The sequence below is a fragment of the Pholcus phalangioides genome, unplaced genomic scaffold (genome assembly GCF_987345545.1).
Source record: "Pholcus phalangioides strain wild (caught in Gottingen) unplaced genomic scaffold, Ppha-v1.0 ptg000029l_1, whole genome shotgun sequence".
Lineage (NCBI taxonomy): Eukaryota > Metazoa > Arthropoda > Arachnida > Araneae > Pholcidae > Pholcus > Pholcus phalangioides.
The window spans coordinates 5,909,827-6,051,723 of record NW_028301619.1 but is presented as its reverse complement, the minus strand read 5'-3'; the positions used below and the strand labels follow the sequence as shown (position 1 = coordinate 6,051,723).

The window sequence follows — 141,897 nt, the reverse complement described above, 5'->3', positions numbered from 1 at the left end:
TTCTCAATGAAACGTAATATTTCCAGTGACGTGTATAAGTACTTTTTAAAAATACAAATACAAAAAGGCCACAACAGGCAAACTTCTTTTCGAGGTGGCTGAAAAAAAGATGGTCCATAAAATATATGGATATCGAATGTATCGTTAAATACAGCCACTTAAAATAAGAGCAATTGTGACGACGAAACTAATAGCAATGATAAAAGTCCGTTATAACGACACTTCACAATCGCTAGAAAAATTGTCGTTTTAATGGACTAACTCCCTTCTCGTTATAAATCAATTTCCATTTTTTTTGCTCTGTCAGGTTATGAAATTGTAGGAAATTGCTATTTTTTTACCTGCATTAAAACGTCTTTTGGATCGTTTCGTTCTAATATTAACAAACGAACAGAACTCTAGACCTGAAATTCATTTTTTGTCTCGCAGCAGTTAATTCTCTAAGATAATTTTGCATAGAATTTCGCATTATCAAAGCAAATTAATCGACCATCTTGACAATTAAAGGTCTTCATTGCTATATCACTGCTCATTTTCACGGCTGTATGTACTCCTCTACATTTTCCCGTTAGTCGGAAAGCTTTTTTAGCACGATTTTTTTTTGTCATTCGGTAACTACTTTAAACTGCAAGTTCTTGTCTCGATTTATATCTCTTATATACAGTATGTCTCCCCTCCTCTTTATTTCTCTAGTCTTTGGAAGAGACAAAAGTCAACTATAAAAGCAACAGGTATCCCATGTATAGAGTAGAGAAGATCAAAAATACGAAGAAGGGGTTAAACAATTTGACTTTTCTGTGGTCATTATTTGTTCGAAGCACCTCTGAGTAATGTTTACGAGGAGCATGTGCCATGATAAGAGTCATCATGTTCAATTCTTGAAGAGAGAGAGAAGGAAAATTCAGCGGAGGGTTTTTTTTTTTAGGGGAATTCTTTTGACTTTATAGCGAGCCGCTGTGGAGCGAGGACCCGGGTTCGAATCCATAGGCGGAGATAGACTTGGAAGGCCGTGGGGGGTTGTTTGATGATGAAAGCTAGGAGGGCCTCTGATGATGTCAATCCATATATATGAATATACGTTATACCAGTCAGCTCCGCAATTGACGTATGGCCCCCTCGTATCTTCGCCCACATTCGAACCCCACCGACGCCGCAGTGGTGGTCGGTTGAAGTTGTTTTTTTTGTGGTTCCCAACATCGAGGTGCGAATGCGAGCCGATCTCCCCAAGTCTTGCCACAGAAAGCAACAGGCCTACCACGGTACAAATATTCAATCATTACAGTTCACTCACAATTAGAAATAAAAATGGCAGCGCTGAAAAATCAAACGCATCACTAGGTACACACACTTTGTTCCAGACTCTGCCACGAAGCTGGGCTGGAAGAGATCTCGGCAACGGGATAAGTCCAGTGACAGAATCCTGGCGTCCATTCATTCATGACGTTATAGCGAATGCTTCCTAATTTTCAACTCGCTATAACCGAATATTTTTTTTTGTATCTTTAACATTAGCTATTTAATAGTCATTCGCTATAACGAGGTTCTCGTTATAAGCCGTACTCGTTATAACAGACTTTTACTGCATACTACACTGCATATAAAAAATTATGGTTGTCTGATATCAGTATGCATAGCATATCGATTCATTCCATTATGGATATCGTATTACTTTTCAAACGTGTCAACTGTAGTGGAATTGACGACTCCCGGAGGGTAAGCTATTCCATTTATTCACAATCTCCGTTGGAAAAAAATTGAAGACTATGATTTACTTCTAAGATGGAGAATTTATGTCATTGTTTTCCCAAACTTTTTGGTTGATCACCCCAACCCATATGATCCTATACTAAACCCAAAGCTTCTACCGCCCCCCTGTATCATTCCACTTCTCCCCGGGGGCGATATAGACCACTTTGGGAAACACTGATGTAGATTATCCTCTCCTGAAGTTTTAAGGAGTCAGAGACGCAGAGTTAAATTAGACCATAAGTTCTCTTGAAACCGAAATAAATGTTTGTTTGTTTTTTCCTGAAAAAAAGAAAGCGAAGGTGATTCTTTCCAGATGACTGATATATAATCTTGTTGATGTTGTTGCCAGTCATCACTTGGTAAGCTGACCCTATTCCCAAAATAGCGATTCATCAGATACACCAGCGATGACGAGGGTACCAAAATGTGTTTACTCCACATTATATATATATATATATATATATATATATATATATATACACATATATATATATATATATATACATATATATATATATATATATACGGTCTATTTTTCTCTTTTTCCCAATTTTTTGCATTATGCTTTATTCTACGATCGAATGTGTTTTTAATCATTACTGACACGAGTGATATAAAGCAGTTATAAAATTTGTACGAGAGTCCTGCTTGTCTTTGACGCGTCGTTTACTTATTTTTCCGTCCATCACGCCTTAAAAATTGATGAAAGGGTTTGATTTGACCTACATGGAAGATTTTGATGAACATATGGTGACATGTAATTAGTAATATCCTGTGATCATCAATTGCCAGAGTCCTATTGCAGGCCTAACCTTACCAGGCACGGTGCCCAGTGCGAAAAAAATAAAAGGAGGTCAGGGTCCGATTTCCACATGAGCAATATGAATATTTTCCCAGAACCCCTTAATTTTAGGGAGCCCTTAAAATTTCAACAATAAATAACCGCTGACTAATCAAAGATATTAGACCCCTTCCAGTCATAGAGGGCCCTGATTCCTGCTTTGTACAGGAGTCGTGTCAAAGTCGAAGGCTCCTTTACTGTACGAAGTTTTCTCTGATTCGTCATATTCTGTGGATTTGCATAGAAATTTGTATAGTTGAAGCCCTGCCAACTTACCATAAAAAATCATTTAAAATCAAAATTTCCCATCATCATTACCACAAGGACGAGCACCCCTCCCCCATAAACACTGGGCCCAGCGCAACCACTAATATCCCATATCCCTAACGGTGGCTCTGTCTTGTAAATAACAACCTTCGTTAGAAATTAAAAACGAACGAAAAAATCAGTATTGGATGGGGGAGTTTTATCAAAAAACAGTGATTTTGAAGAATAAGATGCCACTGCGCCTGAAAAGGAATGTATAGTGTGTTCATCCAGTGCGTGTTACCAGCACGGTCTTATGAGCTGAAACTTGCACATTTAACATTTAAAAGCAAAACAATACAAAAACTTTCTTTCTTTCAAACCGAGCACAACTCCGGTCTATTTCCATGGGCAATTTACTACCCATTGGGTTGGTTTTGTCGGAAGTGTGAGTGTGTGTACCTAACAGTCTGAATGCGTACATGGTGTCGTGCATGAATTAGTGCTGACATCTATATTTCAAATTGTGAGTGAAGTGTAATAGTTGAACAGTTGTAGCGCTGTTACTCTCTGTGGCGAGACTTTTTAACGGGGAGATTGGCTCACATTCGCACCTCGAAGTTCGGAACCACAGAAAACCAATTTCAGCCGACTACCACTGTGGAGACGGTGGGGTTCAAACCCGGATCTTTGCGATGCGAGTCCGTCACTATGACCACTTGACAACCACAGCGGCCAATACAAAGACTGCTCACAGAATAACAACTTTGCATCATGAAAATATGTGTGCTAGGCATCACAAGAAGAAGGCACAGCCTCCGGCCAGCGGGCCAAATGCGGCCCGCCATGGGTTTCGATTTTCATAATACGATATATGACCCTGGCTGACCATATAACCTCGAAATAGAAACTGAAAATCAAAATTTCCTACAGAAAAAATACGAGACATCTCACCAATTATCGGCAAAAAAAGTTGCCATTTATCACTACACTCGTTGAAAAATTTGCCAGAAACTTAAATTAGAGTGCTACTACTGCAAACTGCAGTAGAATAACATGTAATTCACGAAAAAAATATTCCCGACGTTACAGGCTTATTCTATGTTTCACCTGAACGATCCTTACAATTCGGCATCTACGGCAAAATTTGTAATAACTTCTAAAGAAACCTGAAATATATGTACAGTGCGTGGCTGTTGCTTATTATATACAGAAATTTTAGTAAGCTCTAGGACGGACCGAATGGGTCTCAAAGAGCTGTATAGTGCGTATGTATTTTTTTTTTTGTATTGTCTTTAATCCTGTATTTTTTTTTTCTTCTATTACATGTGATTGTGTTTGTATGTGTTATTTTTTGCAATTAAAAAAAGGAAATTGGAATGACAAACATTTCGGGAGCTATTTAATACTAATCAAGAGTAAACTCCCGTATATAAACTATGATAATTACTCCCAAAGAAATTATATTTCTCTTTAAGGAATGAAATTACTCCTTTAAATTTTAAGTAAAATAAAATTTATACAAAAATTGCCACGTTTTTAAGACAAATAAATTCAACTGGTCGAATGGTCGACGCGTTTCGGCTCTTCAATGGAGAGCCGTCATCAGGACCTCGTGGTCAGAAAATAAATGGAAACGTGGTATGGAAATTAAAACCAGGCAAAGTTACTCATTTTTTGTGATAATAAAATAAAATTATTTTTTTGAAAATATTTGTGCATAAAAAAATGAACGTACGGTGAAACAGACACTAATGTATGTGTTAGGCATTTCACTACTCCTAATGGTTATACAGTGTTTTCGGCTACTTGGTTAACCCCTGTGAAAAAGCTCCCTTGTCCAATTTCTAATCTTACCATCGTTTTTAGTTGTACGGTATTCGCCGATATAAAAAGACGTCTCTTCCCTTTCGTAAATAATCCTATACGGCTAAGGTGACCACATTCCATCAAGAAAAAAATGGAAAATTTATATTTCAAATACTGGACGTTCCCAAATGTCGGAAAATTAACAGAAAACGTCAGAATATTTAGATTTCTCAAATACGTTGCCAAATACCGCAATGCCAACTGTCGCCAAAAGGTCGTCCATCAATCGTCGGAAAAAAAATGTCAATTATTCTTTAAAAACTGCCTTTAGGTAGGGAAAAAGCCTGCAGCACACAAATCTGCGGTGAATAAAGATTTATTTCAATAAAAAAACGCGTTTAAATAACTTGACAGATACGTGCTACGAATATTTTAAATGAATAATCTCTCACAAATTATGCAAGTAACCTTCATGCACAATTTCAGTAAAAATTACAAATTTGAGTAAGGTTTGTTGAGAAAAAAAGAAAAAATGTTGAAAAATGTATAAATATTGAAACTATTTTTCGAACTTGTAAAATAAATTGCAGTAATTTTTCGACGATAAAAAAGAATTTCCTTTCACAAAAATACCCCTCACCACAAAATTTATTAGTGGAGTGAAATTTTTCTTTTGCTCTTCACAATAACTGTTTTCGGATAACACTGAACACGACAAAAAAATGGACCTTCTTTCTTTCGAACCGAGCACAGCTTTGGTCTATCGCCATGGGAAATTTACTACCTATTGAGTTCTGCCGGAAGGAAGTGTGAGTGTGTGCACCTAGCAGTCTGAGAGAGTGCGTATATATGGTGTTGTGCATGAATACGTGTCGCTATCTATATTTCGAATTGTGAGTGAAATGTAATGATTGAACATCTGTAACGTTGCTGCTCTGTGTGGCGAGACTTTTTAACGGGGAGATCGGCTCACATTCACGCCTTAAAAAGTTGGGAACCACAGAAAACCAACTTCAGCTGACCCCCACTGTGGCGACGGTGGGATTCGAACCCGTGTCCTCGCGATGCGAGTTCGTCCAGCAACTCCTAGAGATAGAAGGCCTCTGAACTGTTTGCAATAAACGTCATTCAGACTACCTGGCAAGTTTGCCACATTTTGAAACACAGCATCCTATTTCGTTTCTTCTTATTTTGGCGTAGAATCTTCCTGATTGGCTCACAAATACCACATAGTGATTGGATGTGGGGCACAGAAATCGCCAATTCTGAGCCCGATCATTTCTTTTCCTCACAACGATGATACTGGCACGAGCAGGGAATTTTTTTCCCTGAATATTCTGAGGGAAAATGAACTACTTACTGACGTCACAAGCAGACTGCCGAGGCCTTCTATCTCTAGGAAGTGCTAGTCCGTCACTATGACCACTCGACCACCACAGCGGCCAAAAAGTGGACCACTGGTGTGTTCTGAGCATCAAAAATATTGAACGTCCAAGAAGGACCTTCAAAAGAAGGCACCTTCAAAACAAGATGAAGTGATGAGATCCGAAAGATGGCTGGGTGGCAAAAGACAGAGAAATTTTTTAATTTCTCTGTCTTTTTCCACCCAGCCATCTTTCCAGAACTGTTTATTAAATTTAGAGAACTGCTTTCAACAGCGGATGGAAAATGGTTGACGATAATGATGATGATAACTAGTAATATCCTGAAGATCATTCATATGGCCACAATCTTGCTGTAATTAATCACCTCTACTTTAAAATACTCACGGTATTTTTAATTCACACAACATTGTTTATATTATTGTAATACAAATACAAAAATATGAAAAAAAGAAAAGAAATTACCAAAGAGAAAGAGTCAAGAAAAATTATCCATTCTGGTAATAACATTAGTGAAGACAACAAAATAATAATCGGATAAAATTATGAATATATATAATACTATATAATACAGTCCGCGTCTCAAAAGTTGAGATAATTTCGCTTTTCTTAAAATAACAAGAAAAACACGTTGAGTAAAATAAGTACCTTTCAATGAACAATACCCGAAGCATTTCTACTTGTACAAAGAAAAAATTCTACGAAAGAACATTTAGAGTATTTATAATATCGAAAACACAAAAAATGGCTGTCTGAAAAGTTTAAAAAACTCCCGATTATATGTAAATTTCGAAAATTGCGTCTATATGCCGTATTAAGAATGTGATCTTATAAAAGTGAAAAAGCTATCGGAATGATTTTCATTTAAAGAAAAATTGCCGAAGACCTGGCATATTGTGTACGATGAAATCATATGACAGAAAAAAGAGAGGCTGTAAAAGGCATTGCAATTGCTTTAAGCAGTTCGAAATGCTGTGTTTATTACGTATTGACTAAACGCGTCTCCCAAAAGCTGAAACCTGGTTGTGGTAAGCAGCCCAGGACAAGTTTACACGAAGGCAAAACCGTTCGAAGATTCGCTTCAACGCAAAAAATGACCTGGCGTAAAATTTTAAAAGATCCTGGAGTGAAAATTTCAATGAATACAATTCATAGACCGATCAGAAAAACCTGATATTTGATTCCTAAAAGAATGGTCAGAAAACCGCCTCTAGCAAGGAAGCACAAAGAGGAGAGGAGATGATAGACTTAAACGGGCACGAAATCAAATGTGTTAAGGGGACAAATAGCTCAGTATCATATTTAGTACTGCAAAAAAATTATGGAACTTACATGTCCCAGATGAACATCTTCCTACTGGTTCAAAGTAGGGAAAGAACAAAGATAATTTCTCACCAGACAGAAAGGTGGATAATGGTATGGGTACCTTTTAATGGTCAAGCTTCCTTAACTTTTGAAATTGTTCGTGAAAACTCTGATGCCAGGGAGATCCTCGAGAACAATTTGCTACTGATTGGAAAAGATTTAGGTGGGCCAAACTGGACATTTCAACATTATAACGTGTATATTAAAAGATCAGCTGAGTAGTATAAAAAGGACAGTTCTGGCACAGGGTGAGGCGCGAGGCGCGCACCTCCCCCTCACGCGCCTCAAACCCTCCCCCTCACGCGCCTCACATCCGCTCCCTCACACACCTCATATCCACCCCCTCATTTCTCTTATCACCCTAGGTTACCAGTTTATACTACTCAGCGGTCACGAAAAAAGCTCTTTAATCACGAAGATGTACCGATTTTAGACTAGGCAGTGATGAGTCCTGACTTGAATCCTATTAGAAATGTATGGGATATACTTACAATAAATGTGTGTGTGCAAGTGAAATACGGTGCTCGACTGTTGATGACTCAAAGAGCTCTATCAAGAAAGCATGGTGCTGTTTTTAGGTTGAAACCCTGTAGAGTTTAATAAGATCCATGGAGGATCGTGTGTTTGAGGTTATTAGAAAAAATGAAAAGTCTATTAGCTATTTGAAAGCATGTAATTTTTGTAAATTTCACTTTTCTTCACTCTTTTGGGACAGCCATTTTGTATTTTCGATATGTTCTTTCGTAGAAATGTTTTTCTACACATGTAGAAATGAGCCAGAGATTATCCATTAGAAGGTGCTAATTTTACTCGACGTATTTTTCTTGTTATTTTAGGAAAAGTGTATTATATCTAAACTTTTGAGATGGACTGTAAAATACTCTTCAAGTGTATTATGAACTAACGGTAGTGAATACATATTATTTAATCTATCTAAAATCGAGATGTATTTAAAGGTAACGAAAATTGACCTTTGAATATAGGAGGAGAATAGATTTATAGAAATACACTGCTCAAGACAATTAAAGGAAATGTGGTTTTTATTTAATTGTGATTTTTAAATATTTTAATGGATAAAATATTGACAAAGAATTGTCCCACAAAGGTTATTCATCAACAAAATTTTAATAAATTGAAATAAATAATGAAAAAAGTAAATTGAATAAATTAAAAAGTAAATTGAATAAATTAAAAAGTAAATTGAATAAATTAAAAAGTAAATTGAATAAATTAAAAAGTAAATTGAATAAATTAAAAAAACAAATTTGAATAAATTAAAAAAAACAAATTTGAATAAATAAATTTAATAAATTTAAATAAATAATGCATATCCCTAATTATATTTTGAGCAGTGAATAACTGGCAAGGATTCTGGTTGATTACTTTGTATCAAGAAACCAAGCAACCAACGCCTTTTTCAGAGTTCTCATGAGATCACGGAGGCCATTTAAAAAACAGCGGGCTCTCTTTTTAGTTAATCAAATTAATTTTTAACATTGCGTTTATATAAATCAAAGCCCGATTGGTAGACAGAATATCAAACGAATGAAAATTTCAAATTTGTTATTACGTAGGATCATTCTAAGGACATATTATTTATTTGGCCGAAATGTTTATCATGAGATGATCATCGATCATAAATGTTATCGTGTTTGATATTTTATTATTCACCCTTCTCATGGAGATTTTAACACACGATTTTGTCGGCACTCATTTGTCCCTAATTGTCTGAAACGAGACGACGACCTTGATATTCTCACACTACGTCGATTTTTGTCTTGTCTTTCTTTTCTTATTCCTGGACTTTCTATGTATTTCTTTTTCGCAACGCGCCCTGAATTAACAGCTTTGCCGGTCTGTGTATCTGAGAGAATAAAAATGCAACATTTCACAAGCAAAAATCTCCATCTCCTTCTTGATCTGAACCAGATAAACACTACTTAATCGAAACTTTTTTTTTTTTCCTTCCCCATAATTAAATAAGAAACACAACGCGGTGTTTCTTTCTTGTTTCGTTTCTTTTCGGAAAATTTATATTTTACCTTCGGAACTCGACATTCGCGATCTCATTCCCAGTTTTTTTGGGGAAAAACACTGTTAAGGTAATAATTCTCGTATCAGAACAAAATATAAGTTTGTACGTGGTAGGCCGGTATTACACTATAAAAGTTTGATAAAAGTCCTATTACAAAACTTCAAAAATGCAGCCAATAAGGTCAACGGTTGCATTTTCTAGAATGTAACCAATAACCTTATTGGTTAGATTTTTCAAGTTTTATAAAATGGATTTTATCAAACTTTTATAGTGTAATACCGACCTTACATAAACATTTAAAAAATCCCTCTTAACGGTTTTTTTCTTTCTGTTGCTTCTAAAAATATTTATACGAGACTGTTGTTTAAATGTTTCTAGAAGTCAAAAACTTGCAAGGAAAATTCGAAACATTGAAGAAAGGTTAGCTTCATTTCTGCGGTTTCCCGTTATTGCGGCATCAATGCGTCGTCTACAGTCAAATATATCAAGAAAAAAGAACTTAAAATTCGATCAGCCGTGGCTGTAGCTACACCTGCTACTATATAGCCCTGGTACCACATGTCTCTCATGTGAAAAGTGCTGTTTTACTGTGGGCGCGATAAAAAAGGTATGCAAGTTATGTATTGCTTAGCTTACACACTGTAGCCGTCATTATTTATTTTGCAAATCCATGAGGTATTGATGAAAAGAATAAGTCATGTCTGTCAGTATTTTGTATGAAAAATGGAAAAAAGCTTGAACTACGAAAACACTTTTTCTGGATTGTCAATGGAAAAGAGTTCACTGATGTACAGGTAAAAACAATTAAAGAATTAATTAATAGCAATTCAGAAATTGACAGAGAGAGGAGAGATTAATCGAGCTGACTGCTTCTAAAACCTTATGAAGATGATCAACATAGAGGATTAGAATACATATTCATTATGAGCAACATAACAAAGGCTTTGTAAATTTGAATGGGCAGTGGATTGCTTTCATGAAATAGACCCACCTGTTGTACAATTTTCACATGTAAAAAAATTGGTAAAGGAAGTTGTGTTACAAATTAACTGAATTAATCTCTAACAAATTACCTGGAATAACCGCTAACAAATTAACTGGAATTTAGAAGAAACGACTTACAGACATTATGTTGTTCTTTCAGAATCGTGTTGAATCCCTGGATCCTCCCTCCCTCCTCCTACTTCTTCCACACAAAGCAGATGCTGTCAAAATGAGATGCCTAAAGAACAAAAGTTTGGGGATCGAGTCGTTCGTGAATTTTCCGTACTCGCGGTCACCCTTGGAACGTAGCCCTCGCGAATATGGAGTCACGGCTGTATTATAGTTATATAGTCATGGGTGATTCAACTTAATTTTTTCGAGACACTAAATATGTCTTCGTTTGTTTTATGTCTGAATTTAACCTCTAAAAAGTGGATGGGTAGACCCATCCTTTTAACCGTAAGAGCCATGACATACTGACGATAACGTCTATAACTAACTAATTTAATCTTATACCCGGGGGTAAGAACGGCTTTTCAACATTATTAATATGCAACGGCTGGTACGATATCTCTACCTGAAAAACGTATTGTGGTCAAACTGGTGTTGTTGGATTTGTGTAAGCAAAATCTGTCTCTAGTTAGACACCAAAATCTGTCTCTAGTTAGACACCAAAATCTTTTATATACATTCATACACAGTATGTAATGGGTATCCCTTTTCAGCCACTTCGTTGGAAAATTTGCCTGTTGCAGCCTATGTGTTTGCATTTGTATTTCTAAAAGTCCGATAAATGAGTACAGCTCTTATAACGTGAATCCTACTAATAACGAGCGATTTTCAAATGATTGCCAAAAATAGCTAGTGTTAAAAATACAAATCTCTCTCCCCTGGCTAATTTTTTTTATCATTTTGAATTTTTGTAAGAAATGAAATTAATAAAATTGAAATTGGAAATATATATATATTCGGTTATAGCGAGTTGAAAATTAGAAAGCATTCGTTATAACGTCAAAAAAAATTGTAAAAAATGTCAGTTTTTCCTTCTCTCTCTTCAAAAATTGAACGTGATGACTCTTATAGTGACACATATTCCTCGTAAACGTTACTAACGACGAATGGACGCAGATTAGTCAAATTTTCTAAACCCCTCTTCCAATTTTTGGGCTTTCTCACTATATCCCTTTCAGACCCTGGTGCTGCAAATGTGTGGGTTGCTTTTACTCACTGCAGATTTTTTTCTTTTGACCTTAGTGTGTTAAATCCTTACTTAAAGGATTGTGTAAGTTTTGAGTTAGAAATATGGTAAAAATATGAACTTCGGAGGCTTTCATCAGAGGGCAGCACTTAAAGTTGCACTTTTGAGATGGCTTCCAGGAGAAAATGCTTCCGGGAAAAGCATGATTTATTACATAAAATTTAACAATAAAATTCAAGAAAAAATTTGTATATGAAGATGAATATACCCTGCGTCATATTGATTGGAAAAAAAATTGGAAGAAATTAATTATTTCTTCACAGAAAAAAATTGAAAATTAAAAAAAAGAATTGAAAAAATAAAGATTTGTGTTGACATTTATGATTTTAATGCATTTTTGAGTATCAAAAGTGCAAAAATATTTCGAAAATTTTGAGGAAATGAATACCTGGATCTGAAAGGGAACGCTTGATGATTTAACTTTAGTCTTTCCCAGTGACTAAGAGACCACGGAACCAGAAGTTTAAAGTCGCTTCCGAATCACTGAAAAATTTGCGCTAAATAACTTTCCGATTAAAGGAAACTGTTGATGAGTCCATGAAGCCATGGAACTGAGCAGTGATATGATAATTGAGAATTTTAATTGTTCAGCTGGTCAATTAAATCGCTTTGATAATATTAAACTTTATGCAAAACTATGTGTTGTCGGCAAAGCCGTAGCGAGAGGGGGGACTTGGGGAGTCTATCCCCCCCCCAAATGTGAGAATATTACTGAAAAAAGGGGAAAAAGATAGCCAAATCTATTGTTCGACCACTTTGGTCCCCCCTCCGAATGAAGTTTCTGGCTTATGTGCACATGTTAGGCCAACGTTACAAGACAAATTTTTCATGTTTTCATCTTTTTAATACTAATACAAATACAAATACAACGCCACAACAGGCAAATTGCCCAACGAGGTGGCTGACTTAAGAACATCATGGATCCCCGAGCCATTTTTTGGAGGCCCTACCTACTACTACTACACCACACATGCATCGCGAGTCCATCACTATAACCACTCGACCACCACAGCGGCAAATCTTGATTTAATTTAATTTTTATGGCAAAATACGTGTGGTGTACGTATCACATATGGCAAAGCTAATAAACTGATTAAATGAAGAGAAGTGATAATTTTTTCCATATTATCAAACTTTTACCAACTTCATTTTGAAGTTATGCATAATCGGTAGTGCTAAATGTAGTGAAATTTATCAAACTTACCAAGAAGATTGGTGATTATGCATAACTACCGATTGATAACATTTACCGTAATATACATGGTGTTCATAATCAAAGTTCCCGTTGAGTAGTGTTTCTCAAAAACTACTCGTCCGAATGCAGCCAAATTTTCAGGATAACTTAATGAGATGATGGGAAAGAGATTTATGCAATAAAATAGTTAAATTTTATTGCATAATAAACTATTTTATTGCATTTTAACTATTTTATTGCATAAATCTCATATATATGATGACATGTCCTGACTGACTGATTCACTGATTCATCATCGCCGAGCCGAAACCACTGGAGTTATGAATATGAAATTCGGTCAGTAGTTTTATTTTGTAAAGTAAAGACCCGCTATAAGAAAGGGTTTTTCGAAATTCGATCCCTAAGGGGGTCATAAAGGGGTTCAAAGGTTATACAGAAATCACGCTTAACTGAAACCAGTGAAGCTATATTTATGAAATTTGGTCAGTAGTTTTATTTCAGGACATAAAGACTCACTTTAAGAAGGTTTTTTAAAATTCGACCCTTAAGGGGGTCATAAGGGGGGTGCAAATGCTATGTAGAGAAATCATGCCGAGTGAAAACCCTGAAACTATAAATTTGAAATTTGGTCAAGTACCTTCATTTTATGATACAAAGACTCGTTAAGAAGAGATTTCTCAAATTTTTCTCGGATTACCAAATTCACGTGACCGAAGCCGCGGGTGACCGATAGTATCGTATATACCAAGTTTTTCAATGGAATACGTTCATCAGAAAGGACGCTGAGTAGTGTCAGTAAACTGAAACTACTCAGACCTACGTAGCGTCGATTCTGATGGACGCATTTTTCATTAAAACTTGGCATATTCGCTATATGAACCATGGGGGAAAAAGGAAAGTGCAATAAGAAAGCTCTAATTTTTCACTTGGTGGTTTTAAAAAACTGAACTATTTTTTATTGCATAAATCTCTCTCCCATAGTCTCATTAAAACATCCTGAAAATTTTGCTGCATTCGGACGAGTAGTTTTTGAGAAAAACTACTTTAATTACAAACACCCTGTATATACAGTACTTCTTGCGATACGAGTTTAAAGAGAGAATGGCATTTTATTACATAACTCAAATAGTTTTTCCAAACTTTTTAAGCAACTGAGTACCAAAACTAGAGCCTCATATGTAAGCTGAATACACTTAAGTCCCTTCTTCCCCATCTTCCCAAGTAGCGCAGTTTGGGAACAATTGCATTACACAAACTTATCTGGGATGGAGCCGATTCGATCAGGTAACCAATTCAATAGACATATTATTGCATATCTGTGATTAGCGCACCAGCCTTCAGTTCGATAAGAGGAATGTGTCTGGGCTGGAATGCCGGGAGCAGCACATCATGGCAAAAAGCTGTGGGTCCCAGTCTGATTTTCTCTCGTGCGCGTGCATTAGCCCTTTAATTGGCAAGCATTGAAATATCCAGAGAGAAAAAATTTTTGAAGGGTTCTAGCGGTGTGGTGTATAACTCCATATTGAATACACGAACCTTAAGAGGTTAACAACTATTTATTAAACTATTAACAATTAAACATTCAACGATTAAATATTACGTCATAATTAATTACATAAAATTAGGAGTTAAGATCATCCGCACGACCAGCGCAGATGTGGTGGCTAGTGACAGAGTGAGGTAAAGAGCAGCTGTGCTTCCAGGTTGGTTCCGGTTTATACATTATGTGGATGAACTGCAGTGCCAGATGTGCACGTCACAGCACGGCAATTTGCATACGCCACAGGGTTACATTAAGCAAATGATATGAAATTGATGATACAAATGATGCAAAATAGCAAAAAGTACCCTCAATGTTATTACATGCCAAGAAAAAATTTATTCTCAATATTTCAAAAGTATGGGATGTTTACATTTCGGTATGTGATTTACACAGATTTGAATAGTTTGAAAATGTCATTTATTGTTCACCAACTTACTTTTCTATCGTTGTTGAAGAATACATAGTAATATGTCTCCTCCACACATAGTATTTCCCTTCCAAATGCAATTGTCAAAAATCATTCTTGCTTTGGCTTGTCAAGAAATAGAAGACATGTGTACCTTTGAGCCATTCTGCTGGTAATTACAGAAACTTCATGAACATCTCACTGGTAAAAATTGAATGTTTAGGTGTTGCTTAGAAGTATCGATGCCGAAACGAGCTCAAAATATAAAATGCATTTATGTACTTGAAAAATATAAGAAAATCACACGTTGCGCTTTTTTGAGAGAAACAAAAATTCCCAAATAAAGGATTATACCAATGTTTCTTAACCCTTTTTCGCCCATAGTCCTCTTTGGACCATATTTTTGACGCGAATACGTCTTTTAAATCATCTGATGACAGTGGATGCATTCGCAAAAAGTTGCTTAACGAAATCCTTCGAACGCTCATATCTCAGGGAGTATTCAGAATGCATCAGTGCTTTTGATGTCTACGAGTAGATTTCGTTATGACAAATTCAATGATATCACTTTGGTTTCAACCGTTTAAGCGCCACAGCAGAAATCATTAAACCCCCCTCCCCCCTGTAAAATACCCCCTTTTTTTTTAATGGAGCGGACTTCCGATTTTCAGTAAGTGCAAAGATAGTGGTATAGGAAAAGTGTTCCATTGAAGACAAATTTACAAAATATCTGTGCTTATCAATGCTAAAATATGAGGCTTGGAATTAGGCGAGATACCTCGTCAATGCCGCTTAAAGGGTTAATACATCTTTCGGTCTGGGCACCTGGTTTGTGGCCCGCACTCGTAACGAAGTTGTTTTACGCTATATCTCGAGACGTTCACAACGCAAATGAACGCCAGCGGTGTATCATCTGATAGATATTCTTGTGACAAATCCAATGAAACAACTCTGGTTTGAATAACAACTCTTCTCCGATCTGGGCACCAGCCTTATGGCACGCATTTATAAAGAAATTGTTTCAAACTATCTCAAGAGTTTCACAACACAAACAGAAGCAAATGATGTCGTCCGATAGATGTTTTTCAGACAACTCCAACTGGATCACTCTGGTTTTAATACCTTTTCTGGTCTGAACAAGAGGCCCGTGGCCCGTATCCATTTTATGCTTTATCTCGGGAAATTCACAACGCAAATGATGTCGTGTTAGATATTCCAAAGAAAAATACGATGATGCTTTACGTATGTTAATACCTATTCCAATCTGGGCACTAAGCTCGTGGCCAGCCTCGGGAAGTTCGCAACGCAAAATTACGACAATGGTATCGTCTGTTAGCAAAGCTTGGATTTCTATGACTGCATATTTTTTTCATGATTTTGTATATTTGTCTATTTTTAAACCGTAGAGCATTTTTTCATGATTTTGTATATTTGTCTATTTTTAAACCGTAGAGCATTTTTCATGATTTTCAGTAATTTTAATGTATTTTTCATGATTTTCAGTAATTTTAAGGTATTTTTCATGATTTTCAGTAATTTTAAGGTATTTTTCATGATTTTCAGTAATTTTAAGGTATTTTTCATGATTTTCAGTAATTTTAAGGTATTTTTCATGATTTTCAGTAATTTTAAGGTATTTTTCATGATTTTCAGTAATTTTAAGGTATTTTTCATGATTTCCAGAATTTAAGACATATTTTAGAGTGTTATTTTGCATATTTCAGCAGAATAATGAAGCGGGATTCTCCCCCTCCAAGCTCACTCTTCACTATCTTCATTTCCCACAATTGGCAATTTTTTGACGATATTAGCAATAATTGGCAATTTTATTTTTGTGCCTCCGGCATCATTTTGGACAATAATTGGTGATTTCCTGTAATTTCCTCAGGAAAATATGGTCAGCCTATTTATAAAGGCATATTTTGAGCTATTTTTAGGGCATAACAATCCTAGCCCTATCTGTTAGATATTCCAAACACAAATCCGATATGATACCCATTATACCCACGTAGTTCAAGGCACAAAGTACGTATTCACGTCAAAACTTGTCCATAACACAGCCCACCCAAATTTTTTTTCCACGTGGCCTCCCTTGTCTTACCCGGGGTCCCTCCCTCCATCAAAGAACGAAACCCGTCTTTCTTATGGAAATGGTTATTTTCAACGAATTGATATTGAAGAAAAATTTCGCGAGTAAGGGCAACCCCTGATTCAGTGTTTTAGTGGGGGGGGGGGGGATTCTATCCAATGCTGTCTCAACACCGTGGGCTCTCGGGCAAAAAAAGATGGTTCTGGAACCTCTTACTTTAGCTGGAAGCAACAGCTTACGTATTTACTTATTCTCGCAAATCATGGTGCCAGATCTCATCATGTAGGTACCATTATTTACACCAGGCTCAGGGCCATGCCTGGAGGGGCCCTACTTCTATACAGAGCTATTTTAGCAGCATCGGGGGGCCCTCTACCTGGCTGGGAGTACCTGTATACAGGGTGTTCTCTGTTAATGGACCGACAAACTCAGACGGTTGATAGTAGGCATCAAAAAGAACAAAAATTGCAATGGAACATGATGTCGCAAACCAAGTTGAGAGGGTGAAAATCGCGACAAACGGATGCAGGCTCTGAGTCCAGAGGAGGGGGATTGGACGCGTGGGGCCTATTGCTTGGCCTCCATGTTCGCCGAATCTCAATCCGTGTGATTTTTTCTTTTGGGGTTACCTTAAATCACTTGTTTATGCGACGCCTGTGGACACATTGGAGGATCTCATAGGGCGGATTAGCTTCGCTGCGGCAGACATCAAAGCATACCTGGTATCTTCGAGCGCGTCCGGAAATCGTTTTTACGTCGTTGTAGACTGTGCAATGACGTCAGCGGCCGTCACTTCCAACAACTCTTGTAAAAATTAATCAAATAAATCTTTTTGTAGTTATTCTTGTACTTTTTGTCGTTCCAGCGTGACGTCGAAACCTGCATGCGTTTTTCGCGATTTTCACCATCTCTCAACGTAGTTTGCGACATCATGTTCCATTGCAATTTTTTTTTCCTCTTGATGTCTACTAACAACCCTCTGAGTTTGTCGGTCCCTTAACAGAACACTCTGTATACAAATGTAGTTATTCTCGAAAAAAATAGCATCAAGTTTCATTATCGTAGGGACCTTCTACGCACTCAAGGTTCCGGGCTGTGTTCGGGTGGGTGCATGTGTTAAGACGGCCCTAGATCTATGTGCAGTTCTGCTTCATTCGAAATGTAGTCACTTTTTTCCTCCCTCCATGTTTCATTTGCAGTTTCATTTCTTTATATTTGAATTGTTTTTACACTGTTTTGTGGCCCTCTTAGCAGCCTGTCATGGCTCCTCTTCAACTTGATTTTCACCGTCTTCCCCTCAGAGTATCTCAAGACCGCAAGAGGGCCATATTGCTCCAGGTTGAGAAACACCGCATTAAACGGCCATAATGCGACAAAAATAATAAAATGATTTCGTTTCGCAATAGTTTCATTTTTGGAACATCGTATTGTCTGTGAATGTTGCAAAATTCCCTTCTGGGAAATGATGGAAATTTCAAAACCATTTTCTTCTCCTGTGACCGAAAGATATTCCGATAAATATTTCTACGATATATTTTAAGCCGCATATCTAATCCTAAATTATTAAATAAGTGTCTGCAAGGACGCTTATAAGCCTCTTATACAAATCGATCAGGGCATTGACGAAGATAAGTCGCAAATCTTCATCTAAGACATCAGCAGCATCATGCTTGGATTTTACATTTTTTATCGAAAAAATTCGTTTCGTAGAATAATAAATCCTTCATTCCAACAAATTTCCCACTAAAATACAAATCTCGGAAAAGAAAATTTATGTACAAGACCTACATTTTTTGACAATAGAATTCTTTTTCACCTATTAAGTTGAAAAACTATTCAATGCCTATTTATATTTGAAAAATCTCGAATAAGAAAAATTTCGATTGAAAGCCCAAGGTCTGAAACTTTCAACAGTTTTCACAATCTACATAAGAAATATAGACTCTATATAAATAAGTTGCTTCGTTCTATCGAAAAATTCGTATACAGGGTGATTCTAAGTTCATGGAACAAACTTAAGGAGGTGTTATAAGATTCCTGTACGAACATTTTTGGTCATAGAATGTGCGGTGGAATCGCAATAGCAAAGACGGTAGAGGGTGTTTTTAGAGAGTGCACAACAGCACTTCACCAAAAGTAAATATTTTTTTGACGAATTTGTTGTAATAAGTGCAATAAACCATTCGAGGGTGCAGGGTAGATGTGGTCGGCCCTCTCAACTTGGGTAACGCAAATTCTACCACAAGTCATTGTACCGATTGATCATTGTTTGGCGCAGCATAACCTTGATTGTCCTTGCACCAATAAAAAACAAACTCCAATCCAATTTGAAGGTGCTTATGCACCCTCAAATGGTTCATAACACATCACATATCGCAGCAAATCCGTGGAGGAAATATGATATTTGTTTTTGGCTCTACCGCCTTTGCCATTGCGATTCGACCGCACATTCGGTGATCAAAATCGCTTTGTTAAGGTGTCTTATATCATCTCTTAAAGTTTTTCCCATGAATTTAGAATCACCCTGTATAATTCAATCAGTTAATTACAAATAGATATCTTTCAATGTAGTGTCAATAGATGAAAATGTGAGCTTTCTGGTAAAAATTTCGATACAAAAAAATTTGTTAAATACTGTATACTTTTTAGTGAAATTTCGAGTTATGATCTCTAAAACTTGACCTTGAATTCAGCTCTGTTGTTATAAAAGGTCTTTTTCAATAAACCTTGATCGTAACTTCAGATAAAAGCCGATAATTGGTAACAAAATTGAGGAGTGATATCACTTTTTCTGTTGATTAATCAGGAATGTTTCAAAAATTAATTTAAATTTTAGGTATAAAGTGAGAGGAGAAACAAATTGTAGCAGAGTAAAAATTTACTAAAGCCGATTAACGTGCTGTGACTATATTATAGTTCTGGAACACTTAGTACATCATCGCTGACATAATTGGAAAATTGTCTCGCTTTGTGCCAGTTACACTCGTAAAACAACTGAATCGAAGTTTCTGTTGTGACGCACAGAATTGAGAACAAGGGCATTGAATCACGAGATATTCTACGATGAAAGACATCGTTGCCAAGAAAAGAAAACGTTAGTATGGAATAAAACAACAAAAACCACCGAACACGAACCACGATAAGAGGCCTACGGTGTTCCTATAGCCTTGATTACGTCCCTGCCAAAAAAAAAATGACGGTATTATATTTTTTTCCGATACAATAAGGAAACTAAAAAAAAATCCTTATTTAGGTGGGTCCTTGCTTTAATCGAGCATCTGAATAATGCAAAAAAATCCCACAGTAGTAAATATATTCATTAAAGTGTTGTATACGATTTACATATGGTCAATATATTTTGAAAGCAAAAATACCAGAACATAACGTAAAAAGAACAAATAAAGGCCATTTCCGTATGTCCTACGCACCGATTAAGTAAAAACATTGCTTGGTGTTCAATTAGTAAAAAAAAAAAGTGTTACAAATATTTTTTTGTATTTTTTTCTCCCATAATTATCGTCTTGTAAGCGGTTAGGGTGGTTATGATGCTTTAAAACGTGCTCTTCAATGGCCTTGCCGGATAAATTATCCCTGATTTCCTAACGCTTTTCTTTACATAATAAGAGATATCTTGAATTTTTAAAAAACAAAAATGATAGTTCTCTCGTCGTGTTTGAATACGATCCAATGTCCTTGCTTTAAATCGGCACGCAAATACGTACATGATCCCGTAACCCGTAACATGACGTATTGCTCTCTCTCTCTCTCTCTCGTAGACAACGTTCATAAATACCAATTATTGTCATAATGAGAAGCGGGGAAATGAAAAGAGACTAAAGACTTATTATGAATATCGAAGTTTCGTGACGTCTCGAGAACTTCGCCACGTACAGTCAACCCCTTGGCTTATGAACGTGTCGGTTTGTGAACAATTCGGTTTATGAACAAAGAATTATTCTAGTTACTAGCACGCAAAACAGTCTAAATCCCGAAGGAAGCATATTTCAGAAGTCTGAGATTAGAATTTTTTACGGTAGAATTTTGTTGAAGAACTATATTTCATCAGAATAAAGTTCCCGCCACCAAATACTACTCCTCTTAGGCTGGGATTACACTATAAAAGTTGTAGAAAAGTTATTTTATTAAACTTGAAAAATGCAACCAATAAGCGTATTGTTACATCCGAGGCTTATTGGTTGGTTTCTTAAGTTTTGTAAAAGATCTTTTATCAAACTTTTACAGTGTAATCTGTCTTAAAGAGAGAAATCTTTTCTATCGCCGGGATTACGCTATAAAAATTATATAAAACCTCTTTTACAAAACTTTTAAAAAACAATCAATAAGCCTATTGGTTACACTCGCTCGAATGCAGCCAATACTTACAATCTAACCAATTGTCCTAACCATCAATTTCGCTTGGAGTATATTTTGTGGCCAGATAGCGTTGCAGGCGGAGATTTTTAGGGTTTTGACACCGGGATTATAGATGATACATATTCACGACACCAGACTTTGCCCTGGCATCGTTTTCATTTCGGTTTCATTTCATCTATTCCGAATAATGGTAGTTTCTTCAGTGTTGGTTTAATGATAACCATTGGGTATGCACGGAAGTTGTAAAAGCTCACACTGTGGTCACTGTGGTGGTCGAGTGGTTATAGTGACGGACTCGCGATGCGAGGATCCGGGTTCGAACCCCACAGTGGTGGTCGGCTGAAGTTGGTTTTCTGTGATTCCCAACTTCAAGGCGCAAATGCGAGCCGATCTCCCCGTTAAAAAGTCTCGCAACAGAGAGCAACAGTCCTACAACGATAAATCATTCAATCATAACACTTCACTCATAGTTAGAAAAACTGGTGGCAGATGGCAGCACTACACATAACAAGCATTACAGAGAAACAAAAACTTCACGTCAGGTTTCACTACACGTACACGCACATTCCCGCATGTACCGATTCGTTGGGGGTTGTGTGATGTAGCAGTAGTAGGTAGGGCCTCCAAAAGAAATGGCTCGGGGATCCATGATGTTCTTAAGTCAGCCACCTCGTTGGGCAATTTGCCTGTTGTGGCATTGTATTTGTATAACTAGAAAATCTCGGCATCCTAGGAAGTTATTAATTCATTGCAGATTGATTCCTATGGGGAAAATTATTTCGGTTTACGAACGGACATCTGGAACGGATCAAGTTCGTAAATCGAAGGTTGACTGTAATTTGATTATTGTGCTGGAAATCCCATCAGTTCACAATGAAGGCCATCGTCTGTTTTAGGTTGAGAAAAAAAAATTTACATGAAATACGTGCTGGTAATATGTACATAACGAATATTTCTTCAGCTACGTTTCTTTTATATTAATAATTTCATTTCATTACCACAAAATAAAATTATTTCGTTTACGGATCGTGTTCGGCTGATACGGAAATTGTCTGGCAAGTTTTAAGAACAAAATATCTTTTAAATCAATTAACTCTCACGATTAATGGTAAAAAAAATCTTAATTATACAATCATAACAGCTCTATAAAGACAACGCCCTGGCTTTTGTATCCAAAATATTTGAATACTTTACACGTTTATAAGTTCAGAGAATGGGTTAATACAACTCTATCATAGAATAAGAATATTCTCCCCCTCCCCCATTAAAAGTGAGCAACAATTCAACTCAATTTCGCAGCAATAATAATTTTTTTTTAATTAGTTATAGTATACTTCCGTAAAATATAGCATTCAGATATTTAATCAGAAAATAAATTGGAACTTTCAGTTTGCTTTCAGGTGGCCGTCAAACTTATTTACAGAAGCGCGTGTCCCTATCAACTTTACACAGTCGAGCCCTCTTATAACGAAATCGGATATATTAATCGCGGATACTATCTACGAAGTATCGGTTATAACGAATTCTTTCCCGTCATAGTAAAACTGCAATACCAGAACAATGTTAACAATATCGCTTGTAACGAATTGCCATATTTACGAATATCTGATATAACGAAGTTTTTTGGCGAGATTATTTTCTTTTATATGATTAAGAGTTTATAAGGTCAGATTTCTCTTTCAGAATTAAAGTCCGAATGTGAAAGTACTGGTGTATAATTCCGCGAAAGGCTATGAATATAATGTGTTCTGTCAGAGCCATCTACAGCTGAATGGCAAACTCTAGTTCTATAGATAGCGCTGGTTTTGATCATTCCCAGAACCCCTCGAATAAAGAGGGGTCGGCATAACCGAATTTTCGTTTATGTCAGTGTGCCTCAGTCTTTGTGCATAACAGGACCATTCAGATGTCTGTAACAATTTCAACAGACCACATACAATGGTTTTTACCTCGCAGTGATTCTTAAACTTTCGCCACCCACGGCTTCATTGATCATTTTGCCGCACGGTCACTTTCTGCACAAGAGGGCTAATTAGACAGGGACCTACAATTTATTGCCGATTCCGAACGGAAGTCTTTTTTATACTCACCAAGAGGTTGGTACGCTATCCCCTCGATGTGGGACATCCTGCGATAGCAATCATTTTCTGTGGTCATGTCGCCGTTTCTGTTGTACCCCCCACGTCAAGAAAGCTTCTGACAAAGACGGACCGAGTATCGAACTCGCAACACTTCTAAACATTCTTTGGTACTTCAGGTGAATATGTTATCGGCTTGGGCTACCACGCCCACCCCGGGACTCAGTCAACGTTTACCGGCGGCTCCCAGAATAGTCTAATAAAGAACCCCTTTAAAGCATTGAACAAGCACACATCAATATGGACAGCTCATCTTTAACAAAGGTTGAAAACGCCCCAGGAGCCGAAACGCACCCTTTGATAATCACTGACTTATATGGGTATAATATTTTATTCAAACCTAAGTTTTCATTTTAATTATAATTAAATTTTAAATCTGTCAGAAAGCACATATCCTATTTTCACCACCATCGAACCACCTCTAGTCGATTTGCCTCATCAAATGCGAGCATTTATCGTGTATCGGTTATACCGAATATCGGATATTGCGAATGTTTTTCAAGTTCCCGTGCAACTTCCTTAAATCCGAGCTCGACTGTATTAAAAAATCGATTTGATCCATTTGGTTGTTTATTATGTTGATTGCGAACTCCAAGGACCATTCGGTTTACAAACCAATGTCGCTGTATAAAACAATATTGATTACGTCAAGTAAAGCGGTGAAAACGTACCTAGTAAGACGTGTGTCTTTTATCGCTCCAATATATCATTTCCGTCACAACAAATATCGTTTTATTTAAACAGCGATGCATAAAAAATATTTTTTTAGGAAGGAGTGTCCTTGGAGTTCACAAGTAACAGACACATGAAATAAAGCACATACACCCCTAAATTGATCATCTTCAAGAAGGTTTACAGATTCCTCGTGACTATAGTAGACGAGACTCCTTCTCGAAGGTCTTTGAGCTACAAAAAGATTGATTGATGTTAATCATAAGCGGAAAATATCAACTACATTTATTTCGCTCTTACTTTTAAGGCGGATAAGCTCAGGGACAATGAGACTGTTTCAAGTTTCATAAAATTAAAAGTGCAGCTTTATTGCGTTTTGCCTGAAACGGAACAAACTATCAATAAATCATTTTTTTTTTAATATTTGTATTTCTACTGTTTTGAACTTTATTCGTTTGGTTCGTTTCGTAAGGTTACGCCAATCAAGTTATTAAACAGAAGGCGGTTTTTTTTTACACAAATACAAATTATGTATATATACACAACATCTATACAATATACAGATATATATACATATACGAACATACATATACAAGCATATATAGCACACACTTTTGACCTCAAGGGACATGAATGTCCTTCCAGCAGGTCTATAAGGGTTTCTCTATTGATATTATTTTAGCAACAGCGTAGTGTGGTTTGTGCAGGTTGATAATTTTTTCATATAAAGTATTTTTTTTATTTCTGAAACAAAGAAATTTTGTATGCAGATGGATTGTTATATTGTATTGTTGTAATATAAATTCTAGGCTGGTATTCATAAAAAACGTGAAGATATTGTTATTGGATCTTATGTTATTATTTGTAGGATTGATTGCATGGTATAGATTCATTATTTTCGGAGCGGTGTATCTCTTTTGGAATAACGTTTTATTCGTTTTTAGCACTTGATATAAATTATTTAATCTTGGTGAACCTCGGTTTTGTTTCTTTTCTAACCTTTTATTGTTTAAAAATGAAAATTTTATTAACCTATAAATGTAGTTTTGTCTTATAGTTAGCTTGTGACATTCTGTGTTTTGTTGATGTTTAAGAAAAAACAAAACATCGATTGATTTATAGCGAATTCATTATGATAGGAAATGAATATTTATGATTGCTTGCTTCTAATAAGCAAACAACGCATGCTCGAGCAAAGTAGGTATAAATATATCAAGGATTTCTTGATTTCTCCAAAATATTTTGCTTATATCGTGATTGATTAGTAAACCGTTATTGGCCATTGTCTTTGCTTTGAGTAAGTCCGGAGATACCCTTAAGTGAGAAACAATTGAAGAGCTTATTTTCAAAAGGAAACATTTCCACTTTCTCGAAATTTACAGCAGAAGTAAAAAAAAAAAAAATATTCCTTCGGAATGCGTTTTATTTTTTACAAAAGTAGAAAATAGCCCAACAGGTAGCATGTAGGAATGGTAGAAAACTTTAAATATTGTTTTCTGATCAACATTCAAGGGAGTTATTATCCACATTTGAATTTTGGAAATGTTCCGTTTTGAAAGGAAATGGTAGTCGAGTGGTTAGGGAGCTAACCTCTCGCTGTGCAGGTCTGGGTTCGACTCCCGGTTCGGGCATGGATGTTTACTACTAACAAAAATTCCCTCGACGGATCATGCTGGTGGCTAGGGAATACGTGATGATCACGTTATTTTAAAAAAAAAATTAGTGAAATGGGTTATATATATTACCGTTTGAGATTAAAATTTGAGTTGGTGAAGTCTGCAAAATTGGAAATTTCTACGTCACATGCTGATTCCAGGAGGTTTTCACTAGCCAAAGGAAGATGCCCTTATTGCCTGCCCTCTAGTCATTAACATAAAGAAACACGATCATTCTACAGTGGAACCTCCCATAACGGACACTGCCGTTAGCGGACACCTCCACTGGCGGATACAATTTTGAATTGCCTCGACGGGATTCAATGTATCTTACTATTCATTAATGGACACTCCTCGTTAGTGGACAAAACTTTCGATCCCATGGATGTCCACTATCGAAAGATGAAAAATACCGAACTCTATGAAGAAGGTGGATATATTACCTTTTGATAGAAAAACGACTAACTTTACATTGTAATTCCTGCCCAAAATATTTCCGTTTGAATAATCCTGGTTGCATAATCTGACAGAGCTTTTCCCAAAGATTCATAAACCGTTAAGAAATGCATTTTGGAAAAAAAGTGGATATGTTCCCTTTTGTGTGGAAATAAGCTCCTCAATTGCAGTAAAAATGCGAAAAGATTTGGAACTGGGTGAGGGTTGAGTCAAATTTTCGTCAGTGCTAGACATCTATTAGCATTCCAGTAGGGAAAGGGCATTGGCGCCCCTTCTCCTCCCCCCCCCCCGGGTCATCAAAAAAACAATAAACATTTTAAAAAATTTTCACTTATTCAACCATCATTTTGTTTTAACTTCAATCCAAATGTCTCGTTACGAATTTTAAAAAATCTGAATTTCTCAGATCAGAATTAGTTTTCAGTCTATAGGATGGTGAATTTGATAAATGCATACACATATCAGGTCCGACTTTTATTAAAATAAATGTGAAAAAAAAGTTTGGCACAACTAGTGTTTCTCAAAGTGTACTCCGTGACTCTTAGGGAATCGCCTATCTAGTGCTTTAAAGTGGTTCTGTTTTTGACTATTCTGGGGAGCCGTTGATAAACGTTGTCACGGCAAGGGAGCCATGGGTAGCGAAAGTTTAAGAGGCACACCCTTAAATCATCAGTGTGACCCACCCCTCCACAGAGAGTAGCTACCCATGACTTTGAGACCACTTTATTAAGGTAATATAGACGTGGAGAAAGAAAACTCTTTTTCAGATAGTCGTATAGAAAGGACAGCAAGAAAAAAATTTGCCTTAGGCAGCAAAATTTTTAGGACCGGCCCTGCTTTCGACACAATAGTACGTAAAAAAGTGAAAATTCTCTGCTACTAAATATTTAGTTTGTGCTGCAAAATGGCATCGGAAAGAAAACTGTGTATCAAAGGCTATATTTTGGCTCTTTCTAAAGAAATACGCACATTTAGTAACTGAGAAACGTCCCAAGAACGTAGTTTTCAATTTTCGAAGCATTAAATAGGTGATGTCATTAATATAGAAGGAAAATCTCGGTAGAAATTGATTTTAACTAGAAAAACATCAAAAGTGATACCTCAAACAGGTGCGTAATTTTGCTAACATTTATGAAGTCCCGCCTATGGTTTTACAAGAAAATTCAAACCCTCAAAGAACTATTGCAAAAACTTCGAATACCCTGGCACACGTAGATAAAGTAATTAATGAAGATTTGAATAACATTAAAATAAAAAAAAACGAGATAAGAAATTGTCACAATTCATGAATTTGGGGTTTGTTCACATGACTGTGAGAAAAAACCAAAGACTTACTACCGAAAAAAAAAGTACCCAAAAAGACTTTGAAGTTTTGTTCGAAGAGTGCAAAGATACTTTTGGCAAAGAATTGGTAATCATCGATGGGCATCTCTTAAAATGAACAATTAAGGTTAAAAACAGTTCAAATCAATTTAACCCTCTGGGTCCCGTGTATATTTGAATATACATAACAAACACTTGGCCACAAAAAACCCACTATACGAATTTCTTTTCTCAATTTTTTTCGTATTTTAGAATGTACATCTTTTAGATAATTTCAGTACAAAATACGGCTGCATAAGTACAACACTGTTCATCTAGAAATATTTAGTTCCTTGTCGGTGTCATTTTTCGAGAGTTGCTGAAATTTTACGTGTTTAGAGATTTATAAAAACGTACCAAATATATTGTGGAATCGGAAATCAAATTCAAGAAAACAACTATCCAACTTTGCTGAGCAAAGATTTTATCTGTTTATAAATAACATTAAAATCAAGGCAAATTGCATACTTTACCCTCAATTAACCATTTTAGCTAATTAAAAAATCCACTCTAATTAATTAAATTGCTGTGTTGATGTGCTGTTTCAATTAAAAAACAGCACCAATTTACATCCGCTTTTGTAAAAAAAATTCAATACGTTTTTATTGGGGTGAACCACAGTGGGTTAACATATCATCAAAATAATGTTTTGATTCCTATTTCTAAAGAAAATATTCCAAAACTTTATTCCAACAACCTTCAAATTGTCGAGCTCCATCACGATAAAGTGAACAAGAGAAGCCACACCTCCAGAAATGCAATCGTATTTCTAGAAAAAATGCGACAACAAGAAAGCAGATTTACCATCAGTGGTGGGATTCAGCCGATTTGTTCCAGTTCGGTAGAATCGATACCTAGTTTTTCGGTGGACCGGTTAGTTGTTAAAATGGCACCTGTACAATCAGGGTTCTCACTAAGGTGGGCGCCCGGCAGCCACCCGGTATGTTCGTAGGTGCAACCAATTAACAACTGATTCGCAGTGAACCGGTTATTAAATTATTTGAATCACCGTCTGTGGGAAAGATCTTATGCGGCAGTTTTGGCTGATTCTACATATACAGTCGAACTTGGTTAATTCGAAGTCCAAAGTCACTGGAAAAAAGTTCGAATAAACCAAAATTCGAATTATCCAATTAATCTATCCCGGATCTGTAAAATGACTACAAACTTCAACTTAATGATCAAAATTCGCGGATGCTAATTATTAATTATTAAAATGTTATCATCAGTTACGAAACTGTTTCCCAATTTTTTTTAATTTATAACTATAATAATTGATCTTAGCTACTGCTACATTATTCCGCTGTTCTGGGATCAGCAATTTCTTGACCATGTTCAAAGAATGATTAATGGAAAAATAAACATGATCATCCGTTATGAAACTGTTTCCCAAATTTTGCTTATCATTCTTATGTTATCAAGGGAATATAATTTCATTAACGTATTGCAAAATATGAACTTTCCGATACTTCCTGTACTCTTAATGACGACAAACAGGGTTCAGATTTTGAATGTTACACCTTGATCTATACTTCTATTGGTTGAAAATTATAATCGGTATTAAGTGGTACACAGTGTCGATGCACTCCAGCTGAACAATGTTAAAATGGGCTTTAAATTATCAAGAGAGAGAGAGAGAAAGAGTAGAGAAAAACCGAATTTTTCAAACTTTCATTAGTCTTTAAAAACTTGTTTTTTAACAACTTTGGTTGAGAAAAGCAGTCTGGCTTCTTGAGAATTTTTCCAAATTAAATTTGCTCATACAAAAATCAAGATTTATTTCCCCCCAACTTTTCGAATTACCCAAAAAATTCTAGAAAAGTTTGAATTAAACAAAAAATTTTAACATTAAATCAGATAGGAAACTCAAGGGGAGTTGGTAAAAGTTTGAATCATCAAAATTCGAATTAACCAAATTAAATTTATGCCTTTCTCACGCATATTTTGTTTGAAAACTGTCATTTTTATTGTAACAAAATCGTTATTTATAACGATATTTTTAAATTTAAAGTAATTGAACTAACTGTTAAGTAGAGTTAAGCATTATTCAAAATTATTATGTTGACGCATCATTCAGGCCAAGATTTTGATTATTTATTTGGATGTACACTAAAGGGGACTCTGCCCACCTTCAATTAACAAATTTCGTCAAAATTTTTGAAATTTTTTTATTTGTTCATTTAAAAGTATAGTTATTCTAAAAACCAAAAGTGTTACATTTTTGCCTCTACGATAGTTCGAAACAAAGTTATCGCCAAGCTTGTGAAACGAATTTTAATCATCTTAGTTTATGATTATAATTACATTATGATTATGATTATATTTTTTTCTGTAAATTAAATCTTTGAAGGCATTTTACATATATTTGTGTTTTTTGCTTTTTTACTTCACGGAAAAAACCCGATTTCTCAACTATTTTTCAAAATATCTTTATGAAACTTCCCTCCTGTATTTTAAACAGCTCTGGCACTGCAATGAACTAAAAACTGATCAATACGTTCGAAACTTTTTTATTTACATGATTTTGAGTTGAGAATATCAAGTATTTTTAATGAAAAATTTGTATTTTTTCTCCCGTATCTATCTGGAAATTTTTTCATAGTAGTATTCAAGAACTTTTAAATCACTGCGCAGAATAATGTAATAGTAATAATCGGTGTCAAGAACATGGCGATACAAACAGTAGTTTTTGGTGTACAATGTCTTGCAGAAATACTGAAAATATGCTATTTTTGCACACATAATTAGCAGTATACAGTGGATCCCGCTTATAGCGTTTTCAAGAAACCGTAATGAAAAAATATTGTATGCGGGAAAACGCTTTAAACGGGAAATCTTGATGAGTATTTGTAAGAGTTGGGACCACGAAAAGAAGTCGTACCAAGTGGGAACGTTATACAAATACAATGCCACAACAAGCAAAATGCCCAACGAGGTGGCTGAGAAAAAGATGGCCATAACAAATATATATGTCATATATTTCAAAAACACAGCAACCCAATTAAAAACTAAAATTATAAACAATATATACACATGTTAATATACTATACAATGCCCATAATGTATGTATTTATGGTTGTCTTATTTTAAGTATGGATAGCTTCTCGATTTACCCCAACATGTTTATCGTATTTCTTTTTAAACGTGTCAATTGTGTTACAATTTACTACCTCCGGGGGTAAGCTATTCCATTTATTAACAACCCTGTTAGAGAAAAATTCCCTGCGACACCATAACCTCGCATTGTCCCTCACCAATCGATACTGGTGTCCCCTTGTAAAAGCCGTCTATTGGCGGTGTACTAAAAGTTCATGGTCCATCCTATCCATCCCATTGAAAATTTTGAACACTTCGACCATATCTCTTCGACACCTGCGTTCATCCAATGTAAACATATTCAAAAAATGAAGTCTCTCTTCATAACTCAAGCCCCGTGTGCCAATAAGAACACGCGTAGCTCTTCTCTCCATCCCTTCAACCAAGTCTATGTCCCTCTTATCAATGGGATCCACTGTAAATTTTTTGCCAAAGTATTCATGAAATAAGAGAACATTCGATTATTAATAATTTCAGCAGATTTTTTTTAGCCTTTTTTGACCCCTCCCCTCATTGTCAGCAGAAGTCAGCAAAACACTAACACCCCCCGTCATCTTCATCAGCACTTCTTCTCCCCCCCCAACACCTAACGCATAGTGGGATCAGAGACGTGCGCAGGAGGGAGAGCACTAGCACCCTCTTCCACCCAGATGATCAAAAATTTATTTATGATTCAAAAAATATATTTTTCTTAATCAAAATATATAGGTAGAAAATACCTTTATATGTTATTATAAAAAACTTCTGTTAATTTCAATGCTATTTGAAGACTCAGAACTCTAAATTTTTCTTCAAGAAATTCATTGTGACTCCCCTCCCAAAGGACGATCCTGCGTACTCCTCTGATTTGAGATTGCCCTTCCATAATATATGGAACTTCGGTTAATGAGCAATTCGTATAACGAGCGAAAATTTTGAACAAATTTTGATTCGATTAACGAGCGCTGATTCGCATTACGAGCAAAAAAATTTTGCTTTTTGTTTATTTATTTTCACGTTATCACAATTGAGCTGATGGTTTTTCGCTTTCACCTGTGCACGTGCTGTGAAATTGTGGGTAATGTTCTTCCCATAGTCTCTTCGGTCAGCTAACCTATCTCGAAAAATTAACACCCCGTACGAACTTCTGATTTTACGATACGAAACTAGATGTAGCATTGTAACCACGCGTACGTGCGCTTGAAGTTTTTCAAAATTCTGCTTTTGGAGAAAACTGTGGGCTGATTGCATTATTGTACGTGACTTTGAGAGGGATAATTCATTAACAAGAGACACTACTTTTGTAGAAGAGATTGTGTCTTTGGGGGTCTTCCCCCATGAGACTCGTGGTGCATGTTCTTCCATTCAAGAACTAATGGAAGAACATGGTCATATTCCCAGACGAACTGATGAATCTGCATTGCAGCAAGAGCTGCCGCACGGGATCTCGTCTGAAGGAGACGGAGAGAGAAATGAGAATTCCCTCACTTTCAAATGAGATTAAGAGATATGTAGAACGCGTGGGAATCTGTGCGAAACTTTGTAGAAGAGAACCAATCAACTAAAGCTGCAGCAATGCGAGTAACAAATCTGTCCAACGATATAGTACAATTTCCCATTTCCGAAAAAACCAAAGAAAGAGGCGAATGCATGTGTCGTAGATAGGGTTTTTTTTAAATTCACACAAAAATAATAAGTTTATAGACGGTGAGTGCAGTGCCCAAGTCGTCCTAAACGATAGTCTTCCTCTCTCTGGCCGTTTACAAATACAAATACAACGCCACAACAGGCAAAATGCCCAACGAGGTGGCTGATAAAAAGATGCCCGTAAAAATATGGATGTCATATGTTTCAAAAATACAGCAACCCAATTAAAAATGCAATTAACACAAATTATAAACTATATATACACATGATAAAATATTATACAATGCCCATAAAGAATACTTATGGTTGTCTTCTTCTAAGAATGGATAGCTTCTCGATTTACCCCAACGTGTTCATCGTATTTCTTTTTAAACGTGTCAATTGTGTTACAATTTACTACCTCCGGGGGTAAGCTTTCCATTTATTAACAACCCTATTAGAGAAAAATTCCCTGCGACACCATAACCTTGCATTGTCCCTCACCAATCGATACTGGTGTCCCCTTGTAAAAGCAATCGATTGGCGGTGTACTAAAAGTTCATGGTCCATCCTATCCATCCCATTGGAAATTTTGAACACTTCGATCATATCTCCTCGACACCTGCGTTCATCCAATGTAAACATATTCAAAAAATGAAGTTTCTCTTCATAACTCAAGCCCTGTGTGCCAATAAGGACACGCGTAGCTCTTCTCTGCACCCTTTCAACCAAGTCTATGTCCCTCTGTAGGTATGGTCCCCAAAACCTTACAGCATACTCCAGTCCAGGACGAACTAAGCCTCGAAAAAGCGGAAGAATGACTTTAGGAGAACGCGAAGAGACCTTTTTGAAAATAAGACCAAGCATTCTATTCGCTTTTTTGGCAACCGCTGAACAATGTTCAGAAAACTTAAGCCGCTCGTCAATGAGAATTCCCAAATCGGTGACTCTAGTTGCATCCGGGATAGTGACACCATTCAACTCGTAAGAGAACCGTGGGTTGTTCGAACCAAAATGAGCGACCATGCACTTATCTACGCTAACCGTCATGCTCCATTCATTTGCCCATGCTGCAATCTTGTTTAAGTTGGTCTGGAGGGAGCAACTCCCTATTGCTTTGATTCCCGATTACCCCCATTAGCTTCACATCATCTGCGAATTTGCTAGTAATTCCATCGATACCCTGATCGAGTTTGTCGATAAAAAGGACACTTCCCAGAGGAACTCCACTTCTGACGTCTGTCCAACCAGAGAATTCCCCGTTCACCATAACTCGTTGTGACCTATCTCTTAACCACGATTCTATCCAATTCAGCAAGTTGCCCCCTATTCCAATCTCGTGTAAACGCTTCAAGAGTTTGCCATGTTGGACCCGATCGAATGCCTTCTGGAAATCAAGGTAAACAACGTCGACATTTTTGCTCTTACCCAAAGCCTTAGTCACGTAATCATAGAAGCAAAGGAGGTTAGTTACACATGACTTCCCCTTCCTGAACCCATGCTGATTATCCGACAATACATTATTCTCGTCTATCCACTTCAAAAACTGCCTTTTGATGATAATTTCCAAAATTTTCGAGAGGGAGCTCGTCAAACTCACTGGACGATAATTTGACACCACTTCTCTACTACCCTTCTTAAATATCGGAACAACGTTAGCCAGTTTCCAATCTCTTGGGACGATACCCTCAGCAACACTACTCCTGTATATCTGTGCCACTGGCCCCAACAATTCATTAGCACCTTCCCTGAGAACCTTGGGATAGATATCATCTGGTCCTGGTGCTTTGCTTGCACATACATTTCATAGAAGATTTGGGACCTCCACGTCTTGAATATCGTTGAGGGTTTTATTACCCCATGCAATACCCGTATATCGAATATCATTATCTCCATTAAAAGCCGACGCGAAAAAGTCATTGAAAGCACTACACATGCCTACATTGCTCTCTACCTTAGAGCCTCCTATCGAGAAAGGGCCAACTGTCCCCTTACATCCATTATTGACGTATCGAAAAAATGATTTTGGGTCAGAGCCAATGTTATCTGCCAACCTAGATTCAACTTCCTTTTTACTATCCCTTATCGCTTTCTTCAACAGTCTTCTTTTATCAGTAAACAATGATAGGTCACCTCGTCCACTTTTATACTCTCTGAATGCTCTTTCCTTTTCAAGATAAAGGTTCCGCACGCTATCCGTGAACCATAGAGGGTGTGATGTACAAACACGCTTTTTTCGAACAAAGGGTATGACGTCGTGCAAAACAGAGGACAGCTTCGAGACTTAGAGTAAGTTAATTTGTAAACATTATCGTCTTGTATGTTTATTAATGGCATTATTATTTTTTTAAATATTTTATTATGTTATATTTATTATGTTATATTATTGTGTTGTATTGTTGAATGAATGACGTTTTTATTAGTCATTTTCATATGAATGAATAATTGGCGAACGAATTATCCAAGTTTCCGTTATTTCCTACGAGAAAATTTGATTCGAATAACGAGCACGTTCACGTAATGAATTAAGCTCGTTAACCGAAGTTCCAGTGTAGTGAGTCTGACACTGCTGCAGTGAACTTTGCTATGTGCGCACGGAGATTATTTTTCACGTGATTATATAGACTTAACACACTATATTTTCAGCTAGTGTTTCAAGTTCATTAATTACATTAGTTAAGCATTACTTAAAGGAGTGGTAGAGAGAGATAGAGAGTGAGAGATTGCCGTTGCTAGTTGGTGCGAAGTACCGATGATTGAGCTCTCGTCTTCTTCATCATGGTTTCTCTAAATTCCAGAGATGCTATTCACAGTCATTGGCAAGACGGTTGCATTTGCTTGAATGCAACCGATACGCCTATTGGTTGAATTTTTCAACTTTTATAAAAGATCTTTTATAAAACTTTATAGTATAAGTCCGGATTACACTATAAAAATTTTATAATAATTCTTTTAAAAAAAAGCAACTGATAAATTTATCGGTTGCATTTGCTCGAATGCAACCGATAAATTTATTAGTTGCTTTTTTCAAGTTTTATAAAATAACTTTCATAAACCTTTTATAGTGAAATCCCATCCTTAGATTAGTCACTTCTGAAATATAAAATTTAATTTTTTTAAGTTTATAGACTGAATATCGAGTAAAATATACTTGTAGGTATCGGGGGAACCACCAAAAATATTCACGTGCTAGGGTCTTCAAACGTCTTAATCCGACCCTGAGTGAACACCGTACGTGGATAACATTGTTTAATAAAAGTATTTTTTTTAAGTTTAAAAAAATTAAAAGATTAGAAATTAAAAAAAATAATAAATATTTAAAATGATATTTCAAATATTTATATTTTTTAAATAATTTTAAAAATTTAAAAAGAAAAAAATTATATTTTGTGTATTAAATGTAAAAATGTGATTAAAAATGTATTGGGCAATGATCGTTATCATATCAATACAAATGTCTCGTAACCAAATTAATTCCATGGTTTTTACTCCAGTAGAAGAAAAATATGTTAAATATATAATTATGAAATTAAATAATAACAAAGCAATTGGATACGATGGCATTAATGCTAGAATGTTAAAAATAGTTTGTAAACATCATCTGCGGTTCATAACACATATAATCAATACTTCAATTACTGAAGGTACTTTTATTGAAAAACTTAAATATGCCATTGTTAGACCTATTCACAAAACTGGAAATATTAATAATTATAATGATTATCGCCCAATATCGATACTTCCAATTACGTCTAAAGTCATAAAACGGGTTATGAAAATGAAAATTATGGATTTCCTCAACTCTAACTCTTTGCAAAAAACCAATTTGGATTTCTTGAAAATAAAAACACAGAAATGGCAGTTCTAAAACTCACTGAATACATTTACAAGAATGTCAATAATAATAATAAACGCCTTGCTGTTTTTTTGGATTTACGTAAAGCATTTGACAGCGTTGACCATAAAATACTTCTGGACGAAATTAATAAGGCTGGTATAAGAGGAAAAATACACGACTGGTTTAAAAGCTACTTAACGAACAGAAAACAGGCAATTAAAATTAAAAATGAAATAGGATCTTTTAAGCAAATAGTAAGCGGTGTCCCACAGGGATCGGTACTCGGAGCGATACTCTTTTTGATTTATTTAAATGATATACAACACCTACAAATGAATGGAAATATTATTAGTTATGCGGATGACACAGTGCTCTTCATTTCCGATAATGATAACCTAAACCTTAAATATAAAGTTGAAAATTATATGACAATAATTTTACAATGGCTAAAATATAATAAATTCACCCTTAATTTAAATAAAACTAAATTTATGCATTTTCAATTATATAATAACAGAAATATAGAACCAATAACAACACAATATCATGTAGGGCATTGCTCACGCAATGATTGTCGCTGTACTGAAATTAAGGAATCCGATGAAATAAACTATCTAGGAATCGTTTTTAATAAAAACCTTAAATGGAAGACTCAAGCGGTGACAGTAAGCAATAAACTGTAAGCAAAAAATTGTGCCCGAGTGGCATGGGGGTAAGATGCTCGTCTACCATTGTGAAGGTTGTTGTCAGGGTCCCGGGTTCGAACCCAAGGGAGGACATAGATAAGATATTTTCCCTACCCAACTCGAGGCGACCACCGATAGACAGCGCCTTCACTTCCAACCCATCTCACTAATGGCAGTAAATTGCAATATAGCGATATGGCCAGAGTTGGTGTTTGATGAAGTACACTGCTCAAAACAATTAGGGGAGCAAGCAAAAAAGTGAAGAAAACCGTGCGAGACAGCCACGTATTGGCATACAATGGATAGTACACGCGTATCAATGCGCAATACAGAAAAAAGACGTAAAAAAAATTTGGAATTAAGCTTTAATTCTTTGAAAATATGGAAAAAAGATGATTTAGGGCAACAATTTGGTTACATGTAAACGATAAAAAAAAGTACTGTTTAGACATGAGTTTTAATAGGGCGTGTGGTCTCCTCGAACAGCTAAGACTGCTGCACACCTGTTTGCCATGGATGCGACGAGGTTATCGATCAGGCTTTGGGGAATACTGTTCCACTCCTCAAGAAGTGCAATCTGCAAGTCTCGGACAGTAACAGGCGGCCTTGGTCGCGCAGCAATGCGTTTGGATTCAGGTCAGGAGAGCACGCTGGCCATTCCATACGCTGTATTGTTTCAGCTTCAAGTATGTTCTCCACCAGACGAGCTCTATGCGGTCGGGCATTATCATCCTGGAAAACAAAGGAATCTCCAATGGCTCCAGCGTAAGGGATGACATGAGGTCGCAGTATCTCGTCTGCATACCTTCGGGCCGTCAAAGTGCCATTCCGAATGAAATGCAGGTCCGTACGTCCGCCTATGCTGATTCCACCCCATACCATCCAACCAGCTCGTCTGTATTGTGACCTTTCACGAACGAATGCGGGGTTATTTCGAGTGCCCCTGTCCCTCCATACCAGAACACGTCGGGTGTCACACTCCAGACTGAATCGGGACTCGTCTGTAAACAGCACTTGGCTCCAATCATGTTGCTCCCAATCTCGATGTTCAGCAGCCCATCTTCTTCGGGCCGCACGGTGGCGTGGTGTCAACGGAATGCAGACCATTGGCCTACGTGCATAGAGCCCTCTCTCATGAAGCCGATTACGTACTGTTTGGCTGGACAACCTTCGCCCTGTTGCCAAGAGCAACCGTCTTTGCAGCTGCGTAGCATTCTCTGTTCTGTTTCGACGGGCTGTTAACCGTATATACCGGTCATCAGTTGCTGTAGTGGCGCGTGGCCGACCTTGCCCTGGTCGACGTCTAACATTTCCTGTTTCTTGGAATCGATTGCACAGCCTTGCAACAACACTTCTGGCGACTCCAACAGCGTCCGCGACACTACGTTGTGTTTGCCTGGATTCCAGTCTGCCTATAACACGCCATGCCATGGATTCCGGTAAATCACGTTGTTGAATCATCCTCAAGTCACCTTGTCTCAAAAAAAAAATACTGCGCAATCGAATTTCACAGTTGCGGCAGTAAAACAGACGTTTCTGCAACATCCCGATTTCTGCCCTCATCTCCTTTTTCTGGTTTTTGACGTCATGAACTTTGATTTGCATATGAAGTTTTCTTCTTCCGTTTCCTGCCAGGCTTTAAATTATGGATGATTCATTTTATGTTACTTATCGGTATACATCTTTGCGTAATTTTGTTAAAACCATGTGCTCCCCTAATTGTTAACCTAATTTTCCCTAATACATATTTTTTACTTCACATAAGATTCTCATTTCTTTTTCTTTTTGTATCCTGTGTATATAATATGGCAAGTGTAAGATAACAGATGAGATGGCATGGGGGAGCCCTCAATTGCTTTTAAAACATACCTCCATCCTAATATGTGTACATTCATCCGTCTTAACTATAAACCCCGTAACTTCTCCAACTCCCAATCCCATCTCGTCTGTAATCACCACAAAATTTGTTAATCGCGACAGTACCCAATTGTCCGGGGAAAATATGTAAAAATTTTGTATGTTTTTTTGTTGTTTTTTTTTTTTTTGACACAAAATAAAGTGTTCCAGACTCTGCCACGAAGCTGGGCTGGAAGAGATCTCGGCAACGGGATAAGTCCAGTCGCAAAGTTCTGGCGTTCATTCATTCATTGTTGAATATATCCATGCGGAGAATACATCTTCGAAGAATTTTTTATCGACAATGCTGTGGTGGTCGAGTGGTTATAGTGACGGACTCGCGATGCGAGGATCCGGGTTCGAACCCCACAGTGGTGGTCGGCTGAAGTTGGTTTTTTGTGGTTCCCAACTTCAAGGCGCAAATGCGAGCCGATCTCCCCGTTAAAAAGTCTCGCCACAGAGAGCAACAGTCCTACAACGATAAATCATTCAATCACAACACTTCACTCATAGTTAGAAAAACTGGTGGCAGATGGCAGCGCTACACATAACAAGCATTACAGAGAAACAATAAACTTCACGTCAGGTTTCACTACACGTACACGCACATTCCCGCATGTACCGATTCGTTGGGGGTTGGGCGGGGTGCATGTGTGGTGTAGCAGTAGTAGGTAGGGGCTCGGGGATCCATGATGTTCTTAAGTCAGCCACCTCGTTGGGCAGTTTGCCTGTTATGGCGTTGTATTCGTATCAAGTGTGAAAATAACAGCTGTGAAAAGTCTTATTCTTAAATTATTTTTTGCAATGCAATGTGTATTTCAAATCGCCTTGTATTATTATGCCAATTTAATATTCAGACACTCCAGCCATAGGTGCCAGAACCTGGAAGGCCGATGACATTTGGAGCCCCACCCCCAATAGCTCATGAATATGCAATGCAATGCACCATTCCACCTCCTGCGTACGGGTTTGAGTTCCGCATATACGAAATAAATGGCGATTTTCAGCTCCCTCAATGTTTTCTTCATGTCGGCGCCTTTGACTGGCCAAGGGTGCCGGAAACGTTTGGAACTTGTGGGTCTTGATCTTTAAGTAGGAAATTTTGATTTCTGAATCAGTATTCTCTGGGTGCTCATACCCATTCCATAAAGTATCGTGGCCACCTACAGCATCTGTCTCTGAAGCCACTGCAAATGTCAATCGATTCTTGATTGTTTTTTGTTTCAACTCTAAAGTGACAACTCTCAAGTAAAAAGAATGAAATCAGACTTTTTAATTAGCCCGTTATATGTAGCTTCTTGTACATGACACTCATGCGGCTTCAGTCAAGGATTAGTAAAAATTTCTTCTTACATCACAAGTGAATTAACATTAACAAACAATATAGAGGATAATATTCAGAGGCGTATTTTCTAGGTGGGGAGTGGGTAAGCGGGCTTTATCCCTGGAAGGCAAGTTCAAGTGAAGGGGCGGCAAAATTGAGTAATTGGTGATCAAGAACATGAATTAGAAAGGGAGAAGGGAAGCAAGTTTTGACTAGCCCACAGGTGGTAAAGCCATAAATCCACCTCTGATTATATTAGTCTACATTTATCAATATAATTTTAATTTTTTTTAAAAATGCATATCGTACAGAACACTCTCGACAATATCTAAACCTTTATTTATTTTCAGTGAATTTGAGTAGTAAAAATTTTATTTAAACACTTATATAACGTGAGAATATCGTAATAAAAAGTCTGATGATGTTTAATAGAATAATAAGTGATGCTATTTTAAACTGTCATCTTTTTTTGACGATACGTAGGGGAAAAGATTTCAATTTATTTCAATTTAAATTGAATTCAAACAATTTAATTTAAAAAGTAATACATTATTTTTTGTGCCATCCGTGTAATCTGTGTATCTCTATTTCATGATACAACAAGAAATAAATTCAAATAAAGAAAATTAATAATTCACTCAATTGCATTAAAACATTTTGTAATTTCGGAACACGAAATAGGTGAAAAAAATTTTTTTTAACGCAAACCATCATTTCTACATTCGGTTTTGCAATATTCCGTTTTTGCCGACAGAAAAATGTAGATTAAGCACACCAATCTCCACTATCGAAAACTTAGACGTTAATGAAAACTATCTGAAAATATTCAAACAAGCTAGTCAAAGATTATGCGACTGACCTACAGTCGTCTTTTTTATTGGCAATTATATGGCCGTCGTCGGTGCTCATCCTGTGGGCATTATGAAAGCATCATCGGACGTCATCCATAAATACTGTACCTTTCTACCCTTGTCTGCGCGCAACTCTTCGCTGCGAGAAATAGAAATCCCGACAAAAAGCGGAAGCGCGGCTTATACGGTGAAAATTAGATTTTGAAAATTTATTGATCGCAGTTTGTTGTCTTGGTAAGTCCTACTCCCTTCGCAGCGGGAAATGGAAATCCCGACAGAAAGTGCGGCTTATACGATGAAAATTAAATATAAATTAATTAAATTATTGTTTCAGGGTCTTATGAAGGTACTGTAGTGATAAATGTTGGTGATTCTCGGGGTGGGGGAGACTCGAGCCCACGGGGTGGATACAAGTTTACAGTTGAAGAGAGGCTTCACTAATTTGGGGAATAACATATACACCGAAATTTTTCCTCAGAATATTGAGATTTTATCATAGCAAAAATCAATTATTTAACATTTAAAATTTTTTTAATAACTAAATTTTCAAATATAATTAAATATTTATATACAGTTAAATTTTTAAACATAATTGATATGGTAATTACAATAATTAAATAATAGAATATATATTAATATCAATAGAAATTTTAATTTCTATGACCTTTTCGAGAAATGACAAAAATAATTCTTTTTAGTAAGCTGCGTGTTAATTTTTTTCATGTTTCTCACTTCACATATAAGACAAAAACCTACATACAAGATCGCGTGGAACATGTATAGTGAAGAATCGATATTTCGACGAATTGACACTGCGATAAACTTGTACCGCGACGAATTGGAGCTGCGACAAATTGAGGCGAGGCGAGTTGAGCACCACAAATTGACCGGCTACGGAGGTGGCATGACCATCGCGTTCCCTGTGAAAGCATGGGCAATAGGGTGGAACGAAAAAAAAAAAATTTCGAAATTGCCATTGTAATAGAATTTAAAATTTATGCCTTTATGTGAAGAAATGCCATTCCTAATTTTTTTTCCCAAAATTCAAACTTCTTGAGGTTCCTCATCGCCCCGAAAATTTTACGCACGTGTGGAATTCTGTAACATGACACCTCGGAGGAGGCTTTCCTATTCCCCTGAACATGTGATTTGTTCAGTGAAATCGATGTTTTTCCCTTGTTTTCAGTATTCACCTGCAATCTTACCCCTTAACTGAGAGGGTGTATAGCAGTCAAAATGATGACCAGAAAATGTTATTATTGTGACATTTTAGGAAATCCTAAAGAGTTGGATTCTCGAATCTTGACCACCTATGGCGATGTTATGCTTTGTTATTTGCTGACTTAACGCAATATGAAGGCACAACAATCAAGAAAAGATCCATCTATTGCAGACATTCTTGAAATTATCGTGCCAAAGATAGAAAATATTTGTGGAAAACTGCTTTAATTCCTACAGTTTCTAACCAATGGATATGCAAAATTTTCAGACTTTTACTGTAAATACAAGAATCTTCAGAAAAATATGAAAGCAAGGAAATATTCTCAAACTTTCAAGTTGAACTTGAAATCTTTTCAGTGTGAAGCACGGATATTGTTCGACATTGCAGTTCATCAACCACTGAAAACTCATCTATATCCAACGATTCTGAGGAAAATAATCTCTATGAGCCAAAACACAGTTTACCGTTGAAGTTAGCATTTCCATCTACTGGTACTGAAGCTGGTCCATGAATCGGTGACGAAGCAAGTACTTCATTTGCTTTTGAAGTTCTACCATCATCCTATCAGATGAGAACTAAATTACCAAATGTTGCTTTTGCTTGTGATAGAACTGGTGCGTCTGATCGATCAGCTGCAATTATTGCGAATGCTGTGCTGCAAAATGTTAGGTTATTGACGAAAGAAAAGCCAAATATAGCCTAAATATAAGCCTAAATCATAAATTGTCCTCGACTTGATTGCAGTGCCGAAGCTCGCAGCCTTTGAGTGGCTTCTGTGTGACTCCAGGTTGGATAAAGATTCTCTTTTAAGTACGATGTCAATCGGAATTAAACACAGCAACCCAAAGTAAAAGCTAGTATCGTGAAAAAACCCATATGTATGATTAAATATAAAACTGCTACCTGCCGCTGTGGTGGTCGAGTGGTTACAGTGACGGACTCGCGATGCGAGGATCCGGCTTCGAACCCCACAGTGGTGGTCGGCTGAAGTTGGTTTTCTGTGGTTCCCAACTTCAAGGCGCAAATGCGAGCCGATCTCCCCGTTAAAAAGTCTCGCAACAGAGAGCAACAGTCCTACAACGATAAATCATTCAATCATAACACTTCACTCATAGTTAGAAAAACTGGTGGCAGATGGCAGCATTACACATAACAAGCATTACAGAGAAACAAAAAAAACTTCACGTCAGGTTTCACTACACGTACACGCACATTCCCGCATGTACCGATTCGTTGGGGGTTCCGCGGGGGGTTGTGTGGGCGGGGTGCATGTGTGATGTAGCAGTAGTAGGTAGGGCCTCCAAAAAATGACTCGGGGATCCATGATGTTCTTAAGTCAGCCACCTCGTTGGGCAATTTGCCTGTTGTGGCGTTGTATTTGTATATGGCAATAGACCGGATGAAAATAAGGCGTGAAAGAGCATCACAGAGAGTTCTTTTGCAAGATAGAGAATTCCTAGAACAAAATGTGCGAGGAATATATTTTGATGGCCGAAAAGACAAAACCTTAGCTAATGTCAAAGAAGGTGAATCTTTCCATAGAAGAACTACATCTGAAGAACATACAACCATATTGCAGGAACCCGGGTCAATTCATTTCGGTCACACAACTCCAAGAAGCAGTAGAGCAAGGGATATAAAATCAAAACCCTAGACTTTTTGAAGCAAAATTTTGGTACAAAAGAATTGGTGGCGATCGGATGCGACGGGACTGTTACCAATACTGATTATAAAAATGGTGTTATCAGATTAATAGAGAAAGAAATAGGCCATCCCTTTCAATGACTTGTCTTTTTCACTTCAACGAGTTACCTCTAAGGCATCTTGTGAAGCATCTAGAATCTAGATGGGTGTTCAATCAGTCCACACGGGCTTCAAGGTGATATCGGACAAAGATTGGAAAATTGTGAAAGATTACCTATTGTGAAATTTAAACCAGTCTCTAATAACCTTCCGATAATGGACAGTGATTCAAGTGCAGATCAGATATATCTTGTGGAAATAATACGGGCAAAGAACTGGGAATCAAGAGAATTCTGAAAATTAGAAATGAAGGATTATCAGAAACAGAAATCCGTACATTCCATGTTCCGAAAATAAACTTTTCTGCTAAGCACTATACAGAACTAATTGCACGTGATCAAGTGCGAGTGACTGAACCACCCATTATAAAAAAATCAGGAACTAGACCCACAAAAATTATCTGAACTTGCTTTTCCATCTATGCCGAATTTTCCGTCACACACAAGCAGCTGAACTGAAGCATCTCTTGCTGTATCAACAACCGAGAGTCGTGAAGGCTTCATTTAAATCAGAATAAAATCAAGGAGTACTCTTCCATCGTTTGAAAAAAAAGCGGACTATTTTGCAAAAACGTGAAATGTAATAGTGTGATAACAGAGGAAGCATACAGGTATTCTCCTGACACCTATATCGTCAAACTATGTTTTTTTTTATAATTTGGAACATGGTTATAGTTTTGTCCCCACCCCCAAAAAGGGTTTATTTTATTTTATATATATATATATATAAAATGTTTAAAAAGATTTTTATAATGCGCACTTAGAAAAGTCTTTTTGCTCGACCTTTAGGGTCCGTGAGGAACCTCAAGATATTAAAATATTTTCCTAGATTTTGGTATAACGTCTTAAAACCTTGAAAGGCATCTTTTGGATACTAAGGCAACATCAATTTCCAAAAAAAGTGAAAAAAACACCCTTTTTCGTTCCACCCTAATGGGTAATCAGGGTTGCCGGATGAAGCTAGTGATCGCTCTTCTTAAAGGGACGAAGTGGTTTTTAACCTCCTTGTAGGCTGGATAGAAGAGATACCTCGAGCCCATCAGGGTTGGTAAAAAAACCAAAAACCGGATTTTTTTGTTTTAAGTAGTATTAACATTAAAAACAATAAAATTTCTGAAAAATCATTCAAACTTCTAATAATTAATTAAAATAAAATATTAATATAATTAACACTATTCCCATATTTAATTAATCAATAAATATTTCTTATATTTTAACAAAAACTAGCTTTTGCAATTTAATTATTTAATACTTAACTCAATGGATTACTCTGTGTTTGAAAATTCTTTTAATGTTATTATTAATCATATATATAATATAAAGATGTTTTCTCCAGTTACTTTCAGTATGCTTAATTAAGAAGCTATTTTGCAAAAACTATAATAAAAATTAGTTGATATAATATATTTAATGAAGCATAAATAACGCAGATTAATTAACGATATACAGGGTGAATATAATTAAGGTTCTGATTTCAAAACACTGTAAAAAAAGAATGATTGTCAGAATGACTTGAAAATTGACATGAATATTCCTGAAGAAATATAATTTTATTAAGTAAAGGGGGGAAGACTAAAATGTAAAATTAATGACATCATCCAACACATGGGAAATTTGCTTGCAGAATGAAACAATAGCCAGTCATGGCAAAATGATAACTTAATTATAGCATTACACGATTTCATAATTCATGGAAACATCACAAAAATAGAGTGAAGTAATTGAACAAATAACTACAACTTACTCAAGAAATGTTAAATATGTTATCTACACCGTGTTCTGGCTATGAGGTGAAAGCACAAAAATTCTTGTTTAACAACAGATCAGAGTATGCTATGGGCATGATGTGGATGCACTTGCAATTCACCTTTATTAAACCAAACACGCCCCCACATTAATATTCGTGAGAAACTTCTAACATATAGGGGATGCGCTGAAGCTTGCAATTCACCAAAGTTTGCAATCTGACCACTGTTCATAACATTTTGAGGTACCCCCACAGCCAGAAGTTGCAAGGTTAAGGTCAAATGAACTGATGGCCGGCCAGGTGTTGTGCAATCCTGTTATTGTCAAAATGGGTCTTCAGCAGCTGCTTTACTGGTATTGCAATGTGCATCTTGATAGAAGTTGTTCTATCCACACACTGATGCTGTGGAAGTGCTGAAATGATGTGGCTACACACAATAGATTATACTGCTGGCCAAGTACAGCATCATCTACTTGCACTTTTATCTTTCGCCAAAGAAAATTCCATTGCTTCAGGAGTATCCATGCAAATTTCCAAGTCATTCTGACTTTTTAATTATAATCACCCTGTATATAGCTGATTATTTTTCATAAATCTGTTACTACTACTATACAGCAGAACCCGGATTAACTGGGCCTAACAGTGAAAGTATAAAAAAAACAACTATTGAATATTAAGACTGGGTGATATAGTGTTAGATGTGCTACTTCTTATGGGGAAAGAAAATTAAAATGTCTGTGAGGTAACGTAACTACACTAGTCTTTGTCCTTTAGGGACAGCTGGCGTCTTTATTGGATTATAGGACCACCTGCCCCTAGCATGATGGTATCACTACTGTTGCTGCTGCTTTGCGAAGGGAAAAAGAAACCTTGTGAGATAATACACCATTACATTTAGATGTATGATTCAATCCTTATTCGTGAATTTGGTCGCATGAATTTGGTCTGATATAGAGCATCAGAATGTAGCCAAAGGTTAGAAAATGTGGTAAGAATGAGAAATTTTGGCTTCTGTATATAACTTTAAATAACTAAGATACTTCATATGAAAAAATATATATATTCAGGCCACTTTTATATGAGACTTTGGAAAAAAAACCACTTACACCATCTTATGCCATTTAAAGATATACCATCAAAATATACCCCAAGAATATAAAATGTGATAAAAATGAAACATTTTGGCTAATAATGAACCAATATGATATTTTTCAAGGAAAAAATGATATTTAGGCCACTTTTATTTCACTTTTTGAAAAAAACCACTTGGTTGAAACCAAGGTTAGACCAAACAACCCTGGAGCCCATACTAAAAAAATTACAGGTGGTGAATATACAGTGTCCTCTAAATCAGGGGTCTTCAACCTGTTTCGAGTTGCCAGCACTGCCTGTACCCATTATCAAAACAGCACTCTTACGGCAAGTTTGATATATGAATGCAAACATAATAATAATCATCCTTGAATAAAATTAGTATGCGTTTTAATTGGAACGTTGATCAAGTGCTCGAAAGCACAATCTTGGTACTTCAGGGAGCACTATATAGTGCACCCCTCGGCAGCACCCCTCGGGAGCAACGGGTTGAAGATACCTGCAGTAAATCCTAATCCAGCCTTTATCCCATCAACTAATCGTCGTAGAGGTATGGTTTCAGTTTATCAAATGTTCAAAATGCGTTCAAAAAACAGTCAGTTTCGAGAGTGAAAATTAAATGTGTCATAAAATAAATAATCTAAACTTTTATATGGTCCCCCGTACTCTAACTTCCAATTTAGGTTTTTGTAAAAAAATCCCATGCTTTAAACTGCAGTGTTTGCTGAGATATTTGAATTCAAAAAATTGAAGAGAAGTTCGGATAGAGCAGCATAAAACTACCGGACAACGCTTCTTTCCTTTATTTATACTGTTCTTTTTCTTTCCATAGATTTTTAAATTCAATTATCTTAGCCAATGTTGCACTTGAAAATGTGAAATTTTTTTTGTTAGCCCCAGAACAGACAGGGCAACAACTTTCTAACTAGAAATTAGAAGGGGGCATATAAAAATTTGTAATTTTTATTTTGTGACATAATTCATTTTCGCTCCCAATAAGTACAGGGTGATTTCTGAACACATTTTGAGCATTTTTTAAATTATAGCTATACCTCTACGACAAATGATTAATGAGCTAAAAGTTGAATTAGGATTTAAAGGACATCCTGTATATAGCCATGTGTCACATGTTAACGATGACAAAAAATGGATTTGGGGCCTACCGGACCGTCTTACATCAGCATATCGAACATTGGCCAGAGATCTACAGCTACTTAGCGAATTGGCCAGCCAAAGCCTGAATTTGTAAAATTCAAATCCAAAGTTAGATTCTGCAAATCTGACTTTGGCCAAAACTCTCGCCCAATTCACGAAGGGGCGGCCATTTGGCGAATTAGCCACACTTCTGGCTTTGGCAGATATATTGTCCGCTGCATGCCAGAAGCACGAATGTGCAAATTTTCCTCTTTTTTTTTATCAGCTGGTTTGATACCTTAATTTTCTATCTAAGTTTTTCCAGAAACGTGTTGAAAGTCATTTTAGGAAAATAACTTTCACAGAGTAACATGGGTAGACTAAACATTCAGACATCTTTTCCTCCACATTTGTGCTTCTGGCATGAGGGGAACTATACATCTACTACCTGCGGCTTTGCTTGCATGGATTTGGTAATCTGAAAATTCCCCCTTTTAAGAGGGTTGAATTTCAAAAAATTTGTTCTTAGTGAGCCTCTACATTATAAAATAAAACTACTGATCAAATTTCATATTTATAGCTTCAGTAGTTTCGGCTCGGCGATGATTTCTCCATATAACCTTTGAACCCATGAACCCTTCAAGAGTTGAATTTTAAAAAATCCCTTGTGAATGAGTTCCTTCATTATAAAATAAATATTAAGTAAAATATCAATTTCATAACCCCAACCATAAATTAACAAATTTTTATGACATGCCATCATGATGGTTGCCATTGAACTAACACGATTTTATTTTAATAGGCCTACTGGAGGATAACTTTGTTCCTTTGGGTCACAAAATAAATGCACCTTACTTATGTAGGGTTTTTTTTGTTACTGTTTTTCCCATTGCTATTAATTTTGTCTTTTGTACAGTTTGTCATGTTTTTGTCCAATAAAAAAATGAAATATTACTGAACAAATTTCATATTTAGTGGAGAGCTATTATTATATTAGAGCTCTAGTGGTTTTGGCTTGATGATTTTTCTATTTAACCTTTGAACCCCTTTACGGATTGAATTTTGGCAAATTCCCTTCTGAACGAGTTCCTGCGCTATACAATAAAACTACTGATCAAATTTCATATTTATAGCTTCCGCTGCTTTGGCTCGATGATGATGAGGCAGTCAGCTAGGACATATTATTTTATATGTACAGGTTATATCACGTGCACTCGCTTTAAATCAATCAATATCTATTGATAATAAAGAACGACACATCCTGAATAAAAAATATTCTTTGTTTTTTCCTATTCTTTTCAATACAAAGTATTTCTTGTAATACCTGACCTTCACTGGAAAATCAGTGCTCACACATAAATAACATTTTACATATAGTACAATGTAGAAAAACCATAGGGTTCTTTTGTTTTTTTTAAATACAAAAATTATCACAGTAAACACATTTCATGCAACACAGGAGAAAAATATGTGTGTAAAAATCAATTACATCCTTCTACAAAAAAGCTCCAGAACTGATGAAGAAAATAATGCATGTTCAAATTATATGAGCCCCTTCTGCTAGCTATAAGACACAGTTATGACTGCTTGTGGAAGAACCTTAAAGCAAATTAGGAAAGCCCCTTTAAGAATGGTTTCCATCACATCTCTTACAGTACAGTACGGTATATTGAATAGCACGAATATCCTTGATTTTGCTTCAGTTTGAGGGGTATTTTTACATGAGGAAACAAAAAATATCCTTGATAGGGTAAATAATGGAGGATATCAGAAGAGCAAGAATGCGATGTATGAGCCAGAGATTCCGACACTTAAACAGCAATACGAGGTACTGCATTGACATAAAAATAAACCATTGCCCACAAATCATGGCAGGGGCACCAAATTACTTGACGGAAATTTTTCAGTTCCCTTAATGCAATAGTTCTAATTCATTATCTGCCCTAAGAGCAGAAATGTATGGTGCAGCATACCCTTTAATAAAATTGTTCAACATTGCTTTTAATAAACGAATGAAGGCTTTCATGGCCAGCATCAAGGACAGAAGATTGTAAGTAAATTAACTGTGGTTCAGTGGAATTGCTATTTCCAAAGTTTTGTACACATTTGCAGCTAACTTCTTTGCAATCAAGACAAAAAACAGGGACAAGATGGAAGTAGTACAGTAAAACCCTTCATTAGCAGACATCATCCAGGGAAAATATGTTGTAAAAAAGTTTGTATGTTTTTTTTTTTCTTTTTTTGACACAAAATAAAGCGTTCCAGACTCTGCCACGAAGCTGGGCTGGAAGAGATCTCGGCAACGGGATAAGTCCAGTGGCAAAGTTCTGGCATTCATTCATTCATTAGTGGACACCGGTGGGACAAAAAGAATCGTTCGTAAAGGGGGGTAACCGTTAATAAAAGTCTGCATTTCAAATCTGATTATGTGGGGGAAATAATAATTTGGCTGTATACGAGAAGTGACTGCATCTGAGGGGTGTCCATTAAGAGGGGTTTTCCTGTAATTCTACTAGACTACACACAACTCTTTCACTCTGTATCTTCCTAACATTGTTTTTAACAATTTTCATTTCGTTTTCTTTGAAGCTGGTGAAACATGTGTAACCTCTTGCACCCACTGCATCAGCTTCTATCTTCAGTAATAATGTTAAACACAAATGTGTTAAAGTTCTGGCTTTATCATACTTCTCCCAGAGAAACTGTTCACAATATACCAGCAATTCAAAAGACAGTAGCAGAAATGCTGAGCATCCAAGAAGAGGCTTTCCCTACTTGCTTCTGCAACCCCAAAAATGCTGGCAATTGTGCATTGCCTATTCATGCCTACATAGCAGACGTGGATCCAGGATGATGTTTTGAGAGGGGCGATTAATTGTGTAGGTCCATACGATCATCCTGTGTTTTACTGGACAGACCAATTGTTCCCATAATATCTGGCTCTCGGGAGTGGCAATCTCCCCTTCCTCTGGATCCAGGCCTGATTCATAGCAGAAGGGGACAACTGCTTTGAATTTACCAAGAACTATTGATTAACTCTTTGAGGCACATGATTTTAAAGAAAATAAAAACCCTAGTTACATAGAATTTTTTTTATTATAAAAAAAAAGGAAAAAAACATTCATTTCGATTATTTAACATAAAACATTACTCAAAATAAGAAAAAAATAATAACATTTCAATAAGTCCTTTTTTACAGCATAGCACTGCCAACTGAATGAAAAACTTTAAATAAAATATTAAACTGTATGACTATGAGTAACTCCAACTTTTCGAAGTGGGTTAAAATATATCTCACCATACATAAAAAGCTAAGCAAAAGGTGGGACATTTTTTAACCCACCTAGCCCCAAAGAGTTAATAGGTTTGGTGCATTTCTTTACGCTATCGACCTGGAAACGTGTTTCCCTGAAGAGGTTATATTATTACTATTAATGTACATTCCAAATGAAGCATAAGTTGAAAACATATTGCACAAAAATTTGATTGGAAAAACTGGACGGGAGAGAGAGAAAACATTCAATTTTCATACAAATACTTATCACATATCATCTAAGTATAACTGAATTAGGCTGTCAAGAATATAGTATTCTTGAACCATTAAACACATAGTTATTTGACAAAACATCACAAGATAATTGTTGTAATCAATTGAAATCACCAAAATATGAAATCACCAAATGCTGCTGTGCAGCACATACACATAGTTCAAGTTTGTAAGAATATCCTGCATCAATCTATTTTTCAATTTCACATACATAAAAATAACTGCTCTAAATAAGAATAACATAATTACAAAATTAACTTATACTTTCTTATAATTCCACATCCTCTCATTAACATACATACATTAAAACTTCACAATCAAACAAATCAATTCAATCAAACTGAAATATAAAATGTTAAATTTCAGTGTTGGAATCCCATGTTTCCAACAAAACGCGGTAAATCTTTGGATCTCATAGCTTCAAAAATATAACAATATTAAAACTTTGAAATCAGTATTATGGTCAAGGCAATTATATACATGGGTTGGTTTTTTTAATAGCGGCAACAGTGCTGTAACGACGCAGTGGAATGGAGCCAGGCCATATTGTTTATACAAGAGATTTAAATGCCTACCCTCTCTCACAGCAAATGGACTCGTCCTCCCACCTCCATATGCATGAGCAGCGACAACAGTAATAAGGCAGTTGTGGACAAGACAGTCAAAATACTGTTGCAATGTTTTCGAAGCAAGAGCAGAGGAGAATTGAATGTGCTAGAGGTTGCAATGCATGATAGTGTTGGACTACTACTAAACCACGCAGGTACCTCATCCATATTCCTCTATGGAATTTCTAACGAATGAGTACATGTTGGAATGCGTGTTTTGAACCTAACATTAAACTAATGCTGTCATTTTCCTTCCAAATTCGAAAGCAGACAATTTGTCACCAAGGACTGCAAAAGGCTTGCAGTGCATCTGCATTACCTTATCAAATGGTAGAAAGTTGGGTAAGAGCCTTCAGAGAGGGATGCAAAATGTGTCAGACAATAGATTGCGATCTCTTCAAACCATCCAGAGATTAGACAGTGCCAACAGAATCCAAAGACCTCCGCATCACTGAGAACACTTTGTGAACACTAATGGTTATATCGAAGGCCTGTAACACTTAAAACCTTTTATGTATACTATAGATTTAGAAATACTAAAAAATCAACCTGCGTACAAGTTCTTTAATAAAAAATGTATGAAAAGGATAAAAAAACACAATGGTTAATTCTGAAATTAAAGTATATATGAGAAAGATATCACCAAAAGAGGGAAATTTAAATGTGATAGCTTCACACCCATAAAATGATCATTGGCAAGAAATCTTTATAATAGCCCTTAACCAAGACATTTCAGTTAGTAAAATTTATGTCTCTTTCTATTATACTGAAAGAAATTTACTCTGTAACATTCAAATGAAAATTAATAGAGATGTTTAAAATTAAATTTCTTTATTTTTGCAGCTACATCTTTATTCTTATTGGAGGGAGAGGATGCAGTCTTTTTAATTACTATTAATCACTGAAAATGCCTAAACAAACTTTCATTCAAATGTTATGAGGAAAATTATTCATTTTCTGTATAGCAGAGAGAGAGAGGGGGGCAAATTTTTTAGTAATTGATATTTTTTGATTGGAGCCATTTAACTATTTTAATTTTTATGTTTCTCCCAACTATCATTTCACAGGCATGAAACTATAATAACTAGATTATGTAATGTCCCTTTTTTGCTGATATTTTTTCATAATTTACTATAATTTTAAAATGAACTATAGAGTTTTTATTCCCTTTAAATACTAATGTGCAAACTTTCACGTTCAAAAAAGCCCTGTATCTGTAATTGCAACTACAAAAGAAATATGCATAGTAATGAACTCATTTTAATAGATAATGCTGTGAAATCGATTATAATTCTGTGAAAGACCTACACACATCTGAGTATATTACAATGAAAATAATTGATAGCAGTGTCAATATTTTAAGAATTCTAATGTAGAAAAATAGATAATGAACAACGTATAAAACCTGAACAACAACTCAACACACATAATATATATAAGCAAAAATACATAAACAAAAAAATAATTAAATGTATCTTTTATCACATTTTAATTAACAACCCCTTAACATTACTTAATGAATAATGAACTGCAATACTGCTAATAATCAACACTTTATCTTGAAGAAATATTAAACTAACATGAAAATATCAACTTTAGCTGTTCAGTATGTTGTATCGTAATATATACATAAACATTCAGACAAAAATAATTTCTAACCAGGGACTTTAAAAAAAACCTTACAAAAAATCTTATACATTCATGCACTGCTTATCATCACATAGTTTGTGTCTTCTCTTAAAATTAGAAAAAAAATTCTTGGATGTGACAAATCTAATACAAAGGCTTGAAATGAAAACAACAAAGTTGAAAACAAAATATTTAGAAAAGTAGACAAAAATTAGTTTATTACATACCAATAAAACTATTTCTTAAAAATGGAACAATATGTATTATGCACCATCAGTATACAGAGCGGGGCATAGGATGCCCATGCCAGGCCCCCAAGGCAACTAAAAATTAAAAATATAACACGAAAATATCTTAAAATGCTGTTCAATTGATTTCCTTATATATTCAAAATTTTTACACAGGTTAAGTAACTCAAAATTTCTCTCAGAGAGATTCGCTGAACTTTCTTTCAAGTTAAAATCCACCAGTGTGTCCCTTCCTCAAAGGCAGGTTTTCCATATGCCCCTGTTAACTGCTCAGAAAAGATTAAATAATACTGGCTGAAACTTTTATAATACCATATTCTGCGAACAAGCTCCCATCTGAATATGTTTCCTCCTACACCACACTAAACGAGTTACCTCTAAGGCATCTTGTGAAGCATCTAGAATCTAGATGGGTGTACAATCAGTCCACACGGGCTTCAAGGTGATATCGGACAAAGATTGGAAAATTGTGAAAGATTACCTATTGTGAAATTTAAACCAATCTCTAATAACCTTCCGATAATGGACAGTGATTCAAGTGCAGATCAGATATATCTTGTGGAAATAATACGGGCAAAGAACTGGGAATCAAGAGAATTCTGAAAATTAGAAATGAAGGATTATCAGAAACAGAAATCCGTACATTCCATGTTCCGAAAATAAACTTTTCTGCTAAGCACTATACAGAACTAATTGCACGTGATCAAGTGCGAGTGATTGAACCACCCATTATAAAAAAATCAGGAACTAGACCCACAAAAATTATCTGAACTTGCTTTTCCATCTATACCAAATTTTCCGTCACACACAAGCAGCTGAACTGAAGCATCTCTTGCTGTATCAACAACCGAGAGTCGTGAAGGCTTCATTTAAATCAGAATAAAATCAAGGAGTACTCTTCCATCGTTTGAAAAAAATCTCTCTAGGGAGACCACTGACCACATTGTATGCAAGATTATTTTATACATACCTTTAAGCAATCATAAAAAATAATATACTGTCAACACAACAGCTTCTAAAAACTCAACCAATACTCAGTATCGATCATTAGCTTTGAGTGTATAAAACACATAATATATAATAAATACACATAATATATTCATTGGTACAATTTTTTTTTTCAATCATGCACAAAATAATTATTGCACAGTAATATAAATTGAGTAATAATTCAACACCTAAATTGATGCATGATTTTAACAACATAATACCGCACATTGGTAAGAATAACATCACAACTCAAAAACTCACAAATTTGAGTTAATTCCATATTCAAAACAACAATTTTTTTCTCTACAAGTGAGTAATATTGGCATTTCTGTAGCTACAAAACTGGTCGCTAAGAAGCAGAAGTTTTGTTCCTGTGAACAGCCTTTTGCATTGAAAAAGTGAAGTTTGTTTTCATTATTCTGCAATTTCAAGTTATTGAGTTGTGGTGTTATTCTTGCCAGTGTGTGATATGCTGTTAAAATATTTCACATATTATCTGAAAAGTCAAGGGTGACATGCAGCAGCACAGATAGGAAGAAAGTATTAGAGGGTGAGGTGAAAGTTGCCAGTAGTTCCCTATGTACAGGACTCTGCCACAAATACAGAAAGAGAAGGGGTGCGTTGCATTGTATATTAATTTATTGTTAGGCATTCATATCACAATTTGGACATTCATTTATTATTCAAAATTTATTTCATGGTCTCAAACAACTTCCCCCATATTCCGGCACCTGACAAGGGTGATTTGTGATAAGTAAGGTGAATCACCCTATGAGATAGCAGCAAGATTGCTTTCGAATTATTATACAAATACAAGGCCACAACAGGCAAAATGCCCAACGAGGTGGCTGAGAAAAAAATGCCCATAACAAATATGGATGGATTTATTACTAAACAATATGGATATATTACTAAACTACAGCAACCGAATTAAATATGCAATTGAAAAACTAAAAACAATATACATAGTGTTCTGTTAATGGACTGACAAACTCAGAGGGTTGTTAGTAGACATCAAGAGGAACAAAAGTATAACTACAAAAAGATTTATATTTGATTCATTATTACAAGAGTTGCTGGAATTGGCGGGTGCTGATGTCATTGCACAGTCCACAATGACGTAAAGATAATTCCTGGATGTGCTCGAAGATACCAGGTATAATACCAGACCGACGTATGCTGAACATTGAATTCAGCTGGAACTGCTCATGTACTTGTCGACAGGGAATCTGCAAACTGTTGCAGCCCAGTTTCTTCCATTTGAGGAGTGCGTACATTGAGCGGCCTCCCTGCATCTCTCTCATGCAATGCTGGGTGGAATGTCCCTGTCTCACATAAAAGTCGATTGATCGTGGCGAAGGTAATATGATGCGGACAACGTCTCATCAGATATATTGCTGTTGGTACATCTGCTGTGCTAAGCGCCCATTGCTCGACAGTAAATCAGATGCATATCAGCATATTCCTTGTTCGTGTAGTCAACCATCACGATACTCTGTCCATTAACAGAACACCCTGTATATATACACACATGATAAAATATTATACAATGCCCATAAAATGTATTTATGGTTGTCTTATTCTAAGTATGGATAGCTTCTCAATTTACCCCAACATGTTTATCATATTTCTTTTACATTGCCACTATAACTATCACACTTCAAAAACCTGACAATAAGTTTAAGCACAAAGAGCTTCGTGATTTATTTTTTTGGCACTGTTTTAAGTTCGGACTGTAACAGTTACTTTGAAAATAATTGATTATAAGTGCCTTGCAGTGAAAATTTTTTTATCTAAAATAGTTGCAAACAGCCTAGATCAAAGCTACTACTACTACTAAACCCAGACATGCACCTCGTCCATATTCCTTTGCGGAACCTCTAACGAATTGGTACATGCAGGAATGTGCGTGTACATGTAGTGAAACCTGATGTGAAGTTTGTTTCTGTGTAATGCTTGTTATGTGTAGTGCTGCTATCTTCCACTAGTTTTTTCTAACTATGAGTGAAGTGTAATGATTGAATAATTAATCGTTGTAGGCCTGTTGCTCTCTGTGGCGAGACTTTTTGATGGGGATATCGGCTCGCATTTGCGACTCGAAGTTGGGAACCACAGGAAACCAACTTCAGCCGACCACCACTGCGGTGACAGTGGGGTTCGAACTCGGATCCTCACGACGCGGGTCCGTCATTATGACCACTCAACCACCGCAGCGGCGCCTAGATCAAAGCTGAATCACAATAAGTCGATTGCACAATCCTTTGCACCATCATTAAAGACCATTTATATATATATATTTGTGGATCAATGAATTTAAACAGGCCGCACATCCAAAAAAGAAGAAGAGCATCCTGAGTGCTCGGTTCAGGCCACCATCCTGGAAATAACTAAAAAATCCATGGTATTATCAGAGAAGATCGCAGAGTGAAAGTGCATGAGACCGGGCAGCCTTTATCACACGACAGGCTTGGTGCGAAAATAAATAGCAGAGCCAGGTGCATCCCAACAATTTGGGGGCACCAAAAATGTTTAGGAACCCTTTTGTACTGGTTTTATGTATTTTGTGGGGAAGGGAATCTGCATTTATAATCTTAGAATATACAGGAATGCTGAGAAATTCCATACAAAAAAATTTTAATCAATTTTTTTTAATTAAATATAAATTAACAAAAAAAAATGAATGAAAATTCAAAAGTAATTCTGAAGGTAATTTTAAACTAATGAGAAACAATTCTTGAAACTTATGAAAATTTTGGAACTTATGAATTAAAAATAATTGAAAGAAATAATTCCAGCACCAATGAAATTTCGGAAATAATAAATGAAATAATGCCAGAATTGATGAAAATTCAGTAATCATGAAAGAAATAATTTTAGAATTGATGAAAATTCAGTAATCATGAAAGAAATAATTTTAGAATTGATGAAAATTCAGAATTATTGAAAGAAATGTGTAATTTAAGAATTTATTAAGAAATAATAAGAGAAATAATTCTAGAATTGATGAAAATTAAGAATTAATGTTATATTAATAATTCCACAATTGATGAAAGTTCAAAATTAATGCAAAAAACAATTTAAGAATTCCTAAATGGCTCCAATAATTTACTGTGAGAGTGGGCCTCACAAAGTGCAGGGCCTGGTGCAACCGCACCTGTCGCATACCCCCTAAGGACAGCCCTGGTGTGAGATAGCTGATATTGTTACTATCTCAACAAAATGGGTTCACAATATTCTCTACAAGAAATTAAAAATGAAAAGGCTTTATGCAAGATGGGTGCCAGGATTGCTAGTGATTGATCAAAAGCTAAAACAAAAGAAAATTTGTCAATATTGGCTTGAGACTATACCCTTGAGACTCAACATCAATTTTTGGCTGTGGGTGAAGCATGGATTCAACACTGTACACCAGAGTCAAAACAACAGTCAAAGCAGGGGATAAAGCGTGGTGAAACGACACCAAATGGCAAAGGCTGTTTTGTCTACTAAAAGTGATAACCACACTTTTTTTAAATTCTCAAGGCATTGTCTATTGCCAGAAATTGGGCAAAGGGAATCCGAGAACATTATGCCATATTTCTGGGAAAATTTAAAAGAACAGCTGCAAATGAAATGGCCACAATGGATGCATGAAAAAGCCCTATCCCACCAAATCAATATCCCATCTCACAGATCCACCATTGCAATAGCCAAATTGCATGAATCAGGCTGTGCACCAAACTCTTCATTCCCCCCAAATTCTACAGATTGGCCCCATGGGACTTTTTTTTGCTGTTCCCAAACTTGAAAGCTTGGCTTGATGGAAGAAAAAATACATCAAATGAAGAGGCCATTGAAGTTACAAATGACTACTTATAAGAGCTAGAAAAAATGTTATTTCTTGACGGGATAAAGAAATTTCAACACAATTGAAAAAACTGTGTGGAGTTTGAAAGAGACAATGTTGAAAAAAAAAATAGAATTTTTCCAAAACAAAAGGGTGACTAGTTGTGCAGCCAAAGGGTTAAATTACAAACTCAATGACAGATTTATAATAACACATGCAAAAAAGAAATTGAGGTAACAAAACAAATACGAGCTACAATATTTAAAAAAAAAATCACAGGTTAATAAATATATTTAATACTGTTTAATGCAAAGTTTTCTCCTATAAATAGCATATTAAGTACTTTTTGAATTATAGCTTTCTTTTGCTATCACTTGGGCTAAAACACTCCACACAAAAAACTCTTAAAATCCAGAATACGACATGCAGTTAAATGGGTGACACTAGATGTTTTATATTGTTATTTCATTTGGAAGAAAAATTGGGCCTGAGTTTGTGTCCCGGCGGAAACAAGATTACTTCTCTTTTCGAGTTCACCTCAGCATAATATCCAGAAAATATGTTTCCTTGATTCTGCAGAATTTTTGTAATTTGGGAATGCATTTATGAATGTTTATGTGGTCACATCAGCCAGCATTAAGAAAATAAGATATAAAAACTATTAGACTTTTTTCATGTTGAAGCAATGTAACAATGATTGAAACACTTTTATATGAAAGAGATTGGTGAACTATAACAATCTAATTTTAAACATTTATGCCTTGCAAGGAATAAAACCAAAGAAACACAAATTTTGTGTACAAATGATTCTGTCATTGGATTGGCTAGTATTAAATCTTTAAAGCTGCAAGAACATCAAGAATTTATAATAATAAAACATTGGTAATGGATAGTTGTTAATTAAACCTCATTAAGAAACTCATAAGATATATCAGGAGTTTAGAGCACAGTTTTGGCACTGCCTAACATCATGGTTACATTGTCAATTGATAAGAAAACTAGCATCCACAGTTCTAGAGCTACATATACACAAATAATATAACTCCTGGAGACAAATTTAAAGGAAAAATTTATAAGAATGAAAATAATACTGAGTCCATAATGTTTTATAAAGTATTTTGGTGCCACAAATGTTTGCAGCATCTGTGACTGTTGTTAACCATATTTTGTTTTAACTTAATTTGGCATTTAAACATGTAGAAATCACAAAGTAAATTTAGAAAATTGTACAAGTTTTATTTCACCATTCTTTATATTTCTTAGCGATTGTACTTGATGTACATTGAAACCTCGCTATAACAATATGTAATATAACGATAAATCCCTGTAATGATATTTTTAAAGCTTTCTTTGGAAATGCCTATACTCTAATGTTAAACTGCTATCTCTTGATATAATGATAATCCCTCATCAACAATATTTTTCCTTGGTCAGCAGAGTATCATTATATTGAGATTTCACTGTATTTCTATAATTCACTGATGAATAGAAATACAAATATAATTGACACATAATTTAAGAAGTATGCCATATAATAGCAGACTAGAAGCAATGGGCTTTTTTATATATATATATATATATATATATATATATATATATATATATATATATATATATATATATATATATATATATATATATATATATATATATATATATATATATCAAATTGCATCCTACAAATTGAATTTTTCTTTTATGAAAATTATTTGATAAAAGTATAACTCCTTCTACTCTTCCCCCTCCCATAAAAAACTCCAGAAATCTTTCAACTTTGCATATCAAATGATTTTTTTATATATATTTGCATCATTTCAACTATAATTTATTTAAAAATTGAACCACCTACAAATTCAACTTGTATTAATCAAGTAAGAAACCCTAGTTTCGTAGTCTACATAGCAAGCATTCAAGTCTAAAAATCAAACTTGTATTCACAGAATTTTATTTTTATACAAAATCATTGAGCAATTGGCTTACTCTTTCTCGATTGCAGTGAAAACAATTCAATTTTTGAAATTACACACATTTTTTGTAGCATACAAACAGTAATATTCAAACAATATATTTCTTAACACTGCATGACTAGATATATACACTTTCACCTTATACATTTTTAAATACTTATGTTTTGGTGTAAGAATATATTTCATTGAAATAAATGAGACAAGCTTAGCTTCTTAAAGAAGCTCATATACAATTATATGAATATCATGACAAAATGAGATATAGAAAACTATATTAGAATCATCACTATAAAAATACTGGTTAAAAAGTGCAGTAAAATCTCAATTATCTGACCCTCTTTCATCCAGAACTCTGTTGACCGACACACCTGTGTTTCCCAAGTTAAAATTTTTCCCCGAGTTTTCCCTTTTCATCATATTCAATTTTGAGTATTGGGAACTCTGATCATAGGTGCAAGAACAATGCATGGAATCCCAGGTAGATGAAAAAGACTAACTATTTGACTTTCATATCTGCTGTTTAATCCCTTTAAATTTTTGGCAGGAAATTTAGATGATGAAAAGTTGAAGCACTAACAAAAAGTCTACAAAGCTATAATCTTTGTTTACACATAGGAAAAGGGGGAGAGAGAAATAAGTGAACATGATTGTTCTTTTTGTTATTGACTAAAAACAACTGTTAAAAACCAGCCTCAATAATACATTGCACTTAGATAAAGATTTTGAAAAACATCACCCCATGGTTGCTATACAACTAAAGTTTATGTGTAGTGCTTCCAAATAGACTAGGATGAGTTAAGTTGTCTTTGTGAGGATAGCAATCAAATCAAAAGGATGGATTCGCTGATGGATTTCAGAAGTTTTTACTTAAATTATTTTATTTTTGTCAAGGAAGAGGATTCCAAAAGAAATCTAAATGAAGCTACTTATCTGATAATTGGTTAGCTGCTACATAATTCCTTAGCTTATCCAAACATTGTCATTTTAAAATTCTCTCAGAGACATCCAGTACATGCTTTTACCTTCCAACATAACTTCCATACTGCAACCTATGGATATGTTAAAGCAGTGTTTCCCAACATTTTTTGTCCCATCGCCCCTTCTTCAGAAATTATTTTCTCCCATCACCTCCCCCCCAATAGATGGGGGAGTGATGGAATCTAACCCATAGGATCCTATGTTATACCCATAGCTTCTACTGCCCCCGGGGCATTAACACCCACATTGGGAATCACTGTGTTAAAGCAATGTTATGAAAAGTGATTTCTCAGAAAGTTAGTTTCTGAACAAGATAGAACATCTTCGATTGTTGAACTTTAGAAAACTCTCAACATAGAAATCTGTTAACGTAATGAATGAATCCTGGTAAGCCTCCCTACAATACTAAAAAATAGAAACCTGTAAAAAAATTTCATAAAATTTCATAATTGTAACTAAGGAAAATATTCTAGCTTACCAAGATGAAGATACTATAGATTATAGAGCTCAAATCCTGTTTTTAAAACTACCCAGTTTTAGAAAATGTAGTATGGAAGATTAAAAAAAATCAAAAAGTGATGAGAAAATTGTATTGAATTTGACACCAAACTGTACTAATGTTTGCAAGTCATGGAATAGAAATTTTGCAATCCTGCAGGAGCAATGTTTTGAACATCAATTTCGATTCTTTCATCAATCATGGCATAAATGCACAAGATTATGTCAAACAAGTCAGAATGAAAAATGTGAAGTGGGGAGTGAAAACTTGGGGAAGTCTCACTTGAATACCTTTCAAAAAATTGGTTGGCACAATATAAGGCATACAGCATTGCTTGTTGAAAAAAAAAACACTAAGGCAGAATCAGATTTTTCCACAAAATATAGAAAAGTTTTATGTATACTTAAATCTAGATCTTATCAAAATACACCAGCAGTATAGATAACATGAATTTTTACTATAAAAGTATCGAAATGATAAAAGCATTGCTGATGATGGGACCGGGAATTGGATGATGAAATTTGAGATATGGTTTAAAATCTGAAAGGAAGGATTGATTCAGAAAGTGTGAAAAATAAAAGGATAGAGGCACACTTTTTTTTTATGTGTGTGCATGTGTTTTGGAAGATCTTGCCATTGTAACTATGAAGAAAATGTGAGTCAATATATCTGAGATTTACTATTTTAAATATGAAAACTTTGAAATGAATAAAACTTGAAAAAATCCTGAAAATTCTAGAATCCAAAATCACCATGGTCTGGGTGAGTCCAGATTACAGAGTTTCTACAGTATTAGGTTAAAAAATCATAGCCTGCTATAACCATTAACCCCATAAATAACTAGAAGGAAACCCTAAGTAGAAGATATGAAAAGCCACACTTGTAAAAATGGTTGATAAAGCTGCACAATGAATTAGTTATTTTTAAAATAAATATTTCAATGATAATAAGACTCTAGATACATTAAAAGTATTAGATCATCAGAAATAAAATGTTCACAACCATAAACATTTTTTCACTCAAATTAGATTTTATAATGGAATTCATATAATTGCACAACTGTTGAACTAAAAATGAATAACTAAGTCATATCCAAATGAATGAATAACAAAAACCACATCATCAATAAAATTTGAGCTACCTTAATTGGCTTTGAAAAAAAAAGGTTAAATTGAAGCATTTGGGCTCAATCTGATAATTTAAAAAAATTTCACTAGTAATCAGATGAATTAGAGTTGAATGTATCATTAGAGATTTTTGTTGATGTAACATCTTTAACAATACTGCCATTTTGTTTAGGCACTACAGAAGGCACATAAAATACTTCATCAGGCACTATTTGAATACTTTCTTGTGTGGTTGTCACACACTCACCATTCATTAAACCATTATTAATGCTAGATTTTTCTATAACTTGGGAAGCATCAGCAAGCTGTTTCTCAGAAAATGTTGATTCTGAAGATTCTGTTGATGTTGGCTCATCAGCAAGAACCATATCAAGGTCTTTAATTGCTTCTGTGATAGTTTGCTGGATGTCATGATCTTCATTATCCATAAAATACAACTTTTTTTGTTCATCTAATTCCTCATTTCCAGAGACCTGAACGTCTGTCAAATCCTCAAAACTGCCTCTCAAATTCTGCAAGCTTGGAGATATCTCAGTTAGAAATCCAACTTCATAGCCTGTTGACAATGATCCCCGAGATGGAGATTTGTCACTATACTGATTAGATAGATCATTTGACATAATACTATCACAATCCTTGGCAAAAGCTTGATCACCTTTTGTACTGAAATCTGTTTCAAATTTCAGTTGAGCAGATGAAGTATGTTGCATTAGATTATGACTGTGAAAAGAAGGTTGTAAAGCATTCCATCTTGTCTCAAAAGCAGAAGATTCTGCAACTATATCTTTGTTTTCATATAAATAACATAGCAATGCCAACACCTTTTGCATTGAAGGTCTCTGACTAGAGGGCAACCAGCAAAGTTCCATAATTCTAAACCTGTTAAATAAAATTCTAAAAATGTACAAGGTACTTTAAAAACAATGAAAAGTACTTTAAAAACAATGAAAAGTACTTTAAAAACAATGAAAAGTGCTTTAATGAAATGAAGTTGTAGTGTTAATTTGTGTTCACTTGAACACTTTGACAAGCAGCAAATTACTTTTCTCAACATCATGAAATCCTGATAAAATATACATGAAGAAAAATTTTCCAAAACTCTGGTAGCTCCAGCAAAATTACAGTAATCTTTAACCCTTAAACTGCTCCCATCATAAATTATCTGCTGGACCGTTTAAATGCCAAACTATGAACAAAGAAGTTAGTTATTGTTTTGGAATTTTCAAGGCCTTTTTACATGTCTATACATTGATCAACTTTGAAATTTGAAGAAGAAAAAAAATTTTCTTTGTTTTTCACAAAACTTGTTTGTTTAAGCAAATGCTTTCCATTTCAATGGGAAACAAGCTACATCACTATTTGTTGCTTACAACATCACTGAAACATTTTTGCAGCAAGCGAGCAACAAATTTGAGCTGTTGCAAAAAATTCATGAACATGGGCATTAACATTGTCCAGTAGCATTGTTGCTTGTCTGGATGGAGCTTTAGGGTCAAAATTGATTGAACGTGTCGTCATTCTGTCTGCTGGGCAACCTGTGTGAAGTGTCAGGCAAGTCCTGACAGGGACCTCAGGTCAGCATGATCATGATAGATTGTTAGCTATCTCTTCCCTCTGAAAACAGCACCCATTGTGTGTTGAAGCATACTCAAGAAATCTAGGCTAAAACTTTTAATTTGTCATTTTCATTGGTAATAGCATCTAAGAACATAATTTATTCATTTTCATTACTGTACCGCACCAAAGAAATGCTATCAAACTTATACCATCCCAGGCCAAGTTTGGCTTTGAGATATATTTCAGTCAATAAATATGCACTTATATTATTCATATGCAAATTTATTGGCTTCACAAATTACAATACATAATTCCAATTAAAAATGTAACTATAATTTTTTATTTCAATAATCGGTTGCTGTCATAATAACGCAATTAGGGATTTATCAAGTACAACCATTGTCGCAGAAATCTGAAGCATTTAAAAAAAATTCATATACTATTATCCATTCACAATAACTTCGGTCCTCATGTAAATAAAAGCCTGTGCGATATACTCAAAGTGATTGGTTGAAGGGCATTTCACCTCTCCTACAGTGCAAAACCACCAAAAATATAGTCCTTTGAAGAAAAATATATATTTGTCAAAGACTGGTCAAAGAATTTTTGCCGTTGTGACTTTACCATGGGTGTCAGAAGGATGTCCTTTTCCCTCCACTGCTCCTTTGGCTATCAACTTAAGTTTCATGTTTCATAAATAATCGTAAAACCGTATATACTTCAAGAGTTCTTGCTTTGTCAACATATATGTGCGTCTGGTCTTGCAAGCCAGTTGAAATATCATTTGCAGCTGTGTTGGGGAAGCAACAATTTTGCTGTGGTAAATAAAATCTTTTTTCCTACTTCTTACCCTTGCACTACAAAAGTGGAAGGGTGGGGGGGGGGGTTACTTATTGTAATGAGTACATTCCCAAAAACTTTGCAGTTCTGCTCAAACAGCTCTCTGAAGTAGCACACTGTTTTTTATTCACAATCTATTTTTTTCTTCTTTTTTTTTTTAACCTTCCGCGCATACGAATAAATTTTTTAAAAATAGTTTTTGACTACATTTGTGACAGTTACATTTCTCGAGATAATTTTAACCTTTTTTTTAATACTGATATAATTTTCTAAACAGTTAACATGTCAGAATCTGTTTCCAACACAAGAAATAAAATTTCAATTCGAATAAAATTCTGCAATGCATTAATGGTGATCCAAATTTGCTGAATTTCGGAAGAACGACACTTTACAAGTTAATTAGAAGTCTTGGATTTGTACATAAAATGAGGAGAAAGACCCCTGGCATTGTCAAAAGATATGAAATAATATAATGGTGAAGGCAGTACTAGCAATCAGGCATTTCTGAGATGAAGGAAAAACTATCTATTGTTTAGAAGAGACTTGGATCAAAGAAAGGCACACAACCAGTCAAGTATGGTCTGACAGCACAACAAAGACCAAACGACAAGTGTGTCTGGAGGGTTTATCGACAGGGTGAAAGCCCCCATTGGGAAGGGTAGAAGGCTAATCATAGCCTAAATTGGAAGTGATAGTGGTTCTGTCAAAGGCGGCCTACTGTTATTTGAGGCCAAAAAGTCAGGAGATTACCATATCACAAGGACATGAATAGTGAAGTTTTCAAGACCTAGTTTGGGAGCGTACTACCCAAACTTCATTCAGACAGTGTCTTCATGATGGACAATACTCCATACCACAGCGTTCACATGGGAAAAAACAAATTCATCTTGGAAGAAACAGGATATCATCAACTGTTTGAAGCAAAGAAACGAAGTATTGGATGGCTTGCTCATCAAAGTGGAACTACTACAGCTTGTGGTAAAATACAATAGTGAATGTGATAAGTATGTCGTAGATGAATTATCAAAATAGGTAGGTCACAAAATCCTCCCATTACCTCCATACCATTGTATGCTGAATCCAATAAAATTAATTTGGGGCCAAGTTAAGGGATTTGTTTGTCAAAACAGCAAATTCAAACTTCCAGAAGTCTGTGAATTATTAGCTCTGATCATTTTGATCATTTTTGTCGCACCACGGTCATTTTCTGCACACGAGGGCTAATTAGACCGGGACCTACAATTTATTGCCGATTCCGAACGGCATGCTTTTTTTTTATACTCATCGAGAGGTTGGCGCGCTAACCCCTCGATGGGGGACTCCCTGCGGTAGTAATTTTTTGTTGCGGTCAAGTCGCCGTTTTTTTTGTTGTACCCCCGTGTCAGGAAAGTTTTCTGACAAGGACGAACCGGGTATCGAACTCGCGACACCTCTAAACATCCTTCGGTACTTTAGGCGAGCATCTTATCGACCGGGCTACCGCGCCCGTGAATTATTAGCCACTGCTTTGAATGGTGTGACAGCGAACAATTGGCAAAATCCAATTTCTCTTATCATTGAGGAGAAGCTGTGGCAACTGGATTTTAAGGTCAATCTGATGATTGAAGACCTAATCATCAATCCATTACAGAGTTTATCAACATCCAGTGAAAGTGAAATGAAAGGAATTTAATTCCTACCAGTATCCATATAATAATATCAGACTAAAAGAATGATGAAATACAGTAAAAGAATATAGACCTGTAAGTAATAAATAAAGAACGGCAATAAAATGGTAAGATATTCGTAACTTTTATTTCAAAATATATTTGATACTATATTCAGTTCAGAAAATCATATGTAAATTAGCTCTAAAACAAAATTTTTGAATTTTGAAGAAAAAAAATTGAATTTATATTCACTATCTACCATCTATTCAGTATCTATCATAAAAACAATATTAGGGGTGTGTTACAAGCACAGTCGTACCCCTTTGTTTTGAGGCCTCCATACTTATATTCATAATAATTTCATAAATTCTGAATTTTCATCAATTCCGGAATTATTTTTTTCAATTATTCTGAATTTTCATGGGTGCTGGAATTATCTGTCAATTATTTTTCTTATTTTCAATTCATCAATTTTGAATTTACATTAAATTCCATTACATGAAATTCTTTTTCATATTGATCTCTAGCTGAAAGATTCTCCCAACTGATACCCGGGTAGTTGAAATTCCCTAATATAACTACTCTCTTATGTTTACATAATTTCATCACAAAGCTTGCAGATGTATCTTGGATCTCTGTTCGGTGGATTATAATGAACTCCTACAATAATCTTATAGTTCTTATTGTTTCAAGCTCAATCCATATAGTTTTGATATCACTACTCTGTGCTTTACACTCTATGGCCTGCAAACATGATTTCATGTAAATCAAGACTCTACCCCCTTTTCTACCAGATCTATTTCTGAAAAAAATATATGTCCAGAGATATGTAAGAAGGATTTATCCCCATCATTTACCTAAGATTCTGTTATGCCTATTGCATCAAGGCCCTTCACAGCAATCACAATTTCTAAAAAGTCTTCTTTTCACCTAAGTTTCTGGTGTTTATTAGAACACATTTTAATTTTTCCCTGTGTTTTAGTATGTATCGAGAAGCTATCCAAGTCAGAATTGGGTAGTTCCCATCTATACTGTTATGAACAACATTAAATAGCCCCATTCTCATCAACCTGGTCTGGGAGTATAAAAACCTGATGACCTAAGTTTATTGTAAACCTCCAGATACTCCCACGTGCCTATTGCGGTGAATCCCATCCCAATGAAGCCACCTATCAGTGAATGTAGAAGGCTTCAAGAATGTGTGTGCGTGCGTGCATGTGCACCTTACAGGAATTTCAAACAATCTTTGTTAAAATGTTATTTCAATCCTTTAAGTCTTAATTTTATTTAACCTTGAAATCTGATGAGGTCCACATCATAATCGTTTTTGGTTATCCAAAGTTAGTAGCTCTGATTCACATTAACTTGGATAATCAGGACCCTACAGTATAAAAGGTATTTTTAGTACACATATAATGGATGTATAGGTTTATATACAATTATGTAATTATACATTATTGGGGTATTGAACTAAAGGTTGGTAATTGTCCCATATGGTATGTTTTTTGTTTGTTTTTTTTTTTGTATTTTGAAGGTTCTTAGCAATCCTGAAAACATATCACACATAAGGATGGGGGAACAATTGAATGTATACTAAAAAATTGACTGTTTGTTATACATTATTTCTGTGAACATTTTCATACACACTTACATAATATCTTTATACTCACATCATATCTTTATGCACACAAGGAGTTTTAGGTTGTTCCAATCTGGTGAGTGACTCGATTATCACTTTTTGAACAACCTCTTCATCAGATAAATCCATGTAAGGCAGTTTACAAAATTCAAGAAGTTCCCAAAGAAAAACACCAAATGACCTATATGCACCACACAGGAGATAAAAAAAAATTGGAGGTAATAAATAATTGTTATATGCATATTTAAACCTAAATTTTATCACGTGTCAGCTTAATCACCTATTAATTGTTGTTATATTTTCAAAAGTTAGATATTTCGTAGAGCAATTCTGTACTCAGATGGCAAAATGTTATAAGTCACTTTAAAAATTGATGTGACAGCAATTTTAAGATTCAAGATGTCACAAAAAATACTTAATAAAAATGACTTATTATAATTTGTTTCCATTGTTTTTTTTAAAAACTGAAAGAAAAAGACAACATTTTGCCACTTTTTAAACATTAACAAATGACACTCTGGAATGCAAAAACTGATTTTTTTTGGAAAAAATGAGACATTTTGCTATCTGAGCACAGAATTTCAAAATGGTGGATCCTACTCTTATACCGGGGTGCGGTAGCCCAGTCGATAAGATGCTTGCCTAAAGTACCAAAGGATGTTTAGAGGTGTTGCGAGTTCGATACCCGGTTCATCCTTGTCAGAAAACTTTCCTGACACAGGGGTACAACAAAAAACAGCGACTTGACCGCAGCAAAAAAATTGCTACCGCAGGGAGTCCCCCCATTGAGGGGTTAGCACACCAACCTCTTGATGAGTATAAAAAACAAGCCATTCGGAATCGGCAATAAATTGTAGGTCCCGGTCTAATTAGCCCTTGTGTGCAGAAAATGACTGTGGTGCAACAAAAATGATCAAATGATACTCTTATAGCCCCTACTACCCCTTGGCAGTACTGGAATCACTGCCACATGTTAACCCTCCCCCAAGCAGATAATAGTAAGCCCTGGTACTCTTGCAGAGTCTCGCTAATATCCGCTCTTACCTGACTTCCCCCCCTCCCACAGGATTGCCCACCCAGAGAACTGTTGACGATGAAAAATGTCTCGAACATTGCTAATCTCTTCCCCCCCCCACACCGGAAGACAACAGCGCTCAAAACCCTGAAAATCTCTACACAGGAACTCAGTTTGAAAAAAATTCTGTTGTTGATCGGAAAACTGAGAAAACACTATGATTTAATTTCGTAAGAAGGCTATTCGTGCTGAATGAATCCAACAAAACAATTTGAATGATGAGTGAGCTATTTCAAATAATCGATTGTCAGTTTGCCAGTGTAAGGTGGCTCTAATTGTTTGCACAGCGGATATATCTGTAACTGTTGACTTTAGGAACATGCTTTCAATTACAAAAAGTTCTTAAATGGCATATCAGCTACTTAAAATCTTTAAATTTGTTGGAGGTGTCATATACATAAAAAAATAAAAACATTAACTTTTTATATAAACACACCCTGTGCTGTGCTCAAAAATGATTAGAAATTTGTTGCTCCATCTTTATTTGAGGCCAACAAAAAAATAAAAAAGTTTCTAAGTAAAAAATTTACTGAAATATTCTAGATCAGAAATTAGAGAAAAATTAGGAAAGAACAACATAAATGAGGGAAAGAAGTGTTTTCTTTTAATTTATGCTGTTCTTTCTCAACTTTTCTCCTTTTTTAAATTCAGGTATCTCAATGAATATCGCCCTTAAAAATGGGGAATTTTTTTGTTGGCCTCAGAAGAGACATGACAACAACTTTCCAGTTGGGTTTTTGAGCACAGAAGGACTGCATAAAAAGTTAATTTCTTTATTTTTTTTATGCATACCAACCATCAAACTTCGAGATTTTAAGTAACTGTACATCATTTGATAATTTTTTGTAGCTAAAAGTATGTTTCTAAAGTCAACGGTTGCAGAGATATCTGCTGTGCAAACAATTTAGAACAGCCTGTATAAGGAAAATACAAAAATGCAAATTTATAAAGTTAAAATTTTTTTAGTGTTTTTTCTTTGATAATTTAATGCCCATTTTAAAATTGTCCAGCTGGAGTGCATCGAGAATTTGTACCACTTGATACGAATTATGTTGTTCAACCTATGGAACAAGGTGTACCATTTAAAATCTGAAATTTTTTAATGTTATAAAGATTACGGAAAGTATTGAAAAGTACAAATTGTAATATGTTAATGAAAGTATATTTCTATAACATATATGTAACATAAGAATGACAAGCAAAATTTGGGAAACAGTTTAATAACTCATGATCATGAACTGTTTCCGTAAATCAAGTTTCGAGCCTGGTCAAGAAATTCTGTTGTGATGCTGATTCCAGAACAGTGGAACAAAATAGCAGCTAAGATAAATTATAATTACCAATTATTAAAATTTGGGAAACAGTTTCGCAACTGATTAAATTATAATACAGAAAAGTTGATCGACTTTGCCCAAGAATATTGAGAAAATACCAATGAATAAGGCAAATACACAAAAAATAATAAAAGTCCTAATGCATTTCAACACCAATGGGTGCCGTCTTCAGAGGAAAATTTAACCACTAGTCTCGCTGACAGAGTTTCCCACTTGGGTTGAATACCAAATCTTAACACTCGGTTGCTCAGCGGAAGAAGTACGTCTGTTCAATTCAAACGTTGTGGTCAGAATGAAGCTGTGAGCCTGCGTGAGATACTAATGTAGCGTCATGATTGGGCATTTGCGGAATAGTGCTATCCGATTGGTCCATTCAAATTTTCTTGTAATTCCCGCTCGAAATGAACTTAAGCCATGGTGTTGCAATCATGGGTGCAGATTTATTATCGTTCACTAGTATATTTTTGAAGGCCCAAATATACGTGCCTTCGTAGAAATCTAGATCAACTGTGGACTTGACTTTGTGAAAAACTCTCGCTTCTTGAAATTTGAATTTATGGCCTTCTTGCCAACAGTGAGCGGCGATGGTCGATTTTTCGCATTCCTGATTCTTAACACAGCGAGTGTGTTCATTTAATCTTGCTTTTATTTGCCTCCTTGTCTGTCCTATATAACCGAGAGAGCAATCACCACATGGAATGTAATAAATGCCCCAGGGGGCATGAAACCAAAGTTTTTAGTGGGCACATGTATGGTTGTTAGATTAAACTTTTTAAGAATCGGTTTGATCTTCAGTGAGAGTATTGGATCATAGGGTATGACTACACTTTCTTTGAGTGGTCTCTCTGTAATATTTTCTAGAGTGGTTCCTCGTGCCGGTTTCAAGAATTTTCTACTTAATTCATCAACGATCTTGGTGTTGAACCCCCTGTTTATCGCAATTGCTCTGATGGTTTCAAGTTCATGGTCTAATGTGTTCCGATCTGAACAGATGTTAAATGCTCTCGCTACATAGGTGCGAAAAGCCGAAAGTTTTTGTTGCATGGGATGGCAAGATCTGAAATGAGGTGGTAATGAGACCGCGAAAGGCTTACAATAGACCGAGGTTTGGAGCTGTGATTTCTGTTTCGTTACTACTACGTCCAAGAAAGAGAGTTCATTATTAGTTTCAAATTCGGCTGTGAACTGAACAGGAGGGTCTATGTCATTCATAACGAGTAACAATTGTTCCAAGTCATCTTTAGAGCCGTCCCAAAGCACAAAAGTATCGTCCACGTATTTTCAATAAAATGAGAAGGGCACAACGTTCAATAGCTTACTCTCAAAGTCGTCCATATATATATCACAGAAAATCGGCGAGATGGGATTGCTCATTACCAGATCATCTGTGTGGGTGTAAAACTTGTCAGCGAAACTGAAGGCTGTTTGTGAGATACATGTGAAGGTGAGATTGCAAATTTCTTCTGCTTCAGGCTGTGAAAAATTGTGGGTTTTAAGTCGTCTTTCTGGACAACTGATACTACCACCTATGGGAATGTTAGTAAACATTGACACTACGTCGAAAGACACCATGTTGAGCTGTTTGGGTTAAATTGTACGTATTATTTGAGCAAAGCTAGATGAATTCATCTAGAAATTCACAGCTCAACATGGTGTCTTTCATTACGTTGAAAGACACCATGTTGAGCTGTTTGGGTTCAATTGTACATATTATTTGAGCAAAGCTAGATGAATTCATCTAGAAATTCATCTATTTGCTCAAATAATACGTACAATTCAACCCAAAAAGCTCAACATGGTGTCTTTCGACGTAGTGTCAATGTTTTGTGTGATATATATATATGGACGACTTTGAGAGTAAGCTATTGAACGTTGTGCCCTTCTCATTTTATCGAAAATATGTGGACGATACTTTTGTGCTGTGGGACGGCTCTAAAGATGACTTGGAACAATTGTTACTCGTTATGAATGACATAGACCCTCATGTTCAGTTGACAGCCGAATTTGAAACTAATAATGAACTCTCTTTCTTGGACGTATTAGTAACGAAACAGAAATCACAGTTCCAAACCTCGGTCTATCTTAAGCATTTCGCGGTCTCATTACCACCTCATTTCAGATCTTGCCATCCCATGCAACAAAAACTTTCGGCTTTTCGCACCTATGTAGCGAGAGCATTTAACATCTGTTCAGATCGGAACACATTAGACCATGAACTTGAAACCATCAGAGCAATTGCGATAAACAGGGGGTTCAACACCAAGATCGTTGATGAATTAAGTAGAAAATTCTTGAAACCGGCACGAGGAACCACTCTAGAAAATATTACAGAGAGACCACTCAAAGAAAGTGTAGTCATACCCTATGATCCAATACTCTCACTGAAGATCAAACCGATTCTTAAAAAGTTTAATCTAACAACCATAGATGTGCCCACTAAACTTTGGTTTCATGCCCCCTAAAGATGCTATACCGCAGAATAAACAATGGGGCATTTATTGCATTCCATGTGGTGATTGCTCTCTCGGTTATATAGGACAGACAAGGAGACAAATAAAAGCAAGATTAAATGAACACGCTCGCTGTGTTAAGAATCAGGAATGTGAAAAATCGATCATCGCCGCTCACTGTTGGCAAGAAGGCCATAAATTCAAATTTCAAGAAGCGAGAGTTTTTCACAAAGTCAAGTCCACAGTTGATCTAGATTTCTACGAAGGCACATATATTCGGGCCTTCAAAAATATACTAGTGAACAATAATAAATCTGCACCCCCGATCGCAACACCATGGCTTAAATTCATTTCGAACAGGAATTACAAGAAAATTACAAGAAAATGTCCAATCAGGACGCTGCATTAGTATCTCCCGCAGGCTCACAGCTTCACTCTGACCACTACGTTTGAACTGGACAGACGTACTTCTTCCGCTGAGCAACCGAGCGTTAAGATTTGGTATTCAACCCAAGTGGGAAACTCTGTCAGCGAGACTAGTGGTTAAATTTTGCTCTGAAGACGGCACCCATTGGTGTTGAAATGCATTGGAACTTTTATTATTTTTTGTGTATTTGCCTTATTCGTTGGTATCTTCTCAATAAATTATAATAATTGATAATTGTTATCCTATGTGAATATTGATGATTAAGTTGCAATTCATAGTGATTCTATGGATCCAGGGTAGACTAAATGGATAATTTTTAACTTTTTTCAGTGACCCTGAATTTTTTTCAGTGACTTTGAATTAAACAAGTTCAACTGTAGTTGTCCAGGTTGAAGTTCATGCAACCAGCTTACATAATTTCTCCACTTGAGATCTCAAATTCAAAACTAAACTTTAGGCCATACTGCTACGAATTGTAAATATAACTACATAACTTTCACTTACCATATATTAGCTTCCCTTGTGATATCTTTTGATTCCACAATACTTTCTGTGCAATGCAGAGTTTCTGGAGCACACCACCTTAGAGGAAATGCTATATCACCCAAGCAGTAATAGTCACTCTGAAAAATAAACTTTAATGATCATTTGTTTCTCATCCCATTTTTTTAATAAATAATTACAAAATCAGGAAAATTAACTGAATAAAGCAAGTAAAAAAAAGTCATTCATAAGAAATACAAAATTCACAAAACAAAATGTACAGAACATATACCTAGTAAACAAACCACACATTTCAAAGAAATATAGATCAACCCATTACCTTAGTTAAAACTTAACCTCCCTCCTTTTCTAAAACTGATGATTTATTAATATATTGAAGTCCCATGATAACAAACTCTTGAAGACTTAGAAAAAATTGTGTTGAAAAAATTACATTTTCAATAAAAATACTCAAGATATGAAATTTCTTAATTGAAAGTAAATTTGTTTTTCTCTTTCTCTCTCTCTTTCTTGTCATACATAATTTAACATAATTAATGCACAATTTACATAACTCAGGCATTGGGGGATGTGATTAAAGTATTTAAAATTTTCAATAAATTTTATTTATTGAAATAAAATTAAATCCCCAATTTGCATCAATAAAATTGATGCAAATTGATCAATTTTTACATCATTCTCACACATAACCAAATAATTACAATTCTCCTTCAAGGAAGAAAAAATTATTTTAAAACACTTTCAACATACTTTATGAATATGAAGTGATGTACCATAATCACCAACTTTCACAACAAAATCTTTTGTGACAACACAGCTATGAGCCGCAATATCTCTAAAAAGAGAGTTATTATAAAAGAGGGTATAATGCGTAGTTTGATACTTAGAACATACAATAGACTCTCGCTAATCCGGCACATATCAGACCAGAGTGTGCCATATTATCAAAATCGCAGAATTATACTGGAAGTTAATTGAAAAAGCCCATTCAAATAATATAAACCTCTGCACACAGACATGCAGTGACATGTTTTTCTCTTCTTGTAACGTATCCATAGACCCCCGGTGGAAAGAGTCCGAAATCGTCATTATTTGTTCAAATGAATACTTTTTTATATACCTTTTTGTTCTCCTTTGTCGACAATCAGTGGCAGTGGTCGCATGTCAGTGGCAGTGGTCGCATGTCAGTGGCAGTGGTCGCATGTCAGTGGCAGTGGTCGCATGTCAGTGATTGGTGCTGATCGCATTGTTGCCATACTGAAATAATATTCTTCAAATGTTGTAATCTCATGAAACTATTTAAACGACTTGGATCACATCTCCGATCATCTCATGTGAGCATATATACCATTTGTGGATGAAGCTACTTGCTCGCATTCACTCAATCCGTTCATACGTTTGGCCATTTGCCAAAAAGTTAATCCAATATGTTTTATACTTCATAGTTTATGCTATGGCACATCATCCAAATGTTGTAAAAATGAACTAAAATAATTTCTTAGCTTGTTGCAAAGATAAGATTGTGATCCAACGACGATGTTCTGATCGTGGTCTAGCGATGATCTGGCAATCGTGATTCAATGATGATGAGGCAATCCTGGTCTAGTGATGGTGTGGAAATTGTGGTCTGGCGATCGTGGCCCAGTGACAATATGCCTACCCATACCAAACAGTGTTACAACCTTCGTATTGCATCTACATGCCGATGATCTTAGAACAGCTCACTAACTTCAATACCCAAACTCTCGACTTCTAATAAATCTGTCTAGTAATGCATTCCTAAGGTAGTTAAAAATAGAATCCCAATTGAGCAAGCTCTAACCGATTGTTACATTCTGTGCTCAAAGAAAAACCGCTTAAAAATGCCAGATTATTGGACGGGTCCGACTAGCGTATGGCAAGATTATCGAGAGTCTACTGTACTATTGTAAAAGTCCAATAAACTTATAGAAAGCAATTATCAAAATTCAGTTTAAAATTTAAAATATGTAAAATTTCACTACTGATCTGCTCTACAAATTGAAGAAATGAACTTAATAAAATTTCTTTACATACATAGTTCAGAGACATTTTCTTATGTACAAAAACAATATTATTATTATTATTATGGCCAACATTTGCTCAGAAATACAAAAAATTGGCAATCGTAAGCAAAATATGTTCATGTTTATAAATAACCTCTAACATGTTTGGCCTTGTGTGCGTTGCTACTGAAAGAAAACCCAAGAACTTTTTTGTGCATTACAAGTTTTCTGGCTTTAGAGCTGGGGTTTTGGTGGAATTAAACTAAGCATTTTGTTTATATATATGACAGACATATTCAATGGCAACCAAGTTATCTCCTCTGCTGTTTCATTCCAATCATTGGAATTCTGTATGCAGTGTATAAAGAATTCCTTTGTAACATATTATTGCCTCCCAACACTGGTTATTGTATAGCATGCAAGCTACTGTGACATTCACATCAAAATATGAACAATCTTGACTACTACCAAACTGCAAATGAATTTTGTAAATATTCCTCTGAGAAACTAAGTCATTCAAACTCTAAAAAGTCTTGACTGTGACCCAATGGCAAGATAACCATGACTGCTGATTTTTTTATATATAACGTCGCACATCAGGTAAAATTGTTATCATACACATAATTTAGTTTTTATACTAAAATTAGATAAGGTGCCACCAGTGATCCAAATATTCAACGTATATAACTACATGTGCTGTCCTCTTTATTTTTAAGGTTTGAATTTTTTGGGCTCACCATGATTTTATATTGGGATTGTAGTAAAAATTCCTTCTGGCCTCAAATGCTTTAAGTCTTTGAAGGGTTGGCTGACTAGATTTTTCCAATTCATCATATCACCTACAAGACATTGCTGCCTGAAGTATTGCTATACAGTTAGGGACTTGTTACTCTTGATGGACTTCAGCATATTAAACTTTAATTTTTGCTTAACTTAATAACTCTAACCATAGAACAGTAGATCAACTTTGCCCAAGAATATCAAGAAGTCAACAACGGATAAGGCAAATACAAAAACTCCTAATGCATTTTGACACACAGTGAGTGTAGTCTTCAGATGAAAAAATATATTTAACCACTAATCACACTGACTCAGGATCCCACTTCGGTTGAATACCAAATCTTGACTCTCGGTTGCTCAGCTGAAAAAAGTATGTCTGTTCACTTCACACATCATGGTCAGAATGAAGCTGAGATCCTGCATGTAAAACTAATGCAGAGTCCTGATTGGATTCTTGCAAAATAGAGCTACCCTTTTTCACAAAGTAAGGTTCACAGCTAATTTAGATTTCTACAAAGGCACTTATATTCGAGTCTTCAAAAATATATTAGCAAACGACAATAAATCAACACCACCGATCGCAATGCCTTGTCTCTTAAATTCATTTTGAGCAGGAATTCTAAGAAAATTCGAATAGACCAATCAGGTAACTTCATTTCACAAGCGTCCAAAGTCTTACACACAGGTTTTCAGCTTCATTCTAACCACAACGTTTGAAGTGAACATACTTTTCTCTCATTGAGCAATTGAGAGTTAAGATTTGGTATCCAACCCAAGTGGGATCCTCAGTCAACATGATTAGTGGTTAAATATATTTTTCCCTCTGAAAACAACACCCATTGTGTGTCAAAATGCATTAGAAGTTTTGTATGTTTCATGTATTTGCCTTATTCATTGGTGACTTCTGAATAACTCTAACTAGGGAACCTTCTTGGAATGTGTAACATTATATCCTGTAGGGCTGTATACATTGGCACAACTCAGACCATGAAAGGAATTGCCACTTACTGCAACTTAAAAAATCAGCTGTTGCTGCATGTGCAGTCAGAATGCATACCTTCCATAAAATGTTTGCTTCCAAACATGTACTCTTCCTGTTCTTTTCTATTCATGCAAACTTTAGAACCCTAAGAAGTTCACTAACAGACCTGCCAACCTCAGAAGAAAAAAAATCCTACTCTATCCATAAAAAAACATAACACGTCCTATTTTCAAATTTACAGGGGGGAAAGAAGGTGGGTAGTACCCCATACTAAAAATTGATTGGGAAGTTATATAATTATGATCAGAAAAATTAATTTCTGCATGAGAAAAAACAATATGGTTTACTTTAAAAACACACACACACACATTCTCAGGAAAACAACAGATCAGTAAAAAATTTATTTGCTTATGTCTATCTTTTGCCATTTTTGTGCTACTGCTTTATCTAAAATGAAACATGGTTTCACTCACATTCCCCTGATCACATGAAAACATCAAAAAAATAAAAATTCATTAGATGGATGCTAAAGTGCTGAAAATCATCCCATATTTATAACTCAAAATTTAACATTCTAGTCACCTGAATGATTAATATTAATAGAACTTCATATATTGAAATAATTAATATCATACTGGAATCAAAAGCATTATTTTTTGTTGAAAATTTCTGAAAATCTTGAAAACTCCTGCCCCTGAATAACTCAACAATAAAAACTAACTTTACATTTCACACCTGGTAAAATGTTGACATTACTCAAATATCGAGAAAATAACAATTTATTATTGTAAATCTATCAAAAATAAGTGAATTATAAATGCAATTTTTGGCACAAGTTCATTTAGAAAATTCGACCTGAATTTAAAAAATAAAATGTGTTACATAATTCATGAAACCATAAAGGATTAGGATGGCATGCAAAATTTTGGAAAAATATTCCTCCATCAAATGAATGCTAAAGAATTGGGACATCACTAAGTATACTGTCTAATACAGAGGCAGCTTGAGACAGTGTTTCGGCACATAAGCCGCACCAGTAAAATAGCCACGAAAACTCCCAGCTGTGTTCCACTCTTTCTCACCGTGGGGAGTGCAGGAATTTTTGGCTAGGTTGGAATGATGTTGACCAACGAGCCATCGATAATTTCCAATGCCAACCAGTTTGTGACATTGGCAGGAAAATGTCAATATTAGTGATTCGTTAAAAATTGTATTTTTAGAAGCGAAAGTGTATAATCGTATTAACTTGCTAAAATCATACAGTTGATTTATACTTTGATATTTTTTATGCTTCGATAATGAGTGTAGTCTTTAGATTCAATGAGTGTACAGTGATAATAAGTGTAGTCTTTGTTTTATACTTTGATAAAATCGTAACAGTTGGCAGGTATGCACTAATATCAATAAGCTAGAATCCATACAAAATAAATCCACCCACTTTATTTTAAATTGCTGAGTGTGTGTGGTCTTCCTCAGTCTCTATTACAGTACCTTAAGTGTCAACTTATATTCAGCCTCTCACCATTCTTGATTAGCCTTGCTTTTCAAAATCCTCCAGGGTCATCTTTACATCAACATTTCTTTTATTTTATTGAAATCTACACAATTTCCTAAGAGGCTTAACCATTCCAAAAAATGTAAATCTATTTTTGCATCTACTGATTGCTTTAAACTCTTTATGTACAAAGGACAACAAATTTGGATGATGTGCAGCTGAACTCACACAGATAAATCTCAAAAACTGGTATCATTTACACATAGGAAATGAGGGAAAAATGATGAGAGAACAGTTTTCTGTTATTTCTCCATCTCCCAGCTACCCTTTTTCTATAGTACAGAGTATACTATATATATATAGTATGTTATACTATATTTTTTAATCATAAAAATATAGCAAAGGAGAAAAAATAAAAAGATAATGTTAAGACAATTTTCTTACACAGGGTCACCAGAGAAGAGTCCTAAATGAATGGAGACCCAACAATTACTGATTTTATTCATGATGAAAAACAATACTTGTTTTCAACTCCCTTTCTAAAGTATCAATGATAAGAGGTGAATGATCTAATATGTATATGTATGAGCTGACATCATCATCATTATTTTGTGCACCCTCTTCAGAAACACGAAAAAAAAAATCTGAGAATCCATCTTAAGATACAATTGCCTTCAAAATAATTTCAAAATGGCTAGAACCTTGAATAAAACCTTTTTTCCCTCACACTAAGGTTATTCATATGCCTAAATATTCATTATATACTGCTTACTTCTATAACATTTAATTTGCACAAAAAAACAAGAAAAATTATTTCATTCTCCAAATTTTTTAATCTCCTAGTTTCCACAAATGTTTTATATCTAAATTACAATAAGAACAACCGTGGAAAAATGAAAATAGTACAAAAAAAACATGAATCCAACCAACTTTTTGTCACTTGGGTTGGTTACTAAATCTTAACTCCTAGTGTTTACCAAAAAATACATGCCCTTATAGATCACTCACTGCAGTGATCTCTGAGTCAGCATGATAGTGGTTATATCATATATCCTCTCACGAAAACACCCATTCTGTGTCAAAATCAGATTCATAGATTTTCCTATCAGTCTTCATTGTTGGTTCTTACTAACTTGGCTTTAAGCAAAAGATTTTATTTCTCTACCTAACTAAATTCTAAATTCTTTCTAGAATTCAAAAAATATATATATATATATTACACTCACGAGTGGATGAAGCCATGTTCATGCATATACTGAACAGCAGATGCAACATTACAAGCCATTCGTAACATAACACCATTTTTCAAAATGGCTTCTGGAGATCTTCTCTGTTGGATTAAACATGTCTTCAAATCCTAGAAAGAATACAGTAGAACCTTAATAATTCTAGGTAATGGTGGGAAAGAGAATCACAGATAACCGAAAACTGTGGTAAAATACTTGGGAATAAAATATAACTAGTTAAATACTTCAAATAAAATATATATTTATTCATTTTGCAGTTTGAAATAAATATTAAGTCACAAGCTCCTCAAGGAGGGGTGCAATCACCAAGGGTGTGTATGTGTATAGTGAATAAAGTGGGGTGAATGTTCACCTCTGCCCTTGCACTAATAATCAGGGTTGGTCTGATTTTGCCCAACCCAAACCCAGGTAAAAAAACCCGAAAAAACCTTTGAAAAATCCAACGAAAACTATATCTTAAAACTGCACTTACTCGCAAACAGTATACTTTATAATGATGTTATTACATTGTCATACTATTCTCAAAAGAAATGTATAAATAAATCTGTGCATTCAATGCTATTTAGATTATAGGGGTTAGAAAAACCCCATTAAAAAATTACACCTTAAAACTTCACTTACTTGCAAACAGTATGCTTTCTAATGATGTTATTGCATTGTCATACTCTATCTGTGGCCCCACAAGGATGGGGCTTGTAGGGCTCCAGCATGGGACAAATCTTGTTATTCCTGATTTTTTTTTTTTTTTTACACTATAAATTCATTACAGAGGGGTTCCCACCAAAGATTCTTCTGCCAAGAGGTCCTGGCTCCAGGATATGGGGGGTCATGACTCTATCTTAAGAAAAACACAAATAAATCTATGCATTCAAGCTATTTAAATTATATTTCTTCCCATTATATTTTAAATGTCTTTTTTACAAGAAAGAAAGCATTCATGAAAATGTTTATTTTCTTAACACACAATTACCAATCCTTTTCAATAACACCTTTTGATTTGAGTGATTTCTACACCTTCACTAATTTCTTTGCTTTTTCACATCCAAGTTTGTTTCTCAGTTTTGACCATACTAATCCAAAAGTAGAAAAAATATGCTCAATTGATGCAGATGTGGATGTAATTGAATGCAGGTCTTCCAAAAATTTACAAAAGTCTGTATTTAAAATCTTATTTTTTTTCTGCCTCACAATGCATGATTTTCCACCATTTTTTTGCTTCAACTGACTATCACGTTTTGTGAAAACATTGTTCCTGAATAGAAATCTGTCTCTTCTATTTGAAACATATATAGTGCCATAGGCGTACACAGATTTTTCTCAAGGGGGGTTTTCAATTTTTTCTTTCTTAAGGGGGAGTTTGTTTTTTCCTGCAAAATAACACTATCATCTTGGCTTGAGGGGGGTTTAGAACCCCAAACTCACCCTCCCTCCCCTTTCGCACGCCACAATGTGTAGTGCAATAACAAATTCTATATTCAGTTTTTCGATCCATTGTTCAGCAGAAGCTTCTTGTCTCTTAGTTAATCTTTTTCCTCTCAAAGCAGGATCAGTCATATTTACAAGGTGTTGCATTGAAATTTGATGGATAATTTTTTTCATTTTGTTATATTTATTTGATTTTCTGCCATTTTGTACATCTGCATTTTTGGAGATGTTCGAGCCAGGCATAGGTGGACATGCAGCTATTCTTTGCTCTAATAGCTTCAACCTAATACAATATCCTCTTCTCCCTCGCAAACATTCCCTGATATGCTTTGGCTTGCATTTTTGTAATGCTCCTGGAAATTCTTCTCTCGGCGGACGTGACACGACCCTGACCTTTGTGATGTAGAAAGTCACATTTTTTGCTTTTTTTGCTCTCTCGAAGGGCGAGCGTCCCCCTTTGTCGAGGCAGTTGGTTTGTGGCTTGAAGGAGAAGACGTTCTAAAAATGTAGCACACTGAGAAGTGAGCCCCCAGGGATTCGTTGGTGTACTCTCGTAAATGGTTTTTTTTTAGTTATAAACAAAATTATTAGTTAAATGATGTATCAGAGATTCATGATGAATTTCCACAGCGGATGAGCGGAACAACTTTCAAAATCAGGATCTGTAGAAGGAGGATGTCGCGCAAGAGGTTGAGAGTATGACTCGGCACCTCCGGACAGAAGTTAACTGTGTGTGTAAGGGCTCCCATATAAAAAGTAATTCCACAAATATCCTTAACAGTTAGTCGTCGCACAGCTGGTACCTTAAGAATCATTCGAGAAGCTGAAGATATCCCAAGGGCCCGCAACCAGGGTCCTTGTTTGTCGACATTGGGCAGTGGCATTCGAGAAGCAGGAGATATCCCAAGGGCCCGCGCCCACAACCAGGGTCCTTGGCCATCTACGTTGAACAGTGGCATTCGAGAACCTGAAAGTGGCCCGAGGGCCTGCAACCTGAGATACTCGGGGCACCATCACATTCTTCCGAAACTTGTCGTCTGGTCCCATCACATTCTTCCGAAACTCGTCGTCTGGTCCCATCACCATTCTGGACTCTGAGAAGATACTTGAGACCATCGGTAAATGACTTGTTTATTTAGCCACCTATTTCTATTCCTTCTAGCAATATCACGAAGAATGATAATATTTGCACTGATATAGGAGTAACGTTTTAGGTCTATTATTATTTCGCTCATTCAATTAACAAAATGTCTAAGTATATTTAATCAGAAATATTATTTAGAAATGTTATCAATATTATTAGGGCTTTACCAATACTCGATAACTGCACTTGCAAGTTAGCAAAAAAACACTTTCATTATACTCTTGCTTGATGGTATCCATAGTCCTTTCAGCTATTTCTACACAGAATTCTGCTGTTTTCTTGTGTGAGTCACATTCTACAGCATCTATTAAATGGGTGCACTTGCCAGTGTGGATACTCACTGCGATGATGGAGTCAGCATTTGCATTTGACCAATTATCCAACACATAGAGTGATAGTTGAATTTTTTAATTCCTCTGCCATTAGCATACCAACAGTTTTATCTGCGTCATCTATAATAATGATCCAGTTAATTTCTTCCTATTTGGAGGGATATAACACGGATGCAAAGCATTAACCATTTCTCTAAATGCATCGCTATCAGCTATATTAAAAGGTATATTAGTAGCATAAAAAAAATTTGGATACTTTTCTATTAAGAACTAACCTCTGGCAGTCACTTGTTTTAACAATAAATTGTCCTATTGAACTTTGGTGTTTGGGTTTTTATGTTCCAGCATCCACAATAGTATTCGAACTTCCGCATGTAGAAACATCATCTTCAAGGGGTTGCTTTCTTTTCAATGAAGTAGATGTCTCTTCACTGCATGAAGATTCATTATCATCAGTGTTTGATGAACATGAAAACAGGGAATGAGCTTTTGATTTCTCTCATTTATGCACATGAGCACTGATTCTTTCCACTTTTCACTAACTATGGTATTGTAAAACTTACAAGTCACTTGCCATTAGTTATCAGTTTTATTCACCACAGTCTATTCAATGGACTGTTTTCTCCCAGAGCCTTCGGTCCTTGGCATTGCGGACTAAATTTTACCACCAAAACTTACACTTCTCTCAAAGTAAAATTTTAGAACTTGAACAGTTTATACATACAACTTGTCTAGCTAAGCAGCAGAAAGAAATGGTGAAATGATACATCCAGGAGGGAAAACATCCATTATCCAGTCCAGTCGGACTTGGAGGTATTGGTGAAACTGGTCAAAGTAGTTTGAAAGGGGAAAGGGAGATAATGCTAAAGAAAAGTGGAAAGAATTTTCATTGGTGCAGTTTGTATATATATTTCATTGTAAACTCTATCCAATAAGAGATCAGATGGCGTGCAGCTAGTGCTACAACCATTGCATTACTTAGGAAATTTAAAAGTAACTGAAGATACATACGTATACTATTTCAGGAAAAACAAAAAGTGCTTGCAAAATATTGAGTCTACTCTTGAAAGATTATCTCGAGTTTATCAATTAGCATTTATCCGAGGGCTTACGATGCTTACTGATATGGACTTCAGTATCATGCGGTTTGCCAATACTTACTCGAAGGCCCTCCGGTCAAACACACACACACACACACAACAAGGGAAAAAACCAAGAACTCTGTAGTCCAAGGGTTCTCAAACTGTGCACCACCAACCTTTGCCGGGGGCACTGCGGAGCAACCCGAAGGTTTATCAAAGAGATTCTTTGTTAAACTGCTCTGGGGAGACGCAGATAAGCATTGATTAGGGTAAGGGGGCACCACGGATGGAAAATGTTTAAGAACCCCTGTATTAGTCTGAACCATTTATCACTCGATATATTTTCAATCTTCTCTGATTTGTTATAAAACCCACCCCATGAATTTATTTCACTAGAAATAAATATACAGTGCACAATGCCTGCTTAAGTTTTTCAACTTCAAACAGAGAACTCCCCGTTAAACAATTTCTCCAAAGGAAGCCAGTAGATCATCAAACATAAAAATTATTTCTATCGATTCGTACACCTGCCACTTTCACTTCAATTTGGAAGATGAGCAGTGGCATTTCAAACACACCTCAGACATACTTAAATACATTATGGACACATACAACAATTTCCAGTACACACCAAATTGTTTGAAGAAGCGGTTCCCAAACTTTTTGGATTCATGGTACCCTATTCTTGTACGTCTGCAATCCAGTAGTATGAGATATTCACCGTGTGATCGTGTGGGCATCATGATGGATTCATTTTGCGATGATCCCAGTTTGAACCCTAATAGCGGCAGAGTGGTGGTTGACTGGAGTGAGTGGTTTTTTTTTCCCCATTTTCGAGGTACAAATGCTAGCAAATCTTTCTTTTGACAAGTTTCCCCGCAGAGAGCAGGCAGGCTTTCACCGTGGTATTTGCATAACACGAAACTTCAGGCATCTTTCTGCCAGTTTTACTTCTAATATGGAAAACAGACAACAAAACTTCTCAAACACAAACCACGCACAACTATGACATCATAGATATGTTATGGTCATGCATAATTTAAGAAAGAACTTTCCAGCATGCACCAATAAGAAATTCTATAAGAGAAATATCTATTCTATAAGAGAAGCACATGTATGATTGAGTAGTAGTAGTGTGCATGTGATATGTGCTTATGATAAGAGTGTAACATGAAAGCGATTAAATAGATGCATGAAGATTTTTCTGTACTTTCATATCTTGGAACAATTTTACAGAGAGAGAATATATATAATTTTTATTTTTATTTTATTTTCTCCTCTATCATTTTTTAAATTTTAATCTAAATTTTTTTCTAACCACCTTTTAGGACAATTTCCCAGTTGTTTTTGGTGTTTAAATTTGTAAAATACACAAAACGTAAAATATAATTTACATTTTTTTAAATTAATTAAAAAATTAAATTAATCAATTTAAAAGTAATTAATTTAACTTGAAAAATAACAAACTGAAAACAAAATAAATTTAATTTGATTTTTTAAATTGATAAGTGTTTCAAGTTCTCTCTACTAATGCATAATTTTAAGTTTGTGCCTAAAGCAGGAACAAAAAATGGTGCTTTCCTGAATTTTGCTCCCCCCACTGACCAAAACCTGGCTACGCCACCGGTGTGACTATGGGGATATCTGAAGTGCAAGGTCTAACTCAGTTGTTCCCTGAACTTGGCAGTTTCAAAGGATGGTTTAACATGGGCTGTGATGGGCATTCTTACAGTGACGTTACATTCGGCCAAAGAGAATATTGATCCGCAAGATCATCATAATTTTAATCTCCTTCAAGATCATTTTAATTTGTATGTTCTATGTTCAATAATTCCAAGTATTATCAATTTCCAAGAGAAAAAAAAAAAAGAAGCATTTCAAAATACTGAAGTTCTCTCATATTAACAAAAATAATCACACAAAAAATTTACATTCACCAAAACCTATTGAAAATACCATTTCACAATGTTCCATAATCAGTAGAAAAGGGTGCACTTCCAAGCACTGTCCAATTAGTCGCAATAAGAAAGGGTTTCGAAGGTCCCTGCAGAAAGAAAAAACACTGGTCCAATATCATTTGATATCATTATTCTTTATTTTACAAAAGATTAGTAAAAAATAACTGATAAAAAAATATATATATATTATTGATTAGCCTGAAAACAATATTTTTTGGAGTGAAAAGCATTAGTTGTTCTAAAGTAAAACAAATTGAAGAAAACTAATTTTTCTTTACACTGATATTTGATTTGTGATCACAACAACTAGTACTGTTGTGGGTGAAACATTTGAATATTTTCTAACCATTGTAACCATGGCATAACGAACCAGAAAAAGTGTCATACAGTCAGAATGTTTCTTTTATTTTCCCTTTCTAAACAGAGTTTTTTAAAAAAAATTTAAAATACTCTTCTCAACATTTTTTAAGTGACTGATTCGCAACTTGAAAACAGTGTAATTAATCAATGCTAGAAATTATATTAATCTCTGCTCATTACATTTCAATTTCATAGCATGATCGAGTAGACTGTGAGAGTCTCCTACTCTATTAACACATTAACAAACATGAAAAGCAAGAATCAGAAAGAAGTACATAAGTTTATGGTGATAATAAAATAGATGAGTATCACCTTGCTACTTTATGTTTGAGAGAAATCCAACTGCAACCCTTTTGAGTTTCCATCACAACTAGACTTGAAAAAATTGATTTTTCCCCCATTTAAGTCATCTTTTTATCAAGAGAAATATTTTTTCTATGTCAACCACTAATGTTGAAGGAAACATTATAGATGATATCAAACCAACAACCACAAAGACAGATCAGAGGGGAGGGTTGATCTCCCCCCTCCGCTCTTTCTTTTCACTAAAAAAAATGTGCATTGCGATGATTGATAAAAATAATGGACTATCAAATATAGCATAAACTTTTGTGAAGTACAGGAGCTTTAGTGTCTTAGTTGCCTTTTATACATCTCACTTTTTACAAACACTTTTCTTATAGCAACACAACATTACAATCCTGCCAGAACCATTTTGTTGCTGAAAGTAGTGCACGTGTCAAGTATATGTCTGTTGCTATCTATGTAGTTTTCTCCTTGTAAGTAAAAAAATACTGCATCCTTAACTTTTGAACTGTACTTTGTATGAAACAGGGTCGTCATTTCAACTTTTTCCAGGGGGGAAGCAAACAACTTGAACCAACCCACACGGGTAAAAGGCTTACATCCCAGAAGGAACAGAGCCTGGGTCGTGTCTGGTTTGACAGGGGGGGGGCAAAGAACATGTACTCAATGTATGTATATATTTGTATATATATATACCATTTTTAGTGTATTTTCAAAAGCCAGCCCCCCCCCTCCGATGATGGGCCTGGTATGAAAAGTGTTTTGGAATAACAGCCATTTAGCTATTAAAATTTTGAGAGAGAAAAATAGCTCTTAATAAATACATAAAACCCTATACAGAATGTTATGGAACTAGGCAAATATTTAATTTTTAACAAAACATCTAAAATTAATCCTCCCACAAAAAAATTCAAGAAAATATTCATTTTTAATTCATTCTCAAATGAAGATCATTGATAGGTGTATTTTGTGCCCAAGAGAGGGGTGCATTATTTATAGATTTCCTAGAGTTTGGAACAACCCTCACATCAGATGTCACAAGAGTAATAAGTGCCATAAGTGTAAAACACTTCGAATTTGCAGTGTGAAATTTAGAACTGTTTGCTGAACTAGTAGGAAATACCACTAAGAGGATTTGAAACAATGTTTTTCCTAGCATCAGAAATGGATAGAAAAAAATTTAACTGGGTAGAACATTTGTGGTAATATGAATGTGTTTGGAACCAGTGATATAGTTTTGTTTCTCTCATTTATTTATTTTTAATAACCAATCAGCCTTCACTAAAAACACCCCATGTACGTGGCCAAATATTCATATTGAGGTATTCTAATGAGGTATCTATTCATAATAAGGACTTCAAGGTCAACACAATTGAATTTGTTAAGAAAAATGTGAGCAATTGAAATTTTAGGCACAAAGTTGAATTTTTATTTAAATGCATTGAGATTTTTAACTAGGAAAAATATCAAAAATATTTAATGCATTTTGTCAATTCACCAGTAGTGATATAAATTAGAAAATTAAATATAAAATCCTTCTTAGTAAGGCATGCTATTTAACTGAATATATTTCAAATGGAATTTTCAACAAAAAAAAGTTTGAAACCAAAAAGACCTAGTTTCAACTAAGCTGAAGAGACCAAACCCTGGTTTTCATGTTGCAAAGCCATCATGACAATGGCGTACATTGCCATCGGTGCTGTGGATGCTCTAGCGCCCACAGTATTTTGTAGCATCGGACCAAGCACCCTGAGAATCAATTTGAAAATCTGAATATCTTACATAAAGCTCAAGACAAGCACCCACATGTCTGAAATATTCCAGATGCCCCTGATGGCACACCTGCATAGCAACATTGAAGTGAGACTAAAATATTCATAAGGAGTTGATTCAACAATTTAACTTATACCTGAATGGCCTGGCTTCATTTAAGAACTGCATGTATTCAGCTGGTGCAGCATCAACTCTCAAAATCTTCACAGTCACAAGAGTCTTTTCTTCATTTGGCAAAATACTATATGCTTCTCCTTCCACTGCTTGGCCATACCAAGCAGAACCTACTTCTCGAAGATAATTCAATTGATTCCTAGGAAAGTTTGCTTGGTGTTCATCTGGCAAGGAAAAAAACAATGTGAAAAGATTCACGAAATATCTAAGGGATTGTACACTATTCATAAAAATGTGATTGTCATCATCTAAATATGGATAGTTTCTTGAGTTCTTCTATCACATGAATGTTATATTCCTTCTTAAATATGTCTATTGTGGTAGGGCGGGAGAATTTATAACAGTTAAAACGTAAGCTTCAAAACCGTGCATTTAACTCGATGGAAAAAAACTCCCTGCAACACAACTACCTTGAATTGTTTCTAACCAGCCAATACTGGTGACCCCTTGTCTTATCATTTGATTGAGAGCATACCAATATCTCATGGTTCATGATATCCATCCCATTGAAAATCTTGAATACTTCTGAAGTACGTAACCAATGTGGCACATTGTGATGATGAAGGAAAAATCAACCCACACACACAAAAGATGGGTAGATTTGCACATCATAGATACTAACATGTTTATCGAAGTGAAATGTACACACTGGTGAACATATTTACATTTATAAATGAATATATATAATGAATATATATATGTATTATAAACAAATACAACGCCACAACAGGCAAAATATTCTCGAGGAGAATATTCGAGAATATTCTCTGCTAGGACTACTATTATAAATAACTTCAGAATATTCTTATAAGTCTTAATGGGAAGAACTTATAAGAATATGCTCTTATTTATAATATGGTTACATATAATATCCTTGAGAATATTCTCTGGAAAGACTATTTTCATAAATTACTTGGGAATCTTCTTATAGAAAATAAGAATTATTCTGAAGTTATTAATAATAGTCCTTCCAGAGAATATTCTTCAGTTACCGAAATCTTTCCTGAGAGTATTATCAAGAATATATGTAATAACAGTATTATAATAAATAATCTCTATAAAGAACTTGATAATAATTATTATTTTTGTATAATAATTATTTTTGTATAATAATTATTATTTTTGATAAGAATATTCTCTAGTAATTAATAATAGTCCTTTGAGAGAATACTCTCCGGAGAATGTCTGTCTCTCTTCCCATCAAGAAGATGGATATATTGAAGTTTGTAGACCACAATATTAAAGTTTGAAAGCAAGAAAATTAAACCAACAGGGCTGAATCGCACAGCTTTTAAAGAAATGTGAGTGATACAGAATTTAAGTGTATGTGCATTGAAAAAACAACAGTTCTGTATCTTAGAATGAAGGTGATTGTATAGTAATTGCTTCCTTTATCAATCAACTTTGATTCAATTTCTTTTGTTGTGAACTTATTTCTGAAAATTTATCTAATTTTAAAATAATTTTTTAATGTTTTAATTCAATGGTTTCTAAAATCTTTATATATAACCAAACTTTTAAAACCTCTCATCATGACCTGCATAATATTCTCGAACTAAAGTTGTCATTGGGGGGGGGGGGTGATTATACCAAAAATTGTTTTTTTGTAAATGTTTCAGGCAATGAAAACTGATTTATATTTATCACAATATAAAAAAAATTTAAATTATTTAAAAGAAAAATTAATATTCTCGATTATTCTCCAATTTTTACATTCAGGAGAATATTCTCGATTATTCTCCAATTTTTACATTCAGGAGAATATTCTCCTGCTCTTTCTAGTTTCTCTTCATACCTGCAACCTAGCATACAAGGGTCAGTGCCTCTTCTCTGCACCCTCACAACCAGGTCTATGTCTTTATAAAAAAAAGACATGTCTTCCCCCCCCCCCCACCTTCAAAAAATCAGATGGCATACTCTGGGCTGGAGAGAACTAGGTCATGGAAAAGCTGAAAGATCATTTTAAAAGAATGCAAAAAGATCTTTTTAAGTACGAAACCAAGCATTCTGTTCACTTTTTGTCCATTTTAGAACAATATCCAGAAAATCTAGGCCACTCATTCATGGAAAGTCCCAAGTCCATAAGTTTTCCAGATGAAACACCAAGAAGGGTTTCACTATTTAACTCAAAACAAAGTGAGTAATTATGCACTTATCAATGCTGAAAGTCATGCTTCATCTGTCCATGCTGTACTGTGATCATATTAAAGTGGGTCTGAAGTAACTCTTTATCACTAGGGTTGCAACTATACCCATATCAGTTTCATGTCATATGTGAATTTGCAAACAATATCGTCAATACTTTGATGTAGTTTATCGATAAAGCGTGAGAAAGATATAGGGTTTAGGACACTCCTTAGAGGAATTCCAATTTTGATACACATCCAATCAAAAAATTTCCCATTCACCATGATTCGCTGTAGCCTATCTTGCAACCACAAATCTATCCAATCAAACAAACTGCTTTCAATCTTAATTCTAAGTAAATGATTTAAGAGCCAAATGATACCAATGATACCCTTTGGACATAATCAAATTCCTTTTAAAAATTCAGGTATTCAATGTTCACATTTTTGCAGTGCCTAAAACCTTAGTCACATGATCATAAAAACATATAAGTTTGTTATACTGATCTTTCCCGACCTATACCCATGCTCATATATGAAACATGAGTTAAAACAAAAAAAATTACCTTTATATCCACTTAACCTGTAATTATTTAATAATGATTTCCAGAATTTCTCAGTCAAACTCACTCGATGGTAATTGGAAACTTTCGAATCCTGTGGGACAATACCTTCAGCTGTCGAGCTGTGCAACTGGCACAAACAGTTGATTAGCATGTTCTTTAAATTTTTAATTGCTTTATCATCTATGAGCAATTGACATGATATAGTAAAAATTAAATTTTTAATTTAAAAAATGTGACTTATACTACGGACTTATAACTTACATACGAAAATTTGTAGAGATAATGATTCCTCAACAAATATGTTTTGAACTAATTAAAACTGAATTAATTTCCTTAACTAAAAAAATAATAAGACTCAAAAACTCAAAAGTTGGAATGTTTTTGAGCAGGTGAAAGGTTAAAAATACTGGGAACATCTGGTGCTGGAACATTCCTAGAAGATATATTTTTAAGAAGTTGAAGAATAGCTTCAATTTCTCAATTTCATAGAGTTACTTATTGCTCCCTGATTCATCTTTACTTGGAAAGCCACTGTCATTGTTAAAGATTGATGTGAAAAAATTATTAAATGCCCTACACGTGTCTTTATTGCCCTCTACCTAGACACTTTCATAGAAAGGAAGTCAACGGCAACCTTGCATCCACTATTGACATACTTGAAAAATAATTTTGAGTCGGCTTCAATATTATATGCCAATCTAGATTCAACTTCTAAATTTACTATTGCTTATTATAGCTTTCTTCCTCATCAATAAATGCTAAGATATTACTCTATCATTCTTAAACTTCCTGAATGACTTTTCCTTATCAAGATAATGATCTTACACATTATCAAATGAACCACGGTGGATGTGGGTTGAACAATTTTTTTTCTTTGAAACAAATCTATGGCATCCCAAAAAAAGAGAAAAGCTTCTTTCTAAATTTCATTCTTTTTCTTTACCTTCCCAACTGATTCTAACTGGTCTCTCAACCAGGTGACCCCTTTTTCACCCCCATGTTGGTAGACACACTGACATAAACTCTGAAAATTCTGTGTAGCACACATATTAGCAGTGTTTTTTTTTTATAATGTAAAAAAATACCCACGGCAACATTTGTTAGTTAGTAAAGCATTCACATTATCAATATTATTCTGACTTTCAAAATTACTACATATTGTTATTCTGACTTGATTTTATATAAGATTGATAATTTCAACAATACACTTACCAAACCAATCTTGTAAAGACACTTTTCTACCACAGCCAGCAAACCGAGCAGGTCGTACATTTTGAGCAACTGCCTGAAGATTTCTGCTACGAATTTCAGGTAGAGGTTCAAAAACAATTTCATCTAATATAGCTCCTGACACAGTGCTAACCGAGCTTAATTGACTAACTGATGGAGGTGGAAATATTGTGAAGTCATTATTTCTTGGAGTTGATGAACTCGATTCAATGTTTTGTTGATTTCGAATTTTCCATTCTCTGATCTATAGAAAAACAGAAAATTATCAAAAAATGACTTTATAACTCTTTAGAATATATATTTATTTATTCATTTAGGCCGGAGCCACAGAATTTGTAAAAAAAATTACATTACAAATAATACATAGCTTTGAGGCAACATCAAAGGCGAAAAAAAATACAGAGGTGAATACATAGAGATAAAGGAATAATTAAACCAAGTGTGGCAAAGGGCGTGGGAAGAGAGGAAAAACTATATTGTGTAAAAATGGCAGATTGTATGCCAAATAAAAAAAAGTGTTACATGCAATAATATAACAAATATTACTTTAAAAAACACACAGAAATTATGAAACAAAATACATGTATATACGGGGTGATTATAAAAAAACTATCCCGACATATGGGCACCTAACTATCATACCATTCACAGAAACTGAATGAAATTTTGGCATAAGGTATTTTGAGGTATGCGCTCAAGAATGATATGGAAAACAACAGTGTCACTCTAACAGTTACAGTGAGAAAATTTCGAAAATATCAAATGGCAACACCAAGTTTTTTGTATTGGAATGCAATCTCCATACTGAAAAACACTAAATAGTGTTGGATTGGCACCTGTAGCACGAAAATCCCTGGAGCTAGGCAAGGAAAAAGTAAAAAGGACTTTGCCGTGCACCAGAGCATTAATTATTCGTTTCGTTTGTCACACCGTTTCTTCGGCTGAGATCCCAGCCTGATTAGTCCTCCACAAGGTCATGTGGAAAATTTGTGAAACACAATAAAATGCTTTATTTTATGCTGCTTCTCTGTCCTTATTGGTTGTCCTCACTTTTAGCCTATCTACCGCCGGTGATTTTCATGCTACAGTTGCCGTTCGAACGCTATTTAGGGTTTTTCACAATGGAGATCACATTCCAATACAAAAAATTTGGTGTTGCCATTTGATATTTTCGAAATTTTCTCACTGCAACCGTAACTGTTAGAGTGACACTGTTGTTTTCCATATCATTCTTGAGCGCATACCTCAAAATACCTTATGCCAAAACTTCATTCAGTTTCTGTGAATGGTATGATAGTTAGGGGACCATATGTCGGGATAGTTTTTTTATAATCCCCCTGTATATGTCATCATTTAGAAAAGTCAGAAGTATTTAAATTGTTTACAAAAAGAATTATAGATGGCTTGTTCCCTGATATTCTCAGCTTGTGAGAGAAAAAGCAAGGTTTCAAAGTTGTCATCATTAACTGTTTAAAGGCCAATGTTTTTACTTGCAAAAATATATCGATAAAATTTAATGCTGGCATTCCCAGTTCTTTATCATATATAGAGAACAGATCAAAGTATTTTTCAAAATAAATTCAGAAACTTCAGGTTAATATAAACTTTTTTGACAGAATTTCGAAATTTGACATTTTTTGGACATTTTTCCCCTTTTCGATTAAAATTTGGCAAAATTTCAATTCTAAAGTAAATTGAAAATTATTTTGTGTGTTTTTACCTCTTAATATATCAAAGTAAATCAATTAGTTTCTTTGTGTTGTTACACGTGAACAAGCTACGTGCGTTCAAAAATGCATGTTCCATTTATGGAACATTAGCCTTTCACAAGAATGGGATTCTAAGGATATCTTACGAGCAGTGCGCTGCTTTGATTTTCTCGTTCAAACCACAGGGTGTTCTCATCATTCAACATCTGTATAGGGGCAAATTCTGGGTAATATGACACAGAAGAATGTGCTTTCTGGGGTGATTGTTTGTATTGAGTACTTTTTTATTCTTGCATTCTTAAAAATGCATGTTTTTGCGAACTGCAGACTAATCAAACTAAGATATGCAATCGTAGATAGTCATGTTATGTTCAGCTGTATGTAACCATGTCAAAAAAATATCTCACATTAGAAGAAGCTGTAGGATATTTAGAAACTCTTTCAGATTCTGATTTAAAGGACGTAGATATATGCCAATTACCTACTAATGAACCTGAGAACATCACGGATGAAGAGGATATTGGTGAAAATGATCTAGTGACAATAGTACCAACTGATGTATGAGGAATGATAGACAATTTTGCAACAAGGATGAGGTGTTATAAACTCCCGAAGCGTGTTCTTCAAAAGATGTATTACAGAAAATATTAGCAAAACGTAAGTGCAATATTCATGTGAAAATTTCAAGAAAACGCCAGGTTTTGAGCAATCGGAAAAAAAAACTATTGCATGGAATTAAAAAAAAAAATTCTTTCAAGAACCTGGTCAAAACTACAGCTGTGTATGAAAAAAAGATTTGCCATATGACCATTATAGCATGTTGGATAATTCAATCAGAGTGGCGAGAAGCAAATCATATTTGCATTTGGAGTTCCAAAGAGACGTGACAATGAACCTTCTATGAACAAAGGAGGGGTTAACCATTCATCCAGATCCACATTGCGACTGAAAAAAGATGTCAGGTCATCTGATGCCATTATATTGTATGCGTGATGCAAGGACGGTGTGCGGTTTGCCAAAAAAACACTGTATAAATGCTACCAATGTGGCAAATAAGACCATCAAAGACGTGCTCCTTCTTTTATCACAGACATTAGAAAAAAATGTTTAATTTTCTGCACACATTTTTGTGTTACAAAAAACTTGTAATTTGAATTTATAGTAGGAAACTGAAAATTTTGTGTGATAACTTTACTCCAGAAATAAATAACTGTCAGAATATAGGCGATACAAGTTTTCGCTTTCAGCTTTCCCCAAGTGCCAATGTTCCATTTATTGAACATCGTGAAAAACAAAGAAAAAAAATTTTTTCTTCAAATTTTCGAAGTTGATCTATGTATAGACATGTAAAAGGACCTCAAATTCCAAATTTCAAAACAATAAGCGACTTTGTTCATAGTTTGACCTTCAAACGGTTAAGATCTAAAAATCTAATGATCTTATGTGGTTCATTTTCCATCAAATATGCCGCTTCTGAAATTGAAATATATTTAGCATTGAGAGATGACAATCTTATTCCCTGTAATGATTCACAAAAGCAAAAAACATGTAAAAAATCTCATCTATTATTACGAGAGAGTCAACCAGAGTGCCCTCATTGTCAAAGTCCATTGACCATTGCTCATGGTTTTACTTGTTCACATCATCGTCATCATTTTATGACCGCTTTTGGTCATAGTCATCTTTCACTTCATGACATTTTAAATGACAATAGCGATGCATCTCGCATTTTTAAATTCATCAAAGCCATTGGTTTGTATGACAAATTATAGTTTTACAATTCATGTCATTGTTTTACGTTTCATGTTGCTTTTTATCATGCGCTTTTTCAATTTTTGACATGACAAAAGGACAATCTTGTTTTTTATAACCATTTGTTTTGGCGCAGTTTGACCAAATTGGTCCTTGCGCCAATAAACTTAAAATCCAATCCAATACTATGTGATTACAACAAAAAAATACAGGAATCTCTAAAGTGATTAAAGTTGCAGATTAATTCAGTCTTGTGTGTTGTAAATTTCTGATATAGCGAAAACTGTATACAGAATTCAGGTAAAACTTTGGAAAACAAGATATTTAAAATATAGGTTAAATTTGCTGTTTTTATTTTAAGGTAAAAAATGTGAGTGAGTGTGTGTCCAAAAACACAAACTACAGTTGGAAGATCGGGCGAGATCCATTCAAGATTAGATGTCACAGTGGAAGTTCAATGTTATATTCCTCAGAATGAATGAATTCTCTCACTCCACCCAATTTTTTTTTTTTTTTGTTCCAAGCTGTATTTGATGCAAGTCTTCAAAGTATGACTTTTTGAAAAAACAAAAAATCTATCCTCCACATATATAAAATAATTGTTTTTTTAATTTTACAAAAATAAGGGAAAAACAGAAATAGATAAAAAACAACAACACAAATTATATCCACATATGACTGCCACTACTAATACATAACCATTACATGTCCAAGATATAGCATGTACTAACGGAACCCAAACAAGAATTTTTACGACATTCCCATAACAATGATGTAAATGTGATAACCACAAGTGTCCTTCATTCAGCTCTTTTAGTGGGGGTGCTAGGAGGGAGGATACGAATGGTTTCATAATAACCATTGCATGTAGTTTTTATTTTATACATATACATATTTTTTTCTTTAATAAATATAACCAGCCAGAGTGAGTCAACCAAAACAAGACCAAAACTAATCTCCAGACAATCTCCCATTTAAACTAATCCCACATTGCTCACCAAAATAGGTTTAGAGTGAGACGACTCGACCCTGCAGTTATATATATGTGTATTTCTCTTTCCTCTATTCAAGTTTTTCATGCATTTCATGTCCACAACACACCACACATGCGTACTCATATTGTCGTATTCATGTTGCTCACTGAATAAGGTGCTAAGCGAGATGGCACAGGTGATCCCTAATTGCATATATTCCCCACACAATATTACTATTTTGTATATTTTTTATCAAATCCACCAGAGCGAGTGAACTCAACCCAATAAAACTAATGCGGGCTTCTAGTTTGCAAGTTATCAAACCCATTTGCTCTCACCAATAAGGTGTTAAGCAAGATGACTTACTCTCCGATGGATATTTTATACTTCACAATAAAACTCTTGTTTTTTTTGTATCCTGTGTATATACAGTAAAACCTCATTAAGTCATCACTCCGGTTAAGTCGTTGTTTTTCTTCAGGTCTGTCCAGCTTTCATAGAAAGCAATGTTATTAAACCCTCGTTTATTCATCGCTAATTTTGGATAACTCGTCACCATGAAAAAGTTTAAGAGAGAGGAACAGATAAATTCTATGGCTTCCTTTAAAAAATTATCTTGTTAAAAGCATTGCCATATGCTTAAGTCACCATAAAAGCCTTATGTATCAAAACGGAACAGTTCAAGTAACGAAAGTTACACTGGGGAAGTTTATTTTCCGACTAAAGCTTTTGAAACATTGTGGACTGTTCAAGCTAGATCTGATTTCTGTATGGGGCCCCACTAATTTAGGGCTTCAAATTTAAACAAATTATCTTTGTCAAAAAAACCAGGCATTTTTTTCCAAAGTATTAAGGTCTTCTAATGTGCTTTTCCCTACCGAGCCCTCCACAAGTCCCTCAAAGTGGACCCTGTGCTGACTACTTTGATAAATTTTATTAGGTGTGGTGTCCTTATAAGAAATGACTAAAAGAACTAAACTGATAAGAACATACAACGCCACCTAGTGTTGTGTAAGGGGAAATAGGGAGTTCCACCTCGGACATCAAGTAGACAAGATGTCTAAATGTTCTGCTCTTTCCGCCTTATAAATTCTTCCTATCTATATGTATGTAATCTATCTAAGTCTAACGTAATAATAAATACTCATCAAAATAAATACCCATGTGTTATCCACTCGGCTAACAAAGTGTTAAAGAAAACTTTAAAAACTTTAAAAAAAATTTTGTCCTAATCTGGCAACCATTGCCTATCCTCTCAATGAGCTGACAAAAAAGGACGTTCCGTTGCGTTGGTCTAAAAAGTGTGAGACTGCATTCAAGAAAATAAATTTGCTCAAAGCGAATCTTGATGCACTATGATCCTACACTACCTCTTACTCTTGCTTCGGATGCTTCTCCAGTGGAAATAGGAACAGTTCTATCACATGTCTTACCAGATGGAACAGAAAGACCAATTGCTTTCGCTTCTCGTACGCTGACGAAAACGGAACAGAGATACTCCCAGATTGACAAAGAAGCTTTGGCAATTATCTGGGCAGCAAAGAAATTTATGCTTTACTTGAAAGGCAGAAGATTTACTCTCATAACAGATCACAAGCCCTTGGTAGCGATATTCAGCTCGAAGAAAGGTCTACCAGTGTTGACGGCTACTCGACTTCTGCATTATGCCTTGATCTTACAAGCATATCAGTTCGATATCATTTATCGTAACACACAGAACCATAGTAATGCAGATTGTTTTTCCCGATTACCTTTAAGGTCGGAAGACTTAGTTGTCAAGGATGACATAGAACTCTTCCAGTTGAATCAAATCGAAACACTACCAGTGAAAGCTCAACATTTAGCAAAAGAGACACAAAATGATGAAGAATTGGGTCCATTGCTGAGGAAATTGAAATTCTGTGAACCTTTAGGAGGGAAGGAAGCCGAGCACACCTTGCAGGACGGATGTATAATGCATGGCCAAAGAGTTTTTATTCCGAAGAAATTTAGAAATCAAATTCTTGATAAAGTCCATCAAGGCCATCTGGGAATTGTTAAAATGAAAGCAATTGCTCGATCCTACGTCTACTGGAGGGACATTGATAGCGACATAGAAAAAGCTGCTAAAAACTGTCCAGATTGCTCCAGATTCAAGTCCGATCCGGTGAAAGCAAGGGTACACCATTGGGAATACCCGAGTGCTCCATGGGAGAGAATTCACGTAGATTTCGCAGGTCCCATATTCGAGCATATGTTTTTGATCGTAGTCGATGCTCATTCTAAATGGATGGAAGTATACCCGATGAAATCAACAAACACGTTCAAGACAGTTGAATGCCTACGGGACTGTTTCTCTCGATTTGGACTGCCTTTAGTGTTAGTGAGTGACAATGGTCCTCAGTTCACATCACACGAGTTTGAAATATTCATGAGGAATAATGGAATAAAGCACAAAACGTGTGCTCCCTTCAAACCTTCAAGCAACAGGCAGGCCGAGCGATACGTTCACACCTTAAAACAATCCTTTCGGACGATGCAAAGATTTCCCGGAAACATCTACCAAAAAGTGAGCACGTTTCTGTTGAATTACAGAAAAGCGCCAAATGCGACTACCATGCAAAGCCCAGGAATGTTATTCCTAAAAAGAGAAATCCAAACTAGAATAGACCTAGTCTTGCCAAATATCAAGAACAGAGTTCAAGAAAGGATCAGAAATGAGGTCACAGACTTCTATGACCGAACTTTTGAGCCAGGAGATCGTGTGGCTGTGCGAGATTACAGATCCGCCAATAACAAGTGGAAGTTTGGAACTGTTCTAAACAAAGACGGAGTTCTACACTACACTGTAGATGTAAATGGAACTCTCTTCCGACATCACATCGACCAGATGAGAGCAGCTGGCAATCAAATCCAGCCAACCTTGGTGATACCCAGAGTTCCAGGCAAACTTTCATCAACTCCTGTCGCTGCTGACTCCGAAGTGCAGATTGCTCCAGAAGAACAGACAACTCCGGCAGAGATCAGTAGCGATCTACCAACACCAGCTAAGGCGCCAGCGACGTCCAGCAAGCCACCAGCGATGTCCAGTACTCCCATTCCTTTGCGACGTTCTCAACGAACCAGGAAAGCTCCTGTCCGGTTGGATCTTTAAATTAGCGGGGAGGAATGTGGTGTCCTTATAAGAAATGACTAAAAGAACTAAACTGATAAGAACATACAACGCCACCTAGTGTTGTGTAAGGGGAACTAGGGAGTTCCACCTCGGACATCAAGTAGACAAGATGTCTAAATGTTCTGCTCTTTCCACCTTATAAATTCTTCCTATCTAGATGTATGTAATCTATCTAAGTCTAACGTAATAATAAATACTCATCAAAATAAATACCCATGTGTTATCCACTCGGCTAACAAAGTGTTAAAGAAAACACAACATTAGGATTACCTTGTAGTTGTTTCATGAAATACAGATGATAAAACACTATAATTAAATTTCGTTTATATGTAAAATTAATGTGCAATAGTTCTGTTCTGAAGAAAAAGCTAACTATTCTAACAGTTGTTCTGATTAGTCTAAATTAAAAATTACTAGTATAAATCAAAGTGTACCAGTACATTTTAGCACAATAAGTAATAAGAGCTCTAAAAAGGTAAAAATTTCAATTTTCTCTTTTGAAATTTATAATATTTATATATATATATATATTTCTTAATATTGTAATTTTAATTCATATTTTAATAAATGTTATGTTACTTCAAATTTATAGGATTTTCACAATATTGCACATTGAAACTAACAGCACTTCACTAAATTTTGTCACTCCGCTTAAGCCGTCATAGTTTTTCGATAATATGAGGAGACGACTTATCAAGGTTTTACTGTAATACGGGAAGTGTAAGATAACAGATGAGATGGCATGGGGGCTCCCTCCAATTGCTTTTAAAATATACCTCCATCCTATAATATATGTACATTCATCCGCGTCTTAACGAAACCCAGAAACTTTTCTCCAACCCCCAACCCCATCTTGTCTCAAATCACTACAAAATTTGTTTATCACAACAGTACCCAATTGTCCGGGGAAAATATGTTGTAAAAATTTAGTATGTTTTTTTTTTACACAAAATAAAGTGTTCCGGACTCTGCCATGAAGCTGGGCTGGAAGAGATCTAGGCAATGGGATATGTCCAGCGGCAAAGTTCTGGCGTTCATTCATTCAGCATGACTTTTTTGAGAGGCTTTAACCTGCATCAAATTGAGCATCGCGAAATTGTCTAAACGTCTAATCATTTTTTGCAGATGACCACAGAATCCAAGATCATTATTATATCATCTGTGTAAGCAAGCATTTTGATCTCCCCATCTACGATCAAACTGTCTACCACATCTGAATTAAAAATATCAATAAACAGCACTGAAAAATCAAACACAACACTACATATGCACTCAGACTGTTAGTTACACACACAGTTACACCTCCAGCACAACTCGCTAGGTAGTAAATCGCCCATAAATGGTGATAGACCTGAGTTGTGCTTGGTTTGAAAGAAAGAAGAATTAAAAATATCAGTGATTAGATCATTTATAAATAAATTAAATAGTACGGGACTTAAAATTCGACTGTTTTCCACAGTTATCAAAAGGAAAATGGGGGGAAGACCCGAGTCATTACTGTGTACGTTATGGTACAAAGATGTTCAGGCATTGACGAATTCATAACTTATACTGGTTATAAAGAGTCCTTTCCATAACAACTGATTAATCCTATCGAAAGCGGATTTGTAATCGACAAAAAGAAACAAATAATTTTCATCATTTTTGTTTCAAGATTGTTAATCACTGTATCTATAGTCTGTTTCAGGTTAACTTTGCAGTGAAGAGAAAGGTAGAGAGTGTATTCCTTTGATTTTATACAGAATAATCCTTTATACAGAATAATTTTTTCTGATTTTGAAAAAATACAGAAAAAATATTGTTTTGAACTGATTTTTTTATTGGTTTAAAATTTTTAAATTAGAAAAAATATTTGTTACCATTATCTCAAAAATCCATAGCAACAGCAAAAACATTCTAGCGCGATATTCTAGAAATTTTCCCCACCAATATCACTGTCGTGTTTTTTTCGTAACACAATTATATACGGTATATATATATTTTACATCGTTATTTGGTTGAATTTTTCATAACGATAGAATTTTTCATTCAGTTTTACATGCAGTTATAGGCTTACATCAATATGAATATTCAATCAGTTTTATTTTCTCCCGAAAATAGGCTTCAGTGAATTCAGATATTCACTCATACAGGAAGCGTTCCGTTCCTATTCCATGAGAGCACCAATACCATTGTGAGAGGCTCTTTATGGGTGCAGAAGTTTTGGTCTTAGGTCCTCCTTTTTTTTAAATTATTTATTTCTTGCCATGTTCATGGAATAGCAGTAGTTTTCAAATCCTCTATAGGGGATCACGAAGAGTGTTGACACGAGTTGCATCTTCCCACACGAATGCCATCTTCCACCCACAGCAGGGGCCACCTGTTTCTCCAGATGCCCCTTGCCCTTAGTGTCTCTTCAGATAAAATAAGCAAGAGAGGGGGCCCACAGTGGTTTAGGCTTGCATCTTTTATTTATGTGACAGTTGTATCTTTCTTTTTACTGGAGGTAGCCATGCTGAAAAGTTCTCTGCTCTTCCATTCCTGAATACTATATTTTTGGTTTTTGAATACTCACTGTAAACAAAACTCGATAAGAATCATCCGTAATAACCATCAGCAACACATCAACTGTAACAAAAGACTAAAACTGTTGTGAAAACAAGTGGCATCGACGTATACCGTTCGGCGGGGGGGGGGGGGTGAGCAACAGAAATTTTGGCAAGAAAAGTAAGTAAAAAATTCTAAACTTTCTGGTATCATTATTATTATTTGGTGCTATTCCTGTATTTACACGTGAAAACAGATCTAATCTGCTTGTTATTAATTTATTTTTATTTTTCGATTGGCATCAAAAGTTTTATTTAATGTTCATTTTTTCCATACAAATTTAAAAATCCCTAAGCTTTTGAAAGCCATAGTTAATATAGAGTATTTTAAAATTATACGTTGCTTTCATATTATTGTTTAGAATTGTTTTTATAAATAAATTTCAGCTCAGGGAAGGGAAATATTGCTATGTTTTTTGAAATTTTTAGTGTTACTTACGGCACATCAATGCAGAGTAAGTGACACGCTCATATAAGATAATTATTTTTTCTAAATTTCAAAACACTTTTCAATCAAAAAAACAAAACAAATGATTTCAAAAACCTCACTTTAATTTTTGAAAGATTCTGCAGTGGGTTTTTTTTTTAAATTCTATATTTTTATTACACTAACTTACTGTGCAATTTTTTTACACGCATTACATTACACATAAAAAAAAGATTTTTTCTCAGTGAGATTGGCGAGAATCGGCCATACTTTACCAAGGCCACGCATCGATACATTGGTTAAGAGGCTTTCGTTCCCATAGCAACAAGTGATGTGGTTCCCTCGTAGCTTCCCCTTCACTGCAAAGTTAACATGAAACAGACTACAGAATGAAAAATTTTTAGTGTTACTAAAAATATAGTAACACTGTTATATATAGTTTAGTGTTACTAAAAATATAAAAGTGTTACTAAAAATATTTAGTGTTACTAAACGTTCATTCTAGATACATGAAAAGAACTGTTCATTACAGTCCTGGAAAAAAAATTATAACGCCATATAATACTCATACAATCATATACAGTCGACGTTCGCTATAACCCCATCTTCCCATCGAAAATGGATGTTATATCAAAAGGAAAAACATACAGGTTACGTATTACACTCATTGCCATAAAAATTTGCGCACCAAGAAATAATTGTGGGATCGAAACGAAAGTTGGCCTGAAGGTACATGTCGGGCAGATATGCAAATGATTAGAAATGCAGCGTGATTGCGCATTGCGTAATGCCACTAGAGGGCGTTGAACTTCGTTCTCCTTGGAGTATAAAACAGGTAAGCAGAGCTTGCTGGAGTTTAATCGTTTGCAAAGGAAATGCTGAGGTAGACATGCCGTTACGCCGCCGTCGAAGACCATATGAGCAGTTGTCAGAGTTCGATAGGGGAAGAATCATCGGGATGATGGAAGCTGGGTGGTCAGCTCGGCGAGTAGCTCGTCAACTAGGCCGTTCTGATTTTACTGTGAGGTGTTGGAACCAGTGGACAGAAGAGACGTCATTTACACGGCGACCAGGTTCAGGACGCCCTCGACAGACCAGTCGTCGAGAAGACCGTCACATCATCCGAAACGCACGCGTAGAGCCAACTGTCTCATTGGCCGCTATCCAGACACAGGCAGCAGCTTCACTACGGGCCCCTGTGTCTTCCCGAACCATCGCAAGGCGCCTGGCTGAAGGATATCTGGTATCGCGGCGCCCATTACGTGTGCTGCCAATGACACCCACCCACCAACACCTCCGTTTGGAGTGGTGTCGAGCACGACAGGATTGGACTGCAACGGAATGGAACCAGGTCGTCTTCAGCGACGAATCGAGATTCAACTTGAGCAGTGATGACAATCGTGTTCGTGTGTGGAGGCCCCGTGGTGAACACTTCAATCCTGCCTTCGCTTTACAGCGACACACCGCTCCCACAGCTGGTGTCATGGTATGGGGTGCCATTGCTTACGATACACGGTCACCCCTAATATTGATCCATGTCACAATGGCAGCCCAGCGGTACGTCCATAACATCCTTCAGTCACATGTGTTGCCACTCATGGCAGGGCTCCCAGGAGCCATTTTTCAACAAGACAATGCTAGGCCACACACAGCAAGGATGTCACAAGACTGCCTCCGCCACATTACCACCCTTCCCTGGCCTGCTCTATCCCCAGATTTGTCACCAATCGAGCATATCTGGGATCATTTGGGACGGCAAGTTGGACACCCTACGAGGTTGGTCGAACTAGAGGCGCATTTACAGCAACTGTGGAACGAGATGTCTCAGGACATCATACGGAACTTGTACGCCTCAATGCCCGCTCGTATCGCATCGTGCATTCGCGCTAGAGGGTGTCCAACAGAGTACTAAAACTTCTGTTCATCTGTACTTTTTTCTGCAATAAATTATCCTTTTTCTTGGATTTTCTAATCACTTACTTATATCAACGTAGTACTTACATGTGTAAAATTTCGTTTCATTTTGACGACTTCTGGGTGTGCACATTTTTATGGCAATGAGTGTATATTAAAACATTTGGGACTTATTCTACCTTTCATTTTAATGGAATGGTCACTACAATGTGGGGTCATTATATTGAGCGTCGACTGTAATAACTACAAAATTTTCTATTAGGAATGCATCAATGCTAATCATACACAGCCCTTGTCTATACAGAGGCAATTTAAGCCCATTTTACTTCCTAATTTAATGAATAATTTTTTTTGAGGCAGTATATGACCCCACAATTCAATACTTTTATGACACTTAAATGAGCTTTTAAAATAAAAATTAAAATTAAATCAAAAGTACAGTACTCAAATTATCTGGGGAGTGGATCATAGATAATTGAAAATCTCAGTTAAACTATCAGTCTAATAAAAAGTAAGAGGCCTTTCACACCGCGCGGATGCGGGTCTAGAAGAAGTTTTAACAATTGGAATATACTGAGCCTTTCAGACGAGCCAAAATTTCTCCGCACCTAGGAAATGTTCATGCGGGTCCGGACGTCGTCCGCATGTGTCAAAACCTGAGTGCAAGCTCTGCATCCACACATACAAGTTTTGACAATTGGGTTATTCTGAGCTATTCATACGATGCGGATGTGGAGCAAATTCGTCTGCATCTTTGGCTACTTTTTAAAGATGATTTTGCACTGAATTTTTTTAATTATTTGCCATAAATACCCTTAAAAACGCCATATGAGGGTCCCTGTTCATCAAATATGATGTACCTACATACGTCTATCCCTACATTTCCTTCTGAGATTGAGATATAGCAACTTTAACTGCCTTTTGTCCATACTTTACAATTTTATACAATAAAACTTGTCAACAACTGCCACTGACGGGACCAAAAGCTGTTCTGTTCATTACGAATATTTAATTGATTACACTCTTTAATAACTTTTAAATTTAATTAAAAAACTTAATTTTTTTTAAATATTTGAAATTTAAAAAATATAAATATTTGAAATTATTTTAAATATTTTTTTTTAAGTTTTTAATCTTTTAATTTTTTTAAACTTTAAAAAAATACTTTTATTAAACAACGTTATCCACGTACGGTGTTCACTCAGGGTTGGATTAAGACGATTGAAGACCCCCCAAGCACTTGAATAATTTTGGTGTCCCCGATACCTACAAGTATATTTTACTTTTTAAGACAGATTTTTTTTCAAAATCTTTTGAAAATATTTTAAGATATTTTCTCCCATCGACTACTTGTGAGGATCGGAATGAAGGCATCTTTATACATATATTCTATGGGGCTCTAAATTAAACCAGCAAAGGCTGCCTATGGGCACTGAATCAGGGGTAAGGGAGAAAAATAATTACAAAAATTGCGAAAAAATAGTTTTTATGCACAAATTTCAAACTAAAGATACGGGCAAAACACCCGCATCTTCAGTGCTCGTATGAAAGAGTATGCGGACCCGCATCCCCATCCACTCCGTGTGAAAGGGTCCTAAGCTGTAGCATAAAAGTTCTCTCAAAATAGTTCAAATAAAATATATATCCCTGCATTTTGATAATTTTAAAATAAATTTTCAGCATATATCCTCATCTTAAACAATCACAATTCAAATGAAGGAAAATAAAAATACACAAAAAAAATTTAATGTATAAATAAATATACAACTATGTTTAATTATGTTGTTGAACTAAGCTGCAGATTTAATGTACAAGCTAATTTTTGCACTGAGAAGGGCACATTTGCCAAGGCTCTCATAATTTTATCCTCTCAATTTAAACAATATTTGCTAATAAATCAAATATATTGGGCTTAATAAACATTGTCAAATACAAACAATCATTGCTTTCTGTTTTCTTTAATATTTTTTTTCTGCTTCTCATTCCTTTTTCATTAAAAAAAAAGTTTGTATAATTCAAATAATCATACATTCAGTTATAATAGCTTCTTCTAATCATGAAATATTACTCTTCATTTAACCTTACATCATCTGTGCAAAAATTTCATGCTTGACTCTCTTTACACTCTTGTTATTTTAAAATCACCTTGCAAACACTTTTCACACTTGCAAACACATAAGTGTTTGTAAACACTTTTCAAAATTTCCTCCAATTTATAGTTTACACATAGAATGAACAATTTATCATTATAGGTTTTACGTTTTTTTAAGACCTATACATGTGAAACTGCTTCTTATTATAAAATTCAATCTGTATAAAAAGGTTGTCCTTAAAATTTCAAAATTGTTTTATGTGCAATCATTCTGTATTATAAACAGTACTGTCTTAAGAGCATCATGGGCCCCCGGGCCAAGTTACTTTTCTGAGGCCCTGCCTGGCCAAATCTCGAAAATTTCAACTTATTCTCAGTTTTGTGAGGCCCTCTTCTCTTAGGCCCCTGGGCCCATGCGTTAGGATGGCACTGATTGTAAAAGACACTATAGTGAAACTTATCTAAGATAGACACCGTATAATATGGAAGCCTGTCTTGTGTGAACTGAAAAGATAGCCTCTTTGCTGATTATTGCTTTGATACGTGCCTTTATAGAGACCTGTCTGAAATGTCCTGTCTTCATTATTTCAGAATACAAAATAAACAAACAATAAAATGAAAAATGAAAACTTTTAATCTAGGCTATATAGGTCTAGTTTTTTCTTTTTCTCTTTCTCTGTTCCATCTTACCTTCTTCCATTTCTTTTGACACCACATACACCCAAAAAGAACAATTACACAAGAGAATCCTAGTGATCCAAAAATTAAAGCTTCTGTATCTACAGGTTCATCTAAAATGAAAATGGAATTACAAATTTTAGTGGTTAAAAAACCATTTTATTAAATGAAAATGAAATTTAGCTATAAAAGCATATGAGAAAAATAGTGTTTGACTATTTAATTTTCTGAAATATGGCCATCTTCTCTCCTGATTCAACAATTAAATTGTGAATTGAATTAAATTTTTTTTTGTTTCTTTTTTTCTTCCTTTGTATCAATTTTATATCTAAAATATACTATTTTATTGCATATTTATTACTTCTAAATTGGAATAACAGATTAAAATATTCAAGTCGTTCATTTCATGGCTTAAATTCACACAATTATGAATTATTATACCTCTCAAAAAATAAGTATTTCAGACCAATATGATTCTACAATAGGTTTTCTGTAATAATTCAATTTTTTCCAACAAAAATTTCAATACAAATCCAAAATGTTTTTAACCTGATTTTTTCTTTTTTTTCACATTGTATTAGACTTTCCGTACAGGTTATTGGCATGTGAAAGGATAATACACCAAGAATGATATTCAATAAGTAACATGCAGTTCAATATGCAACTTGAAGAAAGGTCAATGGTAAAATGTACACTTGACAAATGAGTCCAGATTTGAACGAAGCCAATGCTTTAGAGCAGTGGTTCTCAAACTTTTTCCACCAGCAATGTGCTTGATCTTGTCATCATTTATCCTTGGCTCTCATCACATTCTGGGAAAGAACTGCTTCGATGCATTAAATGCACAAACATCAATATGCCAAAAACTTGTGATTCCCTTAATGGAGGTTGGTGATGCTGCAATGCACACTTTGAGAACCACTGATTTAGAGTCTATAAAAAAATACCATAGATAAATCTTTGATCTTGCTAGTAAGATAACATGCACTGGGTTTTGTTCTGGATGCCATACTGATTTCCGAATGTTTATTGGCAGGAGAAATTGTGATCTTAGATAGGTATCCATTTTGAGTTCCTGATCCATTAATTAGTCCTTGTGTCACAGTAATTTGTCTAGATTTTATTTTGTTGGATGATAATGCTTGTTTAAATGAATTATCATTGATGGATGAGTAATTTATGCTGACACGAAACATGTCACTCACATTCAACAGCTAACATACTTTTAGAACATGGATTCCATCAAAACTCTTTAGGACATTCTTTAAAGAGCTGTTATTGCCTGTCGAGTCTTTGAAAACTGCTTTCAAAACGCTGCAAATTATACTTCTGTACCCTCAAAGCAGAACATTTTGTATTGTTCTGCAACGAGCCCTCAGCTGACTGAAAATGTTCTGTGGTGGAAATTCATTTATAGTATTTTCTATGCAAAAGAGCTCTTTTCTTAAAATTCATCCTGAGACTTTTCTGCAGCAGCACTAATTGTTCTAGAGGTAGATGGCTTTTTCTTAGCCCAGGATATCAAGGAAACATTTTATTTTCTGGATATTATGCTGAGGTGAACTCTGAAAGAAAAGTCATCTTGTCTCCGCCGGGACTTGAACCCAGATCCTCTTGCATACCGGGCAAGCATGCTACCATCTACACCACTGGAGACATGACCCTACCTTCCTTATTTCACGCACTATGGCGTGAGGTACTGAAGTAGAGACATTAGTAGCCTCTCTTAACTTCAGGAATTGGCCTCCAGGTGGGACGGTTTAGAGATAGATGGCATTTTCTCTGCCCAGGATATCAAGGAAACATTTCATTTTCTGGATATTATGCTGAGGTGAACTCAGAAAGAAAAGTCATCTTGTCTCTGCCGGGACTCGACCCCAGGCCCTCTTGCATACCAGACCTCTAAACCGTCCCACCTGGGGGCCAATTCCTGAAGTTAAGAGAGGCTACCAATGTCTCTACTTCAGTGCCTCACGCCATAGCGTGTGAATTAAGGAAGGCAGGGTCGTGTCTCCAGTGATGTAGATGGTAGCATGCTTGCCCGATATGCAAGAGGGCCTGGGTTCGAGTCCTAGCGGAGACAAGATGACTTTCCTTTCCGAGTTCACCTCAGCATAATATCCAGAAAATAAAATGTTTCCTTCACTGATTGTTCTGTTACGTACGTCACAGATGCACGCATATTCTGCTTTGAGTGGAATGACAGATACACTAAAACAGTATGTTTTGCATTGTTCTGCAATAAGCATTTTGGGAACTGAAAATATTCCATGGTAAAAATTCCAATAACAAAATTTTCTACATAAAATCTTCTTCCCTATATTTTCTTGGAATCTTCCTAAAATTGTGTCCTACAGCAGCACTCATTGTTTCACAATTTATGTCACAGTTTTTGACATTTGGCTTTGGGAGGGGGCAGATATTGCAGGCAGGTCTGGGGGCACGGAACCAGCAGGGGCGTAGATTTCACCAATCAACCCCTCCTTCAGCATTACATGGGGCGACAAAATGCGCTCTTGCCCTAGTTGATCATTTTTGTCGCACCACAGTCATTTTCTGCACACGAGGGCTAATTAGACCGGGACCTACAATTTATTGCCGATTCCGAATGGCAGTCTTGTTTTTTATACTTGTCGAGGGGTTGGTGCACTAACCTCTCGATGGGGGACTACCTGCGGTAGCAATTTCTTCTTCGGTCACGTCGCCATTTCTATTGTGCTCTTGCCCCGGTTGACCAAACATCTAGTTGCAGCCCTAAATGGGATCTAACCACTTGAAACTGATTCATAAAAACTGCAAGTACCATATGCCTGAGTTTGAAAATGAATTCTTACATCTTAAGGGCGGTGAAAATCATTTAATTTGCCGGCGGCCTATTAATAATCAAACAGTTAAATTATTCATATTTAATTGATTATTCATACATAATTATCACTTTAAATAATTAAAAAAACTTTCACGCTTCTTTACACTTTATTCGGGACAGGTTTAGTGAAAAAATACAGGCACTATTTGAAGTCCACGTGACAATATTCAATGTTTACAAGTTGGAATTCATTTATATATGGCATGCAAAACATTCACATTTTCACTCATTGATATTATGATCCACACAGAACAATCAACACCATTAATTTTGAAAACTGACGAAAAAAAAAACCACTAGTGAGTATCTGTTACTTACCCATTCCAAGCATTTCTACCAAGCAGGGATGTTTTTTTTTTATGTTTCTTTTTTCTTTCTTATTTATTTAGAAAACGAATAAAATTTTCGAAATCATCCTAACCTATTGAGAAATAAACAAAAACAAATTCTAGTGTCCTACAGAAAAAAAAACGAAACTAAAGAAAAATAGTCTGAGAACGTAAATAAACAACTAAAAGCCTAATTGCAATGAAAACAAAATAGTATTAGTAAATAACAAAACTTCCCGGAGGGAATCGCGGGGGTGGGGCAAAGAATGAGATTCCAACATCGTTGCCAAACAATTTTCGATTAATACTCGTTTATATATCACATGACCTTCTTATAGTGATACCTCGGCTGACGAGTTTTTCAGTCAACGCGGGGTTTTTCTATGAGCAAATTTTTCTAAAGGGGTCATTCAAGCAGGCTCGTAGCCAGAAATTTCGTTCGGGGGGGGGGGGGGAACCACAGTGATAGAACAATAGATTTGGCCATCTTTTTCCCTTTTTTCGGTCATTTTCTCACATTTCGAGGAGGGGGATCAAACCCCCATCTGAATTCGGGTTCATCATTTATGGGGTTATTTGAATTCGTTAATTTTAGTGAGTATTAGGTTGAGGGCATCGTTAATGTCCTCAACTCAGAAAACACAATAAAAGTAGTAATATACGTGACGTGGAATGCAACGCAAGTTTACCACATCTACAGACAAAATGTTCGAGAATCCAGATTCTGCTCCCGGATTGGTCGAAACGAAGGTTACCGGAGCGCTGGCTGTTTGGCTACTTTCCTTTTGCTTAGCTAGTTTCCCTTTTCATGCTATGCATCATTCTTCATACATTTCTCACTTTTTTCCCCTTTTTCGATTTTTATCCTTTAAATTTTAATCTTACGCTTAATTTTATTCATTTAACAAAAGTCCCTTCTCAGAGCCAAATCACATTAATCGCAATGGAGGATATCCCTAGTAATTCCTGTTATAATAAAGTGATCAGAAATGACGAGGAGGGAAAAACTGTTGTTTTCAGAGTAAAAGATTTAACAAAAAAGGAAACCGCTGTGGTAAATGCTCAGGCCCGTAACCAGAAATCTCGTTCAGAGGGGGGACTACTTGCATTTCGGGGGGGGGGGTCGAACAATGGATTTGGCCATATTTTCCCCTTTTTTCAGTAATTTTCTCATATTTTGGGGGGGGGGGGGGACAGGTCCCAAGTCCCCCCAGCTACGGCCCTGTAAGTGCTGTATTAGCTTCTCGGTTATACCAGGGATCTTTAACGTGTGGCGCGAGGGCCACATTTGGCCCTTGGAGCTTTTTGTCGTAACCCACCGATCATTTTCAGAAAATGGTTGAAAACATTGAAAAATGATTTATTCCAGAAAATTAAAAAAATTATTTTGGAATCTCTCTCTCAATGAAAAAAATAATTCTAGAATTTATGAAAGAAGAAAGAAATACTGCAGCATTTCCATCTTCTTTCATAACATGTAATTACATTGCGTGTACATTACATTGTAATTTATGAAATAAATAATTCTAGAATAAATGAAATAATAATTCTAGAATAAATGAAATAAATAATTCTAGAATAAATGAAATAATAATTCTAGAATAAATGAAATAAATAATTCTAAAATAAATGAAATAAATAATTCTAGAATAAATGAAATAAATAATTCCAGAGAGCAAATCGATGAAAATTCAGAATTAATGAAAGAAATAATTCCAGAATTGATGAGAATTCAGAATTATTGAAAGAAATAATTTTAGAATTATTTTTGAAGTCAAGTTTCCGAATAAGTAAAAAAAACAACTTATAAATCAATAAGAGAAATATTTTCCTAATTTCTGATAGAAATTATTTCACATTCAATTATTGCATAATTATTGAAAGAAATGATTTCAAGATACGTATGCAATGAGAAGTAAAATAATTTCAGAATTACCTAAATAAATAATTACAATACCATTTTAAGTGATTTCAGATTGAAATTAATGTCAGAATTAATTAATTTAATCAGTAATTAATCAAAAACTTTCCAGGATTAGTGAAAAAGGTATTTCATTACTAATCAAAATTGAAAAATAATGATAATAATTTCAGAATAAATAAATGTCTTCAATTGTTTTTCTCCCTGTTTTTTACTCGGGGTCCCATTGACCCTCCTCTATTAAGATGGCACAAAATTACATAAGTTGGTGGCCCGCGGGATTTATGGGAAGTTTCAATTTTTCCCGCCATGTATGAAAATAGAGACCCCTGCATTATACAATTTATTTTTTCTCAAGCATCGTCTCCGTGTACATAATGGTTCACTTATTGTTTTTTCTAATCTTAGGCTTGGTTAGAAAACTATCAGAACTATCTTAAACTATTCAGTTTGATGAACATGAACGGGTAAGCTATTCAGAACCATTCCAAGCATGTGAAATCAGACGAGTTTTGTAAAACACCCCAGAGAGAGAGAGAGAGTGAGTTACACACTAATTTCTCGGTTCTAGCGCGAATACGGAGTGTATAAGCTAACCGCAAAGAGTTATTGATGTAGTGAAACCAACTACATCTTTGACAAATTATATCAAATGAAACAAAAGTGAAGACTTTAATCTGAGGGTGTTGAAATTAGTGATGTCCCACTCATCCTATAATAATTCAAGGATGTTGAAGAAATCTTTAAGGTAATTTTCAGACAGTGACATTGCAAAAAAGGGAAATCTTGCATTTCTTGATTGTGTTCCAATTTTCCACATTAAGGGGTGTCACGACCCCTGAAGTCGAATTTTCAAAAATGACTTCAAAAAATACTTCATTCAATCGCAAATAAAATATTAAAAATTTCGTGTCAATCGGTTAATTTGTCCTTTCATAATAAAAGAAAGAAATAATGAATTATAGTGTAAACGTATACAAGAAAAAACACTTTGAACGCGATTTTCTCAGAATGCAGTTTCTGAGCTCATCCGCACGATTAAAAAAAAATTACTGCTCCGAAAATTCTGTAGAAATGTTTATTCGACATGTGTTAGTAAAATGAACCTCGAACTTGAATATCAGACGTTTTGTTAGAATCTCATGAATTTTTAAAGTTTGAGAAAATATATAAATTTCAAAAATCTAAATTCAACATTTTTTAAAAAATACTTTCCACCAGTCAATTGCTAAATCCGAGGTTCATTTTACTAACACATGTCGAATAAACATTTCTACAAAATTTCAGAATTTTGGAGCAGTAGTTTTTTTTTAATCGTGCGGATGACCTCAGAAACTGCATTCTGAGAAAATCGCATTCAAAGTGTTTTTTCTTGTATACGTTTATACTATAATTCATTATTTCTTTCTCTTATTATGAAAGGACAAATTAACCGATTGACACGAAATTTTTAATATTTTATTTGCGATTGAACGAAGTATTTTTTGAAGTCATTTTTGAAAATTCGACTTCAGGGGTCGTGACAACCCTGTCACGAACCCAATGTGGTGTAGCAGTAGTAGGTAGGGCCTCCAAAAAATGGCTCGGGGATCCATGATGTTCTTAAGTCAGCCACCTCGTTGGGCAATTTGCCTGTTGTGGCGTTGTATTTGTATAAAAATTTCCTAAATGAAGATCAAGTTAAGAACCCACATGTTCGAAACACTTCTGACGCACTAGAGAAGTGACTAGCCACATCGCCAAACTTCAGACACTGGCCAATTCACAGTCTAGATTTTTCTATCGAAGATCTAATACAGTTTCCAAAACTTTTTGTTCCATCACGCCCCTTCTTTAATTTTTTTTTCTCCTCGTCAACCCTTACCTTCTGAGGGGGTGACGGAATGAATGGTCCAGAGGGGCACAGGCTAAAATGAGATGCCTCTGAATTTCCATATTTCCCAATATATTAATGATTTAAAACTCATCTCGCCTATTGCTTGCGAGCACCCATGAGTGCTGTTCAACAGTCTAATTGGAAAATCACATTCAAGTATGTGATTTTCATTATGCTTTCAAGAGGTTGCGTATTATGCGTTCATCATATTCCAGAATGTGTTCGTTATGCTGGGTATAGTCTAAGCATGGTTGTTGTTATATACAATGTCATTAAAAGTGGGTAAATACCCCCCCCCCCCCCGGAATGTGATGAACAGACTGGTTAAGAGCATTGTTTTATCGCTGTAGTTTCTCCACATAAAAAATTTCTAGTTTTGTGATAACGCTTCAGATCTTAAACACAAGTGCCTGAACCTGAGACACATGGGTGAATGTATTATTGGGGGGAAGGGGGGATCCGTCTCATGGTAGCACCATGGGCTTCCGGGCAAGGTGATTTTTCGGAGCACCCCCCCCCAACCTGGCTAAAAATGGTCTGCATAGGAATTTATATGCTTACTGTATAAATCTTGAAGCCCCTTCCCTGGGCCTTGCTTGGATGAACTCGTGTTAAGATGGCACTGATCCACCCCGTTGGCATACATGGACCTGAAGTTCTGGGCCAGAGACCTGACCTGACCTGAATAAAACTTTTTTCGGCGGTTCCGTGGCACATTCGCCGTTCTACCACTCTTATCTAGCGGGCCAATGGGGTGGCCTAAACTGTTTGTGTAGTACATGTCTGACGTTTAAAGTGTGTGTAAGGTGTCTGTGTAAAAAAAGACGTCAAATCCGGGAATTTCGTCAAATCTGGGAATTTGGAGTTCGCTTGTTGTCGTATATTACTGGGGAAAAAGGCTAAGGTCTAGAAAACTGCCGCCACAACCTTTGATGTCTGGAATCTGGAAAAGAGAGCTGAAAAGAGAAGTCCATTTGCTTGAACGCCATTGGCTCAGGGCGGCCTCGTCTGGATTGGCTGGTTGGATGACCAGGGCTGTCTGGATACCTGAAAATGATAGGAAAGGTTCGAAGGTCCAGAGGTGAAAGGAAAAAGAGAGATATAGTGAGATTTTTATTTTTTAAGAGTTTTTAGATTTTTCAAGAGATTTTTTGTATATAAAGAAATAACAAAATAAGTAAGACAAATATGAAAGAGGACATCACAAAAGAGAGAGGGAAAAATTTGCTGCCGGAGACAGGAAAGGCAGGGAGAATTACACCGTCTTCTCTAGGGCTAGTGAGTTCTTGAGCAGCGCCATCGACTTGTCTATGCTTTGCTGGATTTTTTCTGCAACCTGCTCGAGGCTGAGTCCTTCTTTTTGCATCAGCTTGACCATGGTAGCCTGAAAAGAAATTGCCAGCTCGTCGACCGCGTCAGTTTGGGTCTCGTCCGTGCTGGTATCGGGAGAAAAAGAAATTTTTTTCTCTTCTGGGGCTGGCATCCGCTTTTTCGTCGTTGCCTCCATCTGGATTCCTCTGGCGGGCTTTGCGGTCTTGGGCCTCTCGTCTTTCTTGCTTTTCCTGCTGTAAGGGGAAAAGATACAGTTCTTGTAGTTCGCAGTATGATACTGCAAACAGTTCACGCACTGTGGTCTGTCTACGCCACGTATGTTTGGACAGTCCTTCGTGGCATGTGGACGGATGCATTTGACGCATCTTACAGGAGCAATGCAGCTAGAAGAATGATGCCCCCAGGACTGGCAGCGATAACACATCGTGTGTTTCGGGGCTCGTCGGGCTCGATACTTTTCTACTTTGACGCGGAGTCGGTCCAGCGTGGTTAGCTCCAAGATTTTCGATGATTCCGGGACGCCTGGCATATCTATTTTCCATAATGGTAACTTGACACCACCCTGTCGTCGGCTCATCTGCTGGGCTTTAATCACCTGGTAGCCTTTCTCCTGTAAAGATAAGAGTACATGCTCATTTGAGGATTCAGGATCTAGTCCTCTGACTACGTAGCTTTCTGGTTTTTCTGATTCCAGGATGAAGGAGCGGAAGGTGATTTTCTGCTCCTTGCAGTATCTTGTTACGGCCCGATGGTCGTCCTCTGAGGCAGGAAAGATTGACACCTTCCCTTTCAGAAGTCTCGCCTTGAATTCGTTTGTACAAACGTTGGCAAGTTCCCACGACAAGGTTTTTTCCCTCTGAAGAGATGAATATTGGAGGAATTCTTGGTCGTCTGGGTCTGGCGGCTTTCATGACTTGAGTTCCTATTGTTTCCTCGTTGCACTTGGGTGGAGACGCTCCGCCTCCTATCTGGGTCTCCGATGTCTGGTCTGACGCCATTGGCTCTTTTTTCTCGGTAGGGGTGGCTTGGCTTTCAGTGGGAGTGGCCATGGGTTGGTTTCCCGGGCTCCTTCGGAGTGGACTCCGGCTCTGCCTTCTTCTGCTTTTTCCTCTTCCGCACCACGTCACAGGAATCTTCCGGGGAGTCGACGGTCAGGTGAAAAAGATGTTCCACCAGAGTCTGTCTGATCCGCCTGCGTTTCTCCGGGTTCTTTTCAGTCTTGGCGTCCTGAAAAATTGAAAAGTTTCTCTAAAGAGAGAATCTGTTTTGCAGGTACGTTGAGTCGTTTGCGGCTCCAGGATTTGGTGTTTGTGTCCTTCAATCTGAAGCATGAAGTAAGCAATCGCTTCGACTGCAGAGTCCTCCGTGACTTCTTCGATGTCGGCAAAGTTTTCGAGCTTCTTTCTCGGGGTGGCCCATCTCGATGTATTTTTCGGAATCAGCACCGTGTGGAGGTAGCAGCATTTCAGGATGCTACAGCTGGGCATTATTACCTGGAAAGAAAAGCTAAATGGGAAAAATCAGGAAAATGTTTCGCGCGCAAGATAGCTAAATCATCAGAGCATGCTCGAGGCACGTCCGTTCGCTATGGATGCACGGACCAGAATGATTAAAAGTTTTTAAATTTCGCCTTTACTGTTTTTTGTCTGAAATATGCCAGAGTTCTTGTACGGGTGCTTTTTGTCTGTGGTGATGGTTATAATAAAAGTTCTTGATTCGTGAATATGCCTCCCAATAAGCTTACAGGGCTCGAACCATGAGTTCAACCTGGCACGGCACGGAGACCCGTGTCCCATATCCCGCAGTAGTCCCCCTACTCATTCTCGTATGAGACACCCACGAGAGAAGTCACACTTTTTTTCAGCTCCGACAGACACTGTACGCTTGGCCATCGTTCTCCCGTAGGGGTCCGGGTGAGAAGGATATCTCAGCCCGGCCAAGGGAGTAGAACCCGGGGACCTAGGCCATAGTCAGGCCGGACGGGTCCCATTGATTATTGATCTCCAATTTCAGCGAGAAAACTTCAAACACGCCGCAAAAGAGATCGAGTGCTCTTCGCCGGTAGTAACAAACAAGGCTGGCGGCACACGGCAACGGTGCGCTAGCCACAGATTTTCCACAGTGCACGTTTACCCTCCCTCCCTTTTTCAGTGACTGTTTTCCCCTCCCCTCCAATGGATAACTATTGGATATCTCTTAACAGGTAAGTGACTTTTGTTGTGCGCTTATCTATTTTGAAATGAGTATTTTGTGCCCCCATGCCTCGGCCAAGGATGACGTCATCCTTAGGGAATTAATCGAAAGCCACGAGAACTATGACGAGCTCTCGAAAGAGCAACAGCTAGCTTTCTTGAAGGTTCTCCTTCCATGGCTCCAATCTAAAGAAAGAGTCATAAATGACTCGCCGACAATTCAGCATGACAGCTGCATCATCGATTCTAAGCTCGAATCACTCGTAATCAGCTATGCTGAATTAAGTAATCGCCTTGAGAGCGTCAATCATATCTCAACAATCGCAGTAATTGAAGATTCAGAACAATCGATAATGGACTCCTTCGTTATTGAAACACGCGATTTTCTAGATTTCTTCCAACAACATATTTGTATTCATAACAAATCGAAAATGTTCAGAGTACAAAAAACATCGACTCCAATAAACCAGGGAACTTCCAGAAACTCCGGGAACAGCACTCCGAAAAGAAAAACGAAAAAGAAACGTCGCCCCCAAAACGGGACTGACACCCCCAGTGCTGACGCCCCCACGGATAGCACTTGTAGTGAAGAAGAAAACCCTAGCTTTGATCTCCACCTCTCAGTAACGGATACCACCCCCCGTGAACTTAGCACAAGCAAAGAGTCAACAAATAATTCCACTGACCAGTCATCCAGCAGCCAAAACAATTCGACAGATTTGTCCAGTTCAACCAACAATAATGCATCGGAATCCTCTCCAAATACTTCAACCGACCACTCCATCGAAAATACTGAACTTCCCAAACATAATATTTCTCAAAACAGCATCGACAGTCCCATCAAATCGCCCCCAAAAGACATACCATCTGTCCCGCCGAAGGCAGATATCTTGTTAAAAAATACAGAACCAGCTGATAGCCAGCCTACAAATCCTGTTGCAGGCACTTCGCAACAGTGTTCGCCCCCCCCGCAAGGTTCGCCCCCTTCAACAGGGTCCCTAGCGGAATATGAAACGGACACCACTCCAGAGGTGGACCAGGACGGTTTCACAACTGTTACTTACAAAAAACAAAATAAAAAATCGAACACAACGCAGTCGCCCCCAGTTCAAACCCCCCCCCCCTCTACAGCGCAAACTTCAGGGAGGAAAAAGTTTAATATACCACCAATCATCCTAACGAAATGGGGGGACCACTGGCTCCGCGATTTTGCCGCAGTCAGAGCCCTCTGCACGTTCGCCCCCGAGGCAAAACCCACATCAAATTCAATCGTCTTTCAAGCCTACTCAGAATTAGACCATCGCGCCGTAACTAAATATTTTGACACAAAAAAATTCAAATACCACACGTACAAATTACAGGGCGAACCAACGCTCAAGTTCGTAATAAGGGGCTTGCCCGCTAATGTAAAAACCACTGAAATCGAGGAGGCCCTCCGCACTCAGGGCATCGAAACAATTAAAATATCGCCTATGAAAAATCATACCACTGGAAGATTATACCCTCTTTTCCTCGTGGAGGTAAACATCGACAATAAAAACTTTGCTAATATAACAAACATCGAAGGCGCCCCCATCGAGATAGAACGACTCAAAGGAGGGACTTCCCCATTGCAATGTAGGCGGTGTATGGCCCCGGGGCACTCAGCCCCATATTGCAAAAATATGCCTGTGTGTGCCTTCTGCGCTGGGGGCCACGAAACAGTCAGGTGCGTACGCAAAGGGGACAACAATTTTTTTAAATGTTTCTTTTGTGGTGGCAAACACACGAGCACCTTCCCAGGGTGCAAAAACCGCCCCCAAGCATTAAACGCCCGGGGTAGAACAATACTACCCAAGATATCACCCACATTAATCGCCCCCAATCCATTTGAATTCCCAGCGCTACCAGGCGCCACCCCCATCGACGATATCGACGACGAATTTATATTGGGCACGGCCCCCATCGAGGTTCGCCCAAGCAACTCTCCGCTCAGATCGCCCCCAATATCACAGGATGATCCCCAACGAACCAGCTGCCCCCAAAAAAATCAACAACGATATTGAAAAACAAAAACAACTGCACGATATAATCAGACCCGGCGCCCCCCCCCCCTTTGCAAAGACGATTACAATCAAATCCCAGAAGGAGTTCGAAATCGAACTAGAAACATGTAATAATCGAAAAAAATTCTAACTTTGCCTCTATGAACTTATTTACCAGAGGCCCAGACTCAACATAAGCGGTATCAGTGACATCGACATCTCTCAAGAAAAAATCAACTCGCCCCCGCCGCCCCCAAAAGTGCCCCATCCCCCCCAAATCCCACGGCCAGCCCTCCTGCCCACACCCACTGCTCCCCCAACCCAACCGATCAACACAGTCGCCGAAAACAACCCAGATCCCGCTCCCATCCACCAGTTGCCCCCCGCCCCCAAAATCAACATTCACGAAAAAATCGCAACCCATCTTGCCACACTTTCTCAGGACACCATATCAGCCCTAATCGAACTTTTAACTGCACTTAAACAATAGCTAATACAAGAGTCGCCCCCCCCCCAGGCCATTTCTAGTGATGGCCTGGAACTGCAATGGTATAAAAAACAGCCTACGTGAACTCCACGCAGACGCCACTAGACTTCAAATTGACGCCCTTCTTCTCAACGAAACCTGGCTTCTCCCGAGTAATAGAATTAAATTTCCAGGATACACCATCTTTCGCAAAGATCGAACACACGCACAAGGCGGTGGCGTAGCAATTTTCCTGAGAAACGGTATCCCCAGCCACCCCGTTTCCCTCCCCCCCTCCACAGATATGGAAGCAATAGCTATCTCCGTCCATGTTCACCGTCTCACATTTAATATTTGCGCCATTTATAAACCACCAAACAAAAAAATTGATACACAACTTCTGGATTCACTCTTCAACGATCGCACCCCTACTCTCGTAGGGGGCGACTGGAACTCGAAGAGTAACTTATGGTATAGCCAGCAAACTAACATCGAGGGAAGAAGACTCCGGACATACTGTCTTAGGCACTTTCTCCAAATACTCGCTACTACAGTCGACACTCACTTCCCAAACTGCCCGGGACACCGGAGTGATATCCTGGATTTCGGAATATCAAAAAATTTTATTCACGAAATATCCACACACACAGCGCCCTTACTAAATTCGCCACACAACCCTGTCTTCTTCGAGATAGAACTCCTTCTCCCAAGAACAAAACGTATTATCAAACAAACCGACTGGTGTAAATTTCAGGAAAACTTGTCCTTGGATCCCCCTCTCGAGCCTTCGCCCCCATCACCCAGCATCATAGACCAGGCCGTGACCCAAATCACCGAGAGAATTAAATCTGCCCTTCATGATTCCACAGCCAAAATCGTCGGGAATGACCTCCGTTTCGGAATCCCTCACCAAATCCAGAAAAAAATTGCTTTCAAAAACAGGATCAGGAGAAAATGGCAGCGACACAGACGTCGTATAGACAAAATGCTTGTCAACCGTCTCCAGAAACAGCTGAAAAAAGAAATTGATGACTTTGTAAATAATCGCTTCACCGAATTCATAAGTAATGCCACATCTGAAAACGGGAATCTATGGAAGGCGTGGCGAATTTGTAAACCAAGAAATCCCAGAATCAATAAAATTAAAAAAGATAACACAATAATTTTTAACGATGCTGAAATAGCTGAAACCTTTGCCGACACCTTTCAACAACAATTTTCAGCCAATCGCGTTCAACCACTGGAAACGTCACGGCGAAATCGGCAGAGATGCTCCGCCTACATACATCGTCATCTGCAACAAAACACTGACCATATGTCCCTCACAAACACCGATGAAATTATACAGTACATCAAGCAACTCGCCCCCAAAAAATCACCGGGAGTCGACGGAATCGGAAACAGGGCAATAAAATCTCTCCCCCCGAACATAATTTCTTCTATTACAAATATATTTAACTGTTGCCTCGCCACTAGTTACTTCCCATCCCCCTGGAAGCACGCTATAGTCAAAGCGATTCCCAAACAAGGAGCCGACCCCCTCAGCCCCCAGAGTTTTAGACCGATCAGCCTCCTCCCTTGTCTTTCAAAACTTTTTGAAAAAATCGTAGCAAGCCGCCTGTCAGAATATAACAAGCAACACAACATAATTCGGCCAGAACAACACGGCTTTCGCCCGGAGCACTCATGTGTTACGCAACTGCTCCGGGTAACCGAATATATAACAAATTCCTTCAATTATAACGACTCCGTGGCTGCACTTTTTTGCGACATATCGAAAGCATTCGATAAATGTAATTTCGCCACACTTCTTCACAAACTCATTAACCTTAACTTTCCACCGCATTTCATAATTTTCTTTTTTCGCTACCTCACACAACGCACCTTTCAAGTAAAACAAAATGAAGTCCTCTCAACGAAACGAAACATCACTGCCTCGGTCGCCCAGGGAAGCGTCCTCGGCCCACAATTGTTTTTCATTTACATCAATGATTTTCCATCCCCCCGGAGCGGAATCTTAGCATTTTTTGCCGACGACGCAGTCGCCCTCTGTGGGGCAAGAAATGCATCATACGCCCTTTGGAACCTTCAAGACGAGGCACAAAAGATAGAACAATGGTGCTTAGAATCAGACGTAATCATGAACGTTAACAAATGTGTTTTCGCCTGGTTCTCTAGGAAAACAAAGCTGCCTCGTGTCCCCCTCCGTTTTGAAGGACAACGTCTCGAACCAAAACAAACAGTTAAATACCTGGGTGTCACCCTTGATAAAAAATTGCTTTTTCGAGAACACATCGCCCACGGCCGAAACAAAACAACAGGAATCATAGGTATGCTAAATAAAATAACCTTTCCCAACGCAAAACTCACCGTTAAAAATAAACTTATCCTTTTCAAATCAATAATTCGACCCACAATGCTGTACGCATCACCAGTATGGACAGTGGCCCGCAAGGGCAACATCACAATATTACAGAAACAACAAAATAAGGCCTTACGTCGCCTACTACAAGCACCACGCTTTATCAGGAACGTAAACATTTGTTCGGATCTGGACCTCCCACTTCTTCTCCCATATATTCTTCAACTGAACGAAGCTCAATTTAACCGTATGCTCGAGTCTGAACACGCCCACATACGGGCCATCGTTGACTATGACCCTGGTGAACGAAGGAAATATCGTCATCCAAGACAGTTTACTGATCTCGGCTGGGACATAACCTAGTTCGCTTGAACTCTCATAGATGGCAGCACTGAAAATCGTAATTCTCGTGGCTTTCAATCGTTTCGCCCCCGCTCTTAATTGTTTTGCTCATTTCAAATTGTGATAAGTATACAACTGAGTCACTTGCCAGTGTCCCCCCCCCCTTTTTCACCTCTTGCTTCTCTCCCCCTTTCCTTTGTCACTCTCTTTCCCCCCCCCTAACATACTAACATTTTTTCTCTATCTCCCTCTTTTTCTCCTCACCTCCCAGGCTCTCCTGCACCACAGCTGGTTTTGCCAAATCGAAATGTCGCATTGTACCATCGAAAAAACATTTTCTTCACTGCTTCAACTTCGCTATCTCACTTCTCATGTTAATACTAACATCTGAGGTTGTGCCGGCATTTTTCCTGCAAAGAGTGTTAAAACCAAGAACCATTAATTTAATCGAAAAATTTTCTCCCGAATATGACAAAAAAAAAAAAAATGGATGATTGACATTGACATTGATTTAACTGTTCAATTGGGGTCCCGGAAGCCACTGTGGTAGTGGTCCATACCCCCTTCATCATTTCCTCGCCATCTGCGCAGCGATTAAAGCGAGTAGCCATAACGATGGGTGCAGATTAAATATATATATTATTGTTCTCCTTGTGAGAACTGGCGCCCCCTTACGGGGGATCATGATGATGATGACCTTTCCTCCCACATACATTCACTACATAAAAATACATACATTACTCACTTGTCTATCCCTTCATCAGGGGGACGCGATAGGCCCCAGCCTGTATGGGGAATATATGGCCCGCATAAGGGCCAGGCATCCCCTTAAAATTTTTATTCTGGTTCTGGTTCTGGACACCCTAGGCTGAGACCTTTGGTGTGGTCCCCAGGTCACTCTTCACTGGTCCCTCTATTATGAATTTGTAGTGTGAAAAACAAAAAGAGAATCACAAGATACTGCCAGGTAGGAGCCCGTATAAACCCAGGAAAATTATTCCGATGCATAAAAATTCGCGAGAGTGAAAACACTGTCATACTAAATCTGTCATAAAAAATGCCGCTCTCCCGTAATCATGCCCCCTAGGTGGCTGCCTTGTCACCTCATGTCTGGCGCCGGCCCTGGTCGTATTTGGAGACGTGAACTCAGATGGAACCGAATTATTTAACTAATTCTTCTCTTCCCGAAAAAAAAAATAGCCACTTGACCACAGACTTCTGAAATAACCTTCCTTCTAGATTCGGTCGTTTTTGTATGTTCGTAAACCAAGACTGATTCGTAAACCGAATTGTTCGCAAACGTATCCGTTCGTAAATCGAGGGTTGACTGCATGGCCTCCACAAGGGGGAGGCTGACAGGGTTCCAGCCCTGGGGCCCGGGACGATTTTCATCATTTTTTTGTTTTTTCACACCATAAATTCACTATGAATTCACTATGAAGGGGCCCATGAAAAGTCTGGTCTGGGGGCCCGCCAAAAGTCCCATCCTAGGGGCCCTGCTCCAGGATGTGGGGGCCATGGTTGACTGTATTTTCCCTATTTATCATCCCTATATTCCCGTATTTTCTCTCGAGTAAATATGGTCAGTTTTAGACTGTTGACAGTTATTTCTATCTCTGACTACCAGGTAGCGCGCTCGATCCTCAATACTACTTCAAGTGCAGCCAGTCAAGTCAAAATTCGTGGTGCCTTCCAATAAAATTTTTATCACTATTTCCTGTCCACAAGCCAGGCAGGTTGGATTGGTTTAGCTCTGGTTCTCGCTGCAAGTTACGTGATGTTGGTTATAATATTACCTCGACTGGAAATGATCATGTCAATCGCTTTTAGGAGATTGAAACGTATGTATCAATTTTTAATAAAGTATTTGTTAATTGTTTTAATCTTATTATCATAGGCGTAAACTTGTATTTTGTACGTGGGTTTGAGCTCCCACATTTGCCACTGGATCTCCATAAAACCTGTTGAAATATATGGTGTGAACCCTCCCTCCAAATATTTCTAATAACTTTATTTTATGCGTGTGATTTTTATGGGTCGATGTTACATGATACTTTCATTCCATATTATCTAATATTCTTTTACTGCTGGTTATTTAACCACTGCAAATTTCATTCAATTCAAAACAGGGGAAACATTTTTCAGCACAATCTGCCATGTGAAATTCCAGTTGTAGACAGTGAATAGAATGGAATATTTAAACTATCATAATCTTGGAAGTGTGTTTTTTATCATAAAATGTTAAGCAGAATCATTGCAACTTGTTGAAAAAAAGTTGAAAAAACACAAATAAAAAGTCAATTAAAAAAATCCATTTCCGCGATACCAAAATCTGCATAAATACATAGACAGAATACTATATGTTCAATTATAATAATTTTAACTTGATGTTGGAATAACTCTCTTTTAATCACTCTCTATACCTAATTTCGCCATCTGCCCCCTGTTAAATCCTCATAATTTAGGTTTTAACTAAACCCCCATAATCTACTTAAATGTGGTAAGAATTTCTTTCCTCCATCCCTTTTGTCACGGATGATCGCCGTCCTGATGGGAATCGAATTTCAATGTCTAAAAACAAAAATCTGACTACATCTTTTTTCTCAACTTGATTTCTAGCTTGCACTAATCAAAAATGCTTCAATTTTTTCAAAGATTCCAAAAAGTAAAGTTTTGAGGGGTACCAACCCCCTATTTCTAATTGGTAGTCCGGCTTCAAAGAAAGATCCTTCCATTGGGTGATGAGGATTACGTAGGTACAAATTAGTATTAATATTAACATCATTGGTCAGGTTCACCCCTTACGATCTTTCGAAGCATATGGGAGGAAGACGTTTTCTGTGGGGGGGGGGGGTACAAAAAAAAGAAGGAAAAGAAAAGTAGAGAGGAAGCAAAGAAAGTCAGCCATAAAGTCAATGGCCTGCAGGTGGTAATACACTGATGAAGAGATTTCAATTTCAGTGTTATAGGGGGGAAGAGAGAAAAGAAGAATACGGAACGGCTATTACGCAAACTTTGAAGGGGCCCTTTAAGTAAGTGGCCATAAAATTAAGGAGTGTTGATGGAGGCGAAAGAGCATGTTTTGTACAATTTAAATGGCTTAAGTCCCCTTTTCCTTTTTTTCTTACTATTATATTATATTGGGCTGGAAATTGGAACTCTCCCGCTTCATCTGATAGTGATGGCTATCGACGCCATAGCATTAAATAAGTCTTTATTAATTTCAACTTTGAAAATCTACTTTGGCCACTGATATTAAAAGAGTGAGCAGTATTCTAAAGCTCTCAAAAACGTTTGGAAATAAATCCACATAGCCATTTGTGATAGAAGATAAGGCTTTGGGGCTGGAGAGATACAGGAGGTCAACGTTACAGTTGTAAATATTTGGAGTTTGTGGAAAGCATGTCCATCAGTGCCATGTTGTTCTTTATCACTGGACAGTTTCAAGATTCAAATACGCTTTCTTTTCAAATCTTTATCTCATGTTCGTAGATTGTCTATTTGATAAAGAAATTCGAAGGTTTTGCTGTGGTTTTCCATAAGTTGGAACCTTTTTTTCAGTGATGTGATCGCTTTGTCAAGCACAACATTAAAAAAGTTTAGTTTGAAAGATCATTTCTCAGTCCCAATAGGTTCATCCTCACTTTCGTACGAGAATTACTTTTTTTTTTTATAGGGGAAGGGGTGTCCTTTTAATGTTCTACTGCACTCTGCTCGGTTTACCACATTTAAATCGCCCATAAATGGTGATAGACCTGAGTTGTGCTCGGTTTGAAAGTACGTACTCCTATAGCATAGCTGCCACGTCTCTCGAATTTTAGCTTCATCTCTCGACCTCCCGAAAAGTTCTTAAATCTCCCGAATTTTTACGAAAATCACAATCCCTAATTGTCCCTAAAAATTCCTTACTTCATTTAAAAAGAATCCCAGCTTCTGAACACAGTCCCTAAGGAATTTCTTGTGTGGCAAAAAGTCTTTTGCCTCTGTTTTTTCCCTTTCGAAATGAGGCCATATGTCGTAAATGGGGAATAGTGAGAAATTCCTTTTTTAAGGAAGTTTTATAAACCCTTTGATGGTAACAAGAAAAGTTGTTTGTCTTATTGCGTAGGGAAATAGCTTAGCCAATAATCCTGGATAATAATTGAAGATTAGGCTATAGTGAGGTGCATGTGGTCAAAACTTCCTCTTTCGTTGAAGTTATGTATGTGCAATAGCGAAACATGAATACTGATAAGCAAAAAAATATTTAATCAATTTTTCTTTTTTGTACAAGTTGTGTTAAGGACATACACATCGATCATGGTAAAAAGACTGACACCACCCATGTGAAATTAAAAAAAAAAACATCAAGCAAGTGTCACAAAAAGACAGTGTTCTTCAAAAATTGATACTTTTTTCCTTCATCTTCCGATAATTTTGGGGTCATTCACACAAAATGTTTGTTCACATCATTTCTGATTGAACCAGGGTTGCGGTTTTGGACGTCCAAAGTGTCAAAAACCTTCAAGTTTCAAAATGTTATGTGGAAACCTTTGTTTTTTTTTTGGGGGGGGGGGAGTTTCCCATGATACTAACATATTAAAAAAAATACTAGCAGAAAATAAAACTAACTAAATCAAAAATATTTCAAAAAGGTATCATTTGGTTTTTTTCTAAGTTTCATCAAATTTATAGTTGCAGGCTGGAAATCTGATAGTAAATTAATATCACTCGTATAACTGTTTAAATAAACACTGTTTTCAATTTTTTAGTTTGTTGTAAATGTTATTTCTACTTCACATGTTATTTTTCATGTATGATTATTACTGTATTTAGGACAGTGCTTGTCCAAAACCCTGCTGAATCTGTCCAAACATTTATCTTTAAAAATCACATTATATTGAAGGTACCAAATACGCATAGTCACAGTTATAATCATTGCATTATTTTGAAACTTAACAAATATTTTTTATTAGATACCAATATAATGATGTGAATAAATATTAGTGGTGTAGTGTTTATTTAATGCAAATTGTTTTATTTTGACTTTTCAAAACTGAACTTCCTATTTTACATTCTCAATTTTCAAAAACTAATTATACATAAAGGAAAATATCCGAAGAAAATGAGGCCATTTTGTAGCACCTACACATGACTAACAGAACACAATTTTACAAACACTGATTACACCTACATGATAAAAACTTCAAGATCAACCCAAAATTTTTTTTAAATTTAAATTGTTGCTCTTATGAGGCTAGAAGCTAATATTTCACTGAATAAATTCAAGCTATATTCACAATTCTATCACATGGGGGACAACAGCAATAAGAAAAACACTGGAAGAAGGCTTATCAAAAGACTGTCTTTAACATGTTTTTTTATTTTCATGTCCCCCAAGTTATGCATCAATTGAAAGAATATTTTCAAATTTTGTTATCTTAGAAATCATCTTGTCACAGATAATTAGTTATGTGTTATCGAATGTTAAAAGGTGCAGCTGTACTTGATTATAAGTGCTCGATTATTACGTAAGTTTAATTACATTCTGTAGTCATATCTATTGCTTTTTTCTAATTTTCATGTGACAAATTTCTATCCCATTCTTGTATCTTTTATGTTACCATAAATCTAATATTTAACCTCAAGACAGTTCAGTTTTCAATTGTTTGATAACCTGATATCAGTCATATAACCCTTTGCTCATACTGTTTTGAATTTCAAAATTTCATTATATTTAATGTAATTTTAATAACATAATTTATATAATATAAAGTTTATTATTTGATTATAGAAGTTACCTCTTCACATCAAATTGCAAAGTTTTTTCACTTATAGTTATAAATAGGAGGTTTTGGACAGTTTTGTTTTTACCATACTGTCCAAAACCTTGCCAACCCTGGATTGAACACAATATATTTTAGATCACCATTGAAGTTTTTGCCTCCAATTTCACTTGTTTTTTGCATAGGGATTTTATTCCCAAGGGTTTAACTTTCATGTCTGTAAAATCCCTATTTTATTTGGCTTCAATTTCTGAGTAGGGATTTTATTCTCTATGCATATACTTTTATGTGTGGAAAATCCTTATTTTATTTGGAAAAATCTCTTTTGTATTCATTAGTGAGTGATTATACTACACTGGTGTAAGAAATTAAGAGAATTTGCAGACTTGGACGATTATCTCTAGAACTATTGTACCGATTTTAATGAAATATGATATGTACATACATTGATACAATACAAAACAAATAACCATTCAATAATTGTAATGCACACGCATGATCGTGCGTGTCCTCACTCTCTAGAAAATCGTCGAGCAGAAGAGCTCTATGTGGCCTCCCGTTATCGTCCATTAGAATGAACTCAGGGCCAACTGCACCCCGGAAAAGGCTAACATAGGGCTCCAAGACCTCATCCCTATACCTCACACCAGTCACAGTGCCTCTTTCAAAGACATGGAGAGGTGTGCGGCCTTCCAACATGATGTCTTCCCAGACCATTCAACCTCCTCCGCCATAATGGTCGATTTCGCGGACATTGGAGAGGTAGGTAGCGGGTCCCTGGTTCTCTCCATATGAACGTATGGCGAGAATTGGTGCTTAGGCTGAACCGGGACTCATCAGTGAAGAGAACGGTCGCCCATTGATCCATATTCTAATCTCTATGCTCTCTGCACCATGATAAACTGATTATCCTGTCTGTAGAAGTGAGCGGGACGCAAACAGCAGGTCTTCTTGCAAACAACCCTTTCTCATGAAGTCTTTTGGAAACAGTCACCCTTGATACACGGGTTCCTGTGGCTGCATACAAGTCACGAGAGAGCTGAGAAGCTGTAGCACTCCTGTTACGCCTCGCTATAATCGACAAATGACTATCTTCTTGGATGACCTTGCCCAGGCTTTCTCTCGATGTATCCTGGAACTGTTTCCATAAGTTACACACAACGCTGGGCGTTAAATTGAACTCTCTACAAATCTGGACATAAGGTTGGCCTGTTTCTAGCCTCCCCACCTCATTCCATCATCTAAACGTTGGTGGTTACTCATTTTTACTGTTACAATTTGAAATTAATCGATTGCTGCAAAATAACACCAAGAAATTTGCCGAGGTGTGCTAGCGAACGAAATGCGTCTTAACTTATGCGCGCTTATAAAGCCTGTTTCTCTACTGGCTATGCGTACACTTACATGTTTGACATACAAGATTTGCATTTTTGTCTAGAAGCAGTGGTTTTACATTCAGTTCAGTTCTTTTCATGAAATTCGATAAAATATGCAAATTCTCTTAATTTATTTCACCAGTGTATAAAATACGGGTTCGTGTGAAAATCTCCCTAATTTTCATTTTCAAAAGTTTTCAGCTATGCTATAGTTACTTTAACTTTAATTTATACTTTTATGGTTGCTTAACTTTAATTTTTAAAGGGAGAGCCTATTACTCGTCTCCTTTCCTGTTAACGACTTATTTTGTTCTTTTTCCATAGGACTGTCACAGAAAAACGCTTGCTACAGTTGGCATATAAAATTACAGCCAACTCATAGTCCTATATGTTGGGCCTAACATACCACCCAGCGTTGAAATATTAATTTCAATAAATACAATACGAAAATACAGAAACGAGATACATTAACTAAATTCGCATATCAACAAAATGTGGTGCAGTATAGATATCATATTTGTGAAATAAAAAAATTAACTATATAAAATACAAATGCATTTATATAGGCTTTAGCTACATATAAATATTATACAATTATAATTAATTTCAAGGTGGAAACCTAATGATTTTTTTTTTTCTATTGAAACCTTTTTAATGGCAACAATGCGATTTTAGATATTGATCTTTTGAAGATTCCATTCAGTGTTTTTACATTTTTTTACAATTCTCACTTTATTATCCCTATCATTGAAAACCTCCAACTCTTTCTCAAAATCCAACATTGATGTTGGGTTTGGGACCTTTCAATAGAGAAGTATAGACCTTTCAATAGAGAAGTATAGACCTTGGAAATAGAGAAGTATTTATCTCTAAGTATGTCAATGAAATAAAATTAATCCATAGACATATGTGATGTCTTTGTGAATGACGTCCACAGAGTTTTTGATATTTATGTTTATATATCTATTTTGATCAATCGTAGCAATGGTGGATACATGTTCAATTTGTGAAGGCGAAGTACTGAAAGGGAAGGAGGTATTCTCATTTTCTGGTTGTGAATCCTTTTTCAGACCTGCCAACTCTCCCGATTTTTCATCCTTCCTCCTGCTCTCCGGATTTGTTAAAATTTCTCCAGATTTTAGCAGAAAATTAGATTTTATACGAACTTTCACGTTGCCGTGGCGTCAATGATTTCCGTCGTCATTAGGGAAAATGCCCATAGAGGACAGCCATGGTCATTTCCATCGAGCAGCCTTAAAAAAAATTCTGTGACTGCATTTAAGCAACTGGAAAAAACGCGACTTCGTTTTCGTAGTGTTTATCGGCAGTCATTTATCGGGGGAAGCCCTTGATTACCGAAATTCCTGTATAATCGTTATTGTATTCCATTAACAGCCATGCGGTAAACACGTTTTTTCGTCGGCAGCTTTGTAATTTGAGTTTTTTAAATTGTTTTTTCCAATTAAACATGTTCAGAAAGACTTCTATAGCTAAAAAACTTTAATCTATAATAAAGCTAAAATATAAAGCTTATAAGAGTTCATATACCCAAGATAGAATCACTGATAGCATTCACGAAAGGAAACACATATTTTATGAACAGTATGTAGATGTGATTTCTCTATTCTGCACGGAAAGACTGACATGAAATTATATTCTGCTCATAAGCAATGCAGAACCTTCCTTGGGGGGGGGGGTGTAACTTGATCTTAATTGATTAAAAAAAAAATATTTTTTTTTGTGATTTTTTTTTTTTTTTTTTTGATCGAGTCTGTGAGTGCCGGGGTGGGGGATCCCCCTCGGGAGAATCTCTGGATTTCAAAAGTTGGCACGTCTGCTTTTTCATCCGAAATGTGTTAGAACCACGGACTCAAATTTAAAAAAAGTCTGTTGAACTGAAACAAAAATGGCGGGGTATTAACTGCATAATATCAGCAAAGATTGAAAAATGAGCTTCAAAAAATACACTATCAGCGGTTCCCTAAGGGCTCTGTGGCAACTCAAGGAAAATGAAATGAATCGGTAAATTTGATAGAAATAAGAGGCCTACGAGGTTCTGCAATAAAAATTATGTACAAAAAAGGGTTCCTTGAGTCAAACAGGATTCCGCTATAGAAATTATATACTGAAAAGTGCTCCCCGAGTCAAAAAAGGTTGAGAACCGCTGCATTATATTATTTGTGAAGACTGCCAAATTATGACTAAACAGATGGAAAAAAAATTCTGAAGAATGCAGTGTGTTGAAATCCAAAATGACGGAATTGAGAAAATCGAGTTCAATGATGAAACACTCAAGGACATGAAAGCTGAACTATCAGAGGTAAAGAAAGAATTGCGGACAATGAAAAGATTGAATGAAAAGTTGTGAAGTGAAAATAATGTTTTAAAGGAAAAAATCCAGAACATTTACGATGAACTGGATAAAATAGAATTACTATCGACGTCAAGCAACATCAAGATACGGAGAATGTCGAAGGAAAGGGGGGGGGAGGATGTGATGAAAATAGTGATTAAAATTGGTAAAACTTTAAACGTGTCTAAACAGCCGAGTGATATAATGAAGCTACATAGGGTAACCACGATAAACAAAAATAAGATTAGACCAATTGTTGTCCGATTTAGAGACTCCGGGATAGAGATGAATGAATCGAAGCTATCCAAAGCAAGAAAGGACTAAATGCAAGTGAAATCGATGAACGTTATGGTGATTCAAAGTTATTCATAAATGAACATCTTGCTAAGACTCTCAAAGACAGATTTTATCATGTTCGGAAATTCAACGATTTTGACTTTGCATGGGTGAGAGACGGCAAGGTATTGCTGAGGAAAAGGCAGGGTGAAAAACTTTATTATATTCGTGATATAAGTGACTTGTGTAAAATTAATCAACAGCAGAATTCCCCGGAATAAATGATATATCAATTCACCTTGCCTTGAAACATTCAATGATTTAGTGAGTTTTTCAAACAGTTCTGAAACTTTCAATATATTGCATGTAAATATATTAGAAGAGCCCATGAAAATTTTAACAATTTATTACATTTAGAAAAATTAGTAGTTCCATTTATGTTGTATTACTGTCTGAGATTTGGATCAAAGCTCATGAAACTGATTTGTACAATATTTCTCGTTGTAACAGTTTTTTTGAAGGTAGGAAATAGATCAGGAGGCATTATTGCATATGTAAATAACAAATATTCATTTTTAAGTACTGTCTTGAATATGAATACAGCTGAAGGCTTATATTTGTACAGTGAAATGCTAGATCTATGCATAATTTTAGTTTACAGATCTCATTTTTCTCGAATGAATTATACAAATGGGTTCAGATCAATTATTAGTAATTTTAAGGTATAAAAATATCTGCTGGAGATATTAATATAGATATATTGAAGTTGGATACGGACAGTAATGAGTAAGTACATGAGTCTCGCGTGTCTGAATTTTTTTGGTTTTTTATCATACATAAATACACCAAGAAAGTCAGCATGTTTAGATCACATTTTCATTCGAAACGCAAAGCTGGATTAGATATGAAACAGCAGTATCAAAATTAGAGATAATGGACCATTTACCACTGGTTATTAAAATGTAACCTTGGCCTACAATCAGCTTCCAAAAGTGATCTGCAAGCCACATGTACTTGAACATCACGACTAGCCTGCGGAGGCTAGGAGTTGCTGATCATATATATGCATAGTGTATATATATAGTGCATATAAACTGAAGAGCCAAAAAAAACTGGTACAGGCATGCGTATGCAAATAAAGAGATATGGAACCAATCAGAGCACGGCGCTGCGGTCGGCAACGCCTATATAACACAACAAGTGTCTGGCATAGTTGTTAGATCGGTTACTGCTGCTACAATGGCAGGTTATCGAGATTTAAGTGAGTTTGAACGTGGTGTTATAGTCGGCGCACGAGAGATGGGACAAAGCGATGGAATTTGGATTTTCACGGACGACCATTTCACGATTGTACTGTGAATATCGGGAATCTAGTAAAAAATTAAATCTAGGACATCGCTGCGGCCAGAAAAAGATCATGCAAGAACGGGACCAACGACCACTGACGAGAATCATTAAACGTGACAGACGTGCAACCCTTCCGCAAATTGCTGCAGATTTCAATGCTGGACCATCAACAAGTGTCAGCGTGCGAACCATTCAACGAAACATCATCGATATGGGCTTTCGGAGCCGAAGGCCCACTCGTGTACCCTTGATGACTACACGACACAAAGCTTTACGCCTCGCCTGGGCCCGACAACACTGACATTGGACTGTTGAGGACTGGAAATACGTTGCCTGGTCTGACAAGTCTCGGTTCCAATTGCTTCAAGCTGATGGATGTGTACGGGTATGGAGACAACCTCATGAATCCATGGACCCTACATGTCAACAGGGACTGTTCAAGCTGGTGGAGGCTCTGTGATGGTAATGGGGCGTGTGCAGTTGGCGTGATGTGGGACCCCTGATACGTCTCTGACAGGTGACAGGTACGTAAGCATCCTGTCTGATCACCTGCACCCATTCATGTCCATTGTGCATTCCGACGGACTTGGACAATTTCAGCAGGACAATGAGACACCCCACACGTCCAGAATTGCTACAAAGTGGCTCCAGGAACACTCTTCTGACTTTAGACACTTCCGCTGGCCATCAAAATCCCCAGACATGAACATTATTGAACATATCTGGGATGCCTTGCAACATGCTGTTCAGAAGAGGTCTCCACCCCCTCTTACTCCTACGGATTTATGCACAGCCCTGCAGGATTCATGGTGTCAATTACCTCCAGCACTACTTCAGACATTAGTCAAGTCCATGGCACGTCGTGTTGCGGCACTTCTGCGTGCTCGCGGGGGCCCTACACGATATTAGGCAGGTGTACCAGTTTTTTTGGCTCTTCATTGTATATGCATAGTGATCATTCATAATGCATAGTGTTTAATAATTATTATTTGCTTTCATTCATATTTTTTCTCTTCCAATTCACCCATTTTGCACTTATTATTGATTTACAAGTTCATTTTCAAATGTTACTGGTGTAATTTTACATATATTGTTTGTACTGTATCTCGTATTCTTTTCTGTTTTATTGTATAATTCCTGCATTGTATACATCTCAAATTTGTACTGCATCACAATGTTTCTCTTAATCGCGACCAAGTCGCTAGAGGGATGCACTGTAATGCGAAGCTGTTAATGTTTGGAGAGATTTAAGCTAGTTTGGCGAAAAACCTTCCACACACTTTCATTGTCATTGTGGAAAAAACATGCGCAACAACAATCTTTAAATTATGATATGTTTATAAGATTTGTAATAGTTTATTTTGGTGAAGCCAACATAATCGTTATTCTCTAAACTCCTCCATCACTCACTACAAGGAGATCTTTTCACTTATCTAAACACATTCCATTGAGAACTGTCATTTTTGAATAAACTTTAAATTCAGTTTTGTAAATAATTAAATAAATAATATAATTTTTCTACTTTTCAGGTTCATCACACAGTACTTGTATGATAAGCAAGCAGAAAACATTCCAGACTGTAATACACAAAAGCAATGTGCTTGTATATCATATACAACAAGAAACAAAGACTGAGTGTTCTAGGGGCCTTGCTGGTGGAACTACTTCCCAATTTCTCCTTGATTCCATTAGTCATGATTTTTCACCTTTGTTGCTAGTTGCAATTTTATTTCAGTTTGATTTCTTCTCGCTTTCATTTTTGTCTGCCTTTTTCCTGCTTTTTCTCGCACTACCTTGTCATTTTTCTCGCACTGCTTGTCATTTTTCTCGCACTGCTTGTCATTTTTCTCGCACTGCTTGTCATTTTTCTCGCACTGCTTGTCATTTTTCTCGCACTGCTTGTCATTTTTCTCGCACTGCTTGTCATTTTTCTCGCACTATTTTGTGATTTTCCTGTACTATTTTGGATATTTTCTTCTTTACCTTATAATTTTTCTCTTTGCTCTTTTTCTCTCAGCCTCTTTTTTGAAATGAAAGCCAAAGTATTTTTATTTTGGTTTTTCACTTATTTTTCATTGTGATGTTTTCTTTGGTATTTTTCCTACATTTTTATTCTCGACATTACAAAGAATTTTTCTTTTGTAAATTTTCCATATTTATTTCTTCCTTTTACTCTTATTTGTTTGTGTCTGTCTTTTTTTCAAACTGGTTTTTAGTGTTTTCTTGCTTCATTATGAAATTTTCTTAGCAGTTTGATTTCTTCTCGCTTTCCTTTTTTGTCTGGGTTTATCTTTTGATTTTTTTCTTTTTCTTTTGTTTTCTTCTTTTTTAAATTCTATTGTTTTGTCATGAAGGAAACAAGGGAATGTTTGCATTTTCTTTTTTTTTCTAAATGTCTGATTTAATATTTCCTCCTAAAATTTTCTTACTAGCTGTGTATTTCTTACTTTTTCTGTCGCACCATGGTCTTTTTATGCATGCATATGTGTTAAACAGCAGGACCTTCAGTCTCATTCAAATTGTGATGAAACTTATGAAGACGTATCTCAACAGAAATTCCAAAGGAGAGCTGGAAATTAGTTTTTCAACTCTAATGGGCTGCCAAGCTACTACCAGACAACACATGCATGTTATGAACATGGCTTAGAAGAATTTCCTAACAAGCAGACTGGAATCTTTTGTGTGGAAACTAACCTAACATGTTAGTTTCTGAAATATGCATGTTATGTGTTTGATAAGTATTGCAATCTGTCATCTGAATTCAGAAGTAGCAATTCGGCAGGTTATTTTGCCTGTGTGTATTATGAGCGGATTAAAAATGTCTTGTGTCTTGATTGCTCTTTTTTGTGGAGATACTTTTTCAAATGAAAGAGCCACACATACATTTGCTCCTCAAAGTGGGAAAACAACCAACTAACGGCACTGCATAGAGCCTGTGAAGAATAAAAGAAACTGGATTGTTTTCACACACAATGCCCAAAAGTCTCCACTGCATTTCACAGGTTGTCAAGAGGCATTCCCTTTCCTACTGTGTTTAATTTGACTAATGATTCCAAAGTTATTCCTTCTATGTTTAAGAGTGAAGTGCAATCTGATGTCTCGAGCTGTCTGTAAAATTTCATAGAATATGTTTGAAAATTGTTAGCAGACTGTAAAGCAATTTTATAACATTTTAAAGTGGTTTTCATTGAATAACTTTTTTGAATGTATTTTATTTTGATTATTGTAGTTTCACTATTATAATCTGTTTCACTGGTCATTACTTCTTGAAGTTGAGCTAAAATTCATATATTATATTTTGTATACATTTTCATAAATACTGAAAGTATATTTTATCAAATGTTATGGAGATTGTATTATGGATTTAAGTCCTTGAACTGAAGTAAAATCAAAGATTTGATACAAAGTTATTCAGAGAAACATTTGCACTATTATGCACAGTAAAAAAGCACGTTAATCAAGCGTAGACCTTGATCTCACTTTTCTCTTATGGGAAATCTGTTTCATTTCAGTCCCTTCACTTTAATTTTGACATTTTTAAATTATTTTTTCTTCCAGTATTACCTATAGAACCTCTTTGCGAACATCGACTTAGGCAAGGCCATAGTTGGGGGGGGGGGTCTGGTCCCCCCTGAAATGTGAGAAAATGACCAAAAAAAAGGGAAAAAGATAGCCAAATCATGTTCTATCGCGAACCAAGTGTTCTATCACTTGGGTTCCCCGAAATGAAAGTGGTTCCCCCCCCCGAATGAAATTTCTGGCTATGATCCTGGACTTAGGTGCCTACTTTATGCGACTTAGAAGAAATATATAGTTTTGTTCTCTATTATTTTTTTACATGGAACAAAACACTGTTTATCATTTAAATTATCTAAATAGTATGTTGAAATGTATTAAATGGAATGCATAAGTGGATACACAAGGCGTAACCATGGAAATCTGGGGGGGTTGGCCCCACACTTGAAATTTGAGACAATGGAATCGTGATAAAGTTCATTTTCCTATCCATTTAATCCCCCTCCCATATAGAAACAATTTCTGGCTGTGACTGCAGATACATATTCTTTAACATGAAAACTTTTATGAGAGTATATAACAATACTCTCGGGTGCTAATACACTTTTTGTACTGTTATGTTCCACTGATAGCAATAAGTCATTTATTAGGATGTTTCTCTGCTCCCTTGATCATCGTTAAACAGTGTATAAGTATTTCATTCCATTGCTCGTGGTGTATACTAGTAGTTTTCAAACTTTTTGACGCATGGACTTCCTTCAATAATTATTTTATCTGCAACCCCCACTGCCTCTGCACAATCAAAATGGTATGGTCATTGCACTGCTATCAAATGGTTTTTTTTATTCTTATTGTTGATATCTATATGGAAAAAATATATATTTATTATTGTAGACTTGAAATTTAAATATATGGTATTTTTGTCCCTCTCTTCTGCCCAGTACCCAACAGATGTTTTTTTAATCTGCACGTTTTCATTGTCTTTTTTTCTCTGGTTCATACATGGTAGGGGTGCTGAAAAGATATAAATTGGTGAAAATGTTTTGAGCCACCCCTATTGATCTGTCATTCCAATAAAAACCAAGAAATTTTACCTCTTCTCTCCATAGGTAAACGTATACCTCATTTTTAATGGTTTTAAATGATTCTTTTTCAAGTTAGGTGCCTTAGGTTTTAACTCAAATGGTCCTAGTAAAGATATCAACCTTAGTTTAAAAAAAACTAAAATTTTTGAAGTATAAATCAATTGCAAATTTTTTTTATAGTTTTGGCTCAAGTGTGAATGAGTTGAGTTAATATTTATTTCCTCAAAAATAAGAACTAACCAAAAAACTCTTGCTTGATTATTTTTATATTTTTCGATTGTGTGCTCGTAATATCAGTCCTATCCCAAAAATGAGCCTCTCAGTTAAAATTATCAGCCAGATGGATGTATTTTGTTTGTTGTCTGTGCGACAGATGTATCGAATTCATATTGATTTGAAATACACTGCAACAATACTCAATATAACAACAAACCCCTCTGCAGCAAATCAGGACTCTGCACGGGTCACTTTTTTTAGAAACTGGTCACTTTTTTTTAGCAAAAACACCACGACCTTGATCTCTCATGCTTTTTTGCTATCAGTGTTTCACTTTTCATTAATTGCCTCCTCGCTGCAGTGTGTTCAGCCTAACACAATGCAGTACTTTGTTTTGCAGCCAAAACCATTGTAATGTATTTCGTCACTAGATCGTAACACCTGATCATGACTTCGAGCCACAATGTAATGCGCATGCGCGACATACTTATTGGCACCAATGGCAACATTTAATGATAGATATACCTAATTTTACTTGCGATCTGCATATGCCAGTCAGTGTAATGGTTAGAGCATGGGATTTGTGTAATGAAGGTTGTGGGTTCGAATTCATCATATATATTAATATATATACCCACTCAAATTTTATTTTTAATAGTATTACCTGCGGTTGGTTTTTGGAACATCCTGTTTCAACTTATCAGTTTTGCCATATTTTCACAGGGTTCGCACATCCCTACAAACTCCTTAAAAAGTCCTAACTTTTCATTTCCCTCCAAAAGGGCCCTTATAACTCCGTACTTTTTGCAGCCACTCCTTAAAAAGTCCTTATTTTTTTCTTTGCAGGGATGATCTTTCTTAGAATAGGCATTCTCCATGGTGATGAATAGCATTGCCTAGAAAAATAAGAGGAAGCTTCCCCCCAATATAAAGAGGGAGAAAAAAGAGAAAAAAAAACCCCCCCTTCTCCTTTGCAATAGGAAAGCAGGGGGGATGGGATTGGAACATGCAATGGTTGTGAATACCTGCCAACCGTTACGATTTTTTCGTATTTAGTACGATTTTAGCAAATTAATGATTATACGCTTTTGCTTCTCAAAATACGATTTTTTACCAAATCGCAAATTTTAACGTTTTCCTGCCTATGTCGCCAACTACCAAAGCCTCCTAGAAGTACAAGCCGTAATGTATCAGTCCGCCGAGGTTGTGACATCACAA

At 36.1% G+C, this 141,897-nt stretch overlaps 1 protein-coding gene, 1 long non-coding RNA gene and 1 other non-coding gene across 3 annotated transcripts; 2 read left to right on the top strand and 1 right to left on the bottom strand.

Annotated features, from left to right (window-relative positions):
- Positions 1-60,383: 60,383 nt before the first annotated feature.
- On the bottom strand, positions 60,384-112,475 carry LOC149067616 (uncharacterized). Its single transcript, XM_089252477.1, has 10 exons — positions 112,220-112,475; positions 109,048-109,148; positions 93,733-93,994; positions 89,791-89,992; positions 87,214-87,301; positions 81,254-81,384; positions 75,497-75,581; positions 74,747-74,865; positions 68,988-69,137; positions 60,384-64,150 (listed from the first exon to the last, which is right to left on the bottom strand). The coding sequence occupies exons 1-10, from the start codon at positions 112,230-112,232 to the stop codon at positions 63,358-63,360; spliced, it is 1,944 nt and encodes a 647-aa protein (XP_089108603.1). The 5' UTR covers positions 112,233-112,475; the 3' UTR covers positions 60,384-63,357.
- TRNAI-GAU (transfer RNA isoleucine (anticodon GAU)) lies at positions 111,045-111,118 on the top strand. Its single transcript has one exon. It is a non-coding gene; the product is annotated as a tRNA-Ile (tRNA).
- Positions 112,476-126,390: 13,915 nt separating the features above from the next.
- LOC149067615 (uncharacterized) lies at positions 126,391-138,696 on the top strand. The gene is made up of 2 exons (XR_016195334.1): positions 126,391-126,586; positions 137,392-138,696. It is a non-coding gene; the product is annotated as an uncharacterized LOC149067615 (long non-coding RNA).
- Positions 138,697-141,897: the final 3,201 nt, after the last annotated feature.

Excerpts from the sequence above, each read along its gene's own strand:
- LOC149067616 (XM_089252477.1), bottom strand. Across the intron at positions 89,993-93,732 it reads GTCTTTACAAGATTGGTTTG|ATGAACACCAAGCAAACTTT; the intron begins GTAAGTGTATTG and ends TTTCCTTGCCAG. Across the intron at positions 75,582-81,253 it reads GAACATGGCTTCATCCACTC|AGATATTGCGGCTCATAGCT; the intron begins GTGAGTGTAATA and ends CTCTCTTTTTAG.